Consider the following 144179-nt stretch of genomic DNA (forward strand, 5'->3'; position numbering starts at 1 on the left):
ATTCTGATGGTGTGTGCATGGCCTCTGCTTTTCATTCATGCTGCTTTCACCTTGTCACTCATGTGTCCACCTCTTTGATTAGCTCTGGATGGAGGCTGTCAGAAGGCTGTTATTGCTGTGTCAAAAATAAGTCTTAGTAGTGTCTAGCACATTGAGGTTTGCCACTGGGTTGTGCTTAGAGCTTCTGAGCATTAATCATATTTCCAGATGTGGTGGTCACAGTGAGGTATCTTTGTCTTTGCAGTTTTGGCATAGTTGGGCGGTGCTTACAATATAGATTATGCTACAGAATTGAAATGTGTTGATACTAGAGACTGCGCAACAATAAATTTGTAACATTCGTAGGATTTCCAGTAGAAACAATGTCTTGATCAAGCAGCTTGCCAGTCACCTTCAGTCAAAATTTGGTGAGGGGATAGAGTGCGCTCTCAGCAAGTTTGCTGACGATACGAAGCTGGGAGGAGCAGCTGGCACACCAGAAGGCTGTGCTGCCATTCAGTGAGACCTGGGCTGGCCAGAGAGTTGAGCAGAGAGGAACCTGATGAGGTTCAACAAGGGCAAGCATAGAGTGCTACACCTGGGCAGGAATAACTGCATGCATCAATACAGGTCAGAGACTGACCTACTGGAGAGGAGCTCTGCAGAAAAGGACCTGGGTGTCCTCGTGGGCAACAGGTTGGCCATGAGCCAGCAGTGTGCCCTTGTGGCCAAGAAGGCCAATGGTGTCCTGGTGCATTAGAAAGAATGTGGCCAGCAGAGTTAAAGAGCGGATCTTCCCCCTCTACCCTGACCTGAGGAGGCCACCTTGGAGTACCATGTCCAGTTCTGGACTCTTCTATTCAAGAAGGACAGAGAAAAGAGTTCAGCAGAGGGCTACAAAGATGATTGGTGCCTGGAGGATCTCTCTATGAGGAAAGGCTGAGACACCTGGGACTGTTTGGCCTGGAGGAGAGAAGACTGAGGGAGGATCTTATCGTTGCTTCTTAATATCTAAAGGACAGATGTCAAGAGGATGGCACTTTTCAACAGTGCCTGGTGACAAGACATGAGTCAATGGACACTAACTGGAAAGTCAGAATTTCCATACAAACATGAGGAGGAAATTATTTACTCTGGGGTAAGAGAGCACGGGAAGGGGCTGCCCAGAGAGGCTGCGGAGTCTCCTTGTCTGGAGATGTTCAAGACCTGTCTGGTTGCCTACCTGTGCAATCTGCTGTAGGAAACCTGCTTTAGCAGAAGCTTGGTCTGGGAAATCTCCAGAGATCCGTTCCGAGCCCTATAGTTCTGTGATTCTGTGGTTATGCCATCATTTGCAAAGCTCTAGGTTGGGTTGGCCAAGCTCCCACTGTGGCTGCGAGCAGACATGCTAAAGAGTCACCATTTATGCCTCACAAATCTGCACACACTGCCATGTATGTAATGCAGCTTAGAGGTCATCAGGTCTTACAGGCTGTTGTACACTGGACTAGCCTGTTGTGGGTCTATTGCCTGTCCTTTGAGCACTGCCATGAATGAGGACCATCAGCAGTTGTACACGTCCCTCACTGCAGTTCAGAGGTGAACCTAGCAGCCAGGCAGACTACATCTTGTGTCATGAGCCCAGAATGGAATTTCTGCCAAACCTGAGAATGAGGATTCTGTGTATCAACCGGAGTGGTGGCAGGATGCACCAGTTAGGTAGGAATCTGGGCTGGCTCGACTTTGAAGAAATGCCCCTAACCGCATTGCAGATTTCTGCAGAGCTTCCATAATGGCTGGATGTCAGGTTACCTCACAAAGCCATGATCTTTTCTTTGTCATTTTGTGACTACACTAAATGGTGAGATGTCAGTGCTAACGAACTGATAAACACATTAGCCAGATTGTTTCTTTGTCAGTTGCTGAGAGGTTCAGAAGGTAGAAGTTCCCTGGCTGGAGGCATAATACGCTTTTGAGTAAATTCAGCTTAGCTCACTTTCCCGGCAAAGCTGTGTCCTGATGTGGTTTTGGAATTTATCAGCTGACACCATACCAAATTGCCCAGAGAAGCTGTGGGTGCCCCATCCCTGGAGGTGCTCAAGGCCAGGTTGGATGGAGCCCTGGGCAGCCTGATCTGCTTGGTAGCAGTCAGCACACAGTAGAGGGGTTGGAACTGGTTGGGCTTTAAGGTCCATTTCAAGCCAAGCCATTCTGTGATAATGTGACATACTTCTTAGTCCATGTCCAGAGTTACATGCAGTAATGATACCCACCCAGCAGAGTACTAGAGTGACGTGAGAACCAGATCTGGGTGGAATGGCAGCATGCTCTTTCCATGCTCTGATACTGCAAACCAGAGGTCCCAGCTGGGGCAAGCTGCATACTGGATCCTTTTCCCTCCCAGCAGACAAGCTGAACAGTGCTTGTGTTTGCTTTAGGGAAGAGGATAGCTGTGGGGATGTTTTAAATTAAACTATGAAGCAGTCTGGTTAACTTTTTTGCTGAGGTGGTAGTAAATATTAAGTTGCACCATACGTTTTTTCTGTCTGAATCTCAAATTCTTTGACATTACAAGTTACATCAGTAATACAATTGGATTTCTGACATGTTTTATTTTTCCCTTGTGGATGGGACCTTGAAAAATCCCCCAAAAGTTGCTAAGTTGAGCATCGGAAAGGCCAAGCATTTGTATCTGAATGTACACACGTCAGTAAGGTGTAGCTGCATCTCACCTCTAAACCACTTCTTAAGGTGTCAGGATGCAAATTTAGGAGTTTGGCCTTAAGCAACAGCGTTTCAATGTTTTTGTTCTAAGTGCACGGTCTGCAGTGTTTGTGGTTGCAACAAACAGCGATCTTTGCTTTCGATACAGCTGGAGCTGGTCCAGCTCTCCTCTGCTGTCCATGTGTAGGCTCCCGCGCACCATTCCAGAAGAGAGGCTGTTTCCCACATTTGTCCCACTTGCAAACAGCAAAACAACTCAGTTGTCTTCAAGTGGCGTTTTACAACGAGTGACTTTTTAATAGTACATCGTATCCTTATCTTCACAGGAATTTTGTGGCAATTGTGAAGCAGTTCAAAGCTTATTAGTTTTATTTGCCTTTTAATGCTGGACCTGCTAAGAGGATTCTTTTTTTTCCTGCCTGTGATGTAAGAAATGTTAAACACCATCTGAGGAAGACGCACTGTTATTTATAGGTAAATCCAATTACTCAGTTAGCAAACGGATCTTAAAAATAGCTGTAAGAAGTGGTCATTCATACATTTTCCAGCAGCTGAGTGCTGCTTTCTCCCATGAAGAGCATCCTTTCTGGTGAATCGATTGGTGAGAATTCAGTGTTGGGAAGGAGATCTGTTAGGATAACTTTGTCATGTGTCGTAGGTAGCAGACAAATCAGCACTTATTGAGCCACTCTGTAATTGCATTAGTCTGTAAACTTCTGCTGGCCTGATTTCCTCTCTTATTAAACTGAATGAGAAGAGTTGGAGACTTGCTCGGGTACTTGCACGCGTAGATTAGAGATTTCCTTTTTTGGAAGTTTGTTCTACTGGCTTGTTTTTCCATTAAAAATAAGACATGTTTTTGGTCTGGTGCTATTTTTTGTTCTGCCAGAAAACTGTAATGCATTAAGCCCAGCATGTAAAAAATGTTCAGAAATCTTTGTTTGTTCTACACTAAGTTTATTTATAGCTCGAAGATCTCTCATAATAAGGTCTGCCAGCATTAAGTCATTATAAACAGTATAAACTGAGTTCTAATACTAGCTGTTGTATTTGTTTTTCTAGTTTGTAACTAATTTAGGTCCTTGCCTTATTTTGAATGTGTCAATTTTGATAAATGATATTCAGCTGATAGGGCACCCACTACTCTGCTGTCTGTCAGTTAGTGACTTGCAGAACATTAAAAAAGGAAAAAGAACATGCATGTTTATCCTCCTCATAATCATTTCTTTCCAAACAAGGAAGTTCTTGTGAACCTGTCAGTCAGTCATAGAAATCACCAAACTACTTGTCATCAGGGGCAAAAAAGTGCTGCATCAGTTCTTATTGCTGTGTGAAAACCAGCCTGAAGTTTTCTCCTTTGTCTTGAGTTCTGTTCTCTTAAGAAGCCACCTGGGGCAACACCATGATCCAGGTGCTCATGCATTCTTCTGGAATCTGAGGCAGGAGGTGGGAGCTGGGTGCCAGGAGCTGCTCTGCTGCTTCAGCCCTAGCTCTGCTGTACCCCTCCGAGCAAGCGTGCAGCCAGGGTTTGTCCCAGATCTGTGTGGCCAAACGGAGAACCCTGCTCAGACAAACACCAAACAGTGGTCCAAAGTTCAATCTCCCAGCCTGGAAGTGATTGCAACTCCAGTGCTTTCATGGTAGCTGTTAATAAGGCATCTGAAATCTTGGCATCAACCCCTTCCTGCAGTCTAAAGCCCCATTTACTCACCAGTCAATCAAAATAGAGGGAATGAGAAATAAAGTGAATTTAATTCTTGATCTGCAGTTGGGCACAATGTCCACCAGGGTTAGCCAATGCCTTTCGCATGGCTATCTGCTCACCTGGTGAGAGAAGAGGGACCAGTGCACTGCCCTAGCAGGGGCTCATACATGAGCATTTAGCTTTCCTCTGCTGGACAGAACGTGCCAATCAGCCAGAAAAGCTTCTGACTGCACATACACTGTGAATAGAATCTTTAAAACATTCATTAAAATGTTTAGTGAGGGATGTAGAGGTTTTCTCTTTCCAGTAGGATAAAGACCTCTAGGCAAGAACAATAACAGAAAAAAAACAAAATCTGAGCAGAATATCTATAGACTGCGCTGCCACTGTGCTTTTCTTTTTTTTTTTTTTTTTTTTTTTTTTTTTTTTGAAACCTCTGTAATGTTGCTCCAAAATACAGCACTAGCATGAGAAATTTCTCCTGAACACCTCACGGCATTTTACTGATAGTCATCCTTCCCAGTGTTTTGTTGTGTTCATGTAGGTGGAAGGCTTCAAAATGAGCGAATTTTGCCTGAGTTTGATGCAAGAGCGAAAACCTGTGAACACAGGCGTGGTTTCCCTCTCTGATGGCCACGTGTCCCTTGATGGTGCTCTATTCACTGGACAGTAATCCAGCCCACCCTACCTGTTTTTGCTGCTTGTTTGCGCTTCCTCTCTTCCTTGCCCCATGTTAAAATTCCAAGTAACATTTTGGCCCTGTTTACTTAATTACAAGAAGAGATTTCCTGCCTGCAGGGAGAAGAGGTGCTGGCCCAGAGCTGTTCACTAGCAGCTCCTGGGTAGAGCAAAGTGGACACATCTCAGAGCCTTTTTGGCATCCTGAAGGCAGCTTTACATTGTTTCTGCTTGGTAGCTGCCTTAAGCAGCTCCTTAATCAGGAGCTGAACATCCACAGCATTAGTTAGGTGCATGAGTGGTTGAGTGGTCTTTCAAGGAAGACAGGCGTTTTAAAGAAGCTTGATTGAGATAATTTTGTAAAATTGAGGTAATTTCTGAAAATGTTGTGCAGCGCTGAAGTAGCTGCTGTGTGGTTTGAGGTCTCTTTATGGGGAAACTGGAGAAATGCAAGGTGTTGTTCTGACCATCATCCCTGCAACAGAAGGGGAGATACGTATGGACTGTATGGGTTTCTCGTTGCACCTACTTTTTCCTGGTTATGTCCTTAATACACACCATTGCAATGGCATCCCATGCTGCCTCTGTGATTCATTATGCACATAGGAATACGGGTTGGAAAGAGCTGGGCAGCTTTCTGCAGACCTACAGGTTGCCATTGGAATCACCTATATGGGCACATGCATAGCTGCATGAGATGATGCTTGGCTTCAGTCACCCTCTGGCCCCGCAGCAATTACCACCAGAGGACTGTTCCCCCTCCAGTTTCCCCTAGCTATACAAAATGCCAGGAGGAGGAAGAGGTGAGACCTGGAGATACGATCTCTGTGACTGCCGGGTGTGCCAAAGCTGGGAGAGCTTCCCGCAGCCCAGCAAGCAGCTGCGGGTGGGACACACCACCTAGTGCAATGTTTGCAATTGCTTTCCAGAGCCCAGCAGCCTTGTTAGAGCCTTAATTTGCTAAGCAGCTGGGTTGAGCCCAAGAAATCATTATGGGTTGATTTTATTGTTTGCTGTCTCTATTGTAACATGAGGAGGGAATTAATAACAAATGTCTCAGTGTTGATGTTTGCATAAAGTGTGAGATAGCATATCAGCTTAGAGACCAACACATTACCCCAGACTGCAGCTGAACTGTTCGAAATTCAAACCAGGAGGACTGCTGGCAGTTTATGAGCTGTGCTTCAGTGTCACATTCTGAGTGCAGTCCATAAACAGAACCTCAGCAGAAGTCAGCTTATTTAGAAGTGGGATGAGCCAGTTCAAACCACAGTACATGTTCCATTACATGATGCTGCATGGAAGAGCATGGCCTGGTGGACTCATCACCAACTCTTACACCGAGATGCAAGCAGATGGTAGATGGAGGAAGTTGGAGAGGGAACAGTGACAAACGACACTGAAGAGAAAGCTCAAGGGAAAACCAAGACCAGTAAAAGGAAGAGAAAACTGTGGAAAAACCCAGAAAAGAGAAATTGTGGACACGTGTTGATGTGTGTGGTCATCATTCCTAGCTCTGCAGCTTCCATTTCTCTATTAGAAGCAGCCCTCCCACGGAGCCACTGCAGTGCTCACAACTGCCCAAGAGAAACATGGCAGAAATGGTGAGAGGTCTAGTATCGTGTCTCGGGGTCTCTTGCACAGTTGGCAAGACTTCTGTCAGTGGTGAATGTCTTAGTGAATATGTATGGCTTGAAGATCATAGAATCATAGAATGGCTTGGGTTGGAAGGAACCTCAAGGATCATCAAGCTCCAACCTTCCTGCCACAGGCAGGGCTGCCAACCTCCACATCTAATACTAGACCAGGCTGCCCAGGGCCTTATCCAGCCTGGCCTTGAACACCTCGAGGGACTTGGCATCCACAACCTCTCTGGGCAGCCTGTTCCAGCACCTCACCACTCTCTCAGTACAGAAATTCCCCCTGATATCCAACCTAAATCTTCCCTCCTTCAACTTAAAACCATTTCCCCTTGTCCTGCCATTATCTACCCTTGTAAAGAGTTGACTGCCCTCCTGTTTGTAGATTCCCTTCAGGTGCTGGAAGGCTGCAATGAGGTCACCCCGCAGCCTTGTCATCTCCAGGCTGAACAAGCCCAGCTCCCTCAGCCTGTCTTCGTAGGGGAGGTGCTCCAGCCCTCTGATCATCTTTGTGGCCCTTTGGCCTACAGCAGTGCACCCAGCAGTCATGCCCCATGTAGACATGGCAGAGCACCTGGAGAGTGAGTTTTGGCAACTGAGAAAACCACCGTGTTTCTTCTCACTTTTTGCCCCTAGGCATGTCAACTGCTGCAACTGCATTTGCTAGATCTGGCTAACTGTGATTATGAGGCATTCTGGTGGATCATTTTAAAGAAACTCGTCTGTCTCTGTAAGGCCAGAATCCCCTGATTTCCAATGAAAAGGTATTTAGTTGAAATGTAAAAGGCATTGAAGAGGGAGCATTCCCAGTCTGAATTCAGTGGAACCATTTCTCCATGATATAATGTCTCTGGCACACAACCCTCGAATTTCAGAGAGCTTCAAAATGAATATTGTGCATTCACAATGAGTGTTCAAGGTGTTCACAACTACTGCCATGTATTTTGTCAAAATGATGTAGTCAAGTCTTACAGCAAGGGAATACCAAAACTGTTAAAAAACTAGTGGGAGGAGGGAGAAGTAGATGAACAGGTTTTCCCCAGATAAGCCTCAAGTTAATAAACTGGTTCAGCCAAAAGCATGAGATCTGTATGGTATGACCTGAGGTCTGTCAATACCTAATACTTTGTAATGTGTCTAGGGCCTCGTTTTTGCTATCTGGATTGAATCTCTAGTGAAAGGAAACCGACAAATATGGCAGAACAGTCCGATAGGATATTACTCATAGAAGTTGTCCTATGAGCTCTCTTAATTTCACAGGAGTAGAGATTTACATAAGAGTTTTTCACCATCAGTCTTTAAATGAGCAGAAACAGATGTGTAAGAGAATAACATTGGAGAACAAATAATCATCAAAAATCATGTTGTAATGCACTTACATGATAAAACGAAAGCTCTCCAACATATTTAATGAATTAACCATTTAGTATCTTTATCTTCAAAACCCTCTCTGTAACAAGGTTTTGGTATTATACATCTTTGACTTCAATTGATTTTTCCTTTAAAAATGGACGTGACTTCAGTAGTCTCAGGTACACTTCACAATGAAGTATGTGTACAACCATAGGTGCATATCTCGACTTTCAGAACATATTGCCTTTCCTTATGATTGTATGAATTTTAGGTGTATATTTTCCTGACTGGTCTTAGAACATGTTGCCTGGGAATTTCTTGTATCTGTGTGCCCCAAAATGGAAATGTTCCTTCAGCATTCTTCATGTGAGTCTCCCAAGTGTGAAAGGCAGCTGAGATATTTCTAAGCCAGCATTTTTTTAATAAGAAAATATTATTGCATCAGGAGGAGTATGCTTATAGTGGACCATAGTGCTTTTTCAGCGCATTTGCTGTTGGCAAGCCCATTCCTGTTTTTTCCTGTTTGCTTTGATAGCTGAATCTTATCTCAGAAGGCAGTGCAACTTCAGGGGGATCCTGTACGCCCAGAATTCATCTTCTGCCACAGCTTCACCTGCCTAGAGAGAAATTTGCACTGATTAATTACTTGAAGAGTTAAGTAAGTTTTAACACTGTGTGTAAGATGTCATTCTGGAACCATGTTTATACCTCTTTGCACACTGCCATCAATTTGGAGAAGCTTGGTTTTATAGCGGGCATCATCATAAGAAATTTATAATAGGTAGGAAAAGAAGCCAGTGCCTTGACGGAAACTTACAGGTTGGGCCCTGTTGGAAAAGTCAGTAGTTGCCTTTAAATACTAGAAAATACAGTGCAGCTAAGGACTGCATGTTTGTGTTTCTGAAGATTCCTTACTATTTCCTGATATGCCTTTGCCCATTTGATAAGCAGCAGAGCACCCACCTTGGTTTGTTGGTCTGGAGTCTTTCTGTATGGCAGCATCCTTTGTGTGTGTTGGAGGTATGCTTACGATTTAAGCTACGAATAGTAGACATTTTACTTCTGTCTGTTTATCCCACACCTTTCACAGAATTGCAAGTTTGTGGATTTGTGAAAGGTTGTAGTGAAGTGGACATAAACCAGTCTTTTAGACCAGGAATAGCCTTCACGTTCACTCCTCAGTGAAATGCAGGTGTTTTTCAGGGAAAGTGCATGAAGAAAGTTTTGACCCCGCTGAAGAAATACTAGCTCCTGTAACCCTGAGATATCTTCTGTGCTTTGTCTGTGCAGAATATGTAACACCAAGCTTAAATGCTCAGATTTAGTTTGAATGAACAGAAATCAACATGCATAACTGATTGGCAGGGCTGGGAGTTACCTAAACGTTCTGTTCTGTTTTAAAACAAACATTTTTCTGTTGGCTTTTTCAGAATTCCCAAGCATCTTTGTTTCCAGCCACCTTATCTAAACAAATCAAAACAAACTGTGCATGCATTCCTTGCTACCACAATAAGTGGCTTGTTTTTAACTTCTTTTCTTTTTCTTTTATTTTTTCTTCCCACCTTTTCCTTTCCGTTAGCTTGAGGAATGGCTTCATCATGTAAGGCGGTGGATCAAGTGCTAACAATATTTAAAATCAGTCACAGGGAAGCTTTTTCAAGCTTTTCAGGGACAGGAGCCTGCACAGCACAGTTCCCATGGGGCTACAGGCACAGAGCTGCCCTGTGACCCCTTGGGTATCCACTTGGCAGTGGGGAGCACGAAGCAGCTGAAAAGGGCTTAAGCGGTGCAAAGTGGCTTCCTGCTCTTCTACTGGGACCTTGGGTCATGCCAGCTTGAATTACCTCACCTTTACCACAAACCAGAAACTCAACTGCTCGCTTACCTCTCTGATCAGGGGTGCTGAGACAGGGAAAGTCTTTCCCTTCATACATAGCTTGCAACAAATATTAAGTGATTTGTTATTTCTTTTTCTCTTAATTCTTTTTTCTTTTTTTTTTTGCTTGAGAAGTAGACACAGAGATGAACAACAAACATTTACTGTAAGTATATGAGAAACACAGCTTCAGTAGTGGCATGCTGTATGACCTTTCTAACTTGTTTTTCCAGACATCATCTTTCCATGACACCTTGTACTGTCAGCTGATTGGCATTTGTGACTCCAGCCCTTGTAATTTTGACAAGTTACTTTACATTTTCTGTGCTGGGAGTAGTAAGCGTGGCACATGCTACTTTCTGTCTGAATTGATAATGCCCCTGAGCCCTAGTTTTTAGGGCAGTCAAGTATGAATGTGTCTTTTAAGAAGTTTTACCTGTTCAGCATAGGAAATACGAAAGATGCACACATTCAAGCCAAACAGCATCAAGAAGGGCCTCCAGTATTCTGTGGGTTGAGCTGAGCACAAACTCATGGTTCTCCCCATAGCTGAAGGTTTCTGATGTGCAAGTCCTTGTATTATGCAGCCCATCTGTCCACCATGAACACACGTACTTGTGAGTATGAGTACATGCTCCCCACCTTGAGTCACCCATAAGATGCAAAGCACATAAAACAAGGTAAAAAACAAGGGCTGTGTGCTCCCACGTCAAGCTTTGATGTGATATTTCCTTGTGGAAATGTATTTTGGTGGCTATTTTTTGACAGTTAACTCTGAGTAGCTATTCTCCTGCTGTTTTTTTCTGAGGTTTGGGTGTCCATGAAGGGGTCTGTGTTGGAGAGTTTTGGGATGTCCTTGCAGCCTATCCACAGAAACTGGTTCTATTTCTGCCTGATTCTGGTTGTCTTCATAAGAACAGTAGGTCTGGTTACAGCACCAGGGGAAATTAAACTGACAGAGCCAATTTGTTCTCATGAAATAAATAGAAGTGGCCTTTGGGCTTAAAGCGCGTGATTTCCGCATCTGGAGAAGGAAGAACAATTAAGATTGCTCACCAGATTAAATTCTTTGTAATTGCCGGTTATTAAATAGCTGCTGGAACATTAGGAAATATCCAAGAAAACTATTTATTTTTCAAAAGCGTTTTTATATTTATTATAAAAGGCGAGACAGACTTTTGTCAAATCGACTTCCGTGGATGCAGATATGTTGGTTTCCCTGCTGAAAACTGAAAATCAGCTGATGAACAGGACCCATGGCCAGCATCACAGTGGGGTGGCAGGAAGGCAGGGGAGGGAGGACTGCAGTGTTATTCCCTTTTAACATGGTGAAAATGCTGAAGGATGGAGAAATTAAGTGAAAAGACACAGAATCAATCAGTGACAGGGCTGACATTAAACTGAAGAGGTCTGACTGTATTCCTTATGGCTGTCATTTTATGCCGGATTTCTTGTACATGGCATCGTCTGACCTTCACACCCATATTTATTTCTCAGACAGCTTGGTAAGGTAGTGTTATAGAGAAAGTATTAAAAAGGAGAGGGAGATCCTTTAAATGCTTATCAGTCATTAACAGTCTCGTGCTCAGGCACCACTTCTACTTCGCATAGCCAGCTCTGTGGGGCACTTTCCATTTTACAGTAAAATTTGGCTCAAGCAGATATCTGGAAATAATACAGCTTGAAGATAATGAGTTGAAACGGTGACGCTGGTCTCTTAAGACGTTCCTTCATGCGCAGGAAAGTTTGCAGTGCTACAGAGGAGATAACCCTTTGTCTAATAAGATGGGTGTTGTGAAGAGACCATCGTTACAGATTGAGGTGAGGGAACACTTCTGGTATTTGTGTTTTCTTCCACTGTTGCATCATAACCAGAAATTGCAACCAGCATCTATAACCTGAGATGTCTGGCTCCCAGGAACATTTGCAGCATGTATTGTGCCCTATATACCATGTCCTGTCACATATCTTGAATGTCTGCCAGTGAGAGCTGCTTTGAACTGAAGATGTCTTGCTGAGTTATAGACTGAGCTGGTTGGTCAAACTCTTGCTTATGCATTTTATCTGCCTGTACAAGTGGCTTCTGGTATGGAGTGAGGCAGTCTTGCAGCCAGGTGGAGTCTGGGTTCTTTTAGCCTTTCTCATTGAAAAGTTTAATTCAGCACTAAAACCAGGTACAGCTTGCCATTGTGAAAGACAGGTTTGGCTTCAGACTTGAGCATCCTCAGGCCCACAGATGAAAATAATGAGCTGCTCACCTCACACTAGCTTTTCATATGCGGAGATCCAGATAGAGCTTTAATATATGTATGCTGCAAATTTGGAAGATTTAGAGGCCTGAAACAGGTAAATCACTTTGAAATTATTTTTTATTAATAGTACAGTAATTCGTAGGTTGTCTTCATTGTTAGATAGTTTAATACATATTCCATACTTAATTATTTTGAATCTCTATGCTAATGAGTGAGAAGTACTTTCATAAACACAGTCGCTTCTCAGTGTCCTGAGCAGAGAGGTGTCACTGGAAAAGAAACTGACCCTACCAAAAAAAGCAATACACAACATGCTTTGTGGGGCAGGTATAGATTGTTGTTTGAAGCCAGATGGTGATGCAGTGTGAGGCTGAGGTCACACCATGATCTTGTTTTTGCAAATACTGAGGCCAGCTCCGCTCTGTCATTTGTAATCTTGATATCTCCAGAAAACAATATGTGCTGCTTGAGTCTGCGGTGTTCATACAATCTTCACTGTATTTCAGTCTCCCTACACTTGCTGCCTTTTGGTACGGTTATCATAGAATCATAGAGTCATTAGGGCTGGAAAAGACCTTTATGATCATCCTGTCCAGCCACCAACCGATCCCCACCATACCCACTGAACCGTATCCCTCAGTGCCATATCCAGATGTTTCTCCCGCGCTTTCAGGAACAGTGACTCAACCACCTCCTTGGGTAGCCTGTACCAATACCTCACCACTCTTCCTGAGAAGAAATTTTTCCTAATACCCAGCCTGAACCTCCCCTGGCTCAACTTGAGGCCATTCCCTCTCCTCCTTATGTGGAAGACCCAGGAGTTTCGTGCTCATAGCAATGCTATAGCTTAAAAAGTACACATGCCAAGTCTTCTTGAACATCAAAAAGTGAGGAGGAATAACTTTTAAAGTGTTCTTGAACTACTCTGAGATAGACGTCTGTTATTTTTATTCAAATTCTGATCATTCAAGCCATTTAAAGTTTCTTTTCAGGCGTTTTACTGCCACCAAGGAAAATATTTGAAGTGGACCATATGAATGGTCCATATGAAAGTACACGGTATTTCCTGTCAGTTTAGGCTCAAGCAAAGCCACTCTAACCTCTATTTTGGGACAGGCGTGTGGAGTGAAAATGGGCCTTTCTTTCTGTGAGAACCTGACTTCCATTCAGTTGCATTAGATGTATTCAACAGGTGACAAGAAGCTTCTTGCCTACCCCCTGTAAGGCTGTGGAGACTTGCCTCATTTAGCATGGCTGTGCATCAGATGAGAAGTGAGCTACCACCTGTAGCAGTGCTGTCGGGTTTGGTTGTTGCTGGTAAGGGATGCCTGTTATTTCCCTCTGCTGATGCCCTTGGTCAGACGTGGTCAGCAGCTGTGCATACATCCAGCCACATCTACAGTTTCATGGACCATCTATCATCAGCTGCAGTGGCTCCCCCAGCTCCAAAACCCTAGCTGCCCAAAGTGTTCTTCAGACGCCAGACTGCACTGAAGCATGTGGGATGTGCCAGCAAGTTTCTTCAGACCTGCCCAATTTTGAACACATTTAGATTCCTCCTTAAAACAAAGCAGGAAAGGGAGAGGCTGAAGAACAGAAGCAGCAGGAAAACAAATTAATATATTGTACTTAGTTCACCAGATGTGGATCAGTAAAGTGTTCCATTCCAACCCTGAAGCTGCATCATCTGTAGCAACATGTGTAAAGTCACCCTAAATTCAATCCATTTAAACCTGAAGTTAGCTCACACTTCTAGGTTTAACTGCTGAGCCCCCAGGAAACCTAATCCTGGGGTACTCAAATGTCAAAGACCACAGGCAGCAGCAGTGAGCAAGTGTGGGGTTGTAGGAAACACTGTGCCTTTTTCCCAGTCTCCCTCCCTTATAATTGTTTTATAGTGTTTTATCTGCAGTTATTTCTCCTGTGGCAGGCACATTTCCTGCAGGCGCAAAGACCATGCCCTGCTCTGCGTCTCCTGAAGCAGGAGGTTACCCAGGGTGCCCTAAGCATTTTGGTTCATACTTCAGCTTCTGCTGCGGAAAGGGCAAAGTCAATCCTTCCCTATTTCCTAGCAGGTAAAAACTGCTGCTAATTACTGTATAGAGCTTGTGAAGTCTGCACTTTCCCAGTTACTGGAACGGGTGTTTTCCTCTTAAAACAGGCTCTTTGTGTAAATGGGCTGGGGGTGTGGGCTGCCTCGTTTTCTGGAACCAGCCCTCCCTCAGCCCCTCACGTCACAGCCCTGTAGCACGCAGGAGAAGGAATTTGACCTAACAAGCCAAAAATAGTGACCGCTCCTGTGGAAAACGGCATTTTTTGGTTTTGCTTCAGTGTTTGCAGGAACACAGAAAGAGAGAGAGAAAGGGTAAGCTAAGATTTCTGACCTGTGACTTATGTCCACTGCACCTTATCATTTCAGTGAGGGAGGGACGCTTAAAATAATTAGTCACTTTTCCTGCAGTCGCTGTGGATGGAATTCATCACTCTGTGGCTGGGGTGCTCAGCGCAACACCAGGAGGAGCTTCCAGAAGTTTGCGACTTTCTATTTATGCTTGGTGCAGAAGAGTATTGGTTCCGGAGATGAAAAATACTGTTGTGTATACATCCAGTGCATGTGATAACCAGGAATACCATCTGCGCCTGCAGTACCTGCATCCTTCAGTCAATACTAGCAAAATATTTTTGGCTGAATCCTTTGATTGTTCTGGAGGTATGTTGCTCACTGGTCAAGTGTGTTATCATCCTCGCCACTGCAAAATAAACTTCAGCTGGTAGGTTTATGTGTTCATCCTCATTGTTCCATTTTTCAGCACTGAAGGAATAAAGCCTGGTGCTGCAAGCAGCCACGTAGAGCAGCAGCAGCATTCCTGGTTTCTATGGCACTTGGTGCACACTGTGACACTTAGCTGCGCCTGCCCCTGGAGAGCACGGTCTTTGGCTCCCAGAAAAGGGAGAAGGGTGCTTTTCCTATCAGATAGCAAATTCTCTGAGAAGTACAGTGAAAGCAACCCTTTCTATAACAGCTCCCCAGACTGCATGACCTTGGAACATTAAATGAATTAAGCAATATTTGTTTATTTTTTCTGTGATTAAGGAAGAAGAAAACCCACACCGAGGGGCTGGAGCCTCCTCAAACAGCAGTTTGAGCTGGAGTATTTGGTTCGTTTAGCACCATTTTTCCCCACCATTATCTTAATTCTCCAATTGCTGAAAGAGCTAGTAATGAATGTTTTAATCAAATAATATCCTAATGTAGTCCAGATGTGTAGATGATCATTTAATCAGTGGTTTTTTGACAGGAGCAGAAAAAATAATGAGCCTTTGGTTGGAAGAGGAGAGGAGAGCAGGGGCAGAGGGATGGGACGTAGTAGGTGCTGAAAGGGAATGTCTTATTCCCTGGTGTTTGTCAGCTGCCTTTTTCCCAAGTAAGGAATTTGAAAAAGTATCTAGTCCAAGTCTCACTTTCATTGAAATATTCTCCTGCAAGAGACAGTGAGATGGCCGTAGTGCTGGGCTTGTGATGTGAGTAAAGCTCAGATGAAGTTGCCAAATGCTCGCAGTGCCAGGCTCACACAGGGACAGCAATGGCATGTGGAGAGATTACTAACATCCTCCTCCTTAGAAATTGTAGACAGTTGGCCTCTTAGTAGTAAAACTGTTCTCTAGAATCTGTAGAGTCTGTCCTCTTCTGCTGTTCACTATTACTAGGTGCTGGCGGAAATGCTGTGTTAGACTCCCCTGGTCCTCTTGGCTACCTTGAATTCATATTTACCAATAGCAATTTTGTTTTATGAGTGTTCGCTTTTGAATAGGTATTCTTGTACATGTGTCATCCAGAGAATTACACTGTATGTATACCCATAAAGAAAGAGTCCTATGAATTGTGTTCCACCAGTGACAAGGTTTTGGCTCTTGTATAAAATCTGTAGCTTGTAGCCCAAATACTGTTGTCACCATGTGATGTTTCTGGTAAAAGAGACTGGAGTTGGAGCACTGACGCAGGCTGCCCAGAGAGGTTATAGAGTCTGCTTCTATGGAGATATTCAAGACCCACCTGGACACCTACCTGTGTGACCTACTGTAGGAAACCTGCTTTAGCAGGGGTTTGGACTTGATGATCTCTAGAGATCCCTTCCAACCCCTGCAATTTTGTGGTTCCGTTGAGTGAAAGCATGTTTGCGTGGTGGTTTCCTGGCATGCTGTGGAGTGTGTTGGGACGTCAGAGTGTGGCTGAGGGGAGGTGGTATGCCAGACTCACCAGAAGTGGCTTTGTTCCCACTCTGTGCACAGCACAGCTATTGGCAGAGACTCCAATCAAATCCTTTGATCACCCTCATACCTTCTGTCTCTCCACTTACATAATTCAAATGATTTTTGAGCTAGGACTAGATTAGTTTTCCACTTTTAATGTTCTCTCAATCTTCCTTTGGTAGCATATCAGTGACCTGCTTTTGGCAGAGTCTGGAGGTAACAGCCTATAGTGGACTTTGGAATGAGCTAAATATAAATTTGGACCATGCTAAGCCACTGTATGTACTGATGAATCTTTGCTGAGAGTTAAAGGGGCTTAAAGTAACCCCATTTCCTTGAGAAACTGGGGAGAAGACAATCCATGGGCCGCTCAAGCCTGTTGGCTGGTCCAGCTCTGATACCCTAACCCTTCATATGCTCATCATCTGCAGTGAAATAAACATTGTCCCACTGTTTGTGTTCCAGGCAGATGATGTAAGTTCACGAGATTCACTGCACAATGCAGTTACCTAGGCATTTCTTTACTTAAGCAGATTTTGCTGTGATGGGTCTTAACCTAATGGACGAGTACACATGTAGCAAGTCCTACTATAGAGTCAAAGCACCAGTGATAATTCTTAACTTTTTTCATCTCCCAAAGAGAAACAAATGTTTAGCCTTCTTTGCCCACATTTCTGAACCTAATTTGTTCCCTGAACACCCACTGCGTCATGACCCATAACTGTTAAGCTCCAATCTTGAGTAGTCCTGCCCCTTAGAAGTGCAGCAAGTATTAATTAGGCTTTAGGAAGTAGTTAAAGGAATTGTGAGCTCCAGCAGCCAGTGTTCAGGAAGCAAAGAAGTAGAAGAAAGCGCTAACCTCGGCTTTGTTTGTGATAGTGCGTAGATGCTTGCTTCAGTTGAGGCACTCAGTTCCTACCCTGCTGCCCTTGAAAGCATGAAAGCACTCCAGCATAGAGAGATCATGTATCTTTGTTCAGAAAATGCAGTTTAGGCCATTTATGAAAGATTTGAAGAGCAGTGTCAGACAGCGAAAGAATCTGTGTCATCAGAATTTAATAATTTAATTTAATACTAATACATCTCTGAAAGCCTCCTTGTGAGCATACAGCAGGTTTATCTCTGTTCTGCAGTGTAATAAAACAGTTTTCCCAGCAGCATCAGATCTGCTTGGGGAACGAGTGAACTGTGTGGCCTTTTGTCTCCATTTGCTGCCTTCCTCCTGCCTCTGCCTAACCCGAATTCCTTCCTGAGGAGCTCTCTTTCTCATGTACCAAAATGATTAATATACCAGTATTTTCCTCTGGATTTCACACTGACAGAGGATGGTGGTAGCTCCATTCTTGAGATGGAACAGGAACCCCGCACCCCCCGATGAAAAGACCAAGGAATTTGGGAAATCCCCTTGTCTCATTGTTCTTTGGTTCAAGTGACCGTAAAGGTCACCCTTTCCTAGCGCTGACATTATCTGCATAGGCTGGAGAGTATTAAAAGCAAGGCTTAGTTTAGCGTCTTTTCCACTCCCCGCTGGGACTAGGTCATGCTTTACCAAAGCAATTGTTCCATTCTTGCTTAGTGTTAGAAAGATTTCATCTGTGGAATTCTGTGAAACGATGGTTTTTCGTGCATGCATTCGGAGCCGTATTCTGCTTAGTTCAATATTTATACTTGGTGCTCTGTTAGACTGAAGACTTTCCTGTCCTTACTGAATGGAGCTTTTTCTTCTTTCCCTTACCAAATGCACGGCTGGGCAGTAAGGAGTCCTTCTGGCAGCAGAGCCCTGAGTTGCAGGCTCTGACCCACTGGCAGTGGGTGGAAGTGTAACAGCTCTTGGAAAAGACCTAATCAGTGCGTGACCTTCAGCTGTGAAAAAGAAATTCTCCTTCTGTTCCTTAGAGAGTAGAACCTGTAGTGGATGATTTTAGGGTAGTGTAATGCCCCTTGTGTGCTGGTTGGATGCGTTGCTCTGCATTTCTGCCAGCACACTGCTGCACATCCCCACGTTGCGATGGAGGCTGCTCCCCATCTTCCCAGCATATGAAGCACTGTCCTCCGACTCGTCAGGGCATTCTTCTTTCTGGATGCTGCTAGAAAGCGGGGGTGGTGGAGCGTGGCAGCACCATGATGCTGTTGTTTCTGAATGAAAGTTTAATCACAGCTTCCTGTAATTTCAGATTTGCGTCTTGGTTGCCTTACAGCTGAGCAGAGGTGCATCATAGCGAGGTGAACCAGTCCCACACACTGTAGCAACAGAGGCTGTATAACCATCACACTTGAATGACTTCTCTGACATTTTTTTTTATCAGAGGTGTTTTCTGCTAATTCAGCAGCTGACAGCCTTCTGTCCCTAAGTGTTAATTTCCATGTAAATCACGCTGTCCTTGTAGATGTTTCACGCAATTACAATTTTTGCAGGAATGAAAATATTTAACAAAAAAATAATTTGCCTTGGTAATTAACCAATAATTTGGTTGTTGGGTTTTTGTGTGTGTGCGTATGTGGGTTTTTTGTTGTTGCTGTTGTTGCTTTTCTTATCAACAGCTGCATAAGCATTTAATTTCAAAAGGGAAGGTATCTGTTTTTCTTGACCCAGTAGCAGTAACTGAAATCCAGTCGGATGGATTGCAGATTCTTCACAGAGGAGCCGGATCTGTATTTTTGGGGAACGATTGGTAGAAAATAACTGGCTTAAAGAATCTGACCAGGGGAAGACTGCCTCTGATTTACATACCATGGAGTTAGTGAGAAGCAGTGTTATTCCAAAGATGGTTCACTTTAGCATTTTTTTTCATTGAGAACACAGAAAATATTGAAGCTCTAATGATGTATTTGGAAAAACACAGTATAATTCATTATGTACTCGTCACTGAAATATCCTACTATGCCTCATATGCTCATCATTAAAGGATTCATATATTTCTTCCTTTTCTGAGACACTTTCTTCCACCCTTAATTTATTACACCAGGAAAAGAAAATTGGACTTCAATTTGATAAAAGAGCCCTATTGTGCATCACATGAGGAAGCTGCAGTCTGTGGCTCAGCTGGAATGAAAGAGAATATTGCAAAGAGTTTCACGTGCTTTCTGAACAAAAGCAACCACAGCTCCTCTAAAGTAGTCAAGAAAAATAACATATGGAAAAGCACTCACAAAATGTCACACAGCAAGCTCTCTGAGTAGCAACTTCTTGTTTGGATGCTGTATCTTCGCATCCCTTATTACTCTCTGTATTCCAAAAGAAACCCCCACTGCTTTTTAGGGGAAATTAGTGTGAAGTTGCATTGATTGTAGACTGTGCGCTGTGATTTCTGAAGTGCTTTGAAAGAGATGAACCAGCTTTTCATGAAGAAAATTTGCCCATTGTACTCTCTGGCTACCTCAGTCAAGTTGCTGAAGAGCGAAGCCAGCTGCTCACAAAGAACATCGTTTTTGACACTCAACTCTAATGAATTTTAGTCATCAAGAATGGTTTGCGTCCATGTATTGAGGACACCATGTACTGCTCTGAGAGAGGAACAGGCCAGGTTTTGCTTTTGTGCGCAAGCAGAGTTATGAATCAAACTATTCAAGGTAGTGCCAGCGTATGTCTGACAAGTCCTGAATTCAGCAAAATTTGGCAACAGGATTTGAGGATTTTTTTTTTCTGAAATATGAACTCTATGCAGCTTCACTGAGTGAAAAACGGTAATTTACTTGGGATAACTTTTTCCACGGTGTTTTCAAAACTTTGAGGAGTAAGTATAAAAGTATCACTTTGAAAATGGAATATTTCCTGCAAGAGTGACAAGACAATGCTTTTTGTTTGTATGTGTTGGTTCTAATGAAAAGATTCAATTCATTTAGGGAGCATGAGTGGCGATCCCATTCCTCTCCTTGAGTCCCCATCATCAGCTTCATCTCCTTAAGTGTTTGGCCTTTTTCTATAGTATGGTGTCTGCAAAGACTGCCAGGGGGAGCAGTCCCATGCTGGCAGCAGCGAGAGGGATTGCCGTGTTTCGAGAGCTGGAGAGGGGCAGCATCTTGACTCTGCTACCGGGGTGGAGCTAATATAATTTTGCTTTTCCCTTTTTTCCCCATTAAGAATTTTCGCATGCATGTCATACCAGTCTTCCATTTCTTTGGCAAAATACTTGCTGTTTCAAGGGGGAGCAGAGCAATCCCTGTCAAGGCTGGGAGGTTTATCAGTGGGTGTGGTGGCTATCTAGAAGTGCTGAGCTGCGGACATCATCTGTATCTTTGCAATGCTTGGGACTGGGTTCATCTGTGGTGCAGATGGTGTCCGGTTCTTCAAAACAAGAAGCTGAATGAAAACAGCCTCTTTCTTGAAGTTTGCCAGTCAGCCCCCTAGCATATCCATCATTTGGTTCCTTCTGCTTTGCACAGAGATTTCGGAAAGCCAGGCCAAAACAGTAGGATACAATTCACATCAGCAGGGAGGTGTGGATTACCAAGTCAACCATACTCAAATGTGTTTCTAAGTTCTGTTTCTGTGCTAAAACTCCTAGAGATGTGGTAAGCCCAAGTGTTAAGATTCACAGACTGAGGATAGAGGGCTGAACAAAGCAGTAGCACAGTGATCTGGCGGTGGGAGGAGAAGCAGGGTCACTACAGGACTTCTCCAAAGGAAGAGAAAACCTGAAGAAATAGGACACCCTCAATGCCACTGATGCCAGGAGATGAGCAGTATGAAACATCATTGTGAAACTCAGATGTAGTGATGTGTAGTAGCCCACAATGAGGAGATTGTATTTTAGATTTTTTTATCTCGTAGTAGTTTTTAATATTTAATCTTTTCCTTGTCTTGTTTTTTATTTCTTTTTTTTTTTTTTTTTTTTTTTTTTTTTGCCATGATGTTGCTTGGGAAGAATGTGGATGTGACCACAAAGGACTGCCTCCCACTTGGTGTCACATGCATTTTCTGTTGGATCAAACAAAGGAAGGCACTGGCAGTAGATTGGCTGGGTCTTGCAGCTAGAACACCCACCATTTTTTCCTACTAAAAAATCTGAATGCTCAAACACTTACACTTTTGTAGATGAAGAATTCAGCCAAGAAGGAAGTATGCTAATAATTCTCCAAGCTGCTAATAACTGCAGTTTACTGAAGTGCAGCAGCATTGTACAAATGGCAACAATTACACTTGCATCTTGACTTAAACAGAGAAATGAATGCATATTCAGAGGATGTAAATGTAACAGTAATTTCTGAAAAATGCACTATACAGGAATCACTGTTAAGGCAGTGTTGCTGGTTGCAGCAAGGGTTGAATGTTGGCCCTCCTCCGTTTACAGACTTCTATTAATAGTTTTGAGACAGCTATTCTCAGTGGGCAATGTGTATGAAGGTGCTGGTGCGTACAGCCCCTGGCAAGCTCTGTTCCTCCTGCCAAGCAGCCCAGATGGGGCTGTAGTTTCCCAGTCTCTTCCCACCACTATGTCCTCATCCTGATGGGTACTATTCTTCCAGACCATTCCTAGCTGGTTCTCCTGACAACTTGGTCCGCGTCCATCCGTACAGTCTTCCCAGCTTCTTCTTCATATAATTCATCAGTGGATTGACTTCTGCTTCTTACAGCGATGTCTGGAGCATTCCCTCCTTGTTGTCCTGAAAGAGTCCTGAGATTGTATAAGAATGTGTTGAGGGGAAAACCAGGAATCATTATAAATATAATTATTTTTTCCCTCCTCCATTCTTTGGTTTACTCCCCTGCAGAGAGCCCTTCCCTACTAACAGTTACTAATCTCTGGCAAAGAAAGACCTCTTCCCATAAGGACCAGTGTTTTCTCGTAGGTTTTACTGCATGATTGTCTTGCTTACTAGATAATTACATGTGCCATACTAATTGCACTGACATATGCACTCTCAGAATTACATGCTGTCATAATTCTGTGCCCTGATTAGGCCACTGCATCTATGTGCCTTAATTGTGAACTACAGATTTCAGCTATGATGAGGGGATGAGCTATTACTCAATAAGAAATCAACTAATGAAGTACTTCACCTTTGGTTCAGTTCCCTAAAGGCAACCTGAATTCCCAAACACGACCTGATCTGAAAGGGTCTGTATATATTGGTGCAGTGATGGCAGTAGGCATGTGTTACTTATGAGGTCTCAAGGGCAACTGCAGGTGTACTGCTAGCTCCAGATGTTAGCAGAAGCATGACAGCATGGTCATCACTGGTGTGAAGGGCCAGCAGCCCTGCACAGCTTAAGTCCCTCCGCTCAGACTGCTCCAGGTCGCAGCATCCTCTGTTTGGAGTCAGCAAGTCAGACAGGGGACACTTGAACCCAAAACTCTGACAGAAATTGCAGTTCTAGGCCTGTTCTGAGCACCTGTTGTGTATGACTCTAGGAGATCTGCAGACAAATCATGAGTAATTCTTGTATTTTCAGGTCTAAACAAAGTTTCATTCTTACTGATTATTCTGCATTTGTTTGCAGAATATCTGCTTGCTTGAATATATCTTTACTCGGGCTGAAGACAAAGGTGACCGCAGTTAGATATGTAAGTTGTGAAAAATGCAATAAGCTTTAAGAAGAGCACTGATAGAAACTTAAGCTTGAGAATCTGTAGGTTCAACAGAAGGTGCAGTGAAAGTAGAACCAGCTGGATATATCAAGTAAGATGTGCAGGCACAAGAAAGTTGTTTGTTTGCCTGTTCATAAAGGTGTTTTGTAGCATTTAAGTATGATTAAGAAGAAAATATCTAATGGTTGAAGGTAACATTATCTTCAGCTCTGTACAATTGCATGATTAGACAGGAAACTCTTTCAAAATGCTTTTGGAAGGAGAGCTCTTCTGCCTGGCTCAAGTTCTTCAAGGTGCGTCAAATGCATTTTACTGCCTATATAAACCCAGAGGTAATGTGATTGTTCAGGTGGCTGCTAATAGCCTTGTGCTCCTAGCTGGTCATTTTCTGCTGCATTGTGTACTAAGAGTGCATGATGAGTGGTGGAAAGGACAGCTGTGGCCAGTGTACAAGAGTGATCATTCTGGGGAGCCTCCGTGTTTGGAGGATTTGATCAGTGCTGTTTGCTTCCCAAATCTGTGCTTCACCAGTAATGCTATATAAAAGGTTACGTGAAAAACCAGCCAGAGACCACAGAATGCAAGTTTTTGTGTTAAAGTGTTTGATGACGCGAATACGCATGCCGTGTTTGGTTGCTTTGAGATTGTACTGTGTTCTGAGCAGATTACCAAGTTATCCTAGAAAAATGGTGTTAGTAATATTACCAACGTTATTCTTCTTTCCTTTTGGCATTTCCTTTGTCTGCCCTTCAGCAGTAAGGAATCACCGAGGAACTCACTGACATGTTACCCGCTAATCAGAATTCCCTCAGGCATTATTCACAGGAAGTTTAAGTACGCTGATGATGGGTAAAATCTGCCCTTACCAGAAGACATCGTGTCCCTTTAAACACCCTTCATCATGGGGAAATATGAGTCCAGTGTGTCTGTGCTGCAGATCAGAGAGTGGAAGGGAAAGGACCATGACTCTGGTCCCTCTTGTGCCTCCTGTGGTGTTTGCTGGGCTGTGGGAGTCGTGAATGCTTCCTGCCTCCCAGGTCCAGTTGCATGTAGGTTTCTGTGTGGGCCAGAGAAAGACCCCATGTTTTTTCCAGCACTGTGTAATTCTACCCTGTGTTTGATGACTGAGATTGATCCTCTAAGAAATGAACATCCCCTTGTGGTGTCTCATCCTTTTCCTAACGTGGGATGAGTTGTCTGCTCTTTCTGCACGTTAGCATCTGTTTCTGCAGAACGGAGGCAGTAATGCTTATCAGCTGTGGAGGGATTCTGAGATTTTCCTTAAGTGTGGAAGACATTTTTAAAATACCATGTTGATAGGTGCTGTGTGTTGCACATGCAAGCCTTTCAAGAACCTAAACTATTAAGTCATTAGTAACTTGAAAATCCAAACTTCGTTTTTAGTGACAGACCAGGACACAGGCCTGGAATAATGACAAAATGAGGGTGATCATCAGTTGGGAGATACTCAAATGAAAGTTTGTTGTTGTTTTAGTGCGCTGTCCAGTTTATAGTGAGTTAACTTTCTGTTTTTTGTAAATACTAATTATTTGCCTTGCCTTCTAATTTTGTGAAGCACTCTTTTAATCTCGAGTTTAGAAAGCGCTACGATTCGTTTTCCAGATGGTGTTTAATCTGCAGAAAATAAAATGTTTCTCTTCAGGACTTCATCAAAGTTTTGTTCTGTTTTATTTCAGAAATCTTCCAGAATCCCTGAGGATGACATCAGGTTAAAAAAAAATAGAGACCAAAACTGTGCCAATTTCTTGGAGCCAGCTTCTGCGCTTGCTACAAAGGAAGAAAAAATGGAAATTGAAGTTCCAGTTTCTGAACATAAAAGCATCACCACAGTGGCTTCAACACATCCTGTAGACAATCCAACCCACTTCTTTTCTTCTGCTGCCAGCCACAATGGACTTAAGGACAGGCATGAATCTCTGGACAGTGAAGTTGCTAAAGAGATCAGATATCTAGATGAAGTGCTGGAGGCAAACTGCTGTGATTCTTCTGCAGATAATACCTTTAATGGAACATCCTCTCCTGAGCTAAGTGCAGTCACCATTATGGATGGCTCAGGAGCATCCATTAATGTCTCCAATGATTCAGTACCCAATGCGAGGGAAGAAAATGTAGGTGACAAGCAGGCACCCTTGGTTGTTAAACCACAGGAAGCTAGTACAGCAGGGGAGAACCTGAACTCTAATGGCCATTCTTTGAGTGCGCTGAAAGAAGACACTGGGGAAAGTCTGAAGATGCCAGGAAGCCCCACTTCTTCGAACAGTTCTAGAAGATCTTCTAAGGATGGAGAAACAACTCTTACAACCCTTAAGAAGGAGGCTAAGTTTGAATTACGAGCTTTCCATGAGGACAAAAAGCCCGCTAAGCTCTTTGAAGATGAGGATGAGAAGGAAAAATACAGGGTCCGCAAAGTGAGACCATCAGAGGAAATGATGGAACTTGAAAAGGAAAGACGGGAACTCATTAAAAGCCAGGCTGTCAAGAAAAACCCTAACATTGCCGCCAAATGGTGGAACCCTCCGCAGGAGAAGACCCTGGAGGAACAACTGGATGAAGAGCATCTGGAATCCCACAAGAAGTACAAGGAGCGCAAGGAGAGACTGCAGCAGCAAAGTGCAACACCAGCATCCCCCAAACAGGTCAGCTGCTCCTTTGTACCACCCGAGCCAGTGAATATCAAGAAAGAGGATATTGTCACAGAGCAAATTGATTTCTCAGCTGCCAGGAAGCAGTTCCAACTGATGGAGCATTCAGGTCCATCTCAGGGTCAGGTCCCACCAAGGCGGTCAGGAACACCCAAAATGTTCTCCGTCAAACCATTCTATAAAAGCCTCAATCCTTCAAATGCAGACAGGCCTCTGTCCACCATTACAAGACCTGTTTCAATGTATGGACAAACAGGACAGCATGAGGGTAATGACATCACTGTTGTCAAAGCACAGAAAGTCTCCTGTTCTTCAGAGGATGATACAAATGCTCAGAACAACAGCGCTGACCCAGTAAGAGAGTTACCAGGTAGTGACAGCTCCAGAACTGGACAGACCTCAAAACTGTGGTCAGAGGATGGAGAATTCATGAGTGCAAGAGCAGTCTTCACAGTGGTGAAGGACGATGTACAGGGTGTGCTAGACCAGCTCCCAAAGTCAACCAGCGCCTCCTCCCCTCCTGAGGAGCTTGACTCTGGTTTGGATGATTTGTCTGTAAGATCTCAGGATACCACTGTCTTGGAGACCCTTTCCAATGACTTCAGCATGGATAACATCAGTGACAGTGGTGCCTCTAATGAAACTATGAGTGCCCTGCAAGAAAGCTCGTTGGCAGATTTCTCCCTGCCACAGACCCCACAGACCGATACTCCAGCAGAATGCAGGGTTGAAGGCATGTCCAAATCATTCAGTGACCCAGGCTGTGACTCACTGTCCTCCGCCTTGGCAGACTCTATGCTGATTGACAACCAGCTGGAGTACCATGCTGGTCTGCTTGTTCAGAATGCCATCCAACAAGCCATAGCCGAACAGGCAGATAAAACAAATGGCAAGGAAGAGAAGATCCCAGCAGAGCAGGATATCTCTGCCAAAGAGCAGCCGGCCGCCACCAGGCTATCTCCAGCCCCTAAGGAGCAGCAGAACCCAATGTTTAAGCCACCCCAGGTGTCTTCACCTGTTCAAGAAAAAAGGGACACCATACCAAAGACTTCAAAAGAAGACGACTCAGGACTCAGGGAAGGGAAGAGTTTGCAGCAGTCGCCTGTGTACTCTGCCAGCCAGCCATTCCTTGTGGAGGAGAACAGGCACGAAGTCAGTTACTTCAGCAAGTATTCAGAGGCAGCTGAGCTGAGGAGCACTGCCTCCATCCTTGCCACGCAGGAACCTGAAGTGACCGTGGGCCCTTTCAAGTTGCGATCAAGGAAGCAGCGGACTTTATCAATGATAGAAGAAGAGATCAGAGCTGCCCAGGAGCGAGAAGAGGAGCTGAAGAGGCAGCGGCAAGGCCTGCAGATGGCACCGAGCCCTGTGACGAAGAGCGCACCACCCCTGCCCACCAGAACAGTGTCTTACAAAACTGCACCAGGTAAGAGCCCAACACACTGGGGAGGAAATGAAATGTAACAAAAAGGTCAGATCAGATTCGTTTTTTTGTCATTTTTGAGTGAATACAGCGTGTTTATTGTGCAGAGGGTGGGAGAGTTGCCGTGATTTTATCTTCTTGGAAACTGCAGTGTTCAAGCAGGAGGAGGGCACATGACAACCCAAATTTCTCTCTATGAGGAAGTGTCCAGTTGTGGACATTTTTCACTTTTCCCAAACATAGCGGAGAGGCAACTAACATATCCTACTGATCATTATTAGAAAATGATGCACTGCATTCATCTTCTGCCACACTGTAGCATAATGCGTTTATCGCTGTTCTCCTCCAATCACCCAAAATTAAATTTAGCATCATTGTGAGAAATGATGGGCAACAATTTTTGCTGCTATGTGGCTATTTGAAAAACGAGCATACATAGCTCTTGCAAGTCATTAAGGAAGTGCAAAGATAGCTGGAATTTACAAGGTTTGGATCAGATTTCTTTTTGTATGTTTGTTTTGCTTTCTGTTATCAGTGGTACTTCTAGAACTTGTGCAGTCAGTCCTGCTTCCAAAACTTGTGCAGGATGTTCATTCTCTTTTGAAATCCACCGAAGACTTCAGACAAGGCTGGATTGAGTCCCTTAACGCAATCTGAGTTTGAACTTGAAGTGCCACACAGCGTATAAATAGCTAACACTCAGTTTTTTTTCTTTTGTAAAGAGAATGATTTTGACCTGTGTTTCTTGCCAAAAATGTAGCAGATGTTGACAATTTCTTTGGAGTGCTATTATTACTGCTCTTATCTTTTGATGGAGAGTCTCCAGAAATTGGCGTGCATTGTGCAGTGTCTGACAAGGTAAGAGACATGTCAACATGGCCCTCAGTTAGTGTAAGTCCTCATTGTGTAAAGGTGTGCTCATGACCACTTTGAAAAACAGCATCATCTGTAGCTCTGTGTGCTTGAAATGAGGCTGATAATGGTCGCATTTTACTCACAAGTGGTTTTGGAATAGCTGCTGATATTAATGCTTGTTTTAACGGAGCATCTGGGAACACAGTATATTTCTGCTAGTTCTTATTCCTGTATACAACAAGATGTTTACTTTGTGTCTGATGTTAAAGTGCTCATTGTAATTTACATTCTAATGAAAATGATGAACTTATATTTGTAATGAATCATTTCAGACAGTTTCCTTTGGAAGTCCAACTGCCATATGTTCAGGAAAGAAAACTGGGATGTATTTGCCAGTGACTCAAACTACTGCAATTTGCAGCTGGTGACAAGGCAAAGAATTAATTTCTAGGAAAAGATGAATATGTGTAATGGTGTAATTGATCAAAAGAATCAAAAAGACCATTGTCTTTTTTTTTTTTTTTTTTAATCTTCTACTTTCACTGCTTTCCAAGCAGTGGATGTGTTCAGCAGAGCTCTCTGCTGATATAAAATAGCTCAATGCCCTTGGCATTGCAGGGTGAGTGCCAGCAATTTACCTTGTCCATGCTATCCCTTCATCCAGCTGTATTGCAAGTAAAGCTTGCAGGCATCCACTAAAATAGGGAGGATACCACACATAGCTGTGGAAGATTTTACTTTTATTTCAATATTTACAGCATCTTTTCAATACGTACAAAAACAGCAAAAGTGATTCAGCAGAGGCAACAAAATCTGATTGTAAAACTTCACTGCAGCCATCTACAGAGGTGATTTACAGAGCAGAAAATTATGGTAATGGTGGGTATAATGAGGAATATGCTGTGAAACATGTCTGATACTATAATCTGAGTATCTAGTTTCATAGAAAAAAATAATATTTGAAGAAACAGAGGCATTTCTGTCCCCAGATTGCCTTTGCCAAAGAATTAAGCATCTTCAGCATGCCTTAGCTGAAAGTGGCTAGGGGTCAAATCTTAATTTGTCAAATTTGTTCCTGTTCCTTAAGCGGAGAGCTGTAAGCTCACCAGAACTCCTTGGAGGAGGTGCAGTAACTAACTAGATTGCAAATTACCAGCCTCCCGGGTTGCTTTTTGATGATGAACTGGGCAGGTCTGCTTTGCAAGGACCCCTGGTGGTCCTCCACTTAATGCTTGAAACTGTCACTATACTGTAACAGAAACACAAACCACAGAAAAAGGAATGCAGTGAACTGAACTGCTATTTTGACTAAGTGTGAAAGATAAGCACAGTTTGTGTGGCTATATGTGTGAAATAACTGCTAATTGCTTCAGATGGCAAACAGGCTGTTTTGCCACCTTGGCATACCACTTCGTAGAAGGGAGGGTAACACCTCCTTGATGCCTGCCAGCCACCCAGTGCAAACCGCAAGTTTCCTAGTGACCAAGCATGGTAACAAGTATCCTTTAAAGCTGTTTGAGTAGTTTAAAAGCTGCCTTTTAACCCTTCTTAAATCACTGGAGCAAGACTCAGTGCCATTTCAGCTATGTATTGTGTGTACAGAGAACAAGACCTCAAAATATCCAGAGTTGGAAGGGACCCACAGGGACCATCGGGTCCAACCCCCAGCTCCATACAGCACCACCCAAACCCAAACCCTGTGTCTGAGTGCAGTGGAGCGGTGCCCAAATGCTTCCTGAGCCCTGGCAGCTCAGGGCCATGCCCGCTGCCCTGGGGAGCTGTGCCATGCCCACTGCACTCTGGGGCACAGCCCCAGATCAAAAATACTTTGACACTGTATTTCAGTGTGAACAGTTCCCACACTGTTTTGGTGCAGCAGTTTCTGCACGTGGTAGGGTGTTGGGCAGCTGCATAGCAGTCCAGGGGTTTGCTCCTACAGCAGGCGGGTGGCTCACCATCCCTCATGGGCAGAAAAGCCGGGCTGTTTAATAGTTCCTTTAAACAGGAGAATGGGTGTGTGACACAACAGGTTCCAGCCTACGTTTTATGATGATCATGTATGTCCCTTTTATTATGAATACTTAGAGTATGAAGAATTTGCATCTTAACTGCATGTAGTGCCTGGCTGTAATAACCCTGTTCAAAGTAAGTGTATTTTTAAGGTGTGAAAATCATTACATGAGTGGGCTGCACTTGATGGAGACATTTCAGTTAGAGAGAAACCCATCATGAATATTTGCTGTCTCATAACAGCTTGGGGAAATCCCCAGTGTGAAAAGCCATGCCTAGAAAAAGCTTTCCTGAGGCTGCCACATTTGCCTTTCTGATGTTTGTGACCAAAGCATTGCCACTTGAGGCAGAAGGCAGTGTTGTGCACCCTGCTCACCTGTGTTGGAGCTCAGCCCCATCCATCTGTGCACGCATGTGGGAGAACTCCCCACCAATCAGCCATCCTCATTCTTAGTTAACAAGCTGGATGTGGAAAGCAAAAGCCCAGGGGGAAACTGAGGTTTATGATGGCAAGTGATCCTGTATCTTTCGATGTCAGGTAACTGTTCCCTCCGCGTGGTGTCTTGGTTGTGGAGAGTAAGCCTCTGTCAGAGGAGTCACTTCAGCCTGCAAACGATTTCTTGTTTATCACCAAAAATACCTATGCTAAAGGGAACTTCTCAGATTAAGCTTCATCCCAGAGAGACATTCAGTAGAGTGGAATGAGAAGCAAAAATTCTGAGGCAAGGTATTTACAATGTTTGTGGCCACTGAAAAAATGTTAATGCCCACTGTAAGTGTAAAGAGTAAGATTAGGTGTAATACATATGCATGCACCCCTTTTTAAAATGATTATTTTGAGAAAGGCCAGGGCAGGAGTGCAGCCTTTGAGTTCATGAAGGATACTGTTTGCTTACAATTTCGTAAGCACCAGTAAAGGAAAAGCAAAGTTCATCATTCTCTTCTACAAGGATTCTCTGGAGCGCTCATCACTCATCCTCCAGACACCTCCAGGAGAGCCTTAGCAGCCTACCAGCCCAGCTCATTTGTCATTTGCTCTTTTATTCATTCCTTAGAGGAGGATGCATGAAGTGAAAGGATCTTAAAGAAGTTTGGTTTTTTTTTTCTTTTCTATTTGCTTGTTTGTGTATTTGCATATTCAAGTTGCTCATTTGGTGTTCAAGATCAAAGAAGCCCACCTTTCCCTTGCAGTGGTAATGAGGCTCCACATTTCCAGGGTGGTATTTTTGTACATATTTGAACCATCCCTGACCTCATACCAAACTAGTTTTCTAAAATGATCTGTCTTGATGAAATACTTCTATTTTGAAAAGTTTTCTCTGCTGTGCAGGTGTCTTAAAGATGCCAGCAGCATCTGTAAAGAGGTTGCTCTTACCTGTGCAAAGCTCCATTTCCTGTGTAACCTGGCTGACATGTTTGCTGGTCATGGTTCAGGCCCTTGTTCGAGGGCCTCTCCTCTGTCACTCTTTCCTTTCTTTGCAGCAGACCAGCTGAGCATTCACAGCCCATTCTTCCTCAGCTTGCAGCAGATGCTTGGACACCCATCAGGCTTCTAGTCATGGATGTCACCTTCCTCAAAACTGCTCTTGCTCCCCAGAAACTCGGTAGAGGTTTTGGTTGGAATGGAGTTTATCCATTCCCTGCTCTTCCAGGTCTTTGGTTTTGCACAGGGCTGCCAGGCAATGTCTTGCAGACAGCTCTGAGTTCCCCCTTTCTGAGCTTCCTCTTCCTCTGAGGTCTGAAAGCAGCTCTGTCCCGCTGTGAGCATAGGGGAAGAAATAAAGAGAAATCAAAATTCCTGCTAGATTGCTGAAGCCAGAGAGTGGGGAGCTGTTGCCAGGTCTGAGGCCACAGAACATTTTTCAGGACTTGTCCATAAGAGGGAACAAAGTGTGACTTAACTGGTGAAGCTTTAGGGTGTTGATCCTGTACCCAGTGTCTTGCAACAGGGACCTCAAGGGACCGCCTTCCTCTGGAGGACACTGCTGATGCCTGCTGTTAGCACGAGTGACTTGGGGCTGCAGTTTTTGCTGGTATCCCACTGTTTGGCTGAGAGCATGGGTATCATTACTCAGCGCAGATTTGGGAAAGGACCACCTGCAGTGTCTCAGTGAACTGGGTGGCAGGCACAGGACTGCAGAAGTGAAGCACCTGTGATCATTGTATCCTGTGATGTTTTTGTGCTGAATGTACCTACTGCCTGAGAACAGCACTTATCCAGATGGAAATCTGCCAGAAGAAAATTAACCCAGCAACATGTCTACCTCAGCCTGAACTGGCAGAGTGGGTCTGCACCAGAGCCAAGAGGTTCTGGGAGCCCTGAAGCCTCAGACATCCCGTCATCTCACCACATCCTCTGTGCTGGCTCTGCCAGATACTGCTATGAGCATGGGAAGGATTTCCACCTTCTTACCCAAGAGATCATCAACAGATGAGGGGCTCATCTGTTGGGCTGATGAATGTGTGATGGGTCTGCGTCTCCAGGGAGCTCACAAAAGCTGAGTGGGACAACTCACTTATTACTACAGGAATGAAGTGATACAACAGCATACCTGACCCTTAACTTGGCCTTTCATTTCCAGCTCACTCTTTTGCCCACTGGACCTAATGAACAGGATAATGGCTGCTCCTGTAAATACCCCTCTGTGTCCTACTGGGATGCTTCAGGGGGGTTGAATTTCCAGCCTCATCCCTGCACCAGCCAGCTTAAACTAAGCCTTTCACAAGAAACAAGCAATGCTGGGTTTTTCCGTGTTGGTTAGAAATGAAATAAGCCTGGCAAGGGTATTTCTTGTAATTCTGACTTTGGTTTCACTTCTTTTATTTAGCTGCTTCTGACTCTTACAGGAGGTTCCAAAGCTGCTCCCTAGTGGTTACCACGGTAAATGACGCTTTTTTGGAAGAAGAGTTAGGTTTTTGTTTCAGCAACAGCAAGTTTCATAAAAATCTGCACGCTGCTTCTGGTTACTTCCCTTATTTGTATGGTTTGGGGTTGGTTTATTTCTTTGTTTGTTTTCCTTTCCCCATCCATTGAACAGTCTTATTTCTAAGAGCTGCCATGTCAGGAGAAGGGAACCTGATTTTCCTCAGCAATAGCTTTTTTGCTATCATAGCCAAGTATATTTCTGATGTGTGCAGACAGGAGCCCTCCTCACCTCATTCATTTCTGCCATCAGCCAGGACAGGACCCTCGCACTTTATTCCCACACCCACAGCCAGCCCTTGCTCTTCCCACTGGGTCAAGCCAAGTGCACAACTCCAGAACCACTGACGTGCTGCACTGTCAGCTGGATCAGTGCACAGCTGTCCTCCAGAGGGTGCCGACATCCCCCCAGTACCCCTTAGCTCCTTGCACTGGTCTCACCCTGGCCATCTGCAGCTTGTGGGAAGTAATGCAGGGGAGAGCAACACCAGAGACCTGTGCAAAGCTCTGAGCTCTTTTAAGGAAGGTGAAAAGCATGGGAAGAAGAAAAAGAACCATCACCATTTAACCAGATTGCCTTCTCTGGATATCTAATGCATGGTGGCATCCTGTGCTTTTCTCTGTCTGAGCCAGAAAAAAATTCACCTTGTAGTTTTTCAGCATCTTGTGTACATTTTCAGACCACTGCACTGAGTCTTATAGGAGGGGGGTAATCCAGCTGCATGCTCCTGTGAACAGTGATAATGGGTTAAATGTGCCTTATGTTGTTTGATAATTTAGCTAGATTTTGTAGACAGGTTTTGTAATATTTTGATAAAATGGGTTTCAGAAAGAGGGAGAGGGAGTTTTAAAAACCCACCAACCGTTCCAGTTTATCAGGTTGTTTCACAAGTTTCATTCCAATCTGTTTCTTCATTCGGACACCACTGAAAATGCTTATCCAGCTCTCTTCTTTTGGAAACAACTTGCAAGTCCTTTTTCTTGTCATTGCAGGAAAGATAGAGAAAATCAAGCCTCCTCCGTCCCCCACCACAGAGGGCCCTGTCTCACACTCCGACCTGCCAGCTGAGGAACCTGCAGGAGCCCAGCGACCCAAGAACCTGATGGAGACCCTCATGGAGGATTACGAAACACACAAAACCAAGAGACGAGAGAGGATGGACGACAGCAGTGTAAGTGCCCTTTTCCTTTTCACTTTCTGCTGATCACAATTCACAATAACTGAGAGTCGGATAGCAAAAATATATTTCCCTAGAATCTGTTCAAGTCACTTTATTGTAACACATTGTAAGGGCCAGCATGTTTGAAAAGGAAGGATGCGGGTTGGTGGGATGGAAGACCGTGTCTGTGAAAATGTCAAAAACAACCCACATTAATTTCCACTCTGACTAATTAATTAAATTAACAGTAAGGGCAGTGGGCAGTTGCCCTGAAATTAGCTGTTTTTTTTTTTAATTCACCTGCCATCAAGACTTTCTAGAGCTGTTTCAACTTTGTGGATCAAGCATATATTCATGCCTTTGTTTGTTGACTCACAAAGTCCAGTCCCAGCAGGCTTGGGGTTGAGTGTAAGTGGTAATTCTCCTACAAGAAGTCCCCTGAAGAAATGGATTGGGAATGTCTCAAAAAAACATCTTGGATCCTTCAGTGTGCTGTCTCCGACTGGATTTGCTGTCTTTTTTTCCACACAAATAAAAACATAAAATTGGCCAGAATTTCAGTTTGTGAAAGGGGTGCCCGCGTTTCAGCCATTCCTGTAGCAGAGTTTAACCCACCATCCTCTTTACTGAAGGCAATAGTAAGAGGAGCTATGAATTTCATAGCTGTAAGTAAGTCCCAAAATCCAGGCGCATACATTGCACAGCCTGTTTCCCAACAAAGTGTGAGATGTTTCTTCTTCACACTGTGAATTTCTGTGGGTAGTCCGTGCAGAGCAGTGAGGTACAAAACTTCTTAAATGTGTTTTGTGTTTGCTGAAGCAGCCTTCCAGACACTTCCCAGAGATGTCAAAACAATGATCCCAGCTGCAAGGAGCTCGTGCTCCAAGCAAACCACTTTCTAGTAAGTCTCACTGATGGTAGAGTCTCATGAGGTGTATACAAGTGTAGTTCTATATTATGGATACCGGACAGTGCTGTTCTGGCAGCTTCTAATCATTGTGAATATTGCATAGGGCCAGAAGGGATGAAATGCAGAGGGATCCTGTTGTATTTCTGCTGGTTAACCAAAACACAGTAGGAGGGATGACTCTAAGTGCAAGTAGATGAATTTCTGGAGCACACCAGAAGTTTTTTGGTCCCTTCTCCTACTCAAGGCCTTGAAAAACCTCCATCAGCTTCATGGAGCAAATCTGGTGGCTGAAAACCTCGTCACGGTGGAGAAGGTGCATACTCACCGTATGCTTATCCCCAGCATACTCACCCCCATCAGCAGTGAGTGGGGCTTGCCCTCACTGAAACCTTCTCACACAGTTGGCGATTGCCACGCATCGTTGGTAAGGTGTCATTAGTGCAAGCGGACAGGTTCTTTCCAGGTACCTGTGTCCAGAACTCCTCAGGTATGTGCACTGGTGCTTCCTAGACACATGTTTGCCAGGACTGCCTTGCCTCTTCTTGCACTTCAAGGCATGCCCTGATGTCTTGGCTGGGATCGCTGATCTCTCAGCACCTCACCAGAAGGTGTGCTCTGCCTGTATCTAATCAAACAGAAGAGTACCTCCATGGCCTGTTAAGGCAGGGGCAGAAGTGAGCAAATGTGGCCGCCTCAATGGGATCCTTGAGAAGTTTAAAGTCTGTGGAAGTTCTCTATCACATGCTGATTACTGGTCTGTAGGGCTTCAGGTTCTCCCTACGTAAGGTACACCAGAAGGCAGAAGAGTTTCAAGAGGACCTGTTCCCTGCCTCTCCCTTAACCACCACCACCTTCTGCTTCATGTCTGACTTGAGTGGTTACATCAGGGCAGCTCTGGCCAGGGCTTGCCAGTGTTACCTTTCAGAGATGGAGGGCAAATCAAGTGCAGCTGCTCTTGGAAGAACTTCACTGCTCTGTCAGTGAAGTGTCTGGGCAGTTTCTTCCAAAGAGGATGTATAGGCTTCAGCAGGTGAGAAAAAAAAGCATCAGCAAAAAAATGAGTCAAGCAGCAACAGTAAACAAGACTGAGACAGGCCAAGCAATGTCATTAAAAAAAAAGCAAACACCAAATGGATTAATGTGTTTTGTTTTGTTTTTTCATGACACCAAGTTGCTTGAAATCCTGTTCTCTGAGAGGAGAAAGTTCTTGCAATTTCTTATTGTTGTTCTTGTTTCCTAGTTGTAACATACTTGATCAATGTACTAATGCTGGTCTTTTCCCTTTCTACCAGTACACCTCTAAATTACTGTCTAGCAAGGTTACTTCAGAGGTACTTTTCAACTGCTTATTTATTTTTGCTTCCTCTTGCATGGTGGTTTCCAGTGCATGTTGCTGCAGCTTGCATTTTCATGCTGTGTGCCAGTGCTGTTTCATATCAAAACTGGGATGCAAATGTGTGTGGGGGATATCCCATCTTATCTCCCATCAACCACTGTTTGTGTGACTGGTTTTCTCTCCCCTGAATTCTTGTTACAACCCCTGGCATGGGAGGAGTTGCAATTAAAGGGTTGGGAGCTGTGGCCCAGGACTGAGGCATTCCTGCGGCGTGAGAGACTGAAGAAGTAAGAACTTCTGTGTTGCCATTCTGCTGGCAAAGCCAAGCCTGGGGCCCAGGCACCCTCAGATACCGTGTGTGGCTTTCCTCCATCCCTGGTTAAAGGGTATGTAGCAGTAGCAAAATCTGCAGCGTTTTGGAAGACACCGCTACTCCAGCCTTTCTTCGGTGGAAGAAGAGAGGCAGATGTGAGTGCATGGTCTCAGCGCGGGGAACTGTGTGAGCATGTCCCTGTCCCTGTGTGTTGCGATGTGGTGACTGACCACAGCCCCACACCTTAATATCCATGCTGGTCTCAGTTTAGAGGAAACCCAGGCCTGCTTAGAAAAAGGGTATTTTCAGTGACATTTGGCTTTCTGGCAGAATACATGAGGTAATAACTTACGCAGCCATTATCCTGCAAACCAGACTCTGCCAAATACATCAATACCAATTTTGCACTGTTTTTTAGGAATGAGGTGCTCAGTAACACAGACGTTTCAGCTGCCTGTGGTTTTCTGTGCAGGTGTATGTGTGAATCTGGGCTTCTCTAAGGGACACAAACAGATCCTGCTAATGACTGACACTCGTCTGTCCAGCATTGTGTTACATGCACCTGCCTCCCACTATTTCCCCATCTCATAGCATATCTTCATAGAATCATAGAATGCCTTGGGTTGGACGGGACCTGAAGGACCATCAAGCTGCAATCCTCCTGCCACAGGCAGGGCCACCAACCTCCACATCTAAGTACTAGACCAGGCTGCACAGGGCCCCATCCAAGCTGGCCTTGAGCACCTCCAGGGTCTGGGCACTCACAACCTCTCTGGGCAGCCTGTGCCAGCACCTCACCTACCTCTCATAGTAAAGAACTTAAGAAGAACTCAAGAACTGTCTTTTCCATATCAGGCACCTCAAGACAGGTACATGGATATCATCTGTCCTGGAGAGTAAAGAAAAATAAAAACTATGCCTACCCCTGTTCATTAATTTTTTGTGGGTTTTATCGTACTGAGAGCAGTCAGCAGTGACTGATCCTTGTGTGGAGCATTTCGGGAGAGTTGAGCAATGTAGGAGCTTCCAGAAGCTTGTTTCACACACAGTAGCGATCAAGGCATTGGGCACTGTGAGGGGCAGGTTCAATGTGCCTGCCGTGTGGAAGGGTACTGGCACGAGGAGCAGTGAGCTGGAAGACAATGAGCATGAGTGGGGGACAGGAGATGATGTGTCTTTTCAGCTTGGCCACAAAACCAGCTGTTAGAAAAAGAGTCAAGTCTGTGTTAAAAGCACATCCTTGTCCAGTTCTAAAGAGACCACTGATAACCATGTGCCTGCAAAATGGAGATTGTACTCATCCTTAAAAACATCTGCTTTTGTCCTTACAGGTCTAAGTATTATTGGATGTACTTGGCATTAACCTGACTTTGATAAATACCAATCGTGCTGTTGTGATAACTGTAGCTAGGTGATTCTTACATTGTTTTTTATGGCGACTGCTGAAAATTTTTTATTTATGAAATAGAAAACCACCAGACTAGGTCTGATGGCAGAGGGCACACGGTTTATGCTACAGTACTGATCAGCAGCAGGAGCACTCTTACTCTCTTGTTTTGGATAAGAACTTTTTGATTCCACCAGCCAGCTCCTCACTATGCTTGCTGGAGGTCAGGTATGTTCAGGGACTAGCACTAAGTGGGCACAGTGCAGAAAATACCTTTGTGCTGAAGTAGGCGATGCAATTTGTCTCTCAGTAGCTCTAGCTGTGTGTTAAAGCATTCAGTTTTCTGTTATTTCTTTGTGCCTGGCCTGCTTTCATGGAGGTGTCTTTCTGCCTAGAGATGGCAGAATGTAGACACTCTGATCTCTGCTTTTTCTTGCTTGTGTTGCTTTTAGTTCTTCCAGGTGCAGATGGGAAGAATTGGTAAAATATGAAGCTCCAGAAAAATCTCTTGCTTCCACACTGGTTTTGCTGCCTCTGTACAGTGAAAATTAGCATGTATTGTACAGCAGTCAGTTTCACTCGGCACCAGGTGGTGGGAATATGCTGTGGACTAAAAGCATGTCTATATTTCACATTTTATTTCCGTTACCAGTAAGAGGGCAGATTTTGTTATGCCTGTCAGAGTAAAATTCAGGACGGATTGGTCTCCATCTCTAGGATGGGTAAATAAATTAATCTTGCACTTGATGGTGATAACTGTTTCAATCTTTTTTCCAAATCCTCAAAAATATTTGAAATGAAATCTGTCAAGAAAAGGCCTCTGAAATTCTTAGCAGAACCCAGAGCTGCAACAAGAAGATTGGTGCAGCAGGTTTTTACAGGAAGGTTTTACAGCCCCACATGTCTTGGTACACATCTCTCCCTCCTGATTTCTACACTCCAGGTTCTCTCTTTTGGTGTACCTACTGGTCACGTTACCCAAATACAACAACTTATATCACGTTGCTTTTTTGATGGATGCGGCCAGCCCAAGCCACCAGGCTAGGCGTGAGCCAGTTGCCCACCCATGATCCCTCTGGAGCCCAGCCGCCCCATCTCAGGTGTCGTTCCAGGTACACTGCACAGAGCAGCAGCAGCAGAAGGTCCCACTGATGGTTACTGGTGCATGTGGTGGTTCTGTGGTCGCAGCTGCTAGTGTGGGGACCTGGGCTCAGAGCTCAGCCTGGCATCCATCTTCGCTTTCTGAAGCAAAAGTCCTCAGGTTTTCCGAGTCCTGGCTTTTACAAACACCACCAAAGACCATGGCAACAAGATGATTTCTAGCAAGGAAGACACTGGCCAGAAACTGCTGTAAATTATATAAAATCCCTATTTTCAGCTAGCATAAACCAGGCCAAATTCAGGAGACCTCTCTTGAATATATCACCGCTCTGTGACAGTGTCAGTTTCAGTCTGAAATTTGTGCTGAATTGGCTGGTTTTTTTTAATGTTAATTTCCTTATCCAGTGGGGAAAACAATAATTTTCTGTGTTTTTCTTAATCGTTATCATACACTGGTCTCAGTAGTCTCCTAGCAGCTGCCTTTTGCCATTTGAAGAAAAAAAGTCACAATGCTTTTTTTTTTTATCCTTCATTGCTAACCGTAGAGCAGCCTCTGTAATTTCCTATTCTGAGACAGTGACGATACCCTGATAAATGGTTTTATTTCTCCATTGTTCAGAGGCACAGTTTGGAGTGTCTTCCCATGGCTCGGGCACTCAGCACCCCAGGCATGTAGCTTAAACCTCCAGCCTTCGGCCTTGCAATTGCTTCAGTGCAGTGCTTGCAGCTAGTATCCCAGAAGGATTTCCTCATGGATTTTTTTTCCCTCGGATGAATAGTTAGTTTCCTGGGCGCATTGGCCCTCTACTGGATAAAATAAAAACTGTTCAGCCCTGCTCCCACTTCCGCAGCTTAGGGAAAGGCGGTGGGCATGGCACAGCTCCCCAGGGCAGCAGGCACAGCCCTGAGCTGCCAAAGCTCAGGGAGCCTTTGGGCACCTCTCTCAGATACAGGGTTTAGGTTTAGGTGGTGCTGTGTGGAGCTGGGGCTTGGACCCAGTGGTCCTTCTGGGTCCCTTCCAACTCGGTTCTGTGATTCTTAAACTTCAGCTGTTTATTTCTATCCCAGACAAGACTTAAGTCATCACCTCATATGACTTTCTATGCAGAGGAGTCAAATGGCATTGCCCTGTCTCAGAAGGCCACTTTTGTGCAGCACAGCTTGCTGGAGGCTGTAGGACCTGGGCGGGGGGGCAGCCATTAGCTCAGCGAACAGTCACATATTGTTGTTTGGGCTTTTTTTCCCTTTTTTTTTCTTTCTTCTTTTTTTTTTTTTTTTTTTTTTTACTGGCTCCTTAAACTTAAGAACTGGGCTTCTCTAGGAGAACTGGTGCAGGCAGGCATCCACTGTTCTGTATCTGCAGAGGAGCGCATCACGTGCACGCCCCATGCTAGCACCGTTTGGTCCACTCTCAATTATTTTTTTAACCTTGTTAGAACATGTATTAAAACTGTTCCCTACCTAAAGTAATTGTTTTTCCACATGCATGTTTCCCTATTATAAGACGCATACCGTATGCGCGTTTTTGTATGCGCGCATATGTTTGTGCATATATATAATACATATACCATGTGTATGTTTTGTATATGTGTACACATATATGCATACATACCATAGGTATGTATGGATTTGCATGTGTGTTCACCCAGCGACGTGACGGGTGTCCTCTCCTTCTGTCCGTCCAGGTGCTGGAGGCCACCAGGGTGAACCGCAGGAAGAGCGCGCTGGCTCTGCGCTGGGAGGCCGGCATTTACGCCAACCGGGAGGAGGATGAGTAGCTGTGTGGCAGCACCTGCGAAACAACAACAACAACAACAACAACAACAAAGGAAATATACAAGAGAAAGGAGGGAAAAAAAAAAAAAAAAGGAAAAAAAAATAAGCAGCAGCATTTTAATCCGATATTTATTAAATACACAACAAACTCAATGATGCACACAGACACAGAAACGATCCAGCTCCCGGCAACTCTAAAACAACAGGAACAGCCCCCTCGGAAAACTCCCCCTCCTCCCACCCCCGCTTCCCCCCTTGGAAATGGTGCCGGGGTTGCAGGGCCAGGGAACCCCAGGGTACACTGCGGGGTCCGCGCCCACATCGGCATCGCCCTGCAGCGTGACGACGTCACCCTCTGATGCTGTTTCTTTGAGGGGACTGAAAGGTTCGGGATTGGGATTGGAGTGGGGTTGGGTTTTTTTGGAGGGGGGGTCTGCGCCCCTTATCTAGTAATTTATCTGTTTAAATGAAAAAAAAAAAATAAACAGGGAAGCATCTATTGCAAATGTACAATCCAGCAGACTCAGTAAATACAGCCCTTGTGTTGCAAACACAAGCCATCACAATTCAGGAGTGGAATAGATGGGGATGAGAGCTAAGCCAAATGGATCACCTTAGCTTTAGGATCCTGTATGCTTGCAATATCACCTGAGCTCCAGGTTCTCAGATCATATTTACCTAACAAAGTTTCTAAATAGAAAGTCTGTATTTAGCGGATGACAACTATTTTTTGATGGTGGGGAGGGAGAAAAGAATGGCGTGTGTGGAAAACCAATTGAGATGGATAGTTTGAAGCAGAAAGGTAGTGGGGAATGAATACAAATAAAGGACATTTAATTTTTAAAAAAGGCAATAATTGAACTAAGCCAGACTTTGGCCTAGGAAGAGGTATGAGATAGAGAGGAAAGAGAGCTACGTCTTTCACTATATTTATATGACATAAAAAGCCTTTGAAGCAGAGTGCTTTGTGGGAGCCTTTGGGTCCCCGGGCAACAAGAAGTTGGGGGCAGGAGGGAACGAGGGGGCAGGCAGGGGGGGAAGCGTGACGTTTGCCATCCAGCCAGAGCGTGCAGCGCTGCAAGCAGACCACAGGGCCCATGCTTGTTGCTTTGGCCCGGGATCAGCCGCCAGGGGTTCGTGTGCATCTGTGTGTGCATGGGGCGCGTGTGCGTGTGCAAGGATACGTGTGGCGGTGTGCGTGTGTGGGTTGTTTTCTCCAAGGCTGTGTACCAGCTGTAGGGGTGAGTGCTCATTTCTTTCTTTCTTTCTTTCTTTCTTTTTTTCTTTCTTTCCTTCTTTTTTTTTTTTTTCGTCTGAAAGGGGATATGAAAACAAGGCACTGAGTTAATGCAGTATTTGTGATATCAAAATTTGACCCAACATGGTATTTGCATGAGTCACAATTGCAAAGTATTGACCAATTTTGTAAGCTGACAATTAGGAGAAGAAATGTGGTATTTATTCTTGTGCTTTGTATTTGTATGTAGTATAGAGGCTGCGGGTTTACTCTTTTCACGCCAGCAATACAGTAAGAGTATTTTCAACTGGGAACCATAATTTCTGGACCAGAAATGAACAAATTTGGGAAGCAACAACAACAACAAAAAAATGCTGAGCTTTTTTCTATATGAAATGCTCTGCCTTTTTTATAGACAAGCAGTAATTATTTTGACTTCTTTTTAAAAACCACGATGCTGGTCCTCACCCACGCCTCTCCTTGGCTTCACGGCCTGCTGCGCTGCTTTGTCTCAAAGCAGCGAGCTCACTTCAAACGAGTACCAATACTGTGAACACCCTCCTGGTGCTTTTCTTCAACCAACACAGCGCTTGCAACCAAACGATACTACTCCCCACAATTCCCCCCAGCATGCCTGTGGACATTTTGAGGCCCATTTCCAGGGAACTGTAGCACCCATGAGCTTTGTGAATTGTCTCCCTCCATGCCGTGGAGCACAAGAAGGCATTGCTGACCTGTGAGACAAGGTGCCCTGAGCAGTGGGCCCCACATCAGATGATGCTCCCCAAAACCGGGGCGCATCTGTATTCTCCTCCACCCAGAGGTCTGCTTTCGTCCCACACCGGCTGACATTGGTCACCCATCTCAAGACACCTCCTTGTGCTTTGTTGCCCCTTGGTCCTCGAAGCGCAAACCTGATTGCCCTTATGAGGGGCACAGTTGTGGGAAAGGAGCTTTGGGGGTGTCCACTTCCCTCCCCATGGCAGTGGCATGTGCCGGCCCCGGGCAGCCAAACTTTGCAGCCAGCAGTGTTCTTCTCTTCCAGAAATTATGGGCATTTGTCAGCAGTGCACACTCGGTGTGGCAGTAGCACGGGTGCTGTGCAGCTCACTCGCCTCTCTGTTATTTCATTTGCATGCTACCAGGCTTAGGTGTTTATAAGTATACGCCAGTAATACATACCTATCTATATATAACTATATCGAACGCAACCAAGGAGCACTATTGCAGAGTTAACTTTGTCTCCACAAAAGAAGCGCTCAGATCCTTTCCCGTGGCAAAGACTGGTTTTAATGAAACTGTGTATTGAGAAATAGTTAAGCATTAGCATTTGTGATTATAAGCAGTTTGGGGTTACAGTGGAGGTTTTCTGAACAATTTGTTTTAAAGGCTGCCAGTTTGGGCTTCATCTCGCTCCATACTGACATCATCCGAAGGAAAACAGAAAAACATCACTTTGTTTGGCAACCGGAAGGCGGCATCCTTGTCATGACTCATCGAACAGCTTCAACAGTACCTGGCTTTCTGTATGTTAACCACTTCAATGTTATCCTGCTTCTGTTTTATAGTGACTGTGAGGCCTACAATGCAAGTATATAATTATTTTCTCATTAAAACGGAAGGCTGCTTTGTGTTTCTGTCCAGCAGCGGCAGGGATGCGATGGGAGCAGGCACACAGTCCTCCTGTGCGGGGGCATTCCACTGTTTGGTTACAGCCCAGTTGCCTCCTGGGGGCTGAGAACAGTGGGGATCTCAGTGGGCCATGTGCAGCAGTTTCACAGAATCGGAGGATCATAGGGGTTGGAAGGGACCTCTGGAGATCCCCCCAGCCCCCCTGCTAAAGCAAGTTCCATACAGTAGGTCACACAGGAAGGCGGCCATGTGGGTCTTGAAGATCTCTGGAGAATTAGAGTCCACAGCCCCTCTGGGCAGCTTGTTCCAGTGCTCCATCACCCTCACTGTAAAGAAGTTCTTCCCCATGTTCAGAAGGAACTTCCTATGTTTGTGCCCATTGCCTCTTGTCATGTCACTGGGCACCACCAACAAGAACCTGGCCCCAGCCTCTTGACACCTGTGCTTCAGATATTTAGAAACAGCGATAAGATCTCTCAGTCTTCTCCAGGCTGAACAGTACCAGGCCTTTCATCATTTCCTTGTATGGGAGATGCACTAGGCCCCTAATTATTTTTGTGGCCCTCTGCTGGACTTTTTCTGGGAGATTCCTGGATTTTTTTGAGCTTAGGAATCCAGAACCGGACACAGTATTCCAGATGTGGCCTCCTCAGGGCAGAGCAGAGGGGAAGGATCACCTCCCTTGACCTGCTGGCCATGCTCTTTTTAATGCACCCCAGGATGCCATTGGCCTTCATGGCCAAGAGGGCACACTGCTGGCTCATAGTTGCCCTGTTGTCCACCAGGACCCCCAGGTCCTTCTCCACAGAGCTCCTCTCCAGGAGGTCATTCCCTATCCTGTACTGATGTGTGCAGTTATTCCACTCTGATGTAGGACCGTAGACCTGTTCTTGTTGAAACTCATCAGGTTCCTCTCCACCCAACTCACCCATCTGTCCAGGTCTTGTTGAAAGGCAGCACAGCCTTCTGTTTTTTTCCCACCCACCCATCTGAGCCCCCCTCCTTCCAGGAACAACATCCAAATGCCCGCAGAGAGCACTGCTGTGGATTTCCTCTCCTGTTAGCAAATGCTTCAGAGGTAGAGATTGCAAAATGACTACTGTCACGTCTGTGGGTGGCAGCAGCTTGGGAATTTTGGCAATAAATTCCACTGTTAGCAGCTGTTCATATTTGTTCACTGAGAAACACTTAGGACAGCTAAAATCCCCAACACCCCACTGCGTGGCCAAAGTGACATTTGCCAATCTTTAGAGTATTTCTGTAAGTACTTAAGGTCTCCAAAAGTGCTGTTTTATCCATTGTTTATGGGGCACCATCACTGCCTCAGATCTCCTGGACCAGACAGAGGCAAGAAGACAAAGTGAACGTAGTAGTGGGATCAGTGCACAAAAAAAAAAAGCAGAGTATGCAGTATCAGGAAGCCAAGCCTGGGCTCCACAAGCTATAGCAGAGGAGGGACAGGACTAGGCAGGACTTCAGCTACAAATATTAGTACAGACTTTAGAAATGACTTTCAGTGACCTTGAACTGATGAGACTGGGCAGTCCAACAGACCGCTGGCAGCAGGCAGCCCAGCCCTGCACTGCTCCCCAGCATCCCCATGTATCCCATCATCTTGCCACAACTGCACTGCATCAAAAACACATCCAAAAACGACAACAGAAACCACGCAGTAACAGGGAGAAAAAAAAAATGCCATCCAGAGCACAGGGCCTGCTGCTAGCTCTGGCTGAGCCCTGATTAACTGGCCACCTTACCCACAGGTTCACCAGTTGTCTCCAGGAGTAGAGCTTTTGTGATAAGCATTAGTTGCTGGAGCACCACCAGGAGCTTCCATCCCACTCCAGTCCCACCCAGGGCAGAGTCAGAGGGGGAAAATCCATGAAGAAAATCAGGAGTAAGCTGTGGAATTGTAGCCCTTCAACCGTGCAGCAGCACTGACATCTGGAGGGTGGGATGCAGTGGGTATGAGGAACCACCTCAGCGTACAGTAGCATTGCACAAATTCTCCCAGACAAGCCACGAGGCACAGTTGTTGCACAGAGGGATGGAGGGAGGCACGAGGCTCCATCCTTCTGCAAGGTGCCTACAGGGAAGGACAAGGCAGAGTCATTGCTTTGGCATATCTCAGAGCCCAGCACACAAAGACATCACCTGTGCTACGAACCCAGCAAGCTCTCCTCAACCAGCCCCAATAAAAACTTCACAGAATCACAGAATCATAAAGGTTGGGAGAGACCACTGAGATCACTAAGATCTAGGCCAACTGTCAACCCATCACCACTGTGCTCTCTAAACTGTATCTACCTCTTGTAGCATCTGTTTGCCACATGTTAAATTGAGCGAAGTTCTACAGTCATTAGTGAAAGACACCAACTTGGGAAGGTGCTAGCAAAACGGATAGTGACATAATCCTGATGAAGCATTCCTGCAAGGCTTTACAGGCAAATAGCCTATCATTAGAAAGGAGGGAAGAGCTTGTGAGTATCTGTGACATGTCACCTCCATGGAGAAATGTGGAGTTTCCTGGTATACAATGGGAATTGACTTTCCCAACATCCCTGTCACCCCAGGTGACACTCCACCTTCAGCAGAGGAGACAGGAAGGCTCAGCCTTGCTTCGTTAGGGTGAAGAGGGAAAGGTGCAAAGTAGGGAACTTGCTCACTTGTTTGCCTCTAGGAGCATTGCTTTCGGGCACAGCACCAGCCCACAGAGGATCCAGACTTCTGCAGCAGTACCCTTCTCTGCTCCCTCCCACCTCCTTGCCTCAGCTGTTCCCTCCTAATCTCAATATGATCCTGTCTTCACTCAAAACACAGCTGCTTCCAGGTAGCAAGATCTGGTAGCTCCCATGGGGATCTTACTCTGCATCCATTCAGCCTCATGGGATGGAGAAGGCCCTTGGTCAGAGCATATCCCACTCCACATCTCTCTTACTGACCACCTCTACATTTGATTTGGAAGGGTGCTGGGGCAGAGCAGGGTAAAACAAACTTTCTTGGTTGCACTACTCCTGCCAAAAGGAGGATGACTACAGCCTTCCTTTAACTGAGGAAAACAGCTATGCCAAGCTCCAGCCATGGAGAGCTCCAGAGATACTGAGTTTATAAAAGTTTGAGAGGGTTGTTTCCAATGGGGAAGTTAATTTCAAGTCATGATATTTTCTGTATAAAGAAAGTGGAAATTTTTGGCAGGAACAGGGGATAAGTAAGGCAGGTCAGAAGGCAGAGTTATAAACAGTGGAAAGCAGAAAGACAAATAGGGGAAAATCTTGCTGATGGGAATTTATTCACAGAGGGAGCCGTTTCCAAAGCCAGCTGAAAGCAAGTTCAGGTCATGTCTGAGCAGGGTTGGACGCTTTATGGCAAGAAGCATATTTAGCCAAGCTCTTAGGGAAGCAGACAGAAATCTGTCAGCTACAGCACAGGTCTCGCACTCTGCCAGGCCTGGGAAAGAGCAGTGCAGGGCAAGGATCAGCCCAGGTGACCCCTGGCCACTGTTTGCTGAGTCAGCCTTCAGCAAAAGGGAGTCAGGAAATAGCTGGACTGTAGCATTGTCCCTTAATATACTGATATGCAGGCTCTTTGAGCTTATAAATCAGAATATAAGTCAATATAGCTTGTCTGAGCTTTGCAGGATGTTTCCAGGGAATTTGTTATTGAGATGCTTCCGCACTAAAGGATCCAAACAGCATTTCAGTACCTAAAAGGCTTGATTTTTCAGAGCTTCCTTAATCTCTTGTCTCCTTCCTGCACAGAAGAAATATTAAATCACTGTGCTTTTAAATGTCAGAGATCACTCTGCTCTTGCCCCTGCGCATCCATCTGCCCATGTTGACCTGTGCTGCCTTGGCCATGTGTCCTTGGTGGCTCCCACAGGCACCTTGGTGGTGACATCCAAGGGCTTGGTGCTCAACCTGTGATCAGAGTGCACAGTGCAACACTGACAAGGGGGTGAAGTGCTGGGGGGATGCCTCCTGCTGCTCCTGTGCAGCGAGCAGGAGGTGTGAGAGCTCACAGAGGAGCTTGTCAGGAAAAGCAGTTTTGCAGAGGGTAGCAGCAGCACTGCCCTTGACCACTGCAGGCGGTTCAGTAGTAGGGCATAAAATCTAAACGCTATCTCAGCTAGGCTTTGAGCGTCCCAGAGAGCTGAAATGAGGGGAAAAGGGAACAGCAAATGCTGGTCACAGCAGCTGTCTTGCCACACAGCTTAAAATTTAATATTGTATATGTATTTGTTCATGCTTGCTAGACGTTAAAGAACTGCAGCTTGGGAAAAGTTATCAGCAGAAATACTACTGGAAAGCTGCCCAGACTTTCTTGTTTTCTTGGTACATTTTACCCATTATCCCTATTCAACTCCAAAATTTGCCTCAGATTTTTCCCAGATTTTAGTCCCTTTAATGTATTTTCACACGCATACTAGAACCCTATCAGTTCACCAGATCTACCAAGCCTGTTTGCAACTCTCCCCCTCTATTGCTGTCTGCCCAGGGGGATGCTCACTCTCAAGAAGCACACAGTGAGACCCACCTTAACATATCTACATGTGCTTTCCTTGGAGCTTTCTGCTGGAGCACCTGGTCTGGGGCAGGTGAGGGACTCCTGCCTTGCCTGCACCACAGGTAGAGGCAGATTACCACATCCATGCCCTTCTCTGCCAGCACCCTGCAATGGGGCAGTTCTCTATAGCCTGCCACGCACCATCATGCAGGAGTACCTCCAGTGTGGAGCAGGCCCCAGCTACAGGTCCAGTCCATCATGCCACAGTGACGGAACACAATCTTTCCTTGCTGTTCCAGGGACCTTTCCACTCTGCCAGACCCAAACAAGCACCTGGCCTCCAGGCTAAAGGGTAGATGATTATCTAGGTGTGTCTGCAGCACATGCTAACAAACAGGACTATCTCTTCTCCTGATTAGAGGTCACCTGGAAGTCCTCACCCACTGCAGTGAGACAAGCAGTGACACACAAGTGATGCCACTATTCCACAGCCTTCCACCCTGAAACCACCTCAGGCTGTGCTGGGCAGCTGCCACCAGCCTTCATGGGGTACTCACTGAGAGTCATGGAGGATCTGCCCAGCCCCAAGCAGTTGTAGCTCTATAGTCCAGGAAAGACTTTGAGAACTAAGAAGTTCTCAAGTTTTGGAGTTGGATGTTTGTTTTGGTTTGATTTTGATCTGCAGATGTTCAGCGGGAAGAGCTGCCACATGAAAAAGAAGGTGGCAAAGCTCCGAAGTATCACCAGTGTGCCGCAGCATCAGCAGCTCTCCACTGTCTGGAGAATGTAAACACACTGTGACTAAAACCATAGTCAACCTTTCTTGCCAACTTCTTTGTTCAAAAGAGTGCACAGAGACTTCATGGCAGCAGTTGGTACTTGCCCACCATGAACACTGGGAGGGCCTCCAGTGGTTGCCTCAGCCCACCCTTCACCTGCCTTTGAAATGTGATCTTGGCCACACACAGCACTAACCTCAGATTTATAGGGTGAAAATGGCTGGATTTCCGCACAAAGCTGTCTCCAAAAGAACAAAACTTGACAGAAATTTTCTGTCTTTTCTCCTCAAAAGAGGGAGGTTAAACATAGCACTAACAGTTATCACAGCAGAAGATAGTTTGTACCTTCAAGCACTCACAATGTTCTTGGTTGCCTTCACCTCTCTGAAAACTGGGTGGATTCAGACCTTTTCTCTCCACTGTCCCAAGCCCTCCTCAGGATCCCATAATGCTGTATGCCTCTAGAGGAGTGCTCACTCCACCCAATTGCCCCTGGCTAAGGTTGAGATGCCCAGCAAAGGTCCAGGAAAGGCCCCACATTAGCTGAGCAGAACAGTGCAGATCAGACAACATCCCAGGCCATTGATACAGAGCTGGTGCACCCCTGCTCACCACCCTTTCCCTCTTCCTTGTCCTGCTTTACCAAGAATGTGGTCATCAAGAACACGGTCACAACAGGAATCACAGCGCTCTCAGCCAGCCTCTTCTCCACCCTCTCTCTTCTCTTTCACATCTAAGGCCAAGATTTGCCTTCACAGCCCGGAATAATTAGTGCTCCTCTTTCCCTTGCACTACTTTTCTTCTTTTCTCCCTCACCCCACAAGGATGGGCAGCTTGCTGCTTCTTTTTCCTTCTTTATTCTGCCACAACAATGTTTCTCATTGGCACTGCATAAAGCCTTTCTCTAGTTCACGTCCACGCTTCGTACATCATCACTCCCCAGTCTCATAGACCCAAAGTCAAGTTTACTCACACACTTCTCCTTCTACTAGATTTTGGTCGCCCTGAATGCCTTTGCTCAGACATCTCTTTCTTTTTTAAAGGATGTTTGTAGGCTTTTCAGTACGCACTCACCACAGCTGTAAATGTTTCTAGACATAGATAAAAATGAACAAAGAAAGAAAACATGTAAACTATATAACCAAAGTCATTTCTGAATTCTGAATATGTGGAGAGCATTTGGGGGAGGAGAGCAGTTCTTGTTTTTGAACTCAATTTTTACAGATTATTGTCTGTACTGCCTTCAGTAGTGAACTTTTTTAATAGCCATCTTTTTTGCTCTGGTTATTTAATCTTTCTAAACTGTCCGTTCTCACTTAGTTCAACAAGGGAAGACTAAGCTGCCATTCTGGGATAATTTGTTTCATCCCACTACTCAGCTGTGGTGGACGGCAAGCTGGACATGAGCCAGCACTGTGCCCTCACAGCCCAGAAAGACTACCATATCCTGGGCTGCATCGAAAGAAGCGTGGCCAGGAGGGCAAGGAAGGTGATCCTGGCCTCTGCTCTGTGCTGGTGAGACTTCACCTGGAGCACTGCATCCAAATGTGGAGTCCTCAGTACAGGAGAGACAGGGACCTGTTGGAGTGTGTCCAGAGAAGGGCCACAAAAATGATCCAAGGAGTGGAACACCTCTCCTATGAGGCTGAGAGAGCTGGGGCTGTTCAGTCTGAACAAAAGAAGGCTCCAGGAAGACCTGACAGCGGCCTCTTTAGATACTGCAATATCTAAAGAGGGGGCTACATGAAAGAAAAGGACAGAGTCTTTAATGGGGTCTGATGTGATGTGACAAGGGGAAATAGTTTCAAACTGAAAGAGGGGAGATTTAGATTGGATATAAGGAAGAAATTTGTTTTATAGTAATGGTGATGAGGCACTGGCACATGTTGCCCAGAGAGGTGGTGGATGCCCCATCCCTGGAGACACTCAAAGTCAGGCTGGACCGGGCTCTGAGCACCTGATGGAGCTGTATGTATCCCTGTTCATTGCAGGGGAGTTGGACTAGATGGCCTTTAAGTGTCCCTTCCTATTCAAACAATTCTATTAAGTCCATTCCTACCAGACCCTTCCTACCTTACACTCTTGAATTTGCAGTGCTTCATGCCAAACCCATATAGGCTGACAACAATTTAAAAGAAGAGGTGAATATTAATGAAAAGTAGAATGTGCACCAAAAAAATAGCATTTAGCATAAGGATTATCTGGGTCTAAGACGTACAGCAGGATTTTGTTCTGCAGTCCAGCTGATCGAGCAGGTGCTGGATACCACGAGAAGCCTTTTTTCCTGTCTCCATGCAGAGGATTTATGTTAAGAAATGCAGTTAAAGTGTCAGCACTAAATCACCTAAATTCCTTGAGATAAATTAAAACGCAGCTGACCCAACAAAAAGCACACATAAAGGATGCTGGGTTTTGTCAATCCAGCAGGGGGAAAAGACCACAGGAGACTCCAGCCAGGCAAGGAGAGAACTCTGAAATAATGAGAAAAATAGGCAGAACTATAACTTCAGAGGGTGAAAGCATGATACTACTCTTCAAGTGCCAGCTTCCTCCATGGAACAGCTGCTGGGTCTCCCCCATCGTACCCTGGGGACAATCCTTGCTCCTTTCTCACTGCACTACATATCAGTGCACCACAGGGTCTCTCTCTGTGGAGACGAGCTGCTGCTGACCTGGTCTCAGGGTCCCCAGGCTAGAGGGCTGTAGGGGAGTTTGCCTTTAACCACTGGGTTTCAGCAGTCTACAGCAATGTATTTTTGCCTTGCAACTAATCTCAACCATTCTGTAGGTGCGTGTTTTTAAATGTCAAGAGCCACTCTCTTACACCTCTTAAGGATCCCTTGTGCCAATTCTGCTCAAATATTACATTCTAGAGCAGAATAATTGTCCCCTAAAATATCAGTAAAATGAGAACTGAGCCCTGTGGAAAAGCTGATTATGGAGAATGGTAATCTTAAAGCCTTTGTGGGATCAGATGAATATGGTATTCATGCAAAGTGTTTTGCAGTGGGATATGTTATACAGCCTGAGTTAAACTTGCGTTACACTTGTACTGCAGTTGCTGACATAAAATAATACCCTTCTATGAGAACCAACTCTAAAAAGCACATTTAATGAGAACGAGCACTCCAAATATCCTGGAAATATATATGCAATTCATGAGATCACTAATGGCATTTAGCACAGCTCATTAGCTCTCTGGGCCTGAGTAGCACTGAGCATAGCATGGTATCACCTAAATGTCAAGAGTGTCTGATGAATAAGCCAGGCAGCCTGTACATGCCACCGAGTGCGGAGGGAAAGCATCCCTCATTCAAGAGCTGAGCAGATCTGCAGCCTCTCCAGCTCAGTGCTCATAAAATTCCTCTGCATGGCAAGACAACCAGTGTCCCACATCAAAGCTAGAATGGGATGAAGCAATTTCTCTTTCCCTCTAGTATCTGGAAGAAAAGATGGGGCTCCCAGGTCAAAGCGAAACGTGCCCATGACTCTGGTTGCATGTGTTGACTGAACCAGACCCAGACTGCTGCTGTGGGGCTTTCAGTAAGGCTGCCTGGAATTTCCATCCTCTGGAAGTACTACTGTGTTTGGAGAAAAAGAAGAAGAACTAAAGAAACACCTGCAGAAAATCTGATACAAAAATAAACCAAGTATTTGGAACAAACCAGATTGTATTCTACAGCTGGCTATGAGTCTTTGGGTCTATTAAAAAAAAAAAAGTCATAATTCTCTGGCAACAGCAAATCATTCTAGCAGACAATTCCCCATTCCTTCCTATGTTAGTTCTTGGGATTTTTTCCCTCAAATAGAAACCTAAAACAAAAAGTATTGCACAACTGGACTAAGGAGTAAAAGAATGCCGCTCTTGAGCCATAAGTACACAGGCATTGAGTTGATGCCACCTGAATCAACAGAGAGTGCAGCAGATGGGGATTTTAACATGGTTTGTGCAATTAATCATTAATTTATTTTTTAAAGCCATCACCATGAATCTTCCCAGAGCAGACTGCTACTCTGCCTGTTATGAATCACTCAGCCAGTGCAGGATGAGATCATTATCATTTCAGTTAGCATTTCTGAGGCTGCCAAGCATCCCTTGAGTGCTTCCTGCAGACCCAAAGCATGGGGCAGCAGTAAAGAGTGTGGCTGGCTGCAAGCTGAGACTCCATGCCAACACACAGAGTGGAAATCGTGGATTGCTGCTGTGCTGCCATTGCCAGTGCCTTGGTCGCACTGGGAATTTCCTCCTCCTTTTGAAAATTCCCACACTGTAAAGTCCAAGGACACAGCACAAAGACTGTGAGGCAACTTATGAAAAATAAGGATTTTCTCTTACCATTTTTTCTTTTTGGTGTAATTTCCTGCCTGTTTTATTGAAATAACAATGACATCAGAGGCATGATGTAGCAATAGGGCAAAGGGAAGCAGCTGAGAGCCAGAGAGCCAGCAACACATTTGTGTGGAAGAAAGGGAAAGGAATGGAGTGAAGGGGAATTCATGAATTACTTGGCAAGAAAAGTACTCTATCTTCTCCTATCCCTGCCATCAGGCGTGAGCATCACTTCCCTGAGAGCCCTCTGGCCTGTGAAGGATGCCAAAAGAGAAAGAAAAAACGCAGCAACTACATGAATATTTTCACTTCCTAAAGTGGGTGACAGAAATTCCCCCCAGGTCATATGATCTTTGCTGAAGCTGCACCAGGAAGAGCAGCAGCAGCCAGCGAGTACAGGGCGTCTCCATACAAAAGCCTCTGCTGCCTGAGCCAGAGGTCAGAGCAGCTCAGGGATGTGCATGCGAATGCATGCATACGTACTAAGGCGAGGTGCAAACATCCTCCCAGCCGGATTGCCTCTTGCACAACCCTGATTCCGTGCAAACTGGCGGACCTTTTATTTTCCCTCCACCACTCCACTTCAAGCATGTATCCAGAGCAGAACTTCTGAGAACGCCACTTCCTCCAGCACATCTCTCGGAAAACAGCTCTCCTCTCTCCCTGATTAGAGGTGGCCATCTGCACCATGGTGAGGATGTTGGCAATGAGAACATGGGTTGAGCCGGTGGTCGCAGGCTCCCAGGTGGCCAGTGCCTTCTATGACACAGCGCTGCTGCTGGTGGTGAAGAACTTCTACAACCAGACCAATTCAACTGCCCCTTCCCACGTACTGGAAGACGCTCAGCAGAAGGCTGTCTCTAATTTTTATATCATCTACAACCTTGTCCTGGGTCTGAGCCCGCTGGTGTCAGCCTATGGCTTGTCCAAGCTGGGAGATAAGGTGCATCGGAAGATCCCCATCTGCATCTCGCTTCTTGGCTATTTGGGCTCCAAATCTCTCCTGCTTCTCCTGATCCTGCTGGACTGGCCGATTGAGGTGATGTATGGGGCTGCAGCCTTCAATGGGCTGACAGGCGGCTTCACCACATTCTGGGCAGGCATCATGGCTCTGGGATCCCTAGGCTCCTCTGAGAGCAGGAGGTCTCTGCGGCTCATCATTATTGAGATGGTGTATGGCCTTGCAGGCTTTCTGGGAAGCATGGCATCTGGCTACCTCTTTGTTGGCTTCAGCTATCACTATCGAGAGGGCACTGTGCTGGTGAGCTGCAGCATTGCTTGCTATGCTTTCTGTCTCCTCTACAGTGCTTTTGTGCTGACAGTCCCCAAGCCAGCAGCTTCCAGCCCAGCCAAAGCCAAGAGTGTAGAGGAGGCTGGCGGCCAGCTACCAGCCCACACAGGAGGAGCAGAGAGTGCCCATCCTTCAGAGAGCAGCAGCCAAACTCCAGTAACACCCTCAAAACTAATCATCATTATGCTTTTTGTGGCAGCGATCTTCTATGATCTTGCCGTGGTTGGTGCAATGAATGTACTTCCACTCTTCTTGATCAGGGAGCCTTTGAGTTGGAATGCCGTGGAGATTGGCCATGGCAATGCTGCTGGGTACGCGATTTTCATCACCAGCTTCCTGGGGGTACTTGTGTTCTCCAAGTACTTTAAGGACATTACCATGATCATGATCGGAGTGGTGTCATTCAGTGCTGGCATCCTCATCATGGCCTTCGTACGGTGGACTTTCCTGTTCTACATAGGTGAGTTGAGCTACCTCAAGGGCCCTGTCCCCACATCTCTCTCATACAGTATACATCAATATCCAGAGAAGGCACATGCTCGTGTCAGTGCTCAGTTTAAGGCCAGTTAACTTGTAATTTGTCACTTGGTCATAGTCCAGATCCGAGTGGGAGAAAAATGCTCACAATGTGGTGGGGCAGGAACTGTTGCAGGCTACCAGTACCAGCCAGACAACACTGTTCCATTAATGTGAAGCACTTGTTTCTCAAGACATAAGACTTAAGACTGCATTAGAAGATAATTGTGAAAGATTTCCTGCTAAGTGAACTTCTTAATATGTGATTTAATTTTGTTACATTAGGGTTTCTATGACTGATGGGAAAAATTATATGAGAAACTGGAGCTGCTTTAGCAAATAATATATTATGGCAATGTACTACACAAACCTTACACTGTATATAAATGACTAAGGGACAGGTAATAATAGCTGGGGCAGCACTGCATGGTGAAGGAAAGGCAAGTTTATTTGGGGGAAGCAGCCTCTGCAGGAACACGGGAAACCAAAAGCCAAGAACAGTATCCCTGATGACAGTGAGGTGGGTGATTCATACCTGACTAACAGAAGGAGTATGGTTTTGTCGCACAGCTTTCAGATCTCCTTTCTTAGAGTGAGAAAAAGATCCGAGAGAAATGACCTGAAGAAGTTTTTCTGTCTGCCTCTAGAAGAAGGGAGAAACTGAAAATTAAACAAAGTTATTTTAAGAGGAAAGATGGTAGGATATTATTTGTGTACCAAGCCTGAGTACCAAGCCATACTGAGCTAAATTTTTAACAGACTTTGTTAATCAATTAGGCAATTAGAGGAATAAAAGACATAAAATTATAATTTTAAAAATGCTTGTCTAATACTAAGTCTGTCACTGAAAAGTGCTGCTACTGGGTTTGCAAGATGCATATTCCTTGTGGTGGAGAAACACCTTGGTATGCTAGATGTGGAGTAGGCCTTTACTCAGGCAGAGCTAGAAGCACCACAGGAGAAAAAACAGTGTTCCTGCCCAGGCTGCGTAGCATAGGGTGCTCTCTCCAATGGTTAGACCTGAATTGTCCACCTCACTACTAGAAGGAGAGTGCTGTATGTATACACTTGAACCTCGGGTCAAGACCAAGAGATCACAGCTGGCTCAGGCAAAGTGCCTCTGCTAGGTGCAGCAGTTGGTGGCTTATCCGCTGCCACCTGGATGAAGCAAGGACCTGCACTCCTCCTGCAGATTTTAACCTGAGGCTGAGGGGACATGACAAGGTGAAGCAAAGGCCCTGCCCAAGCCAGAGGCATGCAGTCTTCAAAAGCAGTGGGTGCTGTGTTATGAGACAGGAGGCAGGTACTGATGATAACCATATATTCACTGTGTTGCAGCTCGAGCAGTGATGCTCTTTGCCCTCATCCCCTTACCAACCATCAGGTCCATGTTGTCCAAGCATGTTGAAGGATCATCCTATGGTAAGTGTTTTGGTTACCCCACCAATCAAAAAACTGTCAAATCCCTCAGTTTGGGTGCAAAAGTAACTTTTCACTACAATCTGTGCATTGCATAATAACAGCTGGTACCACAAAAAGGAAGGGAGGAGCAGAGAAACCTGCAGAACAAACCTGTCATGTCCAAACTTCTCCTCCCTTGTTGCTTCATCGTTTATCCGCAGAATTTTCAGTACACGTTTCAAGAGATTACTATCAGTGTGCAGCTCAAAGGCAGGGAAAATAACATCTGAGGTACTGCCCAAAAACACACTGCTCAAGGGAAAACAGAGGGCAATGCTGGGCTGAAGCACAGTGACACTCACAGTTTGTATTTGGCTTCTTCCAGTTTTGGGAATGGTGGATTTTTTTCATCTTTTTTTCAGCTACAGTCTCTGAAAAATCTCCCAACATTTATTCTCAATTGATTCCTGTCAGAACATGATTTAACAAAGGACAGCTTTTACATAAGAAAATGAGAGTTTTGGGGAAATGGGAGAAGCAATTCTTAATTTTTCTATTGGCATTGTATTAGAAAATAGTGAAATGTATGTATTTTACCACACCATGTTGGTGGCTACCACTTTTACCCCAGTGACTTGGCTTCAAACACAACTGGAGTGGTCATGCATCCACACAGCACCTCAGGCTTGTGACTGCTCTCACCTCCTCCAAACACAGCCCAAAATCACACATAGCCATCCTTTTCCCTTCTGCCGTATGACCACAGCACTCCAAACCTCCAGGAGAACACACCACCCACGTCACTGCGTTGTCTCCTCAGGTGGTGGCCACTGGTGCCACGTGGGAATAGAAGGCCATGAGGGCACCGGCTCGGCACAAGGCCCTGGACATGCTCCTGGTTTGTGTGTCCCAGGAGGATCAGACTGCTCCCCTTCCCCCATTTACCACAGCAGAAACAGAACAGTGCACTTCAGTGAAAATGGCTGTCCCTGAGCAGTTCCGAATGGGACTCAATTTGCTCCTCGCTACACATTGCACAATCCCACGCAGCAATCTGTTTTAGGTATGGTTACATTTCAGCCCAATGGATAACCCTTCTGGCCTAGGGAAGGAACTAAGATCTTGTCCTGAAGATACTGCCTCTCTGTATCGTATGGAAATGAGCACTTATTTCCCAGTTCACTGCAACCTCAAAACCTAGAGTGCTTAAGCAGGCAGCTTTGTCCTTTGCCATAAGGAAGAGTTACTTAACCCAGCTCCAGAACAGTAGCAGATGTAAGTTTGTGCAATCTGGCCCTTGTTAAGCCACGGTCACATCACTTTCGTGTGCAGTGCTGGTGATGATTCACGCGGATGTCACAGGGAGGTGGCACAGCAGGTTTTTTCTCCTTGATGACAAACAATGTTGCTGTTTTACAGGTAAGGTGTTTGTCCTGCTGCAGCTGTCCTTAGTTGTCACGGGAGTAGTGACATCCACGGCCTACAACAAGATCTACCAAAGCACACTGAACTGGTACAGCGGCTTCTGCTTTGTTCTGTCTTTCCTGGCTGGCTGCCTGTGTCTCCTCCCACTAAGGTAAGGAATAGGATCTGCTTCCCCCTAAGGGGCATGCTATGTTTTCTACTCACTTCATGATTCTAGGTCTTACGTGTACAATAGATTGAAAAAGGAATTTGTTGTAGTTTTTTTTATTTCAAAAAAATATTACAAAAACACTGCAAAAAGAAAAAAATCCTGTGGAAGTAAGATGACAAGTACTGAGAAGGTTCACAGAATCTCACTTGCAAGCAATTTAGCCACTGCTTTCCACCTCCTTTTTGTTTAATGTAACATGAATTGCTGTAGGAGGAATATTTGGCAGAGTTTGAGAGCTAATAATCCCATGGGACAAAGCCTTTGCACAAATGTAGTGCTAGATAATGTCAAAAGAGGAGTAAGTAGAGAGAAGTAATAATCCTACACAAAATAAAACATTTTTTTAAAATCCATTATAGGTTACTCATTGTGATAGAAAAGAATAACTTTGAGCATCCCCCGGGTGCTTCTTTCAAAGAGAAACGATTACCATATAGCAAAGGATGCCATATTTTTTGCTGTATTTTCTGATGCAGTGAGATTGCCCAAATGCACAGCTACAGAGTGATTGAGAGTTACAATTTTAACCAGGTTTTAGCACAAAAGCAACTTATTTTTCCCATGAAAGGTTGGACTTGATGGTTTTTTGAAGTACCTGGGGCTGTTCTACAAATCTATGAAAACCTGAAAGACAACAAACAGTACCGGTTTCATGGCTTGTACACACAGCAGTAACTTACACAGCAGATGGCAGATTCTCAAAAGGAAGTGCATCAGCACTCAGCCAGCTCCAGACACCACAGAAGTCAAAGTATAAGCTAAAGGCTCAACAAGGAAAGAGTGAACAGTAGTCTGGAGAAGGTAGCTTGGTAGCTCTCTAGTAACCTGTGTTTTTGTTGTTCTTTACAGTATTGTGGCCATCAAACAACATTCAAGCACCGGTACTTTTCAGATTCTGACCAAGTGACAGAAGCTGTACCATCTAACACATCTTTTAGTCTCAATCAATTCTTTGAGGAAGTGGAAGGTCTGCCAAACATTTGCCCCTATAATTAGCTTCATTACAGGAAGCATCTCGTCTACATCTTCACCTCATAGCATGCCACTCTCAGCCACTGAGCTCACCCAGGGCAAAAAAGCTTGCCTTGTTATTTCTGCAGTACATCATCATGCAGAGTGATGTATGCACTGGCTGTAAGACACCGGCAGTGTTCCGAGCATCTTCTTTTCATTCCAGGCTACTTAGCAATAGTGCAGATGGACAAGAATAGGGCAGAAATTGAAGGGGTGTTTCCAAGCACATCATCCAACTTAAAAGGGGAAAGCAGTGGAATGGCCACAGTTCTCCATTAGTTTCTTCTTGTCCTTCAATTCTGAAACCTCAGGGCAGTTCTGTGACTTTGTCTTACATGGCAGAGGTCCAGAAGAAGCACATTGGGAGTGCACAGTGGTCAGCAGGATGACCCTAGTTTCTAAAACACTACAGACAAGAGTAAAGATGACTGATGTTATAAAGAAAAATACACAAACGCCATAGTGAAAACAAAACCCATAACATTAAGGTACAGTTTTTGTAATCTCTACAATAAAATACTTCTTGTTACATGTTCATGCTCTTCATTTCTGAGACTGCCATGGTAGTGCAATGAGCTTATGGGAAGACACCTATGACTCAGTACCTGGTGTTTCATCTCACAGCACCAGGTTGTACTGCTCTTGTAGCAGGTCAAGAATGGGCGAGTGAAGGTCACCACCCCTACAGATTTTGTGGAGGTGGAGGACTGCCAGCACCAGGCAGCATTCATCTTGTAAGCCCAGCCTCATGCTGGCCATGCTCCAGCTGAAAGGAACCACATGCAGTGTGCCAGTTCTCATCAGATGTTATCAGCTAAATCCAAACAAGCCTCAGAAGACTGGCACGCACTAGAAGGATCTGTGTTTGGACTATGTTCCCACTTACATGCCAACTGAATTAACAAGGATTAACTGGCTTCCAGGCTCCTAGACAATTTAAAAGCTCTTCAGCACCTGTAATAACCAGGAGGTAAGTCAGGCAGCCCCAGTTTGAGACAGGGATGTGGCAAGCAGAAATTGATTACTCACTAAGCAGCTCTCCCATTCTGAGCAAACTGCTGCCATCCCTGTCCTACCACCCCCAGCCCTCACAGCCTTGCCGCAGCTCCAGCCTTTGCTTTCTGGTTGTACCAGTTATCCACAGCAACAGACAGCTGACACTCAGTTAAATCAGCAACTGAATGAGCTTTTATGGGAGAGGTATTTCTGTAGTATGATAATAGGTAAAGTACGGTAAAACAGGTAAAGTGCCCAGTAAAGTAAGTGCACACATCACATTTCAGTGAAGAAGGTGACAAAAAATGAAACATCAAATTCTACGTAAAGGACTCATCTTTAAATACGTTTATTGGTCCATTCCATCAAATTGAGGTAAACAAGTGGTGCATTTAAAAAATGTACACACTAATAGGGAACTACAAACAATTTTACCTCAGTGTTTCTCTCATCAGTATTAGTTCCATAGTAAACAATGAACATAGTACGAGGGCTGTTCTGAAAGTAATGCCTCCTTTTTTATGATGTTGGCCCACAACATCAGAGGCAGATGGCAGTGGTATAGCAGTAGGGGTGGAACCTTCCCACCAATATCCATTGCATCTGTTGCCACGTGACAGATGGCAGCAGAGGGGCACTCTGACAAAATGGAGTCTGACATGGAAGTGTGGATAAAGCAAAGGTGTGTAATTGCACTCCTCCATGAGGAAATAATTGCACTCACTGACATTCATTAATGCTTACTGAACGTTGATGGAGGCCAAACAGTGGACGTGAGCACAGTGAAGCAACGGGTGGTGTGTTTCAGCAGTATCGACAGCATGTCACTTCTGCTGGTACAGATTGTTATGAGCACAGCATGCAGGCTTTTGTTCATCGCTGGTGAAAATGCATAACTAGTGGTGGTGACTGTGTTGAAAAATAGTGTTTTGTAGCTGAGAATTTGCCCTATCAAACAGTGCAGTGGTGCTCTTCGTATCTGGGGTAGTTTCCATGGAATTAAATAGGAGGCATCACTTTCAGGGCAACCTATGTATACCTATACAGAGATATATGAAAATGTATATAAACATGCCAGCACTGTAACTCAAGACATCATTTCATAACCTGTGAGTCTGAACAAGAGCACAGCTGTCAGAATTGCTCACATGTATGAGACAAGAGCACTGCTCCGTGTTTTGCGCTATCAAATTCACATAGATATTCTTCTCACAGCTTTCATTCTATTTTTTTTTTTGGTGGTATGAGGGTGACCCTAGGATGCAAAGTGAATGCTTTTCAGTCCATGGACTTGCACAGGTTGGAAGCAGCACAGTCTGGGCAACAAGTCAGCACTGTTTGTCATCAGCACTGACACTTTGACCAAAGAGAGGAGGGGAACCAGGGAAGAGCTAGCTTGCCTTCCCCTGCTGGCCAGAGTCTCCAGATTTTAAGGAGCAACAGTGGACATGTGCACAGAGGAAAGCAGAACAAGGACCTTTATTTTCCTCCTCTATTTTCATGCAACTGAGTGTGTGAAGGGCTTCAGAAGCAGCTCTCAGCTCACAGTCCACCAGAGCGTCCACGGAAGACAGAAACCCTCCAAGAGCTTTTAGAAAAGCTTCAGGAGAAATTCAGAGCAGCCCTGATTGAAAAACTGGACACAAGCCAACAGCATCCCAGGCTGCATCAATAGAGGGGAGGACTGCATCCAAGTCTGGGACCCCCAGCACAAGATATGCATGCAGCTGTTGCAAGTAGGTCCAGAGGACGGCCATGAAGATGACTAGAGGGCTGAAGCACCTCTGCTATGAGGAACGGCTGAGGGAGCTGGGCTTGTTCAGACTGGAGAAGAGAAGGCTCTGGAGAGACTTCATTGCAGCCTTCCAGCACTTAAAGAGAGCTTACAAAGAGGAGGGAAAATGACTTTTTACATGGTTTAATAGCGATAGGACAAGGGACAATGGTCTTAAAGAGGGAAGATTTAGACTTGGCCATCAGAGGAAATACTCAGAGGGTGGCGAGGCACTAGAACAGGCTGCTCTGAGAGGTTGTGGGTGCCCCATCCCTGGAGGTGTTGCTCCATCCCGAGGGGCTCAAGGCCAGGTTGGAGAGGGCCCTGGGCAGCCTGACCTGGTGGGTGGCAACCAGCCCCTGCACAGCAGGCAGCTGGAACTCTGTGGACTTTTAAGTCCCTTCCAATCCAACCATTTTATGATTCTGTGAAGTTTCTTTCTATGACTTAGCCCACTACAGCCTTAGCACAAGTGTCAGTGCAATAAAAATCCAAGCAGACAGCTCTGAAGAATCCACAGTTTATTCTTCAATAACATTTATGACTGGACAGCTAACACTTATTAACATTTTGTTTTTCAATGGATACTTGAAAAAGCCATGAGATGTTTCAACAATTGTTTATTGCAGGAGTCAGTACCTGATAAAAACATGTATGAACAATGCATGGCTCCTTACTGAGTACAAAAAACGATATCTCAGTGCTTGCTTCATTGTGCTGGTGCCAGTTGTGAGAAGAAACAAACATTCTAGAGGTTATGCAGAAGTAATCAGGACAGCAGTGAATTTTACATCCTCTTAGACAGCTCTTGATCTGGCTGCAGATTACGAAGGAAGCTAGGCCAATCTAAGGGCTGTTGAGAAGGATTCACATCTTACGTGGGTTCACTGGAAGGGTGCAGCCACTGTTGACACCATTTCAGTGCAAGCACAGAAGGTGACCATAAGTGACTGAACACTCAAGAAGTTACTCAAAGACAAAGCTCCTGCCCTACTCCAGCTTCCCTTCCCCAGCATCTCACTTTTCCCACTATTTGGGTTTGGGTCCTTCTAAGAGAGATATCCATGATGAGGATTACAGCCCATGCCAGTTTTACTAACAGTTCACATCTCAACCTCTCACTAATAGCAGTTAATGAAGTAACTACATCTTTAAGGAGTTTCCCACTATTTTGGAGTTCTCCCGGGTTGCACTGCTTCCCCAAACCTCACAGCCTCTCCTACAGCTACCCAGTGGTTTACAATAACAGCTCTTTATTTCACAGAGCCTCCGTAGTAGTCAACAGGAGCTAAGACGTCCACTACTACACACCCTTCTTATGCTGCAGCAACTCTTACAGAGGAAGTTTTCTTCTGAATGTTAAGTTTCACTTCCCCTGCAGGGTCAGAGCTTTTCATTTTCCAGATCATACAAAATCCTGGTACCACAGAAATCCAGGACCACAGCCTGAAGTTACCACCTTTCCTCCAAATTAGCTTGTAGGTGCTACAGAGCCACATACTCCATACAGGAAATGCAGACCCGCCTTTCAACAGCTCAATCTGAATGGGATTTATCTGAAATCAAAATATGCTTTGACTACATAGCTGTTTAGAAACCAGGATGCACAAACAGTTGCATCAGGTTAATGAAAGTTTAAGCTGATCTTGAACTACTCCAGCAGTAAGTTACTCAAACTTCACTTGGAACTCCCATTGCCTCTTGCACTTCTTATGAATGGCCGCGATGTTCTCTGCTAAACCCCACCTCAGTTTGGCGTAATTCTGAATGGGAACAGAATGCCAGCGTTACAAGGTATCAGACAGAACTTACACAGCAAAACAACATCCTTTCCACTCATCCCGCACAGTTTTTGATGAGGTGGAAGAAACAATGTCTAAATATTTCCAATTTTGCTTTGCTTGACTCCCAGTGATGTTTCAGAGTCAAGTGACAATCTTCATTTACCACGCAGGCACCAGCTCAAAAAAGCATGATAATCTGTTTGTGGGAAACAGAGAAGACAGGAATTGACTGTAACCCTGAAGGTCAAACCGTACGAAGTATTATGCATTTAGAGGTGCTTATTTTAGAAGGAAAAGACTAAGGAAGACACTAGGTTACTGCTTCAAGACTGTCTCTTCAAGTACTCCCTTTGCACACTAGGCATTGTTAGTTATTCCAAACCCAACAACAACCTCAAGATGTCACACCACCAAAGTGTATGTTGATAAAACTGTGAGCTTAAACCAGAAAGCAGCTTGTTTAGTACCACAAAACTATCAATGGAAGTTGACTCAAAAGAGGAAAACCTCTTTTAAACGACTTAAAATGTCTTAAAAACTTGACTGTTGCATCTGGAGAGTATAATCTCATTAGCTTGACAGCTACCACACTGCAATGATAACTCATCTTGACAGTTGCTATAGAGCTACTATAGCCACTGCAGGGGTGAGGGTTGGATAATATTTGGTGTTTATGAAGTTCAGATCAGATTGGTACCTGACAGGAGAACACAAGTTGTACAAACCCCAGTACCCTTCAGATTCTTCACACGAATGTTGCCAGAGACCAAGTAATCACTCAAGCTTAGCAGTAAGCACTCAATGCTTTTTTTTTTCCCAAATTCCAGTATTTCGCTGATATTAACCCCAAGACCCCATATTTTGAATGGATAAAGAGGGTTTATCTGCATGCTGTTAAACCAAGACTCTGAGACCCATCGTGGCAGCATTCCTTGTACTAAGGCTACCAACACCAAGCAGGCATTTTCTTGAGGGTGGACTGCAGGAGAAAAGAGTAGGGACTTGAAGAAGCAGCTACACTGCTAAAGGCCAAAACAAACTACTAGAAAATAGATCTGTACCAGAAGAGGTCTTAAAATGCTTGCCATGAGGTTCAGCAGAGATAGGCATGGACACCGTACCTATTATGCCTCACTGACTTGTTTAAGGCAAGTTTCACATACACAGTGATGCTTGGTGTGGGCAAGCATTTGACACTTCTTGGCTTTTAAGTTGCAACTGCAAAACTAACAAAAATAGGGAGTGTGTTCTACCTTTACCACAGCAGGCACCTTAAGTGATGATTACTGAAGAGGCTCTAGATCAGGAAAAAAAAAAACAAAGCACAGATCAAGAGTTCTACCATGCACATTTCAGAGCGAGCTTTAGAAAAAATACACCAAAAACTCACACTTGCCTCCACCATTCCCCGTGGACACCCAGGATGATTTTGATCCCCAACTCAGCCACAAGTACACTTCAGCCAACTGACATTACTTCATAATCACCAAGGTAAACAAAGATATTTAGTATGAATCAACAGCATGCTACACTCACAAAAAACACAGTTCATGCTCGTATCACAGGCTATATGTAGGTAGTGTCAGTATGCTCTGCCTAGGACCAGCCCAACTCCTACACAGGAAACTCTCCAGAAGGCATTTTAGCCAGTGGGAGCATACAGGTGGTAGCAAAACAGAAGATATTCACTTCCAGTCTTCCCCTCTCCATTAAAAAAAAGGGTTGGTTAAGAAATAATTATATTTTTAGCAAACAGAATAGTAATAAAGATGTCGTTTTGGCACCTTGCAGTAGAGTTTTGTTTTCATCTTTTTAGTGTTCTACTCATCAGTTCCTTCCAGGCTAAAGAGGTAAGTTTTATCAAGATCCCCATGCACTTTCACTATAAGCCCCATGTCACTCCATTGGATAGAGAAGGAACCATTCAAGATAACTCAAAAAGATGAAACATACCCCAGTTTAAACAGAAAATGAGGAAAAAATTCAAATAGTTTTCAGAGGGTCTGTTCCAGCCTGAACACAGCTGGCATCTCAGTTGACAAAAAAAAAAAAGAGACCTTCATAGAGTTCCAGTATGTCTAGTGGTACTGAGCACAGAAGTGCTAGACTGTCCATGAAGGTTCTTCTTATTTGGTCTCTGGCTTGTCTTGCAATAGTGGTATAATTGACTCCCATGCTGTAAGGCACTGAAGAAAGAAAGAAAGAAAGAAAGATTAAAAAATGGACTGTGTATCAATTCTTGTAATTCTTGACCCACCCTCCCTGACTGACAGAATACAAGCTCAGAAAGGCTAGCAGGGTCCTTTATAGTCTCTGGTCTTCTTCAATAATGTAAGAAAGCACTCAGAAGGAATAGCCATCGTTTTCAAACAAAGAAAACAAATTAAAGCTTTCCAAAGTCATCTGCTGGGCAAAGCTATTGAGAATGCGTCAGAGTATCTATGATTTTCAAGTATTAGCTAGATTCTTCTGAACTACACAGCAGCTAGGCAGCCAGAATTATTCTTGTCAAAGTTTGTGTTTGTGATGTGACTACAGGAGAGGGTTAGTTTGGACACAGTAGCAGCTATTATGGCAGCACTCCATCAAAGCTATTTGAAAAATCTATCCAGCCAAGGTATGTACTTCAGACACACAATGTCCCCCACTACACCTCAGGGACTTCACCACACTGCATGTGAATAACTGGTTACTTCACAGAATGGCTTAAGATGAAAGGGACCTTAAAGTTCACCCAGGTTCAGTATCCGTGTCGTGGGCAGGGATATCTTCCACCAGATCAGGCTGCTCAGAGCCCCATCCAACCTGGCCTTGAAGGCCTTCAGGGATGGGACATCCACAACACACGTTTTTTGACTTTTCCTTCACCACTAACAAGGAGGAAGAAAACTACTACTGCTGCTCAGCAATTTGTTCAATTCAAGAATCCAAGATAGACAAGCATCCAGTACAAAGTGCTGTTAAAAGAATGCCTCGCAAGAGACTGCTAGTCTCATGTAGATAACTTGAGCATAACCACCAACTCTACAGATTACACGAAGCTGCTGACAAAGAGCAGCTTCCATAGCTCTGAAGAATTAAGATGCCCAAGTTCTTTACTGTAAAACAGCACAAATATTTCCTAAAGAATAACCACCATCTTGGAGGACAATGAACTAACTTTATTCCTGCCAGTGCAACAACAATGCCACATACCTTCTCGTAGTACTGGATGTTTTTATCTGCCATTCCCATGAGTAGCTGCCTAAAGTCTTGTCGCTTGCTGTTCTGCCATCTCTCCATATCTGCTTTCAGATCAGCATTAAAACATTCTACTCGGTCTTGACATTTCTCAACCTCTGTGGGTACCTGCAGAAAAAAAAAATTAAAAAGTCAAGATTGATATTGTTCAGAGTGCTAGATGCTAAATAAGCTTGAATCCCACTAAGACAAAGCTACAGAGGAAAGGTAGTGACCTTGAAAGAACTCAGCTATGGCTGCAGTGAGAAGTCCTATTTATATATTAGGGAGGAGACAGGACTTTTTAATTTGTTCTTTGCTACTTCAGGTGGTGGGCACGCCCTTGTCTCCATACATGGCATAGAGTGGAAGAGCTTCCTAGAGGCACATGAAGAGGAAAGGCAACAGCCATTAAGTGCTGAGTGCCTAGGCTCAGTTCCTAGTTCTCAAACTGAGCAGACTGACCGGAGTTCCAGAGTGAGCTTTCTCTCCTTCACCTATTTACAGCTGAACCAGGCATTTCCCAGTTTTCACCAGTGAAACAACAAACATCCAGGTTTGCCCTAAGGGCTGAATGACATACTTTGGTGTTATATTTTGACCATAATAAACAGCAGTGATCAGCTTTGTCTGCAGAACAAAATTTCTAGGACTCTAGCTTTAACCTTAAAGGCTGCCTAAAAAATAATAAACGCAAAGCACTGATGATAACACAAAAGGAATCAAAGGCATTAACCAAGTAAGCTCATTTGGCCAAACACTGGACATGCAGTCATGCATAAGCAATGTGAGAAATGTTGAAGGATAGCCTATTGCAGGACTACAAGGAGATTGAAAAGGATTACACTACTACACATCAACTCACAACAGAAGCAAGCTCGGTCAAAGAAACTGGCATTCTCTGCTTATGGTTTAGATCAATGTGCTGTATACTGCCAGACAACTACAGGAATGATTTACAAATAGATCTCCAAGCAGAAAAACCATGAACACCATTCTCTTCCTTCTCCTTGTGCTGTGTGGTCTACACAGGCAGTAATATATGTGCACTAAGCCCAAGATTTCAGAAAAGGAAACACCTGAGCATTAGCACCAATGTGATGAGTGGATCTCCTCTCTGGAAGCTGTGAATTGCACAAAGTCGAAGGATAGAATAAGGAATATTTGCAGAAGTGTTCAGGAAATTCCTTTTTATTTTATTCCTGTTCTTCATGGGTAGAAATTAGGAGTTTACAACTATCTTGCAGTTGGCAAGGCACATATCTAAGCAGAAACACACCGGCCCTTGTAGCTCTGGCCACAGAATCCAGTCTACTAAAACTCATGACAAAGATCTCTCACAGGCTTCAGACAAGAACTTCCAAGATAGTTGGCTGGAAGGCTTAGAGGATGCTCCCCTTGAAGCACGCATGTCTTGCATCACTCTTAATTACTCTGCTATTTTAATAGGAAAGGCATAGCTATCAAGAGAAAAAGACTCATTCATATTAGAAGCAAAACCATGTAAGACTTCCCAAAACAATTCAGTTTTTAAATGCTCACTAGCTTCCTGCTTCTGCCAGGATCCAAAATCATACCGAAGATTTAAAAGAAGGCATTCTTTCTCATAGTCAGCTCTCCATCAGGCTGAGAGGACTGTATGTATATTGAGCTACAGTAACAATCCAGTGATCAGCAAATGGATTACGTATGCTCTAATTGAGGAACTATAGCAAAGAACTCCAACTAAGTTTCACAGGCCTCCTGAACCATCTGCACATACACTGGTCTTATTCAGGAATGTAAGTATACGTATATGGTGTTTTTACTCTTCCAGCTCTTTGGAAACCCATGTTACGAGCCTTTCCCCGGTCCTCCTTCAAACACACAGTCACCTTTCATTTCAAAGTCAAAGCTATCATATTCACTGTTTCCGCAGATCACCACACTACAAATCCTTGAGACAGACAGACCTAGCTTATCAGAAGTGGATTTCATCTCATTAAAAGGAAACGTGTGCACTTCACTACCTTAGTTGAATTACTGCAGAAACAGCTCCAATGCGCCAATGCAAGCAGCACTTCTCCACTGTATTTTGCTTACCAACAGAAAAACTGAAGACTCTGCACTGTTACTCTAATGTTAAACACCACACATACTAAAGAAGCTACACAATGCTTTTAGTGGAACCTTCATCATTCTGAGCAGTATTTCCTGACAGACATTTATAGCAGCCCTAGAAGCCTTCTATATTTATAGTACGCTGAGTTTTAAGCTGATTTGAGAACCACATAATGACATCAGTGTAGTTCTGTGAAGGGAGTCTGATTAATGTACTGTGAGTCCCAGAATGCCCTCCCGTGCAGGTTAAGAAGCAATGATCAAAAACTTGCTTTGTTTGGGCTTGTGGGTTTTTTTTAGTTTTGGTTTAGTTCATCTGTTTTAAGGTAACTTCTACCAATTAGCTAAATATGCTGAAAGGAACATAGATGCCATAATGACATTCACTGCAGAAGCTAGCTTGTCAGTATTCTGCCTGCTTTTAATTTCTAGGAAGTCATAGCCAGGATAACTCACTACATGTAAGATGTGTTGCTAACAACTGCTCTAACTTATCAGTTCTTATAGATAAGGACATTCCACTCAAGCTGGAAGAAACTGTAAGTTGCATGCTAGTATTTTATGAACACGCAAGGAATTCTATTAATTTTTTCAGCTTCCCCTTTTGAATGCTGTAAGGGTCTTACATTAAGAAAAAAAAGTACAAGGAGTTACCAAAAGATATGCTTATGATACTCTGGCGAGGAAATGTAAGTATTCAAAAAATTCTTAGATACCTATTCAAATGTTGCACTTTATACAATAATCCTACTGAGAGGTTAGCTTCAAAAACCTCCTAGTAGGTGAGAGATTAGCAAAATTCAGCTAATGCTGTATCAGGATCTTGATAGAAATCACTACCTGATAACCTCAACTGACTTACTGGACGTGCTAGATTTGGTTCCATTCACACAACAGGTTAGAATATCTACTCATATAAAGCTACACTTAGGAAGTAACAGTAATACCATGTGAATATTGGTATACTGATATACCATCAGCAGTGACAGACAAAAGATCAGAATACAAGAGCACAAGATACTCAAGCCATCCTGGTCTCACTTTTTGGCAGAGTCTATGACAGATGCAGGCTGAGGATTGGAAAAAAAGGTTGCTTTTCCACAGTTTGTACCCTTCAGTTTCAAAATTAAAGACAAGTTGTTAATTAAAGACTTGAATCTCCTTTAAGGTAGCTGTAATATTAGAAATTCACTTTTCAGTTGTTAACAGAAAGATGGAGGGGAGCCAAAAAAACCAGGCAGAAAGAGGGAACAAAACCTGTTTTCATTGTTGGTCAAAGTAAGGTTGATACAAGATAAAGTTCTTGCACCACTCCACATGCAGAAAGCAGGTGGCAGCATAAGCACACAAGCTTACATCTTCTCTCTGCATGAAACCCAGCCAAAACCTGACACCCAGTGACCCCTGCTGCATAAGCTCAGCATCACAAGGGAAGATCTCCCTAGTGGAAGGAGCAAAATAGGAGTCATACGGTGTAGCTCAGTGATGCCAGTGCCTAGGAACTTGATTCAGCTAGCTGTCATAGACCAAAATTACCAGAAACTGCTCAGTTACCACTGTATAAAGCCATAGCTCCTGAACAGGTCAACCAGATGCTCCAACACAGGTCAGAGCCACCCTACTGTAAATGGTGGGAAATCAGTAATATAAGATGTTGCTAGGCAAAGTTAAATGCGTTCATACCTAGGTCTTCATTTTGCACCAGCTTGCCACCAAACTCTTGCTCTGCCCCAAAGTGTTTACACTGCAAAGAGGAAGCCAGACCCAGAAAAAGCAAGCTCTAGTTCTTCACTGTTCTCAGAAAGCAGTGGAAGAGCAGGTTGTTTTTGCAGAGTAATTTGAAGTGCTAACCTTTGGACGGTCTTCTTTTTTCAAGGCTACTGCTTCCAGTTTTGCTTCATACTCTGCTTGAACTTGGTCTCTCTTCTTCAACACATTCTATGGGCAAGAGAAAAGACAATTATGAGAGGGATGCTCTTGCTTATTCCCCTTCCAGTCTGCAAGAAACTGCAGTGTTACAGCTGAAGGGATAACTCAGTCGTTAAGTTTGCCTTTCAGTATGTTGTCCTGTTTTACAGTATTTAGGAAGTAGCTTTTAAAAATAAAGAGCATTTTTGGTTCAGCAATTAGAGGGTCAGATAAAAACACAACTTTCAGACAAGCTGGAGGCAGTTTGGGTGTTTTGTTGTTTTTAAAAATAAAAATTAACCTTATGAAAAGCACATTTTATGTGAAAGAACTGAAATACCCATGTGACTTTCATGTTGTAAACATTTTACAGACAGAGGCTTCCCAGAATTGAGAACAAAAGAGTCTATTCTTATATTTTACTATGTCCACAAGCCAAGTTCTCTGCTAAGGTCACATTATAGGCTTATAGTATAAAAACAACCAATAGAAATTAGTCATTTTAAGAATATTCACTACTAAAAAGCTCTAACATACAAAATCTGGCCAAGATGCACAAGCCTTAAATCCACTAATCGTCACCTTCTCCCTCCTCCTTCCTAAGGTCACCACTGCAGTTATTTTGAAGAACTCCATTCTGAAGAAATAACTATTACTGCCTGAGTAGAGGCAGGAGATGTCAATCACTACTCTTTAAAGTCTCAGTCCATGATACCTGGAAAGGCTCTCCATTCACAAATTTACTGCTGGCTTAGGCAAAAAAAAAAAAAAAAAGGGACAGAATAGCACACATGCTATCAGTCATGTTTCCTTTGAAAAACCATGACATACCCATCCATTTTAGAATCTAAGCAGTTATACGAAACAGTCCTCAAGTGCTTGAGGTTATCAATGCCACAATAACCTGAGTGATTTTCCACTTCATAGTGCCTCGTAAGCCTGAATCAACTGAGATTTTTTCCTCAGAAAAACAACCCTTTCAGGCTATTGCATTCAGCCCCCACGAACATGAGCTAGTACAGTACACAGGGTCTGAATGTGCATTAGCCAATGATTAACAGGTACCAGCAGACTAGATTCAAAGGGCAAGTATTTTATTCCTCCTTAAGTGCCCACTACGGACCAGTAGCAACATGCTTCTGAATACAGCTTTAACTATCCATTAATGGTTGACCTGTAAGCGATAAGAAAAGTATTGCCTTCCCTTTTATTTGTCCCATATGTGAGAGGATGTATGTACTCAGGCAGCTCCAGGCAATGCTCTTCACAGCTGCCAATTAATGCATTACGCTTCAGCAGCTTCTCAGAAGAGCTCTGTACTAAGTAACCCCAGGTTTACCACTACCTATGCAATGCTTTTGATTGTTAGGGCCTCACTGAGAAGGAAATACCAAAAAATAGAAAAAAAACACCACAAAAGAAGTCATACAGCCCACTTCAGTTGTGTAAAGAACAAAACCACTTGTCCCTCTACAACAAACAAGACTTAGCCTGCTTTCAGTGCGGTAGGTTCTTCTCCAATTTGTATTCAGGTGAAACATTCCACATTGACCTACATCTTTGAAGGAGCTTCAGAAGTTTTCCATCAGCCTCTTTTCTCAGGTTGTGATGCTATGCCACTTGCGCAGCATGTAGCTTCTTACTATAACTAGAATTTACAAAGGATCCTCATTTGCTGCATGCCTTTGAGAAGACTGTTTATATGCTGCTTGCTTTAAAAATGCATTAGGAGTAGTGTCTGAGCACACAGCTAGGAACCACATCACCTGATAGGCCTTTCTGGCCACAGTAAACATACAGAGTTCATATACAATTTTAGTATCAGCACTAAATTATTCAGAGCTGATTTTGTCCTCTGCACATACCTCATGGAACACCAGCATACTACAAAAAACACATTACCACACATCTGTGCCACAATTCAAGATGCTGTCTGTCCATCTCATTAATACCCTGTGTTTTAGACAAGGTCTCTTCTAGCCTCTACCACATACATTTTAAATTCAAGCCCACAGTCACAGCCTCTAGCCACTTCTGCAAATCTTTCAAACAAATACAGTGCCAAGGTAAGTGGCTTCCCTGGAACAAGCTCATGGGTATTTCAACCAGGCTTTCTGGACTTTGCCTCTGCAGGTGTAGTTCCCTCAGGCTGGCACCACTAGGTAAAAAACAGTGCTCCTTAAGAAGATAAAGGAAGCCCTCATTGCTAAAATAAGTGAAGTTAACATGGCAGTTCTTCCACTGAGAGGCATTCACCCAGCTCAAGACTGCTCCACAAATCAGGTTCCTAACCTACACAGCTACAGTAAAACTTGCAATGGAAAAAGCTGTCAAGGTAGCATTGAATTCCTACAATCCTACAACAAGACTTACCTTCCCTCAAGTATCTTGTCCGAAAGCTTTCCACACAGACATTTCACAGTAGGCTTCAAATCAGCCAATGAATAGGAATGCACTGCTCATGAAGAGAACAGCTCTTTCAGGAGAAAGCCTCTTGTACACCATGAGAGACCTCATTTTCAGTTAGTTACTCAGTTTCATAAAGTCTGGCAAGACAGCGCTGTAGCTGAACAACCACGCCAATACTAAGAGATTTATGTTTTAGAATAAGAAAACTGTGCTTAGTATGGCCTGACAGATTTCAATTTTGGTATCTGGGAGAGATGGAAACAAATAACAGTTTGCCTGACCTAATAACAGTTTTTATTCTTGATTTTCAGATGTGATAAAGGTAATGAAGTGACCAAGCTTGACACTAAGCAATATAATCCTTATTGAACTGCTATTTTGCAAATACAGCTTCTAGATCCAACTATTTCCAAAGCACCAACACAATGAGCAAGTCCAGACACTTAAAGAATAACTGACAGAAGGAGAGAATCCTTTAGGGCACTTGAAAGTCAAGTCAACAGCACAGAAATTAAGCTACAAAGCAAGGGTTTCTTCAGCTAGAGAGGTACTTCAGGCAGTTAAAGAGCACTTAACAGAGAGAGCAGCATTAAAGACTTGCAGCAAAAAGACAAAAAAAAATCGCAGCTAGCCTGTTGGCTTGGAGAATGCATTCAGTATCTTTGTTATCATCTGAGAGACTCTAAATCTAAAAGAAAGCTTTCCCACTTCTCTCTACATTTGTACAAAACACTTCCTATATATCAGTCTGATACTTAAGATGCCACTTCCAGCAGGCCATGGAATTTGTATCATCAAAAGCCAGACGTTCTGGGGTAAAAGTATTACTGCTAACCTTATGTCCTGTTTAAATACAAATATACACACTCTCTCCTACAGAAAGATCCTGAACATTCCAGATTCTAGCCTCATCTCCAAGCATTCCGGCACTGCAAAGGAAATGCACCTTACGCTGGATCTCCCCATACTCATAATATGGGTATGAAAACAAACAGTATCTTCTGAAAATCAGTACAAAGCCTTGTGGAAGAATACTCTGCTTAAGCCAGACAAGACAGACTTGCAACCAGACATTTGACTAGGAAGAGAAATCTGCAAGTAAGTGTTTCCAGTTCTCAGTTTCAGAAGCATAGGAAGACTAGTATTAAGAGGGAGGACTACTCTGTTCAGACTAGGTTTCCAACAAGCTGTTATACATCTCTGAAGGAGGGTATATCACGCTCTCATAATGGCTGCTCCAAGAAGAAAGTCCTCAAAGGAATCTGTTAGTACTCCATACAGGGTTTTAGTAATGCACACTGTTCCATGGGTGTGTGGCGAGAAGCTCTAGCAGCCAGAATTAGAGTTCTCTGTTTCACTTAACTTTCTGCCATGCAATAAGAATTACAATCACTGTTCACTTCAAGACAAAAAATACCACAGTGAAGTAGCTTTTAATACTTACTACTTACACCTAAGTGCTAAGATACCAGGTTTTTTAAGATATCAACAGAAATTATCACAGAGCAACATCTTCAAGTAGTTATTTAGTAAATAGAACTTAATAGCTGGACGGACACATCCTGCCTAATGTACAGAGATGAGAGAGGAAGCCTTATTTGTCATTTGGACACCTGGATCTAAAAGGAGCCATCCAACGCTGCTGCATACAAGTGACAGAAGCTGCATGTGACACATTCTCTGCAGTGTCAGAAAACAAACCAGTGGTAAAGATTTTACCTGACTTTCTAACAATTCAAAGAGAAGGTTCTAGAAGCTACAGGATGTTTCCTATAGAAAGCCAACTGCTGCTACAGTAAAGGAGAAGATTTTCAACATCATGCGTGCACTCCAGCTTTACCGATGTTAGGTTGGCTGAACAGCAGAGCTGATACTGTTACCCATGCAAGTACTCAGGCTACTAAACATATCTATTTTTTACTTAATTACAAAAACATGATTCTAATTAAATCATTTACTACTCTCTTTTCCCACTACCAAGCCTTCTCACTCAGAGAGAATGAACTCATTGACATCACTGCATGAATACAAAACAGCAGTGTCTCCAGTCACTTGGCTCCCTTTACCTTCATTGACTCTGAGTACAGTATATATTCCCTAAGCACTGGCAGGAAGTCATCTGTCATATCTTCACCGAGTTCTTCAAGAGCTGTGCAGCAGTTCCCAATGCATGCAGACACGCCTTCCAGTGGCTCTGATAGCTCAACCTCCAGCCCGCCCCAGGTCGAATAAATAGGTCCATATTCTCGTAATTCCACCAAGTATTCTGCAGAGGCAAAAGGGAAAAGAAAATGAACAGAGAAAGAACTAGGCAAAAGGATATGCAAACACTCATGCTAAAAAAGAAGAAACTATGACCAAGCTTGGCAAACATTAACTCTACTGGCAGTCTAGTGCTGCATTAGCATCTTAATAATCAGAACTCCACAGCTGCATGGAGGTGACTGGTCCATATTACACCAGCTTAACTGACTTCTCCTGAAAATTTCTATGTACATAAATATTTACTTCTGTACAGTAGCCAGTCATCTCTTATACATGTAAAACACAGTTTCATCAAGACAGATCCATTAAGGTTATCCTCCTCAGAATTCCACTTGTACTCTTCCAACTAAAATCTACAGGTTTTCTTCTTCCTAAAAGCCCTCTGAAAAATAACTATCAGTTAGAAAATAGGTTAGCATAACAAGAGTAACTTTAAAAATGTTCAGATTTGAGCTAAGAGAAGATACTGTGTTAGGTTGTTTTAAACCTGCAAGAGGCATTAGAATTTACAGTGTGTGGCTCATTACATGATACAGTCATTGAGGTTATGTTAGTTATGCTATCAACCAGAACAGAGATCCCAGCCAGAAGTATCAAAATTGAACACCTTATTCCTTACCCAGCTGTTCCTTGATAATCCGTTGTGCTATTCTGTCAATGGTACCAAGTTTTAGAGAGAATGTGTCTAGATACTCTCCAATGGCTGCAAACTCCAGGGGACGACTTCTTAATTTGTAACCTCCTGTGACATACTTGACTGACTCCCCCATCTTTGACAGCAACACCATCCCTTGCTTTTTGTATGCATTAAGATCCTGGCAGGTAAGAACAAACAATAGTTGAGTGTTGGAAGACCTATATAGCAAAAGATACCTCCCAGTCAAGATCAAACATTGCAAAGGCAAGAGATCACATGCAGCATGTAGCCTTGGACACAAAACTTTACCTCGTAGAAGCCAGACAGCCTAGCACAGTTTCATGACTACTTCTTGACAGATATATACTATCCAGGAAAATGGTATGAAATACACTGTGAGTAGTAAGTGTTCCCATCGCTGTGTGTGTCTGGACTTTCCCACATTCCTGCACTGCTACCAGGGGCATAGTGCAATGAGCAAATCTATTTCCACCAAGACTTTTTCACAATCATGCATTTATGTTTACATGGCAAAGTTTTGCTAGCACAGGGGCTGCAGAGGTGGACTCTGTGAGCCGAGCCTAGCAGCTGTCCCATGTGAGATCAAAGCCAGTCCCAGCTGCTCCAAAAGGACCCACCACTGCAGAGCTGAGCCATGAGTGACACTGGGTGTGCTCTGGGACAGAAAATTTAAGATAGGGAAAAACTGCTGTACAGCAGCAGCTGGGAGAGAGAAGTGAGCAACATGAGAGAAGCAAACCCACAGACCCCAAAGTCAGTGCAGGGGAAGGGCAGGAGGCACTCCAGATGCAGAGCAGCAGCTCCCTGCAGCCCAGGAGAGGCTCATGGAGGAGCAGGCTGTCTCTCTGCAGCATGGTCACTGCGCAGAGCAGATCTCTATATGCAGCCATGGAGGATCCCCCAGCGCAGCCATGGATGTGGAGCCCATAGATACCCCCGCAAAAGCAGCCCTGGGGGTCGGACCTGCAGCTCAATGAGAACAACCCAGAGCAGAGCAGATGGGCCAGGGGAGCTGCTGCTGCCCACAGGGAACAGTGTGGAGCAGTGCCTGGGGAGCTGTAGCCTGTGCGAAGCCCACGCAGGATTTGGGAAGAACTGCATCCATGGGAGGGACCCACATGAAGCAGGAACAGGGAGCGACCATGGAGAGGTAGAGACAGCAGGTTATGGGCTGACCACAGCCCCCATTCCCCTGTACTACTCAAGCATACAAGGTAGCAAACACTGGGTGGATGGGAAAGCGTTCTGAGTTTGCTTTCAATATATTACATTAATCTTGCTTAGTTTGAATCTGATCTGCCTTCGATAGTAACTGGTGAGTTATCTCCCTGCCTTTAATTCAACTCAAAATATTTTGTTCCCCCTGTTCTGTTGAGAGCAGCACAGAGAAGCTTTGAAGTTTAAAAAAAAACTTTCAAGTCACAGCTTACAATACCAGCACCATGCACATCTATTAGTTGGCTTTGATAGGCTAATACAGAGCTACTGACTGCATGTGTTTGCTCAGCAGCATCCTCACACCAGTTGAGAGGTCAGACCAGGCAAAGAAGACTGTACAGCGAAAAGTACAGCCCTGGAGAGACTAACACAGCTAGTGGTTGTTTACTGACAATCTTTAGAGGATTTCACCTTTACAGCACATCAGAAAATGTAGTTTAATCGGGCAAAACGCCATCCATTGTGCAATAGTGACCCCTTTCCAGCAGGGGTCACTATTCAACATCAAGACTTGCTTAAGAGTTAAAACAGCACAAGCAAGATCAATTTTCAAACAGAGCAGACCTATAGAGGTCCAGAATCAACATACGGTAGCATAAAACAGACTACAGCTTGAGCATTCTTGAGAAAGTACAAAATTTCATATTCAAAACATGTACTATGCTATTATTTTCAAGTACTTACAAAAGACTAAATCTGATTAAGATAACTTAACATTTAGCAGCTACAATCATTTTGAATTATGTTTTCATTTAAAATGCAGTGGTTCCTTGACTCTTGCCCTCTGTTTGACATGTCACATGCATGTAGGCATCAGAAAAAAGAAAAAGACTAACTGAAAATTATTCACTCATTCTCTCAAGCATTCTATCATCTTACTAATCCAAACAGGGAATTCAAAGAAAGGTTGGTTTCCCTTTTCAGCCAGGAGGTGGTCTCATGACTTTCTGCAATAACTAAATTCTGAAGTCCTAATAAAGTGAACTGATTTCTCATTGCTGCAATAAATAATGTACTAGCACTAAAGACAGACTGGACAACACATGTCCTTTTCTCCCAGCATCCCTGTATACTCCATATTGTCAAGGCAAAGGATATTATCCAGGGCTGAGGATAAAGCCTTTACCATTCATTTTACAAAGGTGAAAAGATGGCAGAAGATGACTAAACAAGCATTTTACATCATGCTTTGGAAACTGAAAAGCAGAGCAAATCTATCACACAATTATCAAGGCAATGAGCTAATTCTGCATTTTTAGGCTTGCTTTAGCAGTGAAGTTCGCCATGAGTAGAGGGGAGGGGAAGGAAAAAAAAAGGGAATTTGAGATTGAGTCTCACATTACTAGCAAGCAGCGCATCATCCTGAAGTGAGCTCAAATTAAGATTCACATTTGAGTAAGCAAGTGTAATGTGACATTGGAGAGACACGCTTTTACGGCTCTCTCCACTTATCAGGTCAAACCCATGACTGTAGGTCACCCTGGTCTTATTTAAAATGCAGTTCAAAAGACAGCTAAAAAATTACGTGGTTCCTAGATGCTTTATGCAAAAGATGAGCATGAAGTTATTGACCAAGAACAAGAGCGAGCCCAGTCTTCACCCTTTGCTTTGGGGGCAAAAAATGCAAGCAGTACAGAAGGCACGGACAAGGATGAAGAAAAAACACAACCAAATTTGCAAGCTTTTGTGCAAGAGATCTTTCTTCCTCTTTTATTTTTGTTCACTCTGAAAAGAGGATTTTACACAGTCTACAGTTTGCCCTGTTCTGAACCTCTCTTGCATCACAGGATAGAATATATTTTTAAGGGCCTCTGTACAGCAATGCAAAACAAGCAGGTCTGGGGAAGAGGATTTCTATCTGCAGACTGCTCTTTTTTCTAGCAAAGAGAATCTGCACAGTAGTCACACAGATGCAACATCAAAGGTCCCTCAGACAACTCTGGTCTTTTAGGGCAAACTCTGACCTGCACATGCACTTTTATTAATGCCACCTTAATTTTATTTCAAAAGAGATTGCAAAGGTGTCTGTTCTACTGTCCTTGTCAGTGACTGGGTTTGGAAGTTATCGGCTTACCTTGGCTGTGAGAAATACATTGAAATGCTCGTTAAAAGAAAGCACTGGATGATCCGTTATTCTCTTCAAGAATTTGTCTAATGCTTTCCTCCTGGTCTCCACAAAGTCTTCAGAAAAGCGATCAACAACACTCTTCACCACAAATTTCTCAGGAAGTGGCTGAGAGAGACAAACAAAATACAAAAGATTCAAAAGACCAAATAAATACTTGTACTTGGAAACATACTAAGCAATCTAACTCCACTCTCAACAGCAAGTGAAATTCTGTTAATAGGAACCATACATAAGAAGGGATGCAAGCCCTGCTCCTAATCCTAGCAACTCAGCTGAAGACACACAGCAGAGTCTACTACTATGCGTCTTAGTACTAGAAACACTAAGTACTTCCAGGACAGCCTAGGGCATTTTCCCCCAGCCACCACCCATGATCAAGTTCCAGCTCTAAAGGGGATGCCAGCAAAGCTGCACACTATTCACCACAGTAAAATGCATGCATATAGATACACACGCTTGCATGCACACACTGAGAACTGACATTCAAATAGAGCAGCTAAGTTCAAGGAAACCTGGAAAACCTAACAGCTCTACCTTCTCCTTCTCTCTATTCTATATTCAGAGCTCCTGGACAGGGTTTTTCTGTGGAGTTCAGGAGTCTTGGAGCCTCTAGCCTTAGTGACAGAACTACATCCATCAAAGGAATACAAACAGGTTTGAGATGGCAAATGCTCGAGCAGTCCAGGCCAGAGGTTTCCTTAAGTACTTGCCACACTGCACTCTTGGTCATCTGTAAGTCAGCATTCTTGAGCATGCCTGTGTAAGTGACAAAGGTCTGCCAACATATCCACTCTTTCATCTTACTTCTATTTCACCTCCACCAGTTCATCTCTGCAGTTCAACATAACATGTAAGCTTAAGACAGCCTCAGGGACTACCAGCTCTGTTGTATTTAGCTTCTTTTTACCCTTGGTCTCCAGACTTTAAAGTCTCCCTTTGGATGGAGCTAGCTCTTGAAGCTTCAGCATGATTGTCCACACTCAAACACAATTTTTGCTTTTGTTCATTCGAGACAGAATAGACTGTCTCAAAAGATCAATGTCAGTTTTAAAAAAATCACACTTCTCATTTTATTGTTTTCCAAGTTTGCCCAGACAGGTAACTTGCTTACTCCTATGCTAGCAGTGGTAGCCTTATTCCATAAATTCAGGATTCTCCTCTATAAGGGCTCTTTGTCACCTCAAATTGTGGCAAAAATAAAAAAGCATACACAAATACCTTTTATTCCATACTCTGGCTCGTATATATACATGAAGATTGCACCTCCAAACATATAATAAAAACAAACATAAAAATCAGCTACCGCCACACAGCTCGATTTTGGCCCCTACAACCAGTTTGTGTAATTTAAGGCTTGTCTCATTACCCTGAACATTCAGATCAATCATCCTAGTTAAATCAGTGTAAGGTTCACTCTAATTAGATTTTTTTTAAAGAAGAATAATGCTTATTGTAGTAGTCCTCAGGGAGGAAAAAATTATTCTCCCTTGCTTTGTAAGCTTTAGCTGGAACTATGCATTTTAGAAAATCACTCCCCCAGCACAATACACAGGAGGAAAAGGACGAGCTGGACACATAGTTTACAGAACTTCCATTCACACAAAGACACCCAAGATGGGACAGAATAATCACTGAAGTCTGAGCATTTGAGAGTCACAGAATCTTAGTTAGAGATTTCTGCCACTTAGCATGACTTTAGCTGGCTATATTCAGGCAGTTTGTTTACATAGGATTTCCTTCTGCAAGCAGGGTAGCTTTACACAAACACTGAGCCTTTAGGATCCGCATCAAATTATACCCAACAGTGCTTTTAGTATATCAAATCACATACTTCAAACTAGATCAAAGTGTTCATAATATAGCCCAGCCAGCAGAACATTTAGCCTCTGTCAAGACCCAGCAAACCAGAAACAGAAGAGCTGGAAAGCTTTCTTGAAGACCTCTGCCCCACAGAGGGGCCTAATTTTCTTGTTTTAATACAATATTTACAATTCAAGTTGCTTCTTTAATAGCACTCACTCACACCTTAGAAATTGATGTTCACACTTCTGTGTAAGACAGCAGAGAAGCATTATTTAATTTCCCCCTCTAAAAGCCTAGATTTAAACCTCATCAAATAGGCTCTGAAAGTACAGGGCTATGAAGCAATGTCACTTGCTCTACTACAAAGGAAAGTAACAAGCAGAGACATAGTTGTAGGTACATGATAGCTACGTTATAATAATAGTAATAATAATAGTAATAATAATAATAGCTAAGTTATACTTTCAGTACAACTCCAACCTATTTCAGTAGATCAGTATGCCATAGGACTTACTTGCAAATCAGAACAGCTACAGAGAACAGAGTTTGGCCACCCTGTAGAGGCCAATAAAGGGAGAAAGACAGTATGAGGCAAGAAATTACAGTAAGCATGCCTAATGAGCCACAGCTCTAGTTCTTTATTTCCTAGACCTTCAGAGGTACATCTGAAGTAGTCAGTACACACAGCTAGCAAATGATATCTTAACTGTGCATTACTTATCTCCCTTATGGTCTTCCAGCTTAACAGACCACATTTCTCTGTGTGACTCATAGGCAGCAGAGTTCATTGCAGCCAGAAATGGCTCTAAGTATTCCAACAGTACCACCGAAAGACAAGATCCTTGGACATATTAGGCTTACCTTTATAGAAATAGATCACAGTTTGTTTGTTTGTTTTTAACAGTTGCTTGGAATAACCACTGAGAGAAAGTTTCATATCATAATAACCAAAGAGAAAAAAGAATCCACATTCAGTCTCACTTGGGCTGCTGAGTGTTCACTATTAAGATTCCCTGCACCAGGAAGACACATCATCCTTTAGAGGAAGATTTTAGGCAGAATTACCATATCAAGGTAAGGAAAACAATCCCCTTATTGCATTTTGTCCGACAGAAGGCCTCCAGGGATTGCATCACCTTGGTTCAGAAATACAGACATTACTAGCTTGGCTAAGAAACCTCCTTTCAGAATACACTAGAGTCACAGCACACTTGAAATTGCCATTTACCTCCATTCTCCATCTACTTGTAAGCAATGAATACATAAAGCATTCAGCAATCTCCCCATCATACTATTGTATGGAGGAGATTAAGAGGCAAGTCCGTAACTGTTATCACAGTGCATTTGCACAGAGGCAGGCCAAGAAGGCAGTGCAACCTGCTTCCACGCATTTTAGAAGAGGCGCACTTAAGACACTGCCTTGCTCAGCAGCAGGTTTTGTGTCCAAAGCAGTCTGATTCCCTTACTATGAATTACCTTCTGCTGCTGGAGTATAAGCTGATTGCCATTGCTGCCTTGAAGCAGCACTGGCAGCTCACAATTAGAAATCTACAGAACCTTAAACTGGACATTTTCAGGTATTCAGAGAACAGGAATGGACAAAGGACTGGGAAGCTGACATTAACCCTCCCTACCCTGGACAAGATCGCTCCCTCGTCTCTTCTCCCAAACCCTTTACTAAATGTTTTTTTTGTGCCAGGCATTAGCGTAACGTAATTTTGTGAGACATTTCTTGTCTTTGAAAGACAGAACTATTATTCCACTTGGAGGTATGTCCCAGAAAAGTCAAAAACTTAAATAACTCCAGGAACAGCCTAACGGAATACTTCTCACACAGTCCAGTCCTTGCTGATGGAGAGAGAGCAAAGACAAATTTGCTATCATATCAGATAGGCAAGTAAAAGTACGTTAACAGCATTGTTATTTCCTGACAGTTGACCTACTACAGGCCTTTTTGGATTTCCTTGTTCAGAAAAGCTGATGGTATGATCTCACAGTCTTCCTACTTTTCCCACATTTTGTACAGAATGAAATACAGACTGCTGATGACCAGTATCAATCTACTCATATGCCAAACAGTGGTCAGACTTCCTGTAAGCTTCAGAGACTGAACGGGTGCAGTAGTTTAGCTAATCCTCTCTCTACTGAACATATGAAATAGCTGCCAGGCGATCAGTTAAGATCTTTAAGTCTGGGCTCTTAAATGCTAACACAAGTGGTCTTGAAACACATCCTTTAAAACCAGCTCAAAAGGCAACCTTGAATGTTGACACTATGATTTGAAGAACCTGTGTAGCTTTTCCTAGGCCTCATACTCAAAAACTCAGATGTAATAGTTATGCAAGCAAGTTGAGCACATTCTACTTATGCTTGAACAAGTGTTGTCATCAGCCTATTCCCTACAGGAGGTTGCCAAAGCTCACCTCTCAGGTGCTGCACCTAGGAAAAAAGTTTAAGCTTCAGGATCAGTCAAAAATCGGCACTGCTTCCCATTCTGCTAGCAGAAGGCTGAATAAAATCCTGTATTTAAAGCTAACGGGGTGTTAGATCCTTTAAAAATGTATATACAACTGTCCTTAACAGCAGATTCTTGTTTACTACCTACGGGAATTAGATGCGTTGGCTGAGACTCTTCCAGCTTGATTCTCAACCAATCAAAGTCTTGGTACCGCCGGCGAACAGAATACTCGGGCAAATCAAACTCAGCTCGGGTGGTCTGAAAAACAAGATTAGGGTAAGTTTAATGTACACCAAAGCCCCTCAGCTCAGAATTTAGCAGCAGTGCAACACAGCCATCACTGATAAGGATGAGGAGGGACAAGCCCAGTACTAGAACTCCGTCCCTAAAATGAAGTTTACAAGCTGCATGAAAGAAATGTCCTTAGGCCTTTTAAGCAGAGGGAAAATCAGCAACAAGAAAAATGAGTACTAGGGATGTGTTCTTGAAGTTCATCAGTATTACACTGCATATTCTCAAATTTTGTGGGGGCAGTTTGGGAAGACGAGATATTCTGCACCATGTTAATCTCTCGCAGTTACACATTTGAGGATAACATATGAAATCTTCATTCCAAGGACAAGACTACTTTAGCAATCAAGAATTAAAAGCAAAGATAGTTCATGACTTGTTTATTCATGAAGTTGCTTAACTGTGGGTGAGGAATTTTTCACCACTACCCTGTATTCCAGAAACTACAGGCTTGTTAAACTCCTTCAAGGCTTTAAGATTAGAGCATAAGCCATTCCTAGGTTTGCTGTAGGAAAAGTTTTCTTGATTTTTAAGAAGAAACCAGTTTTTTTATATCAAGTTCACATAGGGTGTACCAAATTTCAGTATCAGTATATTAAGTTAAATAATTCAAGTTTCCATTCATTAAGGCAAGGAGTTACATTTGCCATTACAAGTCTGAGGCAGAAGACAGGTATGTAGAGAAACTGTTGGCAAATGTTTTGTTAAGTCTTTAAACAGTCTGTAGAATAGAAAGCTAACTGTGTATGTACTTACACAGTACATACTACAACTGTCTAACAGCACTAAAGAAACTATGTACTAACTAGGGGACTCTGTTAAAGAACTCGGTAGCAGACAGTCCTGACTGGAAGGTAGACAGTCCTTACCATGATGTCTCACTGAGAAGTACAGCTCAGAGAAACCTAGACAGTCATATTTAGTTACCTGCAACAACATCAAGATCATCTTGCAGCGAAAGTACTGCAGCATCACATCTACAGCCAGACATCAAAAATTTTGCATTTTGGAGAACACATCAGTTCTCCCAGCTTTCAACTAGCAGAGTCCAGCACTAAGCTATTTTGCTATTCATAGCTGCTGAAACCCCTGATAAACTCCAGCAGTGATTTTGCATTTACCTCCAGACTGACGGCAGCTTCCACATACAACATTATTTGGAGAGAGCCAAGGGGTACCCTTTAAACACCATTCATCATTTTATTTGCATTCTGGATTGTTCCAAGTCTTCAGCAACTGCACATCTGCTTACCAATCCCCACTGGGGATCCTGTGCAAGTTCTATGCCAGCATCCTCTTCAGGAAGAACCAGCAGCCTTAGCATGCTATCAACACATTAGCTTTAATACACACTGAACAGCATGCTAATGTGATATTACCTCAAAAAGAAAGGCACAGAGAAACAGAAAACAAACCATTTCTTAGAATAGAAGACATCAAGCCCACCTCATCCCTGTTCTAACTTGGTTGCTATGGTATGGTAAGGAGTATACTTAAGTACATATGCTAACATAATGGATCCTCATCAGTGTAGCACAAGAATTTGTGAGTAAGAGACTGCCTAGACTTAGATATCCACTGTGGATTTGTATTTTAGTCAGCTACACATCAGTGCAGCAACCAGCTTCTTTAACACAGCAGAGTGCCTCAGCACAAATGAGATTTTTGACACTTTATATGAAACATTTACAGTGGCTTGAAGCAAGACACTGAGCACTGGTACACTAGAATAAGATAATGCATAAGCATACAAAGAGCCCGCATCAGCCAGTGCTGACTGCTTTGTCCCGTTAATGGGGAAGCTGTACTTCACTTTGCAGAAGATCATCAGAAATTGAAATGAAAAGTAATCATTTAATAGAAGGGAGAGCTTATGTGAACTGGCTGTGGTAGGATGAAGCCCTCTGAAAAGAGCTCATACAGTGAATGTGTAATTGGGATGTCTACACACAACAGTGTCTTACCCTGTAGCACAACAATGAAAGTGAAGTGTCCAGTCTGCTAGTTTAGAGAAACTTACTAACCAGTGCCCTGCTAACAGTTACAGAAAACCAGATGCTACTTAGTCTGGAAGAAGGGAGGCAGGATTTGAGCAGGATAAGTCCTAGTCTACAATCTTAGTATCAGTTAGCGTTCATCTACAGCAAACTGTTCCTGCTGCCTTTAGGTTACAAACAGATTTGTAAAAGTTTTTCATTTTTCAGGTTTTGTTCTTCAAAAGGAGCCAAATGAAAATACATCATATTCATCAGCATTTTGGTGTTTGCTGTATGAGCTGTCAAATCTGGAGAGCAAATAAGCTTTTCAAAGACTATTTGGACAGAACATAAGAGCCCTTCAAGGTTTTAACCACATCTCACTAATGCTGAAAGAATTTGGATTTCAGATCAAACTCTTCATTAGCTTGGCACAAGTTATTTTTTCCAGATTGCACACAGAATGGAAGAGGGTCTTGCCACCATCCAGGAATGGCAAGTAAAGTCTAGGTTTTTGACAAAGTTATATTTCTCCTGCTTTCTTAGTAAGATTCATAAATCTCATTTTTCCAAAGACACGTCTCTCCCAAAGGAATTTGAGAAACTGACGTGGCAGACCTCAGCCTCCTAAAAATAATGGGTAAGACACTTCCAGGGATTTTTTGACAATTCCAGCACAGTTCCACTAAGTAAGCACTGCAGTATTCCAGGCTCAGTTTTACTTGTCAAAAAGCAGGAAGGGTTACAGACACTTCTACCTCTTGTTGGAAACAGTATTAAGGCAAACACCGAGTCTTGGTATTTCTTCTTTCTTGAAAAGAGTTAGCAGCCAAACCTAAAGCTAGTCTGTGACAACTATGCACATGTAATTATTTTCCTCATTCTAGTTCTGGTCTTTTACTCACTAAGTACTTTTATGTATTTCCCCCATGTTAGTATTTAAGCCCACGGTAAAAAATTCTATTAAAAAAAAAACAGTAGAATGGTGGGGGAAAGGCAACAGTGTTGACGTTCATATCAGTTCATAGTTTTGTTCACCTCACATAATTTAGCCCATTTGAAAAAGAGCATTTAACATCTGCACTTCTGTAGGGAGCAAGCTACTCTGTGTACTCATCTATTCAATGCATGCACTGGAAGCAGGGGCAGAAGGAGAGGAAGAGAACAAGATTTCTAGTTCAGCATTCAGTGGTTTGAAGGCAACTCCATTCAAGCTGCAGAGCAACTGCAGGACACTGAGGAATGGCATACAGCTGTTCAGACTTCCATGGAAGAAGGCACAGAAGAATGCCCTGCCTTCCTAGAAAGTACAATAAAAGCAAAGTTAGAAATACTTCAATGTTTCCCTTAGGAGAGATGACTACATAGCATAAGATTGATTTTACCCTGTCCTGCCTCAGAAGAAACATCTTCTAGATAAAATCCCTCTTGAGTATACATCAGTTTATCTGAAGAGCTACAACTTCAATCATTACAAGCAAGGCCATTTAAGTTCCAGCATGAGCTTAACTCACCTTCTCTTTTGGTTCCACTAGTCTCCCCTTCTAAGAAAACTTTTGTTATCAAGAAGAAAACAGGATATCAAAAACAGTCAGCAAAGCCAGGTTTGATTTGCTCATCCCATTCTTTTGGAGATTCTTATTCTGCTGTTATAGAATGTGTTAATCCAGAACACTTGCTGAGGAACACTACTCAGCTCTTAGAAGGAAACCATGAAAGCAGGGATACAAGCAAGACCAATGTAACTCCATAATTTCATCTCAGATTCACTGCAAGCCTTTTAGACTAAACATTCTGGACCCCTCCTCAGCCACCACTACCTACAGACAAAGATATCAGTGCATGGGGAATCTAGGGCATACCAGAAGACCTCTATTTCTGCTGTTGCAATAGATGACTTTTCTAAAAGATGCAAAAAAAAAAAAAAAAAAGGTAAACAAGAAAATACTACTGCAGCCAGGTTACACTCTTTCTCTACAGTGGTTTCCAGCCAGAGACTCAAGTTTGTGTTACAGTACTGATAATTACACTCCCCTCAGATGACTGGAACAAGACTTGCAACAGAGCTATGAACTACAACCTGAAGGTAGAAACATCAGCACCTACCCTGATCGTAGCATCTAAGAATTATTCCTATGCAGCTTTTGCCATGTTTAATTACTGATTTCAGCTACAGTGGCTTACTGGGCAATTAGCTAGACATCAAAGAAGACTTGTTTGTACTGCAAGATTGAGTCAGGCCATTAATATTGTTAAACTTCCAACGAGACTTTTTCAAACAATAGTAGACTAGATTGTTGACCTAAGAGGTTAGCCAGAAGTTTACAAGAATAAGTAATAAACTCAAACAGGTGAGGTGATTAATGAGGATAAATTATGCACCATTTTAAAATAGTATCGTAACGCTATGATACAGTAGCATTATGTGCTACAGTGAGATGCAGAATAAAGCAAGTACTAACAGTACTTGATAGATATCTTGGTAGATATGAAATCTGTGGGTTTTTTTAAATTAAGAAAAAAAGGCAATACTGAGTAACATCTGCTCTAAGGCAAATACCTTATCCACTTTCTAGATTCCAGTTTAAGTGGTGCTGTTGAAGCAGGTGCAGAGGAGAGCCATGAGGATTGTGATGCTCCATACAGCCATGATACTCAGAGGCTGGAGTACCTTTCCTATGAAAAAAGGTTAAGGGAGCTGGGCTTGTTCAGCCTGGAAAAGGTTCTAGGGAGACCTCATTGCAGCCTTCTACTACTTAAAGGCTGCTTATAAATAGGAGGGAGACCAACCAACAGTAACAGGACAAGGGCAGAATGGTTTTATACCAGAAGAGAGGAGATTTAGGCTAAATGTTAGGAAGCAATTCCTTACTCGGGGTGGTGAGACACTGGCACAGGCTGCCCAAGGAAGCTGTGGATGCCCCATTCCCAGAGACATTCAAAGCCAGGTTGGATGGGGCCCTGGGCAGCCTCATCTAGTGGTCAACAAACTTGCCCACAGCAAGGGACTAAAACTGGATGGGCTTTAAGGACCTTCCCAATCCAAGCCATCCTATGATTTTACGATTAAGAAGGAAATCCTTGTATTAACAAGGGTTAACAATTGTTTGCTAACAATTAACAAGTTTTCAAACAGAACAGCAAGAGTGCCACTGTGTAGAGATAGTTTATCTTGACATAATAATCAAGTCTTCAGCTTATTCCTTCTGATCTTGGAAAAGCCAAAGGCAAAGGCACTCCACATAAAAATTTCCTTCAATACTTAGAATTTTTTACTGGTTAAGATACATTATTTCTTGCAAGACTAAGATAGAACAACCAAGAATGGCAGGCCTATGTTAAACCTGCAATAAGAGGTAGCTTCTATGTTCAAGTCCATATTTTCCCCAGTGCAACCTGAAAGTGGAACTTCTGAGAGGAACTTCTTTTTTGCAAGATATATATGGGTTGTGAAGACTTTCTTATCTCAAGGGAAAATACCCCCTCCAGTAGTTACTGCCATCTAAGCAAGCCACAGTAATGTAAATCTTTCTGGACAAGATATAATCACAGTGAAGCTGGTGAACACTTTTTACATTAGGTAACTACAAGTGCCCAAAGAAGATGTCAACATTATCTCAAAGTTGATGCTGATGAGACAACCTAGTTAACGGAAATTAAAGTGCCAGCTGTAAGTGCAATAAGCTTTTCAGTTTCCTTTTCCTACTAGTATAACTAGGTTACATTAATGGCTGCCCTACACTACCTTGAAAAAATCTGCATTCTTTTGGGAAACATTCTAATGCTACTTAGTTCTAACAATCAACAACTACAAGAAAGCTAGTTTACCTCTGAGGATGAAAATTACAATATTATGATTTAGATAAGCAGATGACAGAGGAAGTGTGACAGACACTTAAGCAACAAGATTAAAGAATTCCAGAGAATGATAGACAAAATGAGTGAAGATTAACAGTGAATTAACAAGAAGGTGCATTCCCCTCTAGCAAAGGTAACTCAAACCAAATGGGTGTCAGATTACTTTACATGAAAATTTTTCAAGCGAAAGAAACTGGCTTTTCAAGTTTACAAACAGTTTTGTTTAAGAGACAAGATCTAAACTGACACATTAAAAGTTTTACATTACTTCACATACTGAAGTAGTAACAGTTCCTATAAAAGAAGTCACACCATCAATACATTTATTACAAGGTACTGAAAGACACTAAGTTCTCATCCTTAAAATAAAGAGATAGAATACCAAGCATAAACATCCAGAACACTCCTTTCAAAAACAAACAACAACAAAACTTCCCAAGGTAAAAAAGCAGTAGGAAAGGAGAATGTTGCTTAGTACCTTTGTTGTAACTCTATACGTGATGTAAGTCTCCATCGTGCATACGTGTTTTTTGGGATCATCAACAGTAACAAACAAGTCTTTTGTTTCCCCATCCAAGTCATCATCCAGCTGCAGTCTGTTGAGAAGAGATGAGGAGGAGGCTGGGCTAGAAGTATCAACAGGTGTGCCATTGGGTAGACTGAGATCCTGTTTCGAAAAAGAAAAAAAATCATGACATTTTAGATACATTAAGAGATTCACCATAAAGCAGTGTTCTTTGAGATGCCACTGACAAGCTTCATTGATAGTTCTATTTCTTTTTGGCCATTATCACACAATTTTCTTTCAACAGCTTCAAGGATCAGCCCATTCCAGGACACGCTGGCAACCATTCAAGTTTGCAGCTTGAATATTAAGCTCAAGAAATGTTCGGCTGTTCCTCAAGTTGAAAAGAAAGCATGTTACCACTCTGCTTCCCCTTAATACTGAGCAAACCAGTTTATTTCCATGAGAAATCAGAGATGATGTTGAACCAACTTAGACCCTGAAAATGAAACAACTAGGCAAATTAGGAGACCTATTTGTAAGACAGGCTTCAGGCAAAGTGGCAACACTTCAGCTGACTGATGTGAGTCAGCCTTCCCCTGGAGACTCCCATGGAGTCAGGAGAGAAAACTCATATCAGAAACTTCTGATCCAGATCACTAGATGTATCTACATGCACCTCCCTCCAGAGTCTTAAGGCCCATGGATACACTGTGCCTTGCTTGGAGGTCCTTATCCCCATCCTTCCAATTCCAAGATTATCATCCAATGCATAGAGAAAAGAGGTTAAAAGAACCAGCAAGTAGCCATTTTAGGATGAGGCACACAAGGGTTTAGGATGCCTGTAATTCCTAAAAACTCACCCAACAGCGGAAAAAAAATATATATATAGATATATATATATTGAACTTGATATATCCCTACATCTTCAAGGCTTAGAATTTGGTATAAACCAATTATTCTATGCGTCTCTGCCCTGGTCGTGTAGCAGACCTAGCTGACCACGTGTAAAAAGCTGTACAGGAACATTTGACTATAGTCAAAAAAAGTGCCAAAGATTCAAGCCTCTTACTTACAGAGAAGATTGACTGCTGCAGATTTTTGTTGCTGTTGTTTAAGTCATAGCACAAGATGTTACACATAGAACATTTCCCTTTCAAGGACAAAGGTTCCCCTGAATGCTAGACGTGGTGAAATATCACTACAGCTAAAGCAGCATCTCAACTAGTAGCGTTTAGTTCAAGAACTACTGCTCAGCCCCAGCTTCATTTAGTCTTTACATGGCTAACAGAAACATGCAATTTCAGCTAAGGAATTATTTCTGTGTAAGATCTCATTTGCTCATCAGTATTCCTTATGCAACTATGGTTTATGTTCCAGCTGAACAAGGGTAGTCCTCATCCTCAAAAGACGTCCTCCTTTGCTCAAGGGTTCAGAATTATCTCTCAGGTGAGAACTGCAAGAACAGGCTTCTTATCAAGGTCTGCCTTTGACAATGGCTAAAATTGATGCTAAGCTGCTACCAGCCTTTGTTACAAACCCACTATTAGAACACTAGGATTTTAGAGACAGACCCTCTGACTGCCACAATCCTGCAGAACAGTGCTAGTACTGTTCCCCACTTTGAGGATTGCTTATGTAGTCGGGAGAAAAATACTTTAGCCTAGACATTTTGGGGAAAGGCAGATCCAAATTACTGCCTACAAACAGACATTTAGATACATTCTCCCAGGTAATGCTCAGAAGCGGATGTCAACACATGAAACACTGTAGATTTAACTCACAAATGACCAAGAATGAGAATGTAGGCACTAAGATGCTCTTTCAAGAGGGCAAAGGAGCAGGATGAATGTGGCACAGCTTGCCAGCTCATATATGAGATAGCTGTCCTGAACCACATAAGAAGCATCTGGCTCAGACTCAGTATACAAGGAGCCTGTATAACAGGAAACTGCAATGACACAACAACCCAGAAGAAAAAAAGTTCTGCTACAATCAGGAAAACAGAATAAGCAGATGTCAGGGTAAAATGAGATGCAGGAGATGGCTACAGAAATTCTGCAGTTCAGCTAGACAGGCAAATTTGGCAAAAGATTGGTAAAGAGCAATGAAAGCCCTGGGACACTGCAGTAGCTGTAGACAAGTCTGCTCTTACTTCCAAAAAGAACAGGCAGCTCTTGATTGCCCATGTGCAATATGAATTAGTGTAAGATAAGTTGTGCCAGAATTGCAGCAAGTTCTAAACTTCCAGAACGGAAATGAATTAATTGTGGAAACAGTTTAAACCCGATCAAACAGCACATTCTCGAAAGCCTGTAAAAACCCTTCCAAAAGGCAACTTAAAGAATATAGTGGAATCTTCTTAAGTTACAACAGTTCTACATCAAGTTGTTAGAACAACTGGAAGAAGGCCTAAGGGTGAAGCATGTGACCATGTTCACAAAGTCAAGAAATTTCCCCACCGGTTCTGTTGGAAGACTACAATGATCGTATTAACACACCTTGCACTTTTTAAGCAGGACAGAGGTCTGTAAAGGCTGGAATCCACTACAGTCTACTTGAGTATGTTCTTGAAGTCATAGCTTCTGTGGAATGTTTCGGATATTAAAACAAAGGCTGCAAGTAGCTTTACTCGATTCCGGCCTTGGATGAAATGCTCCAATCTAGATTAAGCATCAGCTCTACACCACTTTTAGTTAGAAGCTGGAGGGCTGCAAGCTACAGCTGGGGAAAGGACAGAGGAAGCATATATTTAATACTATTATGCTACACAGCTTTGCCTCTGATGGCAAAACCCTCCCCCCACTCATTCAGGGCTGGCATCACGCACTGCTGTTTGGCTGGGTTTCAGCAGCTGAAGGCCAAGTGAGAAACCAACTGTTTGTCCTTAGCAATGGGTGGAGCCTCTAAACTAGCTGCACAAGATAAGGAACTGCTGGAGTCTTTGTTTAGGAGCAGGCTAGAACCTTTGTTGAAGTCTTAACCATTGCTAGAAGGAGGGAGGCTTTCAAGTGTCACAGCAGATGGCCCATCAATCTGAGTTGTCTCAGGCTGTAATCCTGAAACAGAGCACTTCTGCATCATGTTAAATGGGACGGGCGTTCTTCCACAGGACTTGCAGTCTTGCTTCCGCAACTGCATCATCTGTTCTAGCCTACTTTTACCACAGAAAGGAGTCAGTCCTGCAAAGCCTGGCAGGAAAAGAAATCTACATCCATCTTCACTTCTCCCTGTCAACACAATTATCATACCCAAGAGCATTTGAAATACTGCTAATATTAAATGTTCCATATAACAAGAGAGTCTGGCTTCAGTGCCAGGGACTCATGCATCAGCTTCACCTTTGGTGTGGCAAGGTAGCCACTACTTTAATTACCTAGCTGCATTATGAGATCAGCACAGTCCAAGTTCTAGCAGGTACCTACTGCTTACAAAGTTCTTCATAGAAATAGAGCCTTTTTCATGCAGCACCTGATACAGTAGAGTCATCCTGCCATGAATTAGAGCAGAACCACAACAGTGATGAGAAAAGGCAGCTTCTAGTGATGAGGTAAATGGGATGAATGTTCTGTCTGCAGATTCTTCAAGTTTCAGGAAGTATCCTGGAAGATCTCCTCAGATTTCAAATCTTCTTCTACTGTAAATAAGAAAGATTCCTCATCTCCTCAGGCCACTATCACTACTGTCACCTGCAGAAGCAGGTCAGGTGAAGATCTAGCAAGGCCTGGATTACAACTTACGACAGAAATAATTCAACATTCAGACCTCCAGGCCTGTGACTACTGGTTGAGTCTTTCGTGCGCAGTCTGATTATCAGTAGGTAGTCGTACAGTTCTTCACACATTTTTGTGGAGTTTGGAGAATTCATCATAATACCCAAACTTCTGGATTCATGAGATCAGATGACTCTAGAAGCAAGGTTGGTCTTCTGGCACTCAATACAAACAGCAGCTAACTGTCTGCTCTAGATGCGTGAGCCCTGCCAACTATACAGGTTGCTATTTGGTAAAGAAGCAGCTTTGCATTCTTCTGTTGGATTATGCAGCCCAAACACTATGACTGGTTAGCCTGCACAGAAACGTATCCTAAATCTTTCAAGAAACTCGCTTCAAGTTTAAAACTCAGCTGAATTTTATGAACTTGAAGCCTGCATGTGAGATGCAGAATGAGTTGCGAAGTTTCCAGCTGATCTCATCTTCTCCCTCCTTCATTTCCTCAGGACATTTTCCAAGAGTCTAGATTTACACAGCAGCTTGGAGCCACAAAGTAAAACCTCAAGAGCTTGGTATTCAGTCTTCTGGAAGGTAGCATCCCCCCTCTAGAGCAGTACACACCAGAGAGAATGCAAACCTAGAAGGCTAAAAAAAAAAAAAAAAAGTCAAAAATTTTGTAGGTAGTGGTTTATTTTCAAGTGAAGATCATGTATTCTCTCGCCAAGTAGCTACTCAAAATCCCAGCTTCTAAAAATTCAACACTAGTTTTCGCCTATCCTGCCTTAGCAAGTGAGTAGCTGACCTGGATTGTAAATCTATTGAAGCAGTTGTCCACAAAGAAAATGAAAGCGGTGGTTCCACTAGGTTTGAGTCATAAAATCATAAAGGTTGGAAAAGTTCTCTAAGATCATCTAGTCCAGCTGTTCACCTACCACCAATACAACCAAGTAAACCATGTTCCTTAGTACCACATCTCCGCATTTCTTGAACGCCACTAGGGATGGTGACTCCACCGCCTCCCTGGGCAGCCCATTCCAGTGCCTGACCACTCTTTCAGAGAATTTTTTCCTAGTGCCCAACCTGAACCTCCCCTGGCGCAACTTGAGGTCATTCCCTCTCATCCTATCACTAGTTACCTGGGAGAATAGGTTGGCCCCCAGCTCACTACAACCTCCCTTCAGGTAGTTGCAGAGGGCAGTAAGGTCACCTCTGAGCCGCCTTTCTCCAGACTTAACAATCCCAGTTCCCTCAGTTGTTCCTCATAAGTCTTGTGTTCCAGTCCCCTCACAGCTTTGCTGGACTTCTCTGAACATGCTCCAAGGTCTCACTGTTTGCAGGCCCAAAACTGAACACAATACTCAAGGTGCAGCCTCAACAGTGGTGAGTACTGAGGGACGATCACCTCCCTGATGCTGCTGGCTACACTTTTCTCTGATACAAGCCAGGATGCCGTTGGCCTTCTTGGCCACGTGGGCACACTGCTGGCTCCTGTTCAGCGAGTGTCAACCAACACTCCCAGATCCTTTTCCTCTGCAAAGCCTTCCAGCCACTCTGCCCCAAGCCTGTAGCATTGCATGAGGTTGTTGTGCCCAAAGTACAGGATCAGACACTTGGTCTTGCTGAACTTCATCCCGATGGCCTCAGCCCAGCGATCCAGCCTGCCCACGCCACTCTGTAGGGCCTTCCTACCCTCAGGGAAATTGATACTTCCTCCCAGCTTGGTGTCATCTGCAGTCTTACTGAGTGTACACTCAATTCCCTCATCCAATTCATCAGTAAAGATATAAAGCAGGATGGGCCCCAGTACCAAACCCTGGGAAATATCACTTGTGATGGGTCACCAGCTGGATTTAACTCCTTTCACCACCACTCTCTGGGCCTGGCCCTTCAGCCAGTTCTTTACTCAGCAAAGAGTGTACCTGTCCAAGCCATAGGCTGTCAGCTTCCCCAGAAGAATACTGTGGGAGACAGTGTCAAAGGCTTTGCTGAAGTCTAGGTAGACTATGACAACAGCCTTTCCCTCATCCACCAGGCAGGCTACCTGGACATAGAAGAAGATCACGCTGGTCTAGCAGGACTTGCCTTCCATGAACCCATGCTGGCTGGGCCTGATCCTCTTCTGTACTGCATGTTGTGTGACTTCACTTAAGATGATCTGTTCCATAACCTTCCCTGGCACCAAGGTCATGCCGACAGGCCTGTAAGTTCACTGGATCCTCCTTATGATCCTTCTTGTAGATGGGGATCACATTGGCAAGCCTTCAGACCTCTGGGACCTCTTTGGTTTACCAGAACCGCTGATAGATGGCGTAAAATGGCTTGGCAATCACCTCTGCTGGAACCCTTGGGTGGATCCCATCTGGCCCAATGGACTTGTGACTGTCCAGGTAGAGTAGCAGGTCTCTGTTTCCATATGAGCCTTGAGGGGTTTACTCTGCTCTCCGCCTCAGACTTCCAGGTCAGGAGGCCGAGTACCCCAGGGATAACTGGTCTGACAACTAAAGGCAGATGTAAAGAAAGTATTGAGAACTTCAGCCTTATCCTCCTCAGTGGTCACATTTCCCACCACATCCAGTAAAGGATGGAGATTCTCCTTAGTCCTCCTCCTACTGTAAATACAGTAAAAAAATTTAATAAAAAATTTTTTTGTTCTTTTACTACAGTGGCCAAGTTGAGCTCATACTAAGTTTTAGCCTTACTGATTTTCTCCCTGCATAGCCTAGCAACTTCCTGGTTCTTTCCCTAAGTTGACTGCCCCTTCCTCCTCAGGAGGTAAATTCTCTTTTTTTCATGGAGCCTCAGAAAGTACGCCCTGATCAGCCAACACCATTTCTTCTTCCCTGGTGGCTCATCTTATGGCATGGGGAGACAGCCTGCTCCTGCACCTTTAAGACTTCCTTCTCAAGGAGCATCCAGCCTTCCTGGACCCCTTAAACCTTCAGAACTGAATCCCAAGAGGTCCTCCCAACCAGCATCCTGAACTGTCCAAAGTCTGCCCTCCAGAAGTCCAAGGCAGCAGTTTTGCTGGGCACCCTTTCTGACTTCACCAAGAATCAAGAATTCAACCATTTTGTGGTGACTCTGCTCAAGACAGCTCGACCTCCAGCAGTCCTCTGTTAGTGAACAGCAGGTCTAGCAAGGCACCTCCCCTGGTAGACTCTCTCACCAGCTGCGTCAGGAAGTGGACTTCAACACACTCCAGAAACCACCTAGACTGCTTCCTCTGTGCTGTACTGTGTTTCCAGTATAGATCAAGGAAGGTGAAGTTACCCATGAGAACAAGGGATGGCAATTGCTCAACTTCTACTATCTGCTTGTAGAACACCTCATCCATCTCTTCATCCTGGTTAGGCGGTCTATAACAGAGCCCAACCAGGATGTCTGCATTGTTGGCCTTCATCCTGATTTTCACCCACAGAGACTCAACCTTATCATTCCCAGCCTGAGCTCTACGACACTGAAATGCTCTTTAACAAAGAGCCACGCCACCACCTCTCCTTCCTTGCCTATCCCTTCTGAAGAGCTTATAGCTATCCACTGCAGCATTCTAGTTGTGAGAGTGATCCCACCATGTTTCAGTAATGGCAACTAAGCCATAGTTTGCCTGCAATACAATGGCTTCCAGGTTCTCCTGTTTGTTGCCCAAGCTGCTTGAATTGGTGTAGATGCACTTCAGGAGAGCCATCTGCCTAATCCTCCACTCCAGCATTGTTCCCCCAGGCTCACCTCAAGCACTCCTGGTTTTATCTCCTTTCCCCTTTCATACCTAGGTTAAAGCTCTCTCAATGAGCTCTGCCAGCTTCTGAGCTAGGATTTGTTTCCCCTTTGCAACAGGTGAGACCCAACAGCAGCCATCAGGTCAGGCACTGAGTAAACTGCCCCAAAGTTTTTCCAAGCACAAAATAATTTCAACTCTGAAAAGGATTAGCCTGAAGCTACCTGATGTGGCAAGTACACTGTTCTCATTCAACAGGTATTAGATGACGTACGAGATATCTGGAGACTGTATTGAAATGTTGCTGCTTACAGGCAAAGTAAGTACACTTTTCTTCAATTAATCCTGCCAACATCAGTGATCTTACACCCAGGCCTGTACCACTTCTAGAGCCTAGCTGTTTTGTTTCTAACATTTGGACTGCCGTACTTTTCTCCTTGCGCTTCAAGGCATTTTGTTGCTTTTTGCCTTCCATTTCTCAGAGAGGCATGACCACAGACACAGTCATGGCAAGGAGACAGTGATTCCACGCAGCGATTACAGTTGGTTCCTGGAATGGTCTTATTTTCATACCTCCAGTACTTAACAGTAAGTCATAGAAGAAGTGCTATGATTTATGACTGGAAAACTAAAATGGTTTAAATGTAAGTATTCAAAAACACTATAAAAGCTAGTAACTTGCCTCTCACAGACCTGCTCACAGCATGACTTATCCCATCCCAGAGAGTTCTGAGAGAAGGTAGCTTTGATATCTAGAGCTCTCTACCACTGGTCTGCACAGTTCAGTTCTGTGTGGGAAGAGAATGCATCTTTCCATCCTCCAATTCATCCACATAACGTCACTGACAGCCCAGTACCCCCACTGAAGGATCTCACCAACACCTGCACAAGACTATAACCCAATACCAGCTGCAGACAATTACATAAATTCTGTTCAGATGGAGGTCAAGGGAAGAAAAGGTATTTGCTTCCTCCTCGATACATGCTCAGTTTAATTGCTTTCCAGGCATTAGTATCTTACTTTGTTTACCATGTCCCCTTTGTTTCCTTGCACAACTCACTGAAAGCAATCAAAGTGAGGAGACAGACTGCAAGGAAGGACAAATGCTCTGGACATAGTGAGAAAGGGAGGAAGAAAGAGCAGTCTTGCTCTGCAAGATAAAAGAAACAAAACACCCACACAGTTAACTGACATTCCAAAGCCCTACAAATTCCCAGGAGAAAGTAACACATAAATTCTACATTGATCCACAAACAGAATGGTGTTAAGTTGTAGTCTGGCAAAAGCTGCAAGAACCACCCTCTGGGGCTGGACCTGTGATTGTAGGAAAGGGGAAGTGGGTGCAGAGACACCAACTCCTGACATCCCTCTCCATAAAGGGGAAGGAGTGTACTGTGTGTGGGCATATTCACCAGAAACTAGCTTGCACTTTCAGAAGTCGGAATTTCCCACTATATTAATCATCTAGAATCAGATTGCAAGGTTGAGGCTATTTTAAGAGTAATACAGACTAAGCTCAAGTGAGAAGCAAGTCTTCTTGCTATCACCTGGAAATATATCAGTAAAGGAGCGATAGTGCCAAGCATTCAGTTCATAGGCACTGATCTTTCACCTTCTAGCTCTAGAGTGTAGGAATTGAATGTTGTTTCTGCATTAGATATCAAAAAAGGGGAATTGATCTAAAGAAGTCCCTGGAGGTGTTCAAGAAACGTTTAGATATAGCGTTGGGAGACATAGTTTAGTGGGGTTGTTGGTGGTAGGTGGATGGTTGGACTAGGTGATCTTGTAGGTCTTTTCCAACCTAGGTAATTCTATGATTCTAAGTAGAGCACAATGTATTTTGTAACTTGCCCTTGGAAACAGCTCGCTTGAAAACGTAGAAATACCACATATTTCAGTAACATATTTCAGAAATATAGTTGTTGAATTATGTGATTAATTCTCACTTGTAAAACTGTAATAGTTGTGAATAGTATGGGAATAGTATTATGGACTAGAAAGCATGCTGTAAGGCTATTCTGTTTGGGTAAGAGACCCTCAGCAAAAGAAAAGCAGACTTGTCAAACATCAAAGAAGCCAAGGCCTCCACACAAGGCCAAACTGCCTCACTCTGTGGGTAGGCTGGGATACAACAGGCAGCATCAGGATGCCCCCCTCTATCCTCCTTCCACACTTATCTCTATCCAAGGATGAGCAGGTGTCCAGAAATAATGACCGAGTGCTGAGTAAGCAAGTGTTAGAAGTTAATTAATTAGCAATATACATGTTTAGCTAGCAACAATTTATGTTCAACCAGTATCTGTATGTTTAGTTGAACGTCGGGAAGATTGTGAACCTGAAGTACTCAGCCAATGAGGAACCAGGGGAGGAAAAGATAAGTGTTGGGTAATAGGGCATAAATAGGGCATAAAAGATGGAACACTGCTTTCTGCAGGCGCGCCTGCTTGCAGGATGCCCACCACTGCCATTGCAAATTAAATCTGCTTTTATCAGAGATACCATCCTGATCAATTATTTGGATATTTCCAACAAGAGTATATTATGCAGCAAGCCTGTTGGGCAGAAAGCCCTAATTCTAACAGAGCATGCACCACATTCAGGCCTCACTTCTGCATTTCCAGCAGTACTATGGGTATTCTGTCCATGCAACCAACAAACCACTTCCGAGGTCTGACTAGATAAAGACCATATCAGTTTGCTCTTGGGATATTTTAAGTAGGTGTTAGAGTGCAGCAAGCTGCCAAGCCATAAGCCCTGATGATTTTATTCTGTAATTCATCACTCAAATATTTCTGCTCTGTAGGTCTAAGTTGCCTAGAAACTTCGGACTCTTCAGTGTCCATGAAAACACTCAGATTTCAGGTATAGCAGCTGGTCTTAATGGCATGCAGTTTGGTACCACCTAAGACTGGAAGCGCTCCTGCTTAAAAAGGTATCAATCTTAGAGGAGTATGTCTGCACTACAGCCTGTTTGGCTGGACAAGGAAACACTGGAACAAATGCACTTCAGAGACACTACAAACTGACACAAGCAGGTCCAAAGCCTTCTTGCGAAGGTCATCGGATTCCCACCTCTTCCCTCAGGCTAACAGCCAAACTTTATAGGATGGATTATTTCATTTAGTGGTTTGTTTTCCCATAAATCATCACAGTTAGGCTAACCAGAGCAAAAATGTGGGCACAGAAGTGTTTCCTGCAAACAGTATTTTCAGCAAGAGCAACAACCCACCTCTTAGCTAGGTTGCAGGAGACTTCAGGGACTCAACAACAATATGCCTTATTTCCACTCTTTCTGTGCATGCAGCCATAGGAAGGTGTCAAGAACCAGATCAGACTATCTGCTCACATAGTCTGGCTATCTGCCTGACTCCTCACAAATTCCTTAAGAGAGTGGCCCCTTTTCCTAATCTGAACTGAAAGCTGTGCACTATCACACTGAAGTTGAATGTAGTTCCAGTTGTAGTTTAAAAATTAGGATAATGAGGGGCATCTCACAAATGTTTTTACAGCAGTTAAGACAAATCTATCAATATTAGTAATAAGCTGTGCTACTTGTGAACAACGGCAAAAAGGGTTTAGGGACCAGGCACTTGGATTATGCAGATCGTTATTCTGAGCAGATATTACTTCAGTAAAATGGAAAGAGCTAACTTTGACTTACTAACTCTCACTAACCAGATGCACACTTCCCCATACCCTTTGGACAGAAAAGAAAGAGAGGAGTTACCGGATGCTTGCCTCAGCCTAGAAGTCCCATACTGTGGCAAGTTACCTTAGTATGCAAAAAGATATTTCAACATGTCCACAGGATGAACTGCGCTCTTGGAAGACATTCCCAGATCCAAGGTTAGCTTCTACAACAGTACACAAAGCACAGAGTCCTTGCAGAAAGCTTTATTTAGCCTTCTGAGCAGAAAGCCAGACTGGCTACTACCCAGCAAGATTAATTCATAGTTGTGTCAAAGCAGTAGAAAGTAGAAGTGTCTGTGACCTGACAGAACACAAGTGAGTTTAATGTTTGAGTGGGCTTGGATTTGCATCCTTTAGCAGAGCAAACTTGTGCGGTTCCTTTCTTCTAGTTCTCACTAGAAGGGAAGAGGCAGCGGCACCCTCTTGTACTCCACCCTCAGAGCACAAAGATTCCCACAAATGGCAGAAGGTTCATGTTTTCAGAAACATTTAGGAAGACCTTTTGAATCAAAACTTTACACAGCTAGGGGACAGTAATTAAAGTTTCATGTCCTTCTGCAAGGCATTTGTTTTAAGAATATTGCTCATTACAAGACAAATTAGTGTGAGAGGGATTCTGTAGCTGTGCACACAGGAAGACCATAAACCATTTAAACATGCAAAAAACACCTTGGTAATTAACATATCTAACACACCCAGAGTTTTTTTTTTTAAGCTTTTTTTTTAGAACCCTAGCTATGATCCTCTAAAGAGCAGAGCAGCAGCCAGGATTCAGACTTCAAGCAGGAAAAATCTGAATTCAGCATATAAGTAGGAGTCATCCACACTCCAGGAAGGCAGATTTATTTCTGATTAAAGATTGGACAGGCTTAACAAACTGTTCTAACTAAACTGCTTTCTTCTAGAGACAAACAGCTTTTCAGACATACTCAGTATTGCTTCTTTCCTGTTCAGACTCTAGTAGGAGAAGCACATTTAGGTGGGTCAGAGATTCAACCTTTACCTTGGTATCCACAGCGCTGATTTGGCTGAGATGCTCCTAAGAGCAAACAGTATCATTTTTTAAACCTGAACAGACACAGAGGGCTTTGTTCTGTATTTTAGGGGGAAGGAGATAGAAGAAATGGGAGGAGAAGATAGCAGAAGGCTGGAAAGCAGCTAACCTAGCGATTACTATGTTTAAACAAGCACGAATACACTTCTACTTTGCATTATGACATGGATTTCTCATGCTCACCACTTCAGATGTGCTGCATAATTAGCATTCTGCCAGACAGTGTCAACAGAGTTTCATGAAAGCAAATCAGACTGTCTGTTCATCTCACATTTTCATCTCAAGCTCTAGAAGAGCTGGAGGAGAGTGCTCTTGGAGGAGCTCTCAGAGGTAGTTCATGCAGGTGCAGTTTAAGGGACAGTCCTCAATCACAGTTGCTGATAAATAGCACATTTTCCAGCAGAATGGGATTTGCTCCAAAGAGGGGAAATAAAGTCCATATCTGTTTGAAGCAAAAAAAAAAATAAGAAATGCCACAGTAAAGACTGCTTCATTCTCCAAGAAAGGCAAGTACACATAATATTTCCTCACAATACAAAAACAACAACTTATCTAGAGACCAATAAGAGGGAAGAAACAAGGCATGACACCTACAGTCTAACTTGTCTATTGAAACACCCTTTACTTTTATGGCCTAGGCTCATGACAGCAACTGTAGCCCATGCACACAGTTACCACACAGAACTGCAAGAGCCGTAGTATGCTGATCCAGGAGCGTACTGGTCAGCGAAATGAAAGCCAGCGTACAAATCCTCAAGAGGCCACAATGATCACTGACGATAAGTGGTATTGATTAAAAACTTTCCAGGGATAGTCTTGGTAACAATCCAAAACACGGCTCTGTATTGGCAGCACACAAGACTTTCACATCCAACCAGCCTTACATGAGCGTTTAAAAGGCTACAGCAAAAGCGCCAATCCTACCCAGATAAGCATGAGTTTGGGCATTGCCTAGAGCAGTTGCTTGCCATTCCTAAATGTGTCCATGCTTTCACCACTAAGTTAGGAGGAAATAGCTGTTGCAAACACCATCCACAGCACTAAGGGAAAGGACGCTTCTCGGCCATAGAACAAGACCTGCACTTCAACATATTCATTTCTAGGCAACTCATATCATTCAAAGTTACTAGAAAAGAGAGGCCAATTGTGCTGACATGGTTTAAGGTTAGTTTTCAGGGCCCCAGGATGCCCTTCAGAAGGATGCAGCTAGTTGCATTAATGCACTGTAAGGCAACACTTCCCCATGAGGACGTGGCTAACAGCTTTCTTGGTAGACATGACAGAGAAGCTCTACCACCTGCCAGTGTTTTGACGTTAAGAGGCTGCTAGCTACTTCCACCAGATAAGCACTGTTAGGGTGGTTTGGCAGACCTTGATTCTTCAAGCTTCAGTTCAGCTTGAGCCCAGAACAGGGAAGAATGAAAATCAGACTTAGAAGCCACTAACACCATGACAGACCACTTCAACTATCCTTTTTCTAGGCATGCCAATTCTCCTCCTAACAAGAACACTCATCACACTCCTTAATTTTAGGGCAACATCTAGAAGCAAGTAAAGCCAGCTGCTATTTACATTTAGTCCATTTTTTTTCATGGCGGGTGGAGTACTAAACGTTTTAGAGATAATTCTATGTACTAGTGTAGTTCTTTTCATCTTAAGATACATAAAACACAAACCTAAATCAAAATTAAGCCCATCTTTAGAACACACATAGACACTACCACTTTCCGTTCCAGAGTAGCTTCTTGCCCACTGCCTATTGCTTCACTGAAGAAATACTGCAGAAGCTCTGGATGTGGTCCTAAGACAGTGAGGTTTTTTTTAGACAAATTTATGCTTTGAGGATCATCTTAAGTAGTGTTCTCAGCTGAAATCTTCCAGTGCCTGTTGTGCGAATGTTGGATTACTGCCTTTATTTTCAGAACAACTTAAACTAGATCCACTAATTCACATCCCCTACATGCTCAGACAGACACTTTACAATTTCCCTGGAATAATCAGCAGAAAATCAACAGTTTTGGCATTACAACATCACCCACAGCATAAGACAACACCTCCTTCTGCTCTCCCCTGCCCCCCACTTAAGAAATAAAATATGTCCCAAAAATTAATCTGTCAAACCATTTCGCAGGTCGGCCCAGCACTGGGAACTAAGCTAATTAAAAAGCTGCAACTCACTGCATTTGTTTTTCATCCTCAGTTTGTCATTGCAGTGTTGCTAGTAGCTAGCTTGCTGTTAGCTATTGCCCTTAGTTACAGTAAGAAAAGCAGATTCCCTTGTTTTTCAAGAATTTACTAGCAGGCTTTTATCTTGGGGTTGCAGCTGCCACCACCTTCAAGGTATCTTTTTGTTTGTTTTGGTTGCAAGGGTTCTTTTTTTTTTTTTGTAGAGTTGGATTTTTGCTATTTTGTTTGTTTGTTTTCTGATTCAGTTCACTGTACACATGATAGCCTGGACTGTGAGCTTCATTGCAAATCTGGCTCAGGCTGTTGAGTTAGCCACAGCTTTCAGAATCAGGACAGCTCAGCACTGAAGACCTTGCTCAAGGTCTGTAGAGAACACATTTTAGTGATGTTGCTTCAGAGTAACACACAAGATCAAACACCATTTTTAATTCGTGCATTGTGCTCTACAGACTGAGAGCACATGTGAGCTGCAGCATCTAAACTGTCCTTGAGATGGTAAGAAGACATTTAGCACTGCTAAGTTACATCTCTCTACACTGTGAGAGCTCCAATCTTGTTTCCAGATCTATTTACAGAGACCAGCCTCTCCACGCAGATAAGGATGTGAGCAGCTACTGCAGCCGCTAGATGATGTATCTGTGATACCAGAGAGGTAGTCTGCAACGCCAGAAGAAACCAGGACAATAGCTTGCAGGTTAATTTAGGAACTGATGTCTCCCAGATCCATGTGTCAATGGGAAGGTCTTGGAATTCATCCTTTATCCCTCAGGTCATTAGCTGCAGAAACAATGCTGCCTGAGGTTTATCACAAACGTCAGTAGCACTATGGAAAACCATGTTCCCTAATAGTGGGGAAAAGAAAAGACCCTCTGAATCTGCTTATCCTGTGTACTCTGTCCTGCTCACCATTAGGGAGCCCACAGGGCATTTAGCAGCTCTGCTAGGTCTGAGAGGTTCCAGCAGAAGCAGCCCAAAAGATTCTTTCCGACCACCAAGCATAACTTTTTCCACAATGGCTGAAAACAAGTCATTGCCAAGACTCACCCTTCTAAAATACAGCTTTACTTAAGAACCAAGTTCCTGTATGTACAGTTTTAATGACTGTTTTCAGTGCTGTCTCATAAAGTAATCTTTTTGAAAAGATTATGAAAGCTCAACACTAAATTAAAGCCCGAAGTATATCACTTTCTCCATTAAGTTGAAACAAGATCCACAAAGTAGTAATTCAGTTGTACATTAGGAGCTATGCTCATTTTTACCAGATCCAAGATTTAAAAAAGTAACAGTACTAAGACAGTTAAGTTAATGCAAGTTTGTCCAATTAAGCGTCAGCTAATCTTCACCTTGGTCAGAAGAGATGGGAATTGCCAATTCCAAAGAAACTCACTGTACTGAGAAGTTGGGTATCACAAAAAGATCACCACACAAAGTTTTACTACAGTACCAGAGCATATACACAGCAAAGTGTTATTAAAGCACACTTATCAATAAATACCGATTTCTATAAGGAAGACTACTAACTGTAAGCAACTACACCAGGGTGCTCTAACCCAGTGTGGAAGTCTGGAACGAGTAGAAGAATAAACCCCCCATGATTCAGGTGGAGACAGAGACATCCTGCCACACCTGGACTGTCACAAGTCTATAGGACCAGATGGGATCCATCCGAGGGTGCTGACAGAGCTGGCAAAGGTGATTACCAAGCCATTTTACCAACCAGCTATCAGTGTACCTGGTCAGCTGGAGAGGAACCAGAGGACTGAAGGCTTGCCAGTGCGACTCCCATTTACAAGAAGGGTCATAAGAAGGATCTTGAGAGCTCAGGGCTGTGAGCCTGACCTCTGTGCCAGAGAAGGTATGGAACAGATCATCTTAAGTGAAATCACAGAATCACAGAATTAGCTAGGTTGGAAAAGACCATCCAGTCCAACCATCCACCCACCAGCAAAAACCCCACTAAACCATGTCTCTCAACACTACATATAAACTTTCCTTGAACACCTCCAGGGATGGTGACTCCACCACCTCCCTGGGCAGCCCATTCCAGTACCTGATCATTCTTTCAGAAAGGTAGTATTTCCTAACGTCCAGCCTCAATCTCCCCTGGCGCAACTTGAGGCCATTCCCCCTCATCCTGTCACTAGTTACAAGAGAGAAGAGGCCGACCCCCAGCTCACTACAACCTCCCTTCAGGCAGTTATAGAGAGCGATAAGGTCTCCCCTGAGCCTCCTCTTCTCCAGACTGAACAACCCCAGCTCCCTCAGCCACTCCTCATAAGGCCTGTGCTCCAGACCCCTCACCAGCTTCGTTGTCTGTCTCTGGACACACTCCAGAGCCTCAATGTCTTTCTTGAAGTGACGGGCCCAAAACTGGATACAGCACTTGAAGTGCAGCTTCACCAGGGCTGAGTACAGAGGGACAATGACTTCCCTACTCCTACTGGCAACACTATTTCTGATACAAGCCAGGATGCCATTGGCCTTCTTGGCCACCTGGGCACACTGCTGGCTCATTTTCAGCCAAGCATCGACCAACACCCCCAGGTCTGTTTCCTCTACACAGTCTTCCAGCCACTCTGTCCCAAGACTGTAGCGTTGCCTGGGGTTGTTGTGGCCAAAGTGCAGGACCCGGCACTTGGTCTTGTTGAACCTCATCCCATTGGCTTCAGCCCAGAGATTCAGCCTGTCCAGATCTCTCTGTAGGGCCTTGCTACCCCTAGGCAGATCGACACTTCCTGCCAGCCTGGTGTCGTCTGCAAACTTACTGAGGGTGCACTCAATGCCCTCATCCAGGTCATCAATAAAGATATTGAAAAGGACAGGCCCCAGCACTGACCCCTGGGGAACACCACTCATGACAGATGGATTTAACTCCATTCACCACCACTCTCTGGGCCCGGCCCTCCAGCCAGCTCCTTACCCAGCAAAGAGAGTGTACCTGTCCAAGCCAAAAGTTGTCAGCTTTCCCAGGAGAACACCGTGGGAGACAGCGTCAAAGGCTTTGCTGAAGTCTAGGTAGACCACATCAACAGCCTTTCCCTCATCCACCAGGTGGGTCACTCAATCATAGAAGGAGATCAGGTTGGTCAAGCAGGACCTGCCCTTTATAAACCCATGCTGGCTGGGCCTGATCCCCCGGTTGTCCTGCACGTGCCGCGTGATCTCCCTCGGGACAATCTGCTCCATAACCTTCCCTGGCACCGAGGTCAGGCTGACGGGCCTGTAGTTCCCCGGGCAATCAAGCCATGTGTGCAGGAAAACCAGCAGATGAGGCCGAGTCACCATGGGTTCATGAAAGACAGGTTCTGCTAAACCAATAAAATCTCCTTCTAGGAGGTAACCTTTCTGGTGGATGAGGGAAAGGCTGTTGTCATAGTCTACCTAGACTTCAGCAAAGCCTTTGACACTGTCTCCCACAGTATTCTTCTGGGGAAGCTGACAGCCTATGGCTTGGACAGGTACACTCTTTGCTGAGTAAAGAACTGGCTGAAGGGCCAGGCCCAGAGAGTGGTGGTGAAAGGAGTTAAATCCAGCTGGTGACCCATCACAAGTGATATTTCCCAGGGTTTGGTACTGGGGCCCATCCTGCTTTATATCTTTACTGATGAATTGGATGAGGGAATTGAGTGTACACTCAGTAAGACTGCAGATGACACCAAGCTGGGAGGAAGTATCAATTTCCCTGAGGGTAGGAAGGCCCTACAGAGTGACGTGGGCAGGCTGGATCACTGGGCTGAGGCCATCGGGATGAAGTTCAGCAAGACCAAGTGTCTGATCCTGTACTTTGGGCACAACAACCTCATGCAATGCTACAGGCTTGGGGCAGAGTGGCTGGAAGGCTTTGCAGAGGAAAAGGATCTGGGAGTGTTGGTTGACACTCGCTGAACAGGAGCCAGCAGTGTGCCCACGTGGCCAAGAAGGCCAACGGCATCCTGGCTTGTATCAGAGAAAAGTGTAGCCAGCAGCATCAGGGAGGTGATCGTCCCTCAGTACTCACCACTGGTGACGCTGCAACCTCGAGTACTGTGTTTAGTTTTGGGCCCCTCACTATAAGTAGGACATCAAGGTCCTGGATCCTAGTCAGAGAAGGGCAATGAAACCATGAGGGCACTGGAGCACAAGTCTTATGGAGAGCAGCTGACTGAACTGAGATTGCTTGCTCATGAGAAGAGAAGGCTGAGGGGTGACCTTACTGCCCTCTGCAACTACCTGAAGGGAGGTTGTAGTGAGCTGGAGGTCAACTCATCCTACCAGGTTACATTGATAGGACAAGAGGGAATGACCTCAAGTTGCAACAGGAGAGGGTCAAGATAGATATTAGGAAGAATTTATCTCTGAAAGAGTGGTCAGGCACCGGAATGGGCTGCCCAGGGATGAGGTGGAGTCACCATCCCTAGAGGTCTTCAAGCAGTGTGGAGATGTGGTACTGAGGGACATGGTTTAGTGGGGAAGTATTGGTGGTAGGTGGACAGTTGGACTACATGATCTTAGCAGTCTTTTCCAACTTTAATGCTTCTATTTATTTAACCACCAGTACACTCTGGGCTGGCTACAAGCAGAAGGGAAACAGGAACTCTGTCCTGTCAGTGAGATAACATGGTATTAGCCTAGCCAAGAGATAATGTCAGTTTATGAGACGCAGTGGGTTGAGAAAGCAGTTCTGGGTACTAGTATTAATAAAGATGGGAAATTGAATTCAGCCAGCAGCTTTACTACAGGCAGAGCACTGATGTCATGTTGAAAACCACACCAGGTTTGAGTCAGCTCTTTTAATGAGGTGAACAGAAATGACCTGCCGGGTGTGTGCACACAGTGCAACAGAAGACACAGCAATTCCTTTAAACAGCTATCTAAAACTCACATTCAAGGAATAAGACAAGCGTATGGCAGACATGTTTCTAAAAGCTTCCTGGTTTAAAAAACATGGTCCAAGAATTTAACAATGCCAACAGCACCTCACATTCTCATCTACTATGCAGTGTCACCTCTCCACTCAGTGCAATGACTGTGAAGTGATCCTGAGATGATGTCACAAAGCACAGCAAGAGCACAACCTCACAATTCCAGAGAGCAGACTTTGGCCTCTTTAGGGGTCTGCTGGGAAGAACAGATATGGCCTGGGAGATAAGAGACATCACATCCAGGATAGCTAGCTGATTTCCATAGAACACTTCCCCACCCTCAGAAGTGGCCAACCAAGTAAGCAGGAAATGGACTAAAGGCAGCTGGAGGCCTTTCCTGACTGAATTCTAATATAAAAGGAAGTACAAGAGAAGTAGTAGCAGGGATAGATAACCCAGAAGGAATACAGAGATTCTGTCTGAGCACACAGAGATGGGATTAGTGGGATGGAGCCAGATCTGGCAGATGAGGAGACCAACAATAATTAAGGTTTTAAGGGTATAACCAGCAGCAAAACATAATGAAAGGAAAATGCAGTCCTGACGCTGAATGTGGCAGAGGACCTGATGACAAAGGATCAGAAAAGGCCGAGACCATCAGGGCTATCTTCACTTCAGCCTTCACTGACAGGAACCTGTGGTCCCCTAAGGCCAGAGGGAAAGGTTACTGTCAGTCAGGGAGGATCAGCTTAAAACACATTTCAACAAACTGGACAGATACAAACTCATGCGCTACAATGGAATAGACCCATATGTGCTGAGGGAGCTGGCCAATCTCACTAACATCACTTTGGATTATCTTATCTTTATGATGGTGACCAAGGGAGGTTCTTAAATACTGAGGAATAGGGGAAAGGGAAGTAAGTAAGATGCCACTCATTTCTCCAGGAAGGCTGACCAAGAGGACTCACAGGCCAGTCAGCTTCACCTGAAACCCTGGGAAGAAAATAATATTGTAAACCTCAGTTTCTCAGCTACTGCATGATCTCATATTCCTGTAGATTGGAACCAAGCTTGATTCATCCATACTGAGATAATTTCATGAGTTCACCGGCTTCAGCTCCGGACTTTTTCTCTAGTCTCAGCCACTCCAGAGACTGAGAATTTACCTCAGGCCTACTTTAGGAAAAGTACATGGTACTTGTCTAAAAGTTCTCATTTAGTCAGAAAAGAAAGAGGTTTGTAGAAGCTTAAGCAGATTTATTTTAAGCTTTCAGAGATTATACTGCAAACTAGTTTCACTTGTGGGTGGATGAAGAGCAATAATTAAACTAGCAACCAAGGAAGCTGGAAGCAGAGCTCCAGACTCTCAGTATATTTTTTTGTTGGGAAGTTGCCAGGCTCCCTTCCAGAATATGAGTGCTAAGTAAAAGCACTCCAGCAACTGCACCAAGTATTTATACTCAATCAGGTGCTAATACAGGCCTAAGCGTTCACTGAGGTGGTAGCTGGAATCAGATAAGCAAAGAGTCGCATGCAAGCAATAGTTTCCAGTTAGCGCACAGAGACATTTGCAGTTGGAGTTCTAACATTCTCCTCCATGCATTAGCAAATTTCAAACTATGCACTGCAGGTCTGGTAATCCACATCCAATCTACTTCGTATGCTGCCTGCAAAACAGCCTTGAAGCGCAGTTCATCTGTCTAGTACTAATATAAGCAACCAGAAGTCATGCGTATCTTCAAAGAAGAAAAGCTACACAGGTTATAGGCCACAAAGCACTACAAGGGTAGTCAAGGGTTCTGAAAAAGGACAAGCGAATCCTCACTGAACTCCTGCTCAGATTTTAGCTAACACAACTCACACCAAGGCCTGATGCATGCTGGGAGCAGCACCATTAGATCAAAACAGGAGCAACTGGTACATAAGACAGGATGGACAGGAAGAGATAGAAGTCATTATCATCTGCAGCTGTCTCCTGCAGCCACAATTCTTGCATATGGACTATCAGCAGCCTCTTCAGAATCCACTAACCTTTGGAAACGGCACAGAACAAAACTTCCATATGTAGCAGCTCACCAAAAACATTTTTGTAGTGGAGCCATAAAAGGATGGAGCAGTTAGGTTTTCATGCTTCCTGCTGTGATACTATGCCTGAATTGTGACAGAGGAGGAACGATGAGTGCTGTCAGTACGGAACTACTTCACTCATAGGTGAGGAAGCTGAAAGTCATAAGTTAACAGTTAAAGAACTTGCAAGTTAGGAACCTCATGAATTAAGTGACAGATTAGTGATTTCACATTAAACTAGTCTGTATTAAGCAGACCAAGACATTGCTTGTTTTCTCTCCTAAAGAGCTTATAAAATAAAGTTTTATGTACAGAATATGTTGTCTTGTAAACTTGAGAGATCCAAATGGACTGTGACTAGGACAGGTGGGACACTAGAGCTTTTGGAGCAGTAGACAAGAACTCAGCCCTGGGAGTCAGGACCTTGTGCAGCTGTTGCCAGTCTCAAGGCAGACCATAGGAGGAACAGCCAATACCGCTGTTATGAAGCTGCTCTCATGACACTAGACTAAATGGACTGCAAAGACAACAGTAGAGAACAGCAGGAGTAAACTATACAGAATGCTTTATTCCTAATTCTGAACAGCCCGGCACTTCCAGCGTTTAGTAATAGGGTCTTAAAGTGGCATAACCCCAGCAGGGCTGGATGCCAGATCTTATAATAATTCTACAATAATTTGGGTACAATCACACAGCAGCATACCATGTACTTCTCACCTCTGCTCTAACCCAGCAAGCTCTTAATAATGCCTTTTATCCATAGTGTCAGTGTTTTTCTTAGACTGTACAGTAGATTCACTATTGAAAATGACAAAATGGTGAAGTAGTCATGTAGCCACACACAAGCAGAACTTCCCTTTCTTTTCTTCCCTCCAGAGAAAAAAAAAGATAAATCCACACTGACACTTCCCCATTGGTGTTACCTTCCTCTACAGAGAATCTGCTTGGAAAAGCACACCTCAGTTAGCAGGTCTGCAGGCCTTCCAAAAGCCTGCTCTAAGTCTGCTCTGGACACAGCCACACATTCTGAGAGATTGATTCCTCCTGCACGTTACCCTCTCAGCTGACATCAGTGGGTCAGCACTGCTTAGGTTCAGCTTCAGCAATGTCCTTGTTTGGAGGCTGCCAAGGGTATGGGAAGAAAAAGTCTGAAAAAGCTGATGGAGGTCAGACATCAAGTCTAATTGCATAAAGCACTGTTTATCCTGAGGGGAGCAGAACGCTTTATGGAAAGATCTGGCCAATTCAGAAATACTTCAGAGATAAGAGTCTGCAGCTCAAATGTTTTATGTTTGTTGCAGAATCACTATGAATGCTAAGTGTTTAGCCAGATATGCACATCTCATTTAAGAAGTTACAGGCTCTTATAACAGCTTTTTTCCCCCTACAAGTCAGGATGAAAACATTATTTCAGACAATGAATATTCTGGAGCACTCTTCTAAGATTCGCAGTAGTCCACTGCTATTTAAAGGGGCTCCAAACCAGAGAAGCTGCAGAAAATAACACACAAGGATTTCCTTCCCTTTCCCATGACCAACTGATCCAGTATCATCAGCCACTGTTCTTAAAACTAAAGTTTTATGAGACTTCAAACTCAGACAAGGTCTAAGCTACCAGACCATTGCCAAATTTGAATCAAAAACCAGCAGGACACATGCAGGTAATATTCTTGTCCTCCAAGTTTCTCTGACTCAGGATAAAGTAGTGTCCTCACCCATCTGCACCACAAAAGCATGAAAACCATGCTTTAAAAATGCAAAGCTGTGATGGCACAGGTTCAATCACTTCAGGCTGCACATCTGTAGTGGTGGAAATTGAAGCACTACTTTAAGGGCAGACAAATTCCTTTACTCCCGCACTTTCCTGAGAGGATCCCAGTCTCAGGGCAGGAGACCTTTATCTCACAGCAATGTTTAGGAAGTATTTGCTCAGAGCAGATAAAAAGAACTCAGAAAAAGCAAGTTATGCTGTTCCTGGTGATGGGTCAGCAGCTGCAATACCCTTCTACGGACTGTCCCAAAACAGGCATGGCTACGGACTGTTTCTTACAGAAGCTTACTGACTCAGAGCCACTTTACAAAAGAAACCAACCCACACATGTCCTGCAGCACCAAACTCCACCATTCCCCAAGAAGATCTCCGGAAAAGCTAAGAAAATAGCTCCTGTCCCAGCAACAGTAAAGAATGGGTGAAAAGATTTTGAGTTGGACTTCAGTATGGGCCTCTCTCTTCTACCCAACTACTGGGGTTATTTCCATAAAGCAGACAAGAGAGCTAGTCTAGCCTTTTGAAAGATCAGTGACCCACCACCAGAGATTCAGCATTAGAGATATACCAACCATCCAGAAGACTCTATTTACCTCTACTTATCACAATCACTCTCCAAACTATTTGCTAAGTGCAGACAGCTGAAGTTCATTATTGCCTTAAATGCACAAACACCTGTTTGCTCACTGGAGTTTCTTGTAAAGTGGCAAAGAAGTCAATCCATCTTTTTCTTGCCAGTGCTTTGGGTATTAAGTGGAAGAAGGGACAGCTTTCAGACAGTAGATCAGTTGGACTCCTTCCACGAGAAGGATCAGGCACTTGGCTTTTTTCCGCTAATTCAGCTAGAAAGAAAAAGAGAATGCTGCTCTCTTCCTACTGGAAATCCTTTTATTTCACAAGGGTCGTTACCCTAGTGCCATCTCCAGGTCAAACACAGACCTCATCCCCTTTTTGCTCTCCCCCTTCTAGCAAGTACATGCTCCCAAGCACCTAGAACATGCAATATTACACAAAGCTACTAGAAGATGGACTTCATTGAGCTGCTGGTGGAAAAACTAAAAAAAACCTTCCCAATGAGCAGGAAGTTGCCTTGGGAGCAGAAATACCTCTCCAGCCTCAGTTTGTGATCAGCTATCAGAGATGGTGGTACACTTCCCAGACACCTTACAGCAGCAACCACAGAGGAACTTGCTTGTGCTCTGAACACCCAAACCTCTGTAATACAGCCCAGGAATGAGTTTGTGTGGATAGACAGTGCCAACCAAGTGGCTGCAGGGCCACTGCTGTGTTCTACGGCGGCCAGAAGACCCACAAAAGGAGCTGCCAATGCCAACTGCCACAAATCCCATCTCACAGAGAGGAAGCATTCACATCCCTAGGAGACCAGCAGGTCCGTGACACCCTGTAGGCACAGAAAAAGTGCTCAAAGCAAGAAAGTTGCAGCCTGCTCCCAGGAAATCCTACCTTGCTGCTTCCCAGGAACTCTGCCCACAGACACAAACTGTCTTTGAGAGCAGCTAGCGGATAAGCACCAACGCAGGCACACGCACCCACCATCATACTCAGGACCCACACCCGGGCAGCGTGCTTCACAGAGCCCTTCCTTACACACGCCATAGGCAGTGAAGCAAAGCAGAGGCAGGCGGAGGTACTCATGCAACAGCATCCTTCCACACTACTGCTGCGAAGAAGCGGGCGGGGGCTCTGCTATGGAGCACAGAGCAGCCCCACGGTGAAGGAGCGACATCGCCCCCAGTTCCGGGAGGGCACAGCCCTGCCCCGCCACCCGCCTGCGAGGGATGGCAGCGGTTCCCGGGTTTGCTCCCCCGCGGGGAGCCGGGATACAGCCGGGAAGGGGCTCCAGGGAGGCAGACGCGCAGCCCTTCCCCCTCCGCTCCGTCCTCCCCTCGGGCAGCAGGGCCCCCCAGCGCTCCCCTCCATGGGGCCGTACCTTGTCGGCGATGCTGCGGGGCAGCAGCAGGTCGGGGCTAGGGGTGAGCGCCGGCCCCATCTCCTCGCTGCTGGAGGTGGCCAGGGGATGCGGCATCTCCCGCAGCGATTTGGGCCCGGAAGATGGAAGAGGCTTGGGAATGCCCGCCGCGCCGCCCGACATCGCGCCGGGGCCGGCCGGCAACCGCAGGCCTCGACGGGGAGCTGCGGGGCCGCTGCCGGAGCCTGCCCGCCGCCACCGCACTACGAGGCGGCGGCGGAGGAGGAGCGGAAAGAGGACGGAGGAGGAGGAGCGGGAGCAGCGCCCGCCCCTCAGGCCCCGCCGAGCCACATGCCGCCCCGCCCCGCCAACGGAAGGCGGCCCGGCTCGCCTCGATAGCGGGGAGGTGTTCGTCCGTGGTTGTCCGTGGGCGTTGTGTGACCGCGTCTTTGTGAGGTCGTAGTATTGACCTATCCACGGTGAAAACTGCGATAAAAATGTGTTTGTGTTGTGTTGTTGAGCGCTAATTAGACACAGTAGCATGCTACAGAGGGAGAGACAGAGCACTTTTAGACTGTCGTAACCCCTTACAGCTATATATAGGTATATAAAAATACACATACAGATATGTGACCAGTCACAACTCCGGTGCTGTGAAGTTTCACCCGTGTTTAACTTCTGATGGAGTGCAGCCCACTGCCTGGGGGTAGGCAAGGAAGCATGCAGGTGGCAACTTGAGCAGTGCAGCAGGACATGGGCAGGAATGCAGCGCTGTGGGCTTTCACGATAAAAAGAAACAATACTTCCTAGAATCACAGAATCATTAATGTTGGAGAAGACCTCTAAGATCATCTCATCCAACTGTCAACCCATTCCCACCAGTATCTGCCCACTAAACCATGTCCCTCTGTGCCATATCTACATGTTTCTTGAACACCACCAGGGTCCGTGACTCCACCGCCTCCCTAGGCAGCCCATTTCAGCCTATTCTCATTCTTTTGGAGAATAAATTTTTTCCTAATATGCATCTTGACTCTCCTCTGGTGCAGCTTGAGTCCATTCCCTCTCATCCTATCAGTGTTACCCAGGAGAAAAGACCAACCCACTTCCCTTCAGGAGTTGCAGAAGGCCATGAGGTCTCCTCTGAGCCTCGTCTTTTCCAGACCAAGCAATAGCAGCTCCCTCAGCTGCTCTCTGTAAGACTTATGCTCTAGTCCCCTGACAGCTTCTTTGTCCTTCTCTGAACACACTCCAGGGCCTCAACATCTTCCTTGAAGTGAGGGACCCAAAAGTGACTACAGTACTTGAGCTGGCAGCCTCACTAGTGCTGAGTACAGAGGGATGATCACTTCTCTGCTCCTGCTGGCATCACTATTTCTGATACAGGCCAGGATGTCCTCAGCCTTCTTGGCCAACTGAGCACACTGCTGGCTCATGTTCAGCCAAGTGTTGACCAATACTCCCACATCCATTTCTTCTACACAGTCTTCCAGCCACTTTGCCCCAAGACTGTAGCGTTGCCTGGTGTTGTTGTGATCAAAGTATGGGATCAGACACTTGATCTTGTTGAACTTCATCCCACTGGCCTCAGCCCAGCTATCCAGCCTGTCCTGATCCCTCTGTAGGGCCTTCCTACTCTCAGGCAGATCGACACTTCCTGCCGACTTGGTGTCATCTGCAAACTTATTGAGGGTGGGCTCATTTACCACAGAAAACGACATGAGAAAATCAACAGCTACTTAATATGGAATTTGGAATTGTGTCAACACCTCCAAAGCCCCAAGTATGTCCCAGACCCCTGTAAGAAGGAGGCTGTGAAGCATGCCTTGTTAGTTACACTTAAGAAACAACAACCTGTTTATCTATCAGGAAGAGGAAGCAGTACAAACTAGCTAGCTTCAATACATACAGCCCAGCTTTCTTCTAGAAAATCCACATCTTATGTGGCAACTATGGCAATGAGCCCACAGGCAGGTTTATGTATCCACTGCACTGCCCAGGAGCCAGTTCCCCTTCATGCATGCCTGTGTCTCACGTCTCAAAGGCTTACAACTTACTAGGTGCTCTTCCTACCCTTTCCTTTAAGCATCCTCATCTAGACATGTTTCCAGCTCAAACCCTTCTCCTTTGGGTGATGTGGTCATGGCCCTAAGCTGCCAAAACTCAAGCATTTGGGCAGTGCCCTCAGACATAGGGATTGGATTTTGGGTGGTCCTATGTGGAGCCAAGATTTGGACCTGATGATCCCTGTGGGTCTTTTCCAACTCAGGATATTCTATGGTCCTATGGCTGAGACGCTCAGACTGGGGCAGAGAGTGCTTCTGAGGCACTTGACAGCAGCCCCCAGTACTCCTAGAAAGAAAAACAGGAGGTGGAGTTGTGCTCCACTCAGCAATGCAGAGCAGCTGGGCAGGAGACAAAGGGCATGAACTGAAACTGGAAATCAAGTAATTTTCCCCATGCAGACAGCCCTAAGGAGCAGGACAGGTTGCTAGAAGAAATCGTGCAATCTCTATCCTCAGACATTTTCAAGATCTGACTGAGTAGAACCCTGAGCAATTTGGCCTGATCTCATGCCTGACCATGCTTTGAGCAGGAGATTGGACCAGAGACCACCCAGGGTCCCTTCCAGCCGCAGTGATTCTGTGACTCAGATAATGTTTGTTGCTATGGAGGTCATATGTCTAGTTTCTAAAGGGATTTTCCTGTATACAAGGATGAAGTTCCAAGCTCTAGTGATTTATTTATTGGTTTAGCTCCCTGTGAATACCGTATGGCCAGGCAATGTGCCTCTTTGCTTTCTAATCACATTTTTCTGTGTTGCCCCGATGGTTTCTGCCTGGAGCTGAAACAGGTTGTCCTTAGTATTTTCATCTGATCCAAACTATTTAGAAACACTTTCAAATATCAAACTGGACCACTATACGCAAAATGCAAGAAGATTTGTGCACAGTAAGCTGAAGTCTGGCTGTAAAAAGGTCAGAAGACATTAACAGAAGGATTTTTTATCTGGGAAAATATAGAAACCTGATGATGAATGTTGTGATAGTCTAAAATTCTCACTATGATATTTATGTTTAAATTTCAGAATTCCAGTGCCGCGGAGTGCATTATAAGATCAAGACATGTAACTGTTGAGCAGGTCTCTTTCCTATATTGATTCCTAGGTCATTTCAGTATGAATTGACATTAATTTGCAGTCAGGTGAAGTCTAATGACTGGAAAAAAAAAGGCAGTATCACACTCATTTTTAAGAAGGGTAGGAAGGATTACCCAGGAAACTACCAACCTGTCAGTCTCACCTCTGTGCCGTAGAAGATCATAGAGCAGATCCTCCTGGAAGCTATGCTAAGGCACAAGGAAGGCAGGGAATTGATTCAAGACAACCATCAGGGCTTCACCAAGGGCAACTCCTGCCTGACCAACCTAGTGACCTTCTGTGATGGAATAACTGCGACAATGGACAAGAGAAGGGCCGCTGATGTCATCTATCTGAACTTCAGCAAGGTCTTTGACATGGTACCCCACAACATCCTTCTCTCCAAGTTGGAAAGATATGGATTTGATGGGTAGACTGTTTGATGGACAAGGAACTGGTTGCAAGATTGTTCACAGAGAGTGGTTGTCAATGATTCAATGTCTGGATGGAGATCAGTGACAAGTGGTGTCCTTCAGGGGTCAGTACTGGGACTGATGCTCTTTAATATCTTTATCAGTGACATCAACAGTGGAAACAAGTGCACCTTCCACAAGTTTGTGAATGACACCAAGCTGTGTGCTGCAGTCAGCATGCCAGATGAGATGGTATGCCATCCAGAGAGACTTAGGCTCGAGCTGTGGGCGCAGGAGAACTTCATGAAGTTCAACAAATCCACATGCAAGGTCTAGCATCTGGGTCATGGCAGCCCCCAAGTACAAGCACTACTGAAAAGGACTTGGGGGTACTGGTTGATGGCAAGCTGGATATGAGCCAGCATGACCTCATCTGGAGTACTGCATCCAGATGTGGAGTCCTCAGTACAGGAGACATATGGACCTGCTGGAGCACATTCAGAGGAAGGCCACAAAAATGATCCAAGGAATGAAACACCTCTCCTATGAGGACAGGCTGAGAGATTGAGGCTGTTCAGTCTGGAGAAGAGAAGGCTCTGGGGAGACCTGACAGTGGCCTTTCAGTATCTAATGGGGGGCTATAAGAAAGACGGGGACAGATGCTTTAGCAGGATCTGTTGTGATAGGACAAGGGGAAATGGTTTCAGACCAAAAGAGGGGAGATTTAGATTGGATATAAGGAAGAAGTTTTTTTTTTACAGTAATGGTGGTGAGGCACTGGCACATGTTGCCCAGAGAGGTGGTGGATGCCCCATCCCTGGAGACACTCAAGGTCAGGCTGGACCGGGCTCTGAGCACCTGATGGAGCTGTATGTATCCCTGTTCATTGCAGGGGAGATGGCCTTTAGGGGTCCCTTTCAACTCAAACGGTTCTGTGATTCTATGAATGTTCACAACAACTAATTTCTGGTAATAGCATGAATTTTGTGTATCAAAACAGGTCAGAGTAAGGAAAGGAGTAACGAGGAGCAAGATAGATGTCTACCTCCCTCTGCCTCAGGGAGGGGAAGGAAGGAAAGGAGAGAGGGGAGGGAGGGGAGGGGAGGGGAACAGAGCAGAGCGGAGAAAAAAAGTATGTCATGTAGCTGACTTTCTGTAGGAAAATTCTTACACACACAAATAGAAAACCTCTAAATGCATCAGCATGTGGCTTATCTGGCAGGCACAAGAATGTACAGCCAAAACCTGAGGAAGGAAAGTATCTCTTTTCTTAGTAGTAGCAGCACTGAAATAAATAAATGTCTCAATTCTACTAAGAAGTTATGACTGATTAAAAAGATGATAATGTTCCAGTCTACATTTCCTTCTCCATGCCACTAAATGTAATGGTGTTCTTTTATGACTGTAATATATTCCTTGACATGCTTACTGGTAGTCTTCTTTTTGTTAAATATTCTGCAAGCTAAAAACAATCAGCATATTGAAACATTCAACCAACAGAATTAAAATACAAATTGAGAATCAAAATCAGTGAGTGGCTAAAGAGAGACTGAAGTTCACTGTCCATCTCATAACACATATTAATCAGAAAAGGATGGTACATTCTCCTGGCAAAATCTTAACTATTTCTTATGGTTACATCATTTCAGCTGGAAAAAAATATATATATATACAATAGGCATGTCTATCATGTTAATGAGGAAAGAAGGCAAATGGTGGATTTGGGGATCAAGAATCTCGCAAATTCAAAATAAAGGTCTCCAGTTTCATGTGTTTGTTTTTTTTTTTCCTCCATAGTTCTACCTCTGTATCACTGAAATCAAAATCCTGCAGGCTATCTCTTCAGATTTTTACCAGGTTAAACTGAGAGGTGAAATACCTAATGGTTGCCTTTTCATTCCTGCTAGTCTGGTAGGGGATACAGCAAGGCTGCACAGGAATGCTTTTGTACCTCCAGTATGGCAGGGTTAGTTTAGGAAGTACTCTTACCACTTTTGGTCTTTAGCTGAATCTTCTCATCCAGGGTTGGGGTACAGTATTATTAAGAATCTTTGGCACCAAATGGAGAGCATTCTATGTATGTCAGATCTCCTGTTATTTTTTACTGATCGTGGCACCTAGGTCAGGACCAGCAAGAAAGGGAATTTTGAACAGACACTATACAGTGCTATTGACTTACACTGCATATTAGATATACCTACAGTTTTTGGAATAGAAGCAGTTTGGTAGTGGATTCTGAGAACTGAGTGATTTCTGTATTGTCTTTCTAAATCCTCCAAAAAAAGAACATTTTTCTCTTTAAAACAATCCTAATTTTAAAATTAGTTGACAGATGTTACATACAATAGCAACTACGCTATCTGGCAGCAAAACAATTTGGTTGCAAAGTACTTTCCTGCACGGCAAGGGTTGTAGCAGCTCCTCACCAATAAAGGAAAGTGACCTGTGGGATAAGCTATTTACAAATTTAAAGATAAGCAGCACCAGTGGGTTACAGCTGCTCTGATCTGGATTGCCAAGTGCTCAATAATACCACTTACGATGTTTTTATAATGGCAGATGGCTTCTTAAGTGCTCAGAATGAGTCTGAAAAGGACTCCTTCAGCTCTTTCATAACATTCGCTTTCTAATGCATCCTCATTGTCCTGTTCAGATAATGAGACATAAAATACCCAGTAGGTTTAAAATGACTAGCAAGAGGCTGTCTTCAGGTTGAATTTATTTAGCACACCAGACATTGAAAACCCACCTGCTTTTCATCAAGTATTCTATTTAAAGCCTAAATAATAGGATTCTTCTGTATAGCACACTCCAGACAGTAGACAACAAACACCAGGGTAGACCAGAGGCCACACCAGTCAGACACTCAGGCTTGACTGGCAGTTGACTTTTCAGCTGTTGAGAGCTACTCCCCGATACCTTTGTCTTTTCCCACATGTGCTCTGTTTGGAGAAGATAATGTTAGCATCTGTCTGCACATGAGCATATGTGACACTGAATGAAAAATGACCATTCTAGAGGATGTTCAAAATTAAAACTGAGCTATATTTTTGGAGAAAAAAAAAAAACAACTCCTTTCTTCCCTGTGCTATCACAGCTCATGTCTTTCACTGTAGAGATTGAAGAGAACAGGCTTTTGCACCCAAGCCATTTAAAATTATGCACATGCTTGACTCTGCATACAGACGTGATCACTTTTAGTCAACAACAGCATTCATGGACACATTTAAACTAATGGGTATGCTTTGCTGCATCAAAAGCCTTCAAAGCTGTCAAGTTTGATGGGGAAGCAATAAAGAGGACTGTGGAAAGACAGTGCACTTGTGATAGATAATAGAAGTCTGTGCTAACCAGCAATCAAATGAAAAATCAAAAGTTCAGCCATAGAGGACTCCAGCTATAGCAAGAGTATCTCAAGGCAACTGATTATATAAAAAAAAAGACGCCATATAAAATGATTAAAAACTCTTCAAAACATTTTGAAATTTATTGTCTGCATGTGTGTGTGTGACACCTACAATAAAGACAGGAAATAAAAGGTGCTGTTTACAATGGATCTGTATGAGTAGCATTGCCAGTTGGAAGGAAGAGCACCGTGTGGAAGATCTTGGCTCAAGGCAAGCTGATACACTGCACAGTCCAGTTTTACTTAAGCCAAAAAAATGGGTAAATAATTTTTTACCTCAGCTTTAAGCTTACCTCATCTGATAGCTGCGTATGAGTTCTATATTTCATAAACTTTATTTGATGAACATGAAGGAAGAATTTCAGGGAAAATGAAAGTCCTCTGATGTACTAAAGATTAGACTTCATTCCTTTCAAGGGTTACCCGTATTTCCTATTTCTGTAGCCCAAAGAGGAAATTAATTTGCTGATATGAAAATTCTTCCAAAGCCAATCATTTGACTAGAGGCAGCACCATGTTTCCGGACAGATGCTTGAAGCTGAGTGTCATTAATTTTCGTCATACTTCTACAGAACTGTCTCAGCCTTTCTGCAACTGAGTTTCCTTGCTGATGACTCCACATCTTTGCCTTTCCTTTTTCTACCCTCCTTCCTTGCTCCCAGCCAAGAACCATGGTCCACTCCTTAAATCTCGTCATCAGCATTAGCTGAGTTAAAGAAGAACTCAGCCTGTTTGACTCTAATTACAGCTTTCCAGAATCACTTACACCTTCATCCTGGCATGAACATGCAGTGCAATGCATCAGATTTGGATCATTGTCTTGGGCTCTGCACCGTTCTTCACCCACAATGCTTCTCAACAGTTAAGGATGGTATACAAAACTTGCAGATGAAGTGAATTGCAGATCAAGACAATATAATTAAAAAGGAGAAAAAACAGAACACACGATAACTCTCAAGAGACAATGAGAAATTATTTAAACAAACCAAGAAAAAAAAAACAGAGGGAAGGAGCTCAGTCAGCTGTTTAGACAAAGGGATTTGGAAATAACGCCCATTTGTGCATAAAGCAGCAGTGTTTACCTTCAGCAGTATTAACATGACTTTAGTAGTCCCAAAGCAAACAGAAAGCTCCCTGTGACTGGCAGCTATTTGCTGGTTGCTTGAGTGCTGGTTGGGGTTTTCATCAACACACACAAACACATAGAGACAGGTTTCACCAGGCAAACAGTCTGGGTAACCAAATCCTAAATCTGGAAGTCGTAAGTCTCTAGACGTAAATTTGCCAAGTTTTAAAGTTTTCACTCTTACTGAGGTTTTGAAAAGTAAGCACAAATGCATAAACAGGGAGCATACTTGGTCACTGGAACGTTCCCTGTCCCAGAACCAGTATACATAATACAAGTACATGAAAACGTGCATGAAAAAATACACTGTTTTCAGTCAAATGAACTCTGCAGATACTGATAGAATTTTCACAAATTGTTTATTTCCCCCAAATATTATTTCCACAATCTGCTCTGTCTGCAGCAGAAGTTTGGAAAAAAAAATGTCAGCTCCCTTCAACAACTGAATATATATTTAGTTGTCCAAGATAATGGAATAGCGTGGCATTTGGCAGCTACACTCTCTACATTCTTACCAATATGAGTAATTCCATCTTAAGTAAAACAACTACAGCTTTAACGAGCCCTTGTTCCACTTTAAGCCTGGACGCTGGCGAGCAGCTCGGAACTTGTAAGGCTTGGTGAAGCACATGAATGTAGGTGGCCTGCGGGCGTGACTACCAGACACTACATAGTGTGCCAGTGGCTCAAGAATGCGCACTTTGCATCAAAAATTTCAGCATTAAATATTGAAATAACACACAAACACACGCACAAAAAGTTCTTTACTTCATGAAAGTTTACTGCCTGAAAGAAAATCCTGCATATAAAGCTACAGTAAAGCTGCATAACTGCCTCCTCAATCAGTCACAGGTCAGTGCTCAGGCACGTTTGCTGCCCGATGTATTATTTGTTTGTTACAGTTTTAATAACTGATTTCACTTGTCTGCGACCAGAGGTACGTTTGCCAAAGCCCAAAGCTCAAGACACTGCCCACGAACCGCCCAGGGCGCGCACAAGCCACGCCCAGCACGCCCACAAGCACAATGCCAGCCCCCGTTGGATAGGACCCAGCGGCGACCCCAGAGAGAGGCGGGGCGGGCCCGCCCACTCTCTTTGAATCCGATTGGCCACCTGCACATGTCCGTCAAGCCTTGGTACGTGACGCCTTTCTGAGCCGCCCGGAAGAATAAGGCGGAGAGCCGCGCGGGGTTAGATTCGTCGCGCGGAGTGTGACGTCACGCACGGGCCAGCGTGTGCCGTGGGCTGATTGGTCGTGGCGGTGCGGGGCGAGCGGAGCCGCGCGGGGAGGGAGCGGCTGGGACGGGATGGCCGGGAGTCCGTCGGGCCGGGGCTGAGCGGGGCGAGGAGTGGGAGCCCTGCAGCAGGTGGGTACGGTGCGGGGGCAGGGCGGCTCGAAATGGGGTGGGAGGGCCCATTCCAGCGGAGTAACGGGGTGGGGGGGGGAATACAGGAGGAGAGTCCCTTCCAGTGGCGGGGGGGAAGGGAGGGAGGGGATGCGAGCAGGGGAGCGTGTTGCATGTGGGTCTGGAGGAAGAGGAAAAAGGGGAGTGGGAGAGTTCGTTCCTGGGGCGGGGGAAGCTGAGGGGTTAGGTCATTCCCACCGGGAGTGGCCCTGAGGTGGCTTTGATGTTTATTCTCAACTGGTTGTAAAGAATCAGTGACAGCTCACGGTGTTTCAGTGAAAAAATCCAGTGAGAGCCGTATAACTGTCAGTCAGACAGCTCTGTCTGTCCAGCATGTCCCTGCTGTTGGTGGTTTCATGAACTCTGTGACAGATTTAGATCCAAACTTTGGAAGGAGAAGTACTTACCTGTGCTAGGCCTGTTTTGCAGGTATCAGTGAGGTTAACGTTTGAGCTGAGTGAAACGGGCCCGGAGCTGAAGGATGGCAGCAAATCCCTCGGGACAAGGTAGGCTCTAACGGGTGGACTCTGGGCAAAGCATCTCCCGAACTACGCATTTAATGTGTAGAACGGGCAAAACAAAGAAGGAAGGTTGGGCTGGAAGTGGCAAAATCTGAGCAAGATCCTGGAGAAAGCGCATCGGGTGGTTAGCATGAGGCGGCCCCTGGTGACCTCAGGGTCTCCTGGGTGGCTGTGAAGGCCCTTCCTGAAGCACACTGCAGGTGTGCACAGCCATCAGCACTGAGCAGGACTTCAGCCCCTGCGGTAATGGCAGGGGACAACCATAAGTCTGCACCATGTCATGGTGGGAGCGGTGAAACCTGGGTGGTGATAGCAGTCATGGGCAGGCAGTGGGGTAGCCTAGAAGGAGAAGCCAAATTAAATCATAATGGCATGCCATTGGGAGTTTCTTTGCATGATGACACATCACCATTTCTTCATTAAAGACATGGAAATGATCCACCCATAGGGCTGAGGCTCTGGGTTGGGGAGTCTTGTCTCAAACAATTGAAAGAGGGGCTTAAATCGCCCTCTAGAGGTGCCTTCTTTATCAAGTCTTAATCAAGCTCTGAAGCATCTCTCATCTGTGGAAAAGTTAAGGAGAAAGAAACTTCCAAGATATGCTTCCTTGCCTATTGAAGTGAATTCAGTTTCCCAGTGTTGTGTCAGTACCCTTGCCAGGAAGGAGGTCCTACAGAGCTGGGTACAGTCAATGCTGAAGGACAGAAACTGGAAGGGCTACCAGGCCCTTATCTTTTAGTTGCTTTTCCTTTTCTGTTTGCTTTCAAAATTGAAAATAAACACAGAAGAAATGTGTTGGTCCAAAATACATATTTTATTTTCTGCTTGGGCAAAACAAGGTAGTTTTTGTAAAGCTCATTGGGATTTTGTAAAAGTATTGAGAGAAGAGTACTGCAGCTAGCTGTCTTTTTGCAAATTTGAATGTTTTTCTAATAGTGACTCTTACTTTTGTTTGTCAATACCATGTCAGAATCAGTGCAAGGAATAGGATGTCATTTAGAGTTAAAAGCTACTTTTTCTTAAATACTTGTGTGAATTTACTGGGAAGTAGGGGGGGATTTTAGTGTTAGAGTGCCTTGGGTTTGCTTCCCTCAAAATTGCACAGGGTATATTCAACATATATTTAACAGTTTAAGGCTTCTGAATTTTTCTGTATTTATCTCCTGGCCAGATATAGTCCAGTAGTGTAGGTATATGAGGCAAACACTGTGTTTTCAGCTTACCATATGGTATGTGTATTGGTGTTGTTCAAGTAATTCATTCTGTCATTTCCCTTTTGGACAAAAAGGAGTTTTCTGAAACACTAATTGGAAGAGTTCTGAACACTAGAACTTACTCAGACTTAGACTGCATTCAGAATATTTTTGTACCGGGTTGTTTCTTTCCCCTTAATCATTACTGGTTATTTTCTTAGATGGACTTAATTCAGTTTCCTGATGATTTCAGACTCAGACTGGAAAGGTTAAGAGTTTTTGGGCTAGACATCCTTTAGCTCACGGACCTCTGTAATGAAAGCGCTCCTTTTATTAGAATTTCAAAGATGAAAAGCTGCAGCTGTTTTGTACAGCAGAACCGCATAGGACGTAATGAAAGCCTCACTTTCAGGGCTTTATTACCACATGAAATGGATTGCTTGAAACTGATTACAGCATTTTTTTTAAAAAAAGGAGGGGAAAAAAAAAAAGGAATAGCTTTCAGTGTGGTGCATATTGTCTATAGCAGGAGCTCATAGGCCATAGTGGTGGACTCTGGTGAAAAGAAAGATCAGCTTCTGATTTTACAGAAATTACTTAAACATTCTTGTTAACGTGATGCTGCTGCTGCAGCACTTCACAGTACTTGTGGAATGTACATTAATGAGGTTACTGTTGTAAGACTTTTGTTTGTGCACAAGAAGACCAGAGCTCACCTAGAAAGTGCATTTACTGCATGTGTAGGGTCCCCTGGGAGAAACCTCCTCGTAGGGCTGCAGAAGGAACTGTAGTTCAGATCCCCACAGATGGAAGCAGTAGAGGTCCTCCTTCAGACTGGTCTGAATGATTCCAGGAAAAAGAGTACTGGTATAACGGAAGAAGCAAGCACTTGAAATAAATGCTGGGTTGAAAGCTTCAAATTGGAGCAATTCTATAAAATCTCTTTCTCTCCTGGTGTTTGTTTGCAGTTTTGTCTTTGAGCACATTGATGTTACACAGCCTGAGCAGGCAGATTTAGTGTTCTTCTGCAGACTCTCTCTTAAAGAGGAAGACCATGATGTTTTACATTGAACTATATCATCTACAAACTGAACTGCTCTGCTCTGCATCTGAGTCTGATCTGTGTGCAAGTGCAGTGCCCAAGGGCTGTAGGAGATCTCTTGCCTGGGCAAATTTGCAGCCATAAAGCAGTCAGTGGTTTGTGTTCACTGATGCATGCAGCTGTTGACTAGAGAGACAGACAAAATATTAACATATCCTTTGTTAAATTAATGTACTCAATTGCTAGTATGTTGTTTGTTTCACAGTTACACAATTTATATGAAAGCATATCAGAATATTGTTGCTGAAAGTATTGTTGCACAGTATAACGATAGATGATGTTTTGTTGTGCCGCTAGCCACAAGGAGTTGAGAAAATCAAAGTATAGTAAGTCTTTTTTTTTTTTTTCCCCAGGCACGGGGTGTTTAGGTTCTCCTTGGATTTTACTTTTTTAGGAGATTGCTGCCTTGCTTCATGAAGGATACCATTTAGGAAAACATATATTTCAGTAAAGAAAACGCAGAGAAATGCTTTCTGAATTGAGCACACAGTGTGCAGTGTCAGTACCATATAGAACTTAAAGCAGACATTCAGCTTCATAACCATTATTTGAAGAAGTCTGTCCTGAGCATGTAATATCTGAAGGCTCTTTTGTACCTTTATGTTTCCATGGACAAAAAACAATGCATATTCAAAAAAATTTTTACATACTGTGTAACTGAAGTTACCAAAAGATTAGGGAAAAGAGCAATAAATTTAAAGTAGATAAAGGCAGTACCGGTTTTTGCCATGCAAAGTTAGCTCCTAGAACTGATGGAGAGGTCAAGGACACGGGGAGGTAGGTTTGGATGTTAGGGATCAGGTCAGAAGGACAAGGTCACTATGAGCTCTTACTGATACTGGTGTAACTCAGTAAGGTTTTGACCTTCTGTCATCTTCTGCTTTTCGTGTGCAGCACAGGGTGGTAGTAAACTTCCAGCTTCTACACAGAGCACTTAATACAATGCTTGATGTCAGAAATACAGATACAACAAAGAAGAGGTTTAAACTTGTAATATCTTTAATCTGGGATCTTGGCACTGAGAATCCAGATCCTCAATTCAACATCCAACACTGACAATGATCTTTTTAGCTGCTATAAACAGGTTAGTAATTTTGTGTACGGATTCCTGAATTTGCAAAGCAGGGAAGAATACTCATGAACTGCTCAGTAGTCGTGCAACTCCTCCCAGTTATAAGAGAAGACTAAACTTAAAGCTTTAGTAAGAATTGCTGTGCTTGAAAATCTGTTCTTCTCATGGGTGTGTCTTAGCTGAGGATGGCTTTTCTTTTTTTTGGCATGTTCACATGTTTAGTACCAGCAAACAGAACAGCAGAATAAAAACTACAGATGGAAGATTACTTTCGTTACAGTTCAAGTAGGTAACTTATGTAGCTGTTTCAGGTTGGTCTTTACTGAAGTGCTCTAGGGGCCTCAGCAGGGAAAATCTGAAGGGAAATCTCTCACAAACTGTCAAATTTGGTGAATGGTCTTGTAGGGATGCCAGTTTTTTCTCACTTAAATGGATTTCTCGTGCCCCACTCTCTCAGCTGTTAACTTTTAAATGAGCAGGTTTTATTTTGCTTTAAGAGCAAATTAAAAATACTACTGGTAGGATCTTTGTGGTACTCAGCTGAGGAAATAACTTGTATGTGTTGGATGTCTCCCTCCATTTTCCCAAGTAGGGTTTTTTCTGTTTATCATTGACAAATTCTCTTAAATGACTTTTTCAGAACAGTGGATGGCGAATGGGTAATGACTGTGTTCTGGAGCAAACTATTACTTAAAATAAATAAATAAAACTCTCAGAGGAAGGAAGAGGAAAAAAAAGTAATTCAAGTTTCCTCTGAATCTCTCTACGATTTCTGATGTATGATACTGTAGCAAGACTTGCTCTAAAAGAAAAGATGATAGTCTTGCTTGGTTTCTGATTGTAGTCCAAAAACCGCAAATAAAATTTTATTCTTACATATGTTATAAAGCTTTCTGAATCATAACATCTGCTTCGTGATAAATGTAAGTACATTAAGTTCTTATTTTTTAGCTGATAGTAATGCATTAAAAAGTGGTCATCTTTTTCTTGCCTGAGTCACCATGCTGTCTGACTTCCAAGCATGTGTGCTCTGATTTATGCATTTCAGGATAAACTAGTGCTCCTAGAAGGGTATTGGGTAATATGTCAAGTTTTAATCTTTTTGCCTGAAAACCGTGTAGAATGAACATACAAACTTCACGACCTTAGCTTGGGCTCTCATAGAAGTACTTCAGTTATTATATTGTCTCCAGAATTCATGAGAAGTAGAGGTCTGAGCTAGCTGCAACTGAGAAATGTTGAACTCTAACTTGTTGGCAATATCTCAAAGCCTTTGCCTCTCTTAGTGTGCTGTCAGTCCTGCTGTCTTTCAACGTTTTGAGCTCATTACTGTTTCAGGGTGTTTAAAATAAACTTTTTTATTTATTTATTTATTTATTAGATAGGATACATGGAAGACCTGAACTGATACTCTAAGAAAAGAGGGAATTTAAGTAGAAATAATGTATCATGTGAAAGAGAGAAGAGCAAATGTGAAAACAGCAATGAATTATGTTTAATTTAAAATCTTTTAACAAATGTAAAGATGATTTTGGATGACCTTACATAAAAGCACAGTAAAATATAATCAAATGGCTTAGCTCTTTAAAGATAGCAAGAATTGGGAGAAGCTGAGGTGTGGGGTGCATGTGTTAGGCACAGAGAAAGAAAAAGGTGAGTGTTTAGTAGGGAAGCAATAAGGCTGGATGTTATTATGCATGGCGTGTTCACAGGGCGGTGAGGCCCTGGCACAGCTGCCCAGAGAAGCTGTAGGTGCCCCATCCCTGGAGGTGCTCCAGGCCAGGTCGGACAGGGTTGTGTTGTGACCTGACCCTCTGGGTGGCAGTGCTCCCATGGGGTGGGTGGGCTTTCAGGTCTCCTCCAACCCAACCATTCTGTGAGTCTGTAACATAATACTGAGCAGCAGCAGGCACCTGTACATCTGGTTCATCTGGTAGCCACCACATAAGTAAGAGATGAGTTAAATCCTTTGCAATGGAAGAGACTTGAGTAAGTACAGCTAGTTGGCCACATCTTTGCTTAAACAGCTTTGAAAATACATCAGTAAGCCATTTTAGGCATTTTCTAAATTCTTTCAACCACTCTACTTCTTGACCTCTTCTCCAGCGTACAAAGTCCCTTTCTGATTTTGAGGAACGGTGGACAAACAAATAAAGCTACTGTCTCGTCTTGTGTACAGACAGTGAAATTTTGCTTCTCTATTCTAGCATTGCAGGCATTCCCCAAACTCAGAGTAAGGGCAGCATGTATATGGAAGGATATCAGTATATTAAAACTAAAACTTTTCTGCATGTGTTGAATAACAGATTGTCACTTTATGTACAAGCACATATGCAAGCTTATTGGTGGTCTTATCCTTACTTATTACATACGTAAAAATTGTACTACAGTTCGAGGTTATTGGCATGAAAAAATAGGCCCTGGGAGTATATTACACTGTTATCATACTTTCTTTGACTTCATTTTAAATTTAGAATCTGGTAAGTTTACCTTTCCTTTGAAAGGGAAGTTATTTGATCATGTACCATGGCTGTAGGTCCAGAAGTGGCTTGGGAAGTGGTAGGGTCTAACATGAGATAGAAACCTTTATTTTAAAATGTATTAATATGTATGATAGCTTAAGGCAGCTATTTCAGGTGGCAAAATGAGAAGAGGAAAATTAAACCTTCTTATTAATAGCCTTTTGAATGGGAGCAAAGCTTTGAAGATTAGAGTATTCATCATAATGTCATATTGCACAGAGATTTTTAATTCCACAAACTTAGAGTAGGGCCACAGAAATCAAGTAAATCTTTCTAATATTTTTCTGTCATTCTCACTAGGTTTCCAGAATAAAAATAGGGTTGCAATCCTGGCAGAACTAGACAAGGAGAAGAGAAAATTACTTATGCAAAACCAGTCTTCCACAAATCACCCTGGAGCCAGGTATTTTATGTTCTTAGACCTGTTTGGACATCACTGGTTAAATCAAGGGGGGTTGGGGGCTGGAAAGAAACATCGAGCAAGCTGTAAACTGACTTAAACGCTTACCAGAAGTGTTTGTTAGCCATCCTCAGTAATCAGTCAGAGACACCTTGCACACTAGGAACACATTAATATTTAAAATTGTTTACCAGCAGTGAATTTTGGCTTACTTAATTTCCATTTGAGAGGAGAAGAAACAGATATGCTTGCTCAGCTGAAGTCTACCTTAAAGAAGAATTAGGAAGCAGGTACCTAGAAAGCATTTAATATTAGTAAAAGCTAAAGTACTCTAAGGAATGCAGGTAGCAGGCCATAAGCTTCAAGGTACTGCACGTCTAGAGAACAGTTCTAAAAACAAGTGAGTTAACCCTGAAACTAGCAGCATGCAAGAGAAAGTCAGTTCATACTACTGCTGATCTTTTTGAAAAAGGCACTGTGTTGTAAGGCTAGTTCTACACATTAGGTGTAACGATCTAAATTGAGTTTAGAAGCTTTTGTTGGGATATCTCCTATTTAAGGAAAAATTTAAAAGGACTTTTGTCCTGAATAAGTAGGTACACGATCTCCTGCCAGCTTACTTGAAGAAATGGAGAATGTTGTGCTTTGGGGCCAGCATGAAGCACATGCAGTGCTGTATTCTAGACACAGCGTTACATAAAATATCTGTACAGGAGTTAGATACTCTGAATACAGACTGAGTGCTGCCTGACACTTTCTTGAAGGGGTTTCTAGGTCACCATTAACTATTCCTTGCTGTGTGCAGAATATTTGAAATCACCTCAGTTGGATCTCTTCTGTAACTCAATACACAGGTATGATTCAAATGCAACTATTATTTAGGGAGGAAAATAGAAATATTCACACCGTTATGTACAAACACCATCAGGCAAAAATACTTCCACACTTCACTGCAGGTCCAGCAGAGTTTCAGGAGTGCTTGTTTGGTTTACTTTTATTTAATTAAATAAGCATTATGCCAGTAAGTGGAATTAGAGCCTACTGTTTTCAAAGGGGACAAAGCAGCAGACACGCTCTCTGCTTTGGCATGGTGGACTGACTGATGCATGGTTTTAGAGCCACTAACAATTCTGTGGCTAGGCTTTGAACCGTGGAGTCAGCTGAAATAAGACCATGGAATTTCTGCAAATTTGGTAGAAAAAAGCTTGATGTATGTAAAGTACAGTAGCCACACAGCCTATATAGGAGTGAATGAGTTAGCTGGTCTCTATGCTTAGTACAAGGAAATACTCTAAAATAAAAAAAAAACATATTGAAAAATGTCAGCTTCTGATGAAATCTCAGGACAAAAATCATACTGAAAAGTTAGAGAGTGCAGAATTGAATGCAACAGAAACATATTCAAAATAAGTGAAAATATTATGTTTTAAATAAACTGAGTAGTGCTTCTCTCCAGCAGTGATGCTTATCTTCATTTTCGTCATGAAATATGTTTAAACGATTACTACTTGGCTTACATTATACTTCTTTTGCTAATCTTACACTTAGATCTTTTTCAAAAGCAACCGTGCTTATGAATTGTGTTTCAGTAAGTCAGCTGTTGACATCATTGCTAGGAAAAATCAACTGATGTGTTTCCTTGGATCCCTTGTTGTCCTTCATACTTTCGTTTCTGAGTGAGCAGAGCTGGACTTTGAGCACCAGTGTCAAGAGCCAGTTTGAGAGAGTTGTCAGCTCCCTTGTGTTACAGTTCTAATGGCAGTCTTAACTGATCTTTATTTGGAAGATGACTGCTCATTTTAATTACATAGAGTGGGAGAAAACATCTCCTTTTAATTCCTTATGTTTGTTTTGCAAGTTGAATTAGTTTTAAGATACAAAAGCATAGTAAACCTACTTATAAATTTTAATTTGCAACCTAATATATGCTGTACTGAGATAAGCAAAATGAGTTGTGTGTACCCTAAGCTGTTGTCGGGGGATCATTGTTCTAGTTACATCAATAGGAAGCTTTTTTACTACAAGCAGTGAACCTGCTGCCTGTCTGCCAAAGAGCTGGTTCTTACACTGAAGAATGCAGAGCTCTTGTTCGTGCTTCTGTTTGTAACAGTAATTCAGGACAACCATGGAGTGACTGAGAAATGGTGAAAACACAAAGCTGCAGTTCTGAAAATTGCTGATGATTGTATCCCGCTTGTTCCACTGACTTCAGTGGGACTTCACCACTGGGCAAAATCCACAACAAGCTTCAGGACTGTGAGCCTTCCAGGTGTAGTTTGTCATCAGTTGGTTTTGTTAGGTCGAATGTTACAGCTGTGATCACTCTGTTTTCCCTTTCTTAGTTACATTAATAAATAGCAGTTTTCCAAATAGTAGTTAAAGTCAGGCCATGAGTTGACTAAATCCTAAGCTGTGGAGGTTATGGCATTTTTATCTGTGGGTATGTATCATGTAATCTTGTTGGTTTTTTTTTTTTTTTTTTTTTTTTGCAGCATTGCACTTGCAAGATCACCTCTAAACAAGGATTTCCGTGACCATGCTGAGCAACAGCACATTGCAGCTCAGCAGAAGGCTGCACTGCAGGTAAACTGATAAAAAAAAAAAAAGGGTTCCAATGAAAAAATCTTTAGCAGTTAGGTTTCACACATTTGTCACAAGTGAAGTTTTGTCTTTTGTTATGAGTTTAAACCTTTCAGCTTCTCCCTTAATATGGTTGTAGGAATGTAACCTGTAGCATAATCACAGACATTTTGTACATCTCTGTCAGTTTCATCAGGCTTAGGAACGTCTCTTGAACTGTAGGGAGAACACAAGTGGTACTGATTTCCTTGCTTGAATCAAGTAAATACACTGCACTTCTGAGTGATACAAGTCTTGGGAAACTTAGCCTGCAAATGTAAAACTATGTTGCTTATGTTGGGTGAAGCTGATTTCAGTGTTGAAATCGGAAATTGAGCAAGAAAGCCAGTGCACGGCCACTTGTTTTCCTGCCATTCCAGCATGACTTGGCAGAGGGCATAGGAAAAAAATTGGGGATGCAAACTGACGGCCCTGTTTGTGTGTCTTATGCTTCGTTGTATTTCTTTTAACTGGTAAAGGCCACAGATTGCTTCTCCTAAAATGGATGGGAGCAGAACTGAGCTCTGGCTGGGTCCTGTGTTAATCACAAAATATTGTGGGCTTAAAGGACACTCTGGAGGATTCTAGTCCAGTGCCCTATCAAAGCAAGACTAAGAGCAGAGCTGTATCATTCAGGGTGTAGTCCACTTGAATTTTGAAGCACTCCAAGGATGGACTTCTCACTGTCTTTCTGGCCCTGAATCTAGCTCTGTCTTGTCTATAGCCCTCACTAAGTGTTTGAAAACAGCCTAAGATTTCCTCCGAACCTTCTCTCCTGACTAAAGGAGCTCGGACATCACCATTCTCTCACATGTTGAGTGTTGCAGCCCCCAGCCATCTCTTTGGCTGTATTGGACTCTTCCAGCTTGTATCTCGCATTGGAGAACCCCAGACTGAGCACAGTATCCCAAGAGCTGCCTTGTGCATCCTGATCAGGGGGAAATAATAGCTTCCCTTGGCCTGCTGTCTTTGTTGTGGCTGATGGAGCCTACCATGCTCATGTCCTTTATGAGAAGAGGGGAAAACTATTGACTCAAGTTCACTGTGATATCCACCAGAGCTCTTCCCTACTGGTGGATGGAAGGAATATGCAGACTGTCTAGCTTATGGGAGACCAGTCTTTGAACTGGAAGGGGCTGTATAGGGTTGTACAAAAGCTGTCTAGAGCCATAAGCAGCAGATGCTCCCTTCCAGTGAGCAAGCATATGTATGGCATTTGTACATGGTTGTATGGCATTTGTACATGCAGCCTCAGGGCACTACTGATGAACACTTCTGGTATACAGTCACATGTGGCATCTGTCATGTACCAAGACCTGTAAGATGGTTATTGATGGGAGCGGAAGCATGAGGTCTTTAAGAAGAGTGGCCAGGAGTTAATCTACCATTCTCCTTACCTTTGTTGGATTTCAAGAGAAGAGTGCAGCAGAGAATGGCCAAGTTAGTAGAGCTGACAGGCCTTTCTCAAATACGTCTGATTTAAAATGCTGTTATTAAATTTAAATATCAGAGCTGAAGAGTAGACTGGGAGAAACATGTAATTAATGCTGCAGAAACTGTAGTCTTGAATTGTATCAGTGCTACAGGGAGTTATTCTTTAACAAATATTTTTCTTTTTCCAGCATGCGCACGCACACTCTTCAGGATACTTCATAACTCAAGACTCTGCATTTGGAAATCTTATTCTTCCTGTCTTACCTCGGCTTGAGGCAGAATGAGCGATGCTGTTTCTCAGAACTGCAAAGTCTGATCTTAGCCATAAGCAGGAACTGTCTGATTTGTTAATTCCTTTACTTTTGAATCTGAAATCCTGTTTCATTCTGGATTCTAGTGGTTGCCTTTGGAAGTGCCAGTTCAACTAATGAAAAAGCATTGTTGTTGAGCAGAGATGTTTATTCTGTGTTTCAGGCTGAAGTCAGACATAAGACCTCCTTGGTGTGTCAAGTGCATGGTGCTTGCTCATTTCTTCCTTTTTAAATAAATGTCCAAACCAGAGTCTTCAAGAGATGTACACAATAATAAAGAACATAAATGCTGTTAAAGTATACAAGTACCACTTTTTTACTTTAGTGAAAGTCACTTTTATCCGTCAAAGCAGACATGAATTTATCAAGCACATCAGTAAGTCACTTTTTTTTCTTTTTGACATGCAGGGGCATTACTGGTATAACACTGCTGTTACAGTATTACCTGGTCTTCACAAGTCCTTTGTTATAGTGTACCTACCTCTTTATTATGTGAACTATGAAAATTAACTAAAATCACCAAGAAGAGAGAGAAAATGATTGTTTCAAACAGTCTTTCAATAAAATAAAAGGATCCTCTTCTCTAGACATTCCAGATTAAAAGCATGCAAGGACATTCCAAGCAGTCATTCCTGAAGTTGTGCCTTTTTCAATATTTCAGGGTGTTTCATTTTTGTTTGCTTTACTCCCTGTCTCTTTTATTTGTGATAACTAACTGCATCTGTTGAAGGAGCTTCAGCAGCTTTACAGGTGGCAGAAGTTGTGCGATTGCCAGCCCTCATCCTCATGGGGGACTTCAACTTCCCCGATATATGCTGGGAATACACCGCAGTGCAGAAGAAGCAGTCTAGGAGGTTTCTAGAGTGTGTGGAAGAGAACTTCCTTCTGCTGCTGGTGAGAGAGCCTACTGGGGAGGTGCCCTGCTAGACCTGCTGTTCACAAACAGAGAAGAACTGGTGGGAGATGTGGAGGTTGGGAGGTGTCTTGGACAGAGCGACCTTGAAATTGTAGAGTTCTCAATTCTTGGTGGAGCCAGGAGAGGGGGCAGCAAAGCTGCTGTCTTGGACTTCTGGAAGGTGGACTTTAAAATGTTTAGGAGACAGGGAGGGTCCCTTGGGATTCAGTCTTGAAGGGTAAAGGGGTCCAGGAAGGCTGGTTGCTCCTCAAGAAGGAAGTCCTGAAGGTGCAGGAACAGGCTGTAACCCCTGAGCTGCAAGATGAGCTGACAGGAAAGAAAACCAGTGTGGATGAACAGGGAGCTTTTCTTGAGGCTCCAGGAGAAAAAGAGAATCTACCTCCTGTGGAAGAAGGGGCAGGCAATGCAAGGAGACTACAAAGAGGTTGTTAGGATGTGCAGGGAGAAAATGAGAAAGGCAAAAGCCCGGCTCGAACTCAAGTTGGCCACTGGGGTAAAAGGGAACGAGAAACTCTTCTACAAATATATTAAGGACCAAGGGGAATCTCCATTCTTTACTGGACACGGCTGGGAATGTGGCCACTGAGGACAAAGAAAAGGCTGAGGTTCTCAATGCCTACTTTATGTCTGTCTTCAAAAGTCAGACCAGTTATCCTCAGTGTACTCTACTTTCTGAACTGGAAGTCTCGGATGGGGAGCGGAATAAACCCCCCACGATTCAGGAGAAAACAGTCAGAGACCTACTACTCCACCTGGACTGCCACAAGTCCATGGGGCCAGATGAGGTCCATCTGAGAGTACTGAGGGAGCTGGCGGAGGAGATAGCCAAGCTGCTTTCCATCATCTATCAGCATTCCTGGTCAACTGGAGAGGTCCCAGAATGGAGACTTGCCAGTGTGACTCCTATCTACAAGAAGGGTTGTAAGGAGGATCTGGGGAACTCCAGGCCTGTCAGCCTGACCTCGGTGCCAGGGAAGGTTATGGAGCAGATTGTCCTGAGGGAGATCACGCGGCACGTGCAGGACAACCGGGGGATCAGGCCCAGCCAGCATGGGTTTGTGAAGGGAAGGTCCTGCTTGACCAACCTGATCTCCTTCTATGATCGAGTGACCTGCCTGGTGGATGAGGGAAAGGCTGTTGATGTGGTCTACCTAGACTTCAGCAAAGCTTTTGACGCTGTCTCCCATGGTATTCTCCTGGGAAAACTGACAGCCCATGGGTTGGACAGGTACACTCTTTGCTGGGTAAGGAGCTGGCTGGAGGGCCGGGCCCAGAGAGTGAATGGAGTTAAATCCAGCTGGTGACACGTCACAAGTGGTGTTCCCCACGGGTCAGTGCTGGGGCCTGTCCTTTTCAATATCTTTACTGATGGCCTGGATGAGGGCATTGTGAGCACCCTCAGTAAGTTTGCAGATGACACCAGGCTGGCAGGAAGTGTTGATCTGCCTAGGGGTAGCAGGGCCCTACAGAGAGATCTGGACAGGCTGGATCTCTGGGCTGAAGCCAATGGGATGAGGTTCAACAAGACCAAGTGCCGGGTCCTGCACTTTGGCCACAACAACCCCAGGCAGCACTACAGTCTTGGGGCAGAGTGGCTGGAAGACTGTGTAGAGGAAACAGACCTGGGGGTGTTGGTCGATGCTTGGCTGAGCATGAGCTTGCCCAGGTGGCCAAGAAGGCCAGTGGCATCCTGGCTTGGATCAGAAATAGTGTTGCCAGTAGGAGTAGGGAAGTCATTGTCCCTCTGTACTCAGCCCTGGTGAAGCTGCACTTCAAGTGCTGTATCCAGTTTTGGGCCCGTCACTTCAAGAAAGACATTGAGGCCCTGGAGTGTGTCCAGAGACAGACAACGAAGCTGGTGAGGGGTCTGGAGCACAGGCCTTAGGAGGAGTGGCTGAGGGAGCTGGGGTTGTTCAGTCTGGAGAAGAGGAGGCTCAGGGGAGACCTTATCGCTCTCTATAACTGCCTGAAGGGAGGTTGTAGTGAACTGGGGGTCGGCCTCTTCTCTCTTGTAACTAGTGACAGGATGAGGGGGAATGGCCTCAAGTTGCGCCAGGGGAGATTGAGGCTGGACATTAGGAAATACTACCTTTCTGAAAGAATGATCAGGTACTGGAATGGGCTGCCCAGGGAGGTGGTGGAGTCACCATCCCTGGAGGTGTTCAAGAAATGTTTAGACTTTGTGCTGAGAGACATGGTTTAGTGGGGTTATTGGTGGTAGGTGGATGGCTGGACTGGATGATCTTGCAGCTCTTTTCCAACCTAGCTAATTCTATGATTCTTTGATTCTAAGGAAAATTTGTCGATCTTAATTTTGTGATTGTGGTTATGCTACAAATATAAAGTATCTTACAGTGAAAAATAGTCCTTACATAGACATTTTTGTATCTCCACAGCTTTAGTAATAAAACTGTACCTTGATTGCTTTTCCTATGGAGGAAATATTCAAGAAGTGAAAAAGAGAACTGAAGTGAAAGTCAGCTTTTAGAACACGTCTGTTAAATTGATGCTCACTTGAAGCACATCTGTCCTGTGCAGAACCTTAGCTGTCCTGTCTAGTTCCTGGGGTTTCAGAAGTGATTTTGGGAGCATGGACAGCACATAAGGAGTGCAGGGAGCAGACTGCAGAAATACTAAGGGACGTTCCAGGGTATCTTTTTTCTCCCTGCAGGAGATTGCCTGAACCGGGTGAGCATTATTGATCTATCGGCACTATTAACAGTTCCGTTCCTTACGTGTAAGAAAAGACAGCAAGGGCCAAGAGATTGGTGAGGGTATGAATAAAATGCCTTCACTTCCATGTACCTCAGCTGAGTGTGGAGCTGTGCAGAAGCTGTGATGTACTGAAACCTTTTTAAGAAGGAGGATCATACAGAGGAGATCTGACGGGGCTTAAAGGTGTGCAGTTTCAATATCAGCAATTCATATCATGTGCTTTTTGAGGGATTTCATGTGGTGAGTCATGGGAATGATTATGGTTTTTATGGCTACAGGAAATTATGGTAGAGAAAAGGGTTTTGTCACTTCTGGTTTTTTAATTACCTAGTGTAACTTCACCACAAAGCTGTCCTGACTACTCAAATTATTCAGCAGTGTGAGCTGAGCATCTTGAGGCTTTGAAGAAAAAGTAATCTGTGTGTACAGAAGAGGATGAATAAATCAGTCAAAGCCTGGAAATACACAGAGGCAAAGAAGGTGAAGTAGATATAGCAAAATGTTTTAATTTTAGTGTTTGGTTGTATCTAAAAAGTAGGCTGCACTTTTCACCTTAAAGGAGCTTTCTGTTTCTTTGAGAAAAGTTATGAAAGAGTATCTGCTTTCTTTAGTAACAAACAGTGCTGTCAGTGTTGGTGTACAGACTGCATACGAAGCAGTTTCTCCTTTGAGAAACTAGTTGCTCTACAGAAGTAGCTTAAACTTGCTGGCTCTCTTTTCATCTCAGGTACTGAAAGATCTGCTTTTGGAAATCATAGAATCATAGAATGGCCTGGGTTGAAAAGGACCTCAAGGATCATCAAGTCTCTACCCCCCTGCTGAGTGCAGGCTCGCCAACCACTAGACCAGGCTGCCCAGAGCCACGTCCAGTCTGGCCTTGAATGCCTCCAGGGACGGGACATCCACAACTTCCCTGGGCAACCTGTTCCAGTGCGTCACCACCCTCTGTGTGAAAAACTTCCTTCTAATATCTAACCTACATCTCCCCTGTCTCAGCTTAAAACCATTCCTCCTTGTCCTATCGCTATCTACCCTCACAAACAATCGATCCCCCTCCTCTTTATACGCTCCCTTCAAGTATTGGAAGGCCACAGTGAGGTCTCCCCGGAGCCTTCTCTTCTCCAAACTAAGCAAGCCCAGTTCCCTCAACCTTTCCTCATAGGAGAGGTGCTCCAGCCCTCTGATCATCTTGGTCACCCTCCTCTGAACTCTTTCCAAGAGTTCCACGTCCTTCTTGTGCAGGGGGCCCCAGGCCTGGACGCAGTACTCCAGATGGGGCCTCACAAGAGCCGAGTAGAGGGGGACCACCACCTCCCTCTCCCTGCTGACCGCTCCTCTTTTAATGCAGCCCAGAACATAGTTGGCCCTGTGGGCCACCAGCGCACACTGCTGGCTCATGTCCAGCTTCTCGTCCACCAGGACCCCCAAGTCCCTCTCCGCAGGGCTGCTCTCGAGGAGTTCTTCACCCAGGTTGTGTAAATACCTGGGATTGCCCCAGCCCAAGTGCATCACCCTGCATTTGGCCTTGTTGAACTTCATTAGGTTCTCATGGGCCCACTTGCCCAGCCTGTCCAGGTCCCTCTGGATGGCTTCCCTTCCTTCCAATGTATCAACTGCACTGCTCAGCTTGGTGTCATCTTGGTGTCATCAGCTTGGTGTCATTTTCCAGTGAAATCCAGGGACTGGGCTGAGGTGGCTGAAAGGGGGGAAAAATTGACACAGCTGTTGTAATATCTTTAAGTTGTAATGCCTAAAATTGTTCTGTGTAATTGTGAGGGACTTGTTGATATATCTAGGTATAATTAACTGTCAGAGATACAAAAGCTATATGGGTAAGCTTCTGTCTTAGAAACCACTCTCTAGGAATTAGTGTCACTTGCATCAATTTGTCTTGCCGCACTTACTATTTCACTATTAATCAGTATTAAAATAATTGATTTATCTCTGTAAAGTAATCTCAGCAAAGGTTTTTCTCCTATTGAAATCGATTCCATGTTCAAATTCAAATCATTAGTGCTTAGAATATACCTGCACAAGGACGTGCCTGGGTTGTCATGCATCTGGCAGTGTCCATTAACTTGGTCACTTAAAAACAGGAGGCTTGTAATCTGGTGCCGACCAATTAAGTGCATCGTCACATATGTAGTGTGTGAATCATTTTATTTCATTTGCTGCAGCATTAATCATCCTTTCCGCTCAATGTGGGTTGTTGGTGTAGAGTCTTACCAGAGCCTTTGTATGCCTCAGATGCTGGATAAGAGCTAGCCCTGAAACTGAGGACTCCTTACACTCAGCAGCAATCATCAATGAGCTAAAGCACAGTGGGGTCAGAGTTAAGTGATGGCAAGAGTCATAATTTGTCAAGAGGTAAAGAAGTCGTGAACTGAAGCACTGAAAGAACTGAACCACAGCTTCTTTCTTTGTAGCTGTCTGCTCTTTTTCTTTGACTAAACAACTTTCCCCTCCACATGTTTATTTTCTGTATTGAGGTACTGAAATCACTCATCTCCTTATCATTGTAGGCTCTGGAAAATGTTCAGGTTTTACACAAACAGTCTGATCTGTACAACCACACATGGTTCCTACAGGATTTGAATTTCCAATTTTCATTAATACTTTTTGCTTTACTGATCTCTCAGAAGCACTGTTATAAAAATATTAGAAATTATTAGAAATTATTACTAGAATAAATTATACCTCCCTCTCATTATTAGAAATAAATTATGCCCCTGATATCTCTTACTGGGAACTTCCTACTTGTTTTGGTATGTGTTCAGTTAAAATAGCCAAATGCTACTTCTGACGTTTTATATTTTCAGATGCTTTTTCAGTACACTACCTCAATCTTTACATGAGGAAAACTAAGTTACTATTATCATCTTCAGTTCTGCTGGTGAAGAAGAATACAGAGGGGTTGCAATGCAGGAAGGCACCCAGACAGCCCACAGAGCTGCAGGGATTTGTGAGCAGATGGGAGACACCGCCTGTAGACTTGCTCCGCATCCCACACCATCAGCTGACTCACCCTCCCTCTCCTGGAAGATGCTGAGCTCTTTGATGTCTGGTTTGTCTCTTTCTTGGGCAGCTCTGTTCTTGTGAGTGTTTTTTTTTTTCTTTTCTTTTCAGTTTTGTTTTCCCCAGAGGGAAACATTCCTCATCCAGGAGCAGACGTGTGAATCTTCATGCACAAGACTGGGCCCAGATTTGTGCTCACAAAGGCAGTGTGCCCTCAGTCTCCGATGCAGTTAGTTCCATTTGGATAAATGATGAAATAATCCATGGAACAAGGACCTGACCCTGGGGCTTCCACAGGCCAGATGAGAGCCAGGCACATAAGGTGACAAACCCAGCTTTGCTCCAAACCAGGGAATGAATATTCATTGTCCCAACAGCATCATTTCCAAAAAGGACCATTGCGAACGGTGGGTCTGAAAATTGTGTTTTTGTGCATGGTCAGGTGTAATGCCGAACTGCAATGAGATGCGGAGGCCACGTCTCCCCATTATTCATACCTGAGTTCATGCTCAGCTCTTCTCTCGCTCACGAGACGCACATCTCCATCGGAGATTCACCGCCTTCAGCTCCACAGTGCTGTCAGTGTGCATTGTTCATTCACTGAGAGACATCATTATAGATCTCCTTCTCAGTTTTGATACTTGTAGCAGTGAAAGCTCCTCCTCCTCCTCTCCTGCTATTACCTGTCTTTCTTTCCTATAAGCTCTTTCCCGCAATGATGATTTCAAGTGGCAAAAGGGAATATGCCTGTGGGATTTCCTAATACACAAAGTATAGTGTGAATTATGCAGCCTTTTCTATGACAGCCAAACTGATTTCATAAATAACTCCGTAAATCATATTTACAGTGAATTACCAAATGCACCTTGCAATCCCCCGTAAATATGACAGCTTTTAGAAATGGAGACCATTTTCCTGAGGAATAAAGCAAACATTGTGAGTCACTGCTGTGATTTTTACCAGTCTGATATACAGCGCATTCTTTACCAGCAAACATTATCTTCCCTTTGTCTCATGATGTTGTGGGTTTTCTTTTCTTTCACATAACAGCTGGGAATTGTGTCTTCAATTCTTTCGTGTTCAGCATCTATATTTGGAAGTGAAAAGAATTAAAGACAGATAAAGGAGGAATCATCCCTTGGTGGCTTTGACATGCCAGCTGAAGGTGAATCAGAAGATTTTACTCTCATTAGCAGTCAGATGATGATGAACAATAATGCCATGGTGGTCTGATTTATTCTGACCTGGTAGGGAAAGGTGAGGACTTCTAACCTTACCACAGAGCATTCCTTGCAAGATGCTTGTTTCTTCTGTGTGCAGACCCCCTCTTGGCCCAGGGAGGTGGTGGAGTCACTGTCCCCGGAGGTGTTAAGAACCATGTAGGTGA

The 144179-nt window shown here is 43.8% G+C and overlaps 4 protein-coding genes across 13 annotated transcripts in view; 3 read left to right on the plus strand and 1 right to left on the minus strand.

Moving 5' to 3' along the window:
- Nucleotides 1–43677, plus strand: part of LOC110389395 (A-kinase anchor protein 2-like) — a 258560-nt gene extending 214883 nt beyond the window's left edge. For all 8 annotated transcript variants that reach the window (XM_021379718.1, XM_021379721.1, XM_021379719.1 and 5 more), the window contains 3 exons: nt 24665–27056; nt 33835–34013; nt 40734–43677. In XM_021379718.1, the coding sequence (XP_021235393.1) occupies nt 24665–27056; nt 33835–34013; nt 40734–40826 (2664 nt within the window). In that variant the 3' untranslated portion in view covers nt 40827–43677. The remainder of the gene's footprint in view (nt 1–24664; nt 27057–33834; nt 34014–40733) is intronic.
- SLC46A2 (solute carrier family 46 member 2) lies at nt 50954–60858 on the plus strand. Its single transcript, XM_021381332.1, has 4 exons — nt 50954–55056; nt 56451–56534; nt 57933–58089; nt 58999–60858. Exons 1-4 carry the CDS (start codon nt 53994–53996, stop codon nt 59054–59056), a joined length of 1362 nt encoding a protein of 453 aa, XP_021237007.1. The 5' UTR covers nt 50954–53993; the 3' UTR covers nt 59057–60858.
- On the minus strand, nt 62440–118870 carry SNX30 (sorting nexin family member 30). Of its 3 annotated transcripts, none has more exons than XM_021380810.1 (9): nt 118785–118870; nt 90487–90675; nt 84031–84141; nt 79569–79727; nt 76238–76433; nt 75420–75619; nt 70888–70974; nt 66913–67065; nt 62440–65903 (listed from the first exon to the last, which is right to left on the minus strand). In XM_021380810.1, the coding sequence occupies exons 1-9, from the start codon at nt 118803–118805 to the stop codon at nt 65844–65846; spliced, it is 1176 nt and encodes a 391-aa protein (XP_021236485.1). In that variant the 5' UTR covers nt 118806–118870; the 3' UTR covers nt 62440–65843. The 3 variants fall into 3 exon arrangements, with proteins under 3 accessions (XP_021236485.1, XP_021236484.1, XP_021236486.1); XM_021380809.1 differs by lacking the exon at nt 118785–118870 and adding an exon at nt 115504–115772; XM_021380811.1 differs by lacking the exon at nt 118785–118870 and adding an exon at nt 93985–94017.
- On the plus strand, nt 124760–136451 carry INIP (INTS3 and NABP interacting protein). The gene is made up of 5 exons (XM_021381194.1): nt 124760–124933; nt 125402–125478; nt 131683–131785; nt 134275–134365; nt 136024–136451. Exons 2-5 carry the CDS (start codon nt 125454–125456, stop codon nt 136117–136119), a joined length of 315 nt encoding a protein of 104 aa, XP_021236869.1. The 5' UTR covers nt 124760–124933; nt 125402–125453; the 3' UTR covers nt 136120–136451.

The sequence above is a fragment of the Numida meleagris genome, chromosome Z, assembly GCF_002078875.1.
Source record: "Numida meleagris isolate 19003 breed g44 Domestic line chromosome Z, NumMel1.0, whole genome shotgun sequence".
Lineage (NCBI taxonomy): Eukaryota > Metazoa > Chordata > Aves > Galliformes > Numididae > Numida > Numida meleagris.

Coding starts and splice junctions, on each gene's coding strand:
- SNX30 (XM_021380809.1), bottom strand. CDS start 115,665: ATGTCGGGCGGCGCGGCGGGCATTCCCAAGCCTCTTCCATCTTCCGGG. Junction 90,676..115,503: donor CCCGCAGCATCGCCGACAAG/GTACGGCCCCAT, acceptor TTTTCGAAACAG/GATCTCAGTCTACCCAATGG. Junction 75,620..76,237: donor GATTATCAAGGAACAGCTGG/GTAAGGAATAAG, acceptor TTGCCTCTGCAG/AATACTTGGTGGAATTACGA.
- SLC46A2 (XM_021381332.1), top strand. CDS start 53,994: ATGGTGAGGATGTTGGCAATGAGAACATGGGTTGAGCCGGTGGTCGCA. Junction 55,057..56,450: donor GACTTTCCTGTTCTACATAG/GTGAGTTGAGCT, acceptor ACTGTGTTGCAG/CTCGAGCAGTGATGCTCTTT. Junction 56,535..57,932: donor TGTTGAAGGATCATCCTATG/GTAAGTGTTTTG, acceptor GCTGTTTTACAG/GTAAGGTGTTTGTCCTGCTG.
- INIP (XM_021381194.1), top strand. CDS start 125,454: ATGGCAGCAAATCCCTCGGGACAAG. Junction 125,479..131,682: donor AGCAAATCCCTCGGGACAAG/GTAGGCTCTAAC, acceptor CATTCTCACTAG/GTTTCCAGAATAAAAATAGG. Junction 131,786..134,274: donor ACAAATCACCCTGGAGCCAG/GTATTTTATGTT, acceptor TTTTTTTTGCAG/CATTGCACTTGCAAGATCAC.